General features: G+C 47.6%; 1 protein-coding gene across 2 annotated transcripts; it reads right to left on the reverse strand.

The window, feature by feature from the left end:
- Positions 1–21,042: 21,042 nt before the first annotated feature.
- On the reverse strand, positions 21,043–96,983 carry PAMR1 (peptidase domain containing associated with muscle regeneration 1). Of its 2 annotated transcripts, none has more exons than XM_006937193.5 (11): positions 96,722–96,983; positions 76,764–76,940; positions 70,814–70,942; positions 54,652–54,766; positions 50,526–50,743; positions 47,953–48,060; positions 30,477–30,689; positions 28,421–28,487; positions 24,609–24,841; positions 23,445–23,737; positions 21,043–22,137 (listed from the first exon to the last, which is right to left on the reverse strand). In XM_006937193.5, exons 1-11 carry the CDS (start codon positions 96,792–96,794, stop codon positions 21,601–21,603), a joined length of 2,163 nt encoding a protein of 720 aa, XP_006937255.1. In that variant the 5' UTR covers positions 96,795–96,983; the 3' UTR covers positions 21,043–21,600. The 2 variants fall into 2 exon arrangements, with proteins under 2 accessions (XP_006937255.1, XP_044895073.1); XM_045039138.1 differs by lacking the exon at positions 96,722–96,983 and adding an exon at positions 95,845–96,563.
- Positions 96,984–136,096: the final 39,113 nt, after the last annotated feature.

The following is a 136,096-nucleotide window of genomic DNA, read 5'->3' on the forward strand; positions in this document are numbered from 1 at the left end:
ATTAAATAAATTAATACATATAAAGTGCTTAAACCAATGCAGAGCTATCATCGCTCAATAAGTGGGTACCAAGACCAAAGGACAGATCCTTTGCCATCAGCTTTCCCAATGTTTGAGAGAAGCCAGAATCACAATTCCTTTTTAGGTGAAATATGTCTAATTAGGAGCAAATAACTGTAATAGTTTCAAAATCCTGTGTAAGCCAAAACATACATGCCTGTGGGCCATGTACGGTCCACAGGCATCCGGTGCCTCACGTCTAGTGATGTGGGAAGAGCCATGCTTGGGAGGCAGACAGGTCTCAGACTGACTTCTAACTCTGCCACCAGCTCCGTGATCCTGAAAGCACAGTGCCTGGGAGCCGGGGGTGGCAGGGGCATCCGAGAGAAAGTCCCGTGCCAGATTACGAAGAGCGAGTGACAGATGGCATTCCTGACCAAATGTAACAGGAGAAAGTACTCTCGGTGATTTAAATGAAGCCTCTAATATAAGGGAGGGGGCGGAGGGGAGCCCATCTCCCTCCTTGTCCCCAGGGACCTCGTTCAAGGTCTTTAACATGTACCATCACGTATCCTAGAGGGAGCCAGGATTGACACAGACCAAGTCCTGCCACCAAAATGGAGTCCATTCCCTTCATTCCATTTTTAAAGGACAACCCTTGCTCCATGAGTCCGCGATCCAAAGTAGCTACCAAGACTGCCCACGTCACCAGAGGGCGGTGCAGCAGACAGCCGTCATATCTGCTCACCTACGTGGAAAATTAAATACATACATCAATGAAAGACACGTAAATAAATATCACACCGTTAAAGAAAACAATAACCACCATTTTGGGAGGTGGCGGGGGAAGCAAAGCACTTAGAAACCGAGTTACTCTTTTCTAAAGTTTAAGGATCTTCCCTTGTCTCCGGCCCATTGTCTTTCCTGCCATCGTCTAGAAGCCAACCAGACAGATTTATAACAAGATGCTAGTCCTTTTCTACTCTACTGACAAATATGTGGCCCATCTGCCTCCAATCAATGATGGGCACGTGGGGACAGAGCAATGAGGTATTTTTAAACACCCCTTTAATGAATTCATCCAAGGACCAAGCACTTGAGGCGCGGAGGGGTGAGGGGTGAGGGGCGGGCAGAGGGAGGAGAGGGCAAGCACAGGCTCTGGTAAATAAAGAGATTTGTCATAATCTGGATTCTAAAACCCTTGCTATGAAGCATCCTGCGTGCCCCCAACAAGCTGTTAAGAGCATGAAGAGAAGCTCGCAAGCAAGGTGATATATGGCATTTGTCAGATGTTTTCAGACGTCAAGGACAAGTTCTTACATGCAAGGAAAACTAAAATTTTTATCTTGCGAGTGACGTTCCTGCCTACTGTTGCTAGAAGATTTTAAATTAGTGGCATCTCATGCGATTAAAAGAATCATAGCAGGCAATTGAAATGAAGAGTAGATTCAGTTCCTTAGGACAAGCCAGTCCCATGGGGGAGAAAAGTCAGCATGGAAAGCAATTTAGTTCGCCTTCACGTGGGGGAAACCGGACATCTGGGCATTGGTGACACAGTCCTAGAGGAGGGTGGGGAGGGGGGATTTTCATTGAAATCAACCTGTGTTGAGCTTCGAACAGTGGAAAGGCTTTGCAATCCTGCATCTTTCGGATTTATGGCACAATGACCCAGAAATTTCACACTTGGCTGTTAAGTATCGCTTGTTCCTGCCGCCGAAGCTCTCTCTCTCTTAAGGACTTTTCCCTGTCTGACAATTTCCTTAAATTTGAAGTGAAAAGAGACAGTGCCGAATCGCGTTGCCTAAGAGAGCAAAAGGGGCTATTGATACCGATGGACAGACCTGTCTTTTGGTTTTTAACATCCTGGCTCTTTTACTTCATTTGGTGGAAATCCAGCTTCATTCGGATTTAGAAATTGTTTCTTGTTAGAACTGAGCTTCCAATCACTCACAAGAGGCCGTCTTAGTGAACACGAAATGGCTTTTTCGTAATTCCACTAGTATCTATTTTACCCAAGGAGGCTGTTTTTATATTCTTCAAAATGAAAAATGACAGTGGCAGCCAAGCCCAAGGCATGCAATACGCAACCCCCTCTGGCCCCCAAACCCCGTGCGCGCCACTTGCCTTCCAGTAAGTCCACTCGTGGGTTCTTCCTCCGACTGACCTCAAACTCAGTCCCGAGGGGAGGAGGGAGAAGGCAATCGTTATGTTTTGCTTTTGTTTGCTTGAAATAATAAATCCGGAGGTCTCCCTTGCCAGGGTTTTCCTGCTGTCAGCAGTTCTGTTTCGCTTGCTTTCTCAGTCAAACTGAAACCCAAGGCCTCGTGGTTGGCTTTTGCCCTGACCCCTTGGCTCCTGGGAACTGATCAGAAGACAGATCGCTGTGGGTTCCTGACAGACATGGAGACTTAGCGGTCTTTCACCCCCCAAACATCTCTCTAAAACGTCCACCTCTACAGCAGCGAGGCACTCCAATATAACTCAGACCATAATTGACTAGCCTGTCTGCCACCAACTACTTATAATCTCTTTCCAATTTGGGTCAAAGACCTAAAACCGTAATTCTAGCCATGTCCGGGGAGCCAGAGAAAAAGAGCGCTCAACTATCAAATTAGATGCCGCTTTGCAAGAAAATACCTCTCCGGGCCTGGGAACTACCAAAGAGTCCACTGTTGACTTCTATGGCAACTGGATACTAATAATCCCCATTCCAAATAATTAGAAGCCTCAAATAGCCAAAGTGTCTTGGGTATGTTTTGCAAAGGCAAAGACCAAGTGCAGAGGCTGATAATAAGAATATTCCAAAAGCAAATCTGCAGGGTGTGTATGCAAAGGATTGAGAGAAAGCGGGTGATCTTCTGAGCTAGATATGCCTAGTATACTCTCTGATGACAACTGACATTTCCAGATGATAACCCCAAAGTTTTGCCAAGTCCTGGAATCTTCCTGGAAAGATGACTTTACATTCTACGCCATCTTCTTCTTAAATTCCATTTTCATTGGACCACCTACTTCACAGACATTGGAAGAAGCAAATGTGATGATGTATACAAGTGAGCTTTGCAAGTGGGGTGCTAAATAAACATTAGATGTCACTATTGCTTCTAACTGGTAATCGGCATAAGTAGTTGACGGTAACTGTATCACCAAATGAATGGTACCCAGAATGGTCGGTTCACCATACTCTCCCATTTCCCAAACATTCTGGATCAAATAGAGTTGAACTGAAAATACATGCATGGAAAACATATAATTGTGTTGCTAGTCTTGCTTCCTTCTCGGCAATGTGTTTCAAAGAAACGGCTTCAACACGGGTAGAAAGCAAAAGCTAATGAAGGCAACTGGTCTGAGAATTCCCCATGAACTTGAACTTGTGTTTATAAGGCACATTAATCAAAGATATCAGAAGACGCAGGAGAATCCCACCAAACCGTACGAACAATTTACCAATCAGTGTCGTTGATTGGAGGCAGCATTCTAAAAGCCAGCTCTCAATCTATTTTTGTTTGTATCTCCGAGGAGTGCCTAGCATGTGGGGTCTACCCAGGAGATGCTCCGGGAAGGAAAGGTAGAAGAAAGGAAGAGACAAAGACAGACCAGGGCTTCTGAAAATGTTACCCGCTCATCAGTTATTGTTCTTAAGGGATAACGGCTCATAGATCTTTCTCTATGTTTCCCAGCCTTTCATTTTTTTCAATTCATCTTCTCAGTACAAGTTTTTTTGGGTTGTTTTTTTTTTTGCCACTTTTTTCTTAACATGCACAGTGTACAAACAAGGCATTAAAAACACTGAAAATCACTTCCACTCTGTATTTAATGTCAAATCATTTGACAACTCTCATTTAAGACAAAGGTGAGGCAAACACCTTTGGGGGTCTTTGTTGTTGCTTTAACCTTTGCCTTCACTATCTGGCTATCAAAATGAGGAGTGAGTTGGGTGCAGAATTTGAAAGACTACCATCATCCACCTCTTTCACAGACGTTTTGCAACCTAGCTTTTAAAAGCAGGGCTAAGTAAGTCTAGAAGGACCCTTTCTAATTTGAAAGACTGATTTAACAGGGAAAGGCTTTGAGATTGAGCCATCTGGGCTCTTAATATTTAATTCCAGAGCTCTGTTTTAGCACAATGTGATACCCTCCTTGTACACGTGTGTACATCTTTCTTGGCGAAATAATAATCAAAATAGTCCACACTGCCGAAATGTTAGGATGAAAAGAGAGAAGAAATCTCACGCTAGCACAAGGTGCCAGACTCCTTCGGAAAGAGTCCTGGGGACAGAAAAGGGATGAGCTCCTTCCCTGAACACAGAGAGACGGTTTTAGAACTATCTTCCTTTTGTTGGAGGTAGGAATCTAAAGATCTAACTTGGGAACCAGTTTTTTACTCCTAGAGACTCCTTCCCCCAAAGAAGCCTGTGGTGTTTGGAAAATTTACTAGACAGAAATTATGGACAGTGCCAGCACCGAGGATTTTCCACCCCGAGGAGGTGCTGACACTGGCTTTCTACACAACTTGGATTTGGTGATTTCTGGCAAGTGGCTAGGGCAATTTTGTGTATTAACCAAAGAGCTGAGCTCCCCAACCAGAACCAGGTTCTACCAAGCCAGAAAAGTTTCCTGGGAGATCCTGATTCCAGGACTCACACCTTCGAGGTGTGAGTATTCAAGAGATCCTCTTGCCTCTTGCAGCCCCTGTCCCCTCTTGCTAAAGACAGCTGTCATCTATCACTGGGAACAACCGCCCCTCCAACTGCTGCCTCAGAAGGCTGGAGCGGACTGCACTGCCCCGGGGCGGAATGGGGAGGCCAGCGTTTTTACCCAGTGGAATCTGGGGACTCCTGTCCTTGCCCAAAACTACTTCTTTTCTCGCCTCTTCCCGGGAAGTACCCAAATCTCTTCCACTCTTCCTTTGAGCTGGCCAGGGAGATTCCACCATCCAAGGACAGAGTGCGATCTCCACAGGCCGGGCATCTACCCCGGGACTCTGCAGCAAGTCTGACATTCAAGGCCGCGCGCGCCGGTCCTCGCCCCGCCCCGGTCCTGGTCCCGGCTCATTCATTCCGGGCCGGTCCCCACGCTCCAGCCCGCGCCGCGCTCCAAGCGCCGCTTCCCCGGGCAATGCCTGCCGCTCACATCGTGCCCAATCCCGTATTGCTTCTAAATCTCACAAGTAACGTCAAGAGGGTTTTTCTTCCCCTCCACCCCGTCGGACTCTTCTTCACACCTCCACCGGTGCCCTTTCGATTAAAAGAAACGCAGCGTCTGCCTCCCGCATCTCCAAAGGGTTAAGCAGCTAGCTTCGCCAAAGAAAAATCAATCCCCTGCCCACCATCCCACCCCCAGCCGAGCCACCGCTCCGCCACCGTCTCCGAGGCCCGGCGCCGACGTCTCCGCGTCCCCATCCGGGATGAGGGGCCACCCTCCCCCCCGCCCCGCCCGCGCCCGCCCGCCCGCTCCCCGCGGGTCCGCAGAAAAGCCCCCTCACCCTTCGGTGGATGCCATGGTCCGGGGAACGCCCCCTCCTCTTCGGCACGGTCCGGCGGCGGCGGCGGGCGCGGCGTGAGCGCCGGAGAGTGGCGGAGCGCGCTATTTAAGGGGGAGCCTCTCCCCGCCTCCCACCCCCCTCCCGGGTAAGCCCTTTAGCGCCTCAGCCCGCGCGGGAGGCTCCGGCGGGCGCTAAGCCCCGGCTGGGCTCTCCTCCGCGCGCGTCCCGCCTCGCCGGCGCTCGGCGGGGCGCTCGGGGGGCTGGGGGTGGCTTCCCCGAGCCAGCGCCGCCCCCGGGCCGCCGGGCCGCGGCCGCCACCTGCGTGCGCTGCGGGGCTCGGGGCGGGCGGCGGGGGAGGCCCGGGAGGGGGTGTGCCGCGGGTGTGCAGGGGAAGTGTGTGCGTGCGTGCGCGCGTGTGCGGGTGTGTGCGCGCCGGGGGAGGCGGTGGCGGCCGCTGCGCCCTGGCTCGCCGCCGCCGGGGAGGGATTGCGAGGTTTAGCCCCGCCGCAGCTGGGGATTTGCAGGCGATCCCTCTCTATTTTCGTCGAGAGCTGACATCACCCGCGCCGCCGCCTCGGGAGACTCCTTTAACTGCCGCCCCCTCGCCCCCCGTCCCCAGACGCGCTCCCCCCTCTGCCATGCCAACCCCCCCTCCCCCCCCCGCCCCGGCCTCTCGCCATAAATTAGCGAAATAAGAAAGGAGGCCCCGCTGGTCGCCGGGAAGGCCTGGGCAGCCCGTGGCAGGAGCCCAGGATCTAAGGAGTCGCTATTGTTCCCCCTCAAGCCCGCGTGGCCCCGGGTCACCCCGCGCGGGGCGAAGCGCAGGCCGGGGCGCGGAGACCTGGGATGCCCCTCCGTCCCCGTCGCCCTCGAGCAGCCCCCCGGCGCTCCGCCTCGCTCCTTGGCACACTAGCTCGGGCTCTACGCACACCAGCAAGCTCACCCTCACCGGCGACACACCCACCCCAGCCTCCGGCGTCCCGGGTGCCGGGTGTGTCGGGTGCCGGGCCCAGCCGAACCCAGCTGCGCGCCCTCCCCCGCCGCGGCCCGAATAAATCTCTGGCCTTCAATTATTCATCGGGATTAATATTAATGCAGCTCCCAGGGGGCGGCCGGCGGGCGGGGTGCTGGGGAGGCTGTGGTTTTTTTAAGCCTTGGGAGGTCGGCTTCGGGGGCGCTGGCCCGCAGGGCGCTGGGAGGTGGCCCAGGCTAGCGGCTGGGGACGCGTCTCCACCCGCTCCCGCTCGCCTTCGGCTTCTGAGCCCCGGGGGCGGCGCACGGAGACAGATGGGCTCCTGCAGGGGAGGGTCGGAGCCTCCCCGCCGGCTTTGCATAATAATGACGAAATCCGTGCCGACTTTATTATCTTTGGGACACAGCAGACACCTACAGCTCCACCACCTGCCGGACGCTGTGACTGCCTGGGAGCGGAAGCCTCACTTTCTGCGTCTGGAAAATGGGACCAAAAATAACCCCCTTTGCAGGGCCGCGGTGAGAATTAAACAGGCCCTCTTGACGGAGAGATTCGCAAAGTGTAAACGCGCCCCGGGAGATGTCAGCGGTGCTTGGCTTGTCGCTAGGAACGTGCCAGGCTCCTCCGAGCGGGGTCACGGAACCCCAGCGCTCTAATAGTGTCCGCTCCTCACTGCCTCCCCAGTTTTCTGCCCTAGGGAGGTGCCCTTCAGTGCCGCGGCTGTGCTGACCCTTGTCCGACGCCGGAGTACCGCTGGCCCCCTGGAATCTCCAGGAGTTCATCCCGGGGACCGTGCCAGGGGAGCGGAGTCCCACAAGGATGGCTTAGTGGTTATGCCAGAGCCTGAGCCCGTCACCACCTGCCGGTGGAGTATGGGGGGGGGGGGGGGGATGCAAATTCCTCAATGCCTTCTCATCCCATAGGCAACACGAGAGTTACGTTCCCAACCACCCCCCCCCCTCCCCGGAACTAAATAAAATGTAAAAGATATGCAAAGCGCTTTAAAGTCTGGCACCCGGTAAAAACCTCAAAAATTGCTCAGTTAAATCTAAGGGTCCCCAGAGGATAGTTTCTTGGGCTCAATATCCAAGGATGAAGGCAGATGAGAGAAATAACACGAAAAAGAGAAAAGAACTAAATAGAAGTTAAAAAAAAAAAAATCTCTGCTCACCTCCTCCCTTCACCCCGCCCCCTCCCCAAATCTGAGCCCAAACATCTTCCTCCGTCCATACCTTGCTCTGTATCTTGCTTTCTCTCTCCCCTCCTCTCTTCCCGTCTGCCTTACATCAACCAGATCTATATGTTAATCAGCCCATCACCCTTTACTTAACAGCCTTTCTAATCTTGCATTTCTAAATTGTAGTTACTCATGTTATTAATCTGTATTTAAATTAATGCAATCTGGCACGTGCATTTAAAAATAATTCGTAGGTGAAAAACTACCTTCTTACACCTTGGTGTTATATTTGACACCAAGCCCTATATTTGACACTTTAGCCCTACCGGGGGTAGATGTGTGGTTTTGTATGGGAAGCGGTGGGGCTTAGAATCTTTACAGTCTCATTTTCTCTTGACAATTTTAGGGCGTTCACTTTCCTGCTGAGGCGGCAGCTGGAAATCTATCCCAGGCCGAGATGTTAACGATCCCAGCCACACTGCAACACCCCTCCGAAGATGAGTGTGAATGAACTCCACCATTATAACCCCTCAGTGCCTGCACACAGGCGCGGAGGGCTGAGTGGCATCGTTCGTTAGCACTCACTGCCCAGGGAGCAGGGCACCGGGTGGTATGTAAACGCAGAGTAACTAAAAGGAAAGAGAAAGGGGGCTGGGATTGTTTTCACTTTTTAAACCCTCCAGTTAACAAATACTCTTCGGGCATTATGCAGAGTGAGACAAGTCAGACATAGAAAGGCAAATACTGTATGATTATAGTTTGCAGGTGGAATCTAAAAAAGCAGAACTCGGGGCGCCTGGGTGGCGCAGTCGGTTAAGCGTCCGACTTCAGCCAGGTCACGATCTCGCGGTCCGTGAGTTCGAGCCCCGCGTGGGGCTCTGGGCTGATGGCTCAGAGCCTGGAGCCTGTTTCCAATTCTGTGTCTCCCTCTCTCTCTGCCCCTCCCCCGTTCATGCTCTGTCTCTCTCTGTCCTAAAAATAAATAAACGTTGAAAAATAAAAATAAAAATAAAACTATAAAAAAGCAGAACTCATAAACACAGAGTAGAATGGTGGTTACCAGGGGCTCGGGGGTGAGGGAATCAGGAAGATGTTATTAAAGGGTACAAACCCGCAACCAGTAGGTAAATAACCTGGAGATCTAATGCGCAGCCAAGTTATTATAGACAGCAATACTGTATTAAAAATTCTGAGTTGCTAAGAGACTAAGTATAAGTTGTTTCCACCACACAAAAAAAGAAATGATAATTATGTGACATGATAGAGGTGTTAGCTCACCGATGGTGGTAATCATTTTGCCATATATAAGTGTATCAAATTAACACGGTGTACATCTTAAACTTACACCGTGTTCCAGGCCAATTATATTTCATTTAAAAATAATTGCCTGTGGGTTTGTGGGATGGGTCTCTCACCCAGGGCAGCTGGGTCTCTCTCTCTCAAAATAAACATACAAAATAAAAATAAACATTACAAAAAAATTTTTAATTAAAAAAAACTGCTCAGGCTACCTGCCAGAAATGTTGGGTCCATCAGCCTACAGTGGGGGCCTTAACTTACAGTATTTTTTTTCTTTTTTCTTTTTTCTTTTTATTTATTTTTGGGACAGACAGAGACAGAGCATGAACGGGGGAGGGGCAGAGAGAGAGGGAGACACAGAATCGGAAACAGGCTCCAGGCTCCGAGCCATCAGCCCAGAGCCTGACGCGGGGCTCGAACCCACGGACCGCGAGATCGTGACCTGGCTGAAGTCGGACGCTTAACCGACTGCGCCACCCAGGCGCCCCTACAGTATTTTTTAAAACATCCCTCTCCCCCGGTGATCAATTCTGTACAGGCAGCATCAGAGACGGACTAGAGATGGTTCAACAAAATGGCACCCAGAAATAGATGGAATTAATTGGTGTGTTTAGCCTTTGGAAAGACAAAACTAAGAAGGACATGATACAAGGCTGACCCTCCTCTCTTCAAACACAGGGCATCAACAAAATCTTTCCTGGCAGGGGCACTTGGGCAGCTCAGTGGGTTAAGCATCTGACTCTTGGTTTCCACTCAGGTCATGATCTCTCCATTCATGAGTTCGAGCCCCACATCTCTCTCTCTCTCTCTCCCTCTCTCTCTCTCTCTCTCAAAATATAAATAAATAAATTCTAAAAACTCTCTCCTGGCAAACGCAGAGCTCTCTTCTTAGGTTGTGCACACAGGGAATATTGGGAGTGAGTCACTATACCCACCAGTTCAGTGCTAGATAAGAACTCAGCTCTGGGTCAGGCAGACCTGCATTAAATACTTCCCTGAACCTGTATTAGACTCTTGTGTTGCCTTAGGCTGGCCACTTTAGGTTCTCGGCTTTCCCATCTAAACACTGGAGAACCTCCGGATCATTGAGATTCAATGGGATTCTATGTGGGAAATGCTTAGCTCTAAGCCTGGCACCTCTTGAGTGCTCAATAAAGGGTCACCCTAGACACAGACCGTTTACCACGGAGCTCGCTTGCAAGCCTCACCTCTGCTAAAGTCACCTCAAGGATGATCCCATAAACTCCTCTATCCTCACAACGAACCGTAAGTCTCCTAGCCAGCAGCATGAAGTTGATAGAGACTTGATAGAACAGAACCAGGTCAACCCAACAAGCTAGCAGGAACACTTGTGAATTGTCCAGTATCTGTCTCCTCCAGGGATGCCATGGTTATGGCCAAAGCAGAAGGGATGGGATGCTCTGAGGTTTGCACATAGATTTTTCTTTCTCAGATCTAGCGCGAGCGTTCTCAAAGTTCGCTTGAAGAACTACTCTGTAGCACTGAATGCCAACGTTTTTCTGTACCCTGCTCTGATAGGTGACTTAAGAGGCTTTCAAAGTTAATTTTTACCAAAAAGGATCTTTTTTCTTTTGCCTACTGATTGTTTACTCCAGGTCTAACCCACGCTATGAGAAGTGACTTGCCATGGTTGAATTCAGGTAGTGACTGGGGACTGCAGGGTATTTGTGGCATTCCCCTAACACTTACTGAATCCTTACTGTGTGTTCAAAGTATCATAATGTGTCTCACCTCATTTGATCCTCTAGATGGCCTTCTACAGAAGATAGTATTGTTATTATTACCTCCATTTTACAGAGGAGAAAACTGAGGCCAACAGAGACTAAAGAACTTGCCCAACGTTACACAGATAGTGAGTGGCCGTATCAGTCCAGGTGCTAGCATGGCATGTTCAAATTAAGTTGTGCACAGTTTGATAAAGGGACTATATGAGAAGGGTGTGGGAAAATTCCAAGGGATAGTGCAGACCCCCTGGGCTGGTAGTTGTAAGGCACCCCTTACCTACCTTACTTTTGAAGGGAGGCTACTAGAATCTAGAGGGGAGTGCCCCATGCAGAACAGGACCAGAGAGCTTTGTTGCCACAACAACCTGCTGGATGGGTGCGGGGAATAAATAATTTGATCCCACTTCCCTCCGGTTCTTCTCTCCCCTTTGGGGCTCCCTACTGGCCAAAGCGGGGAGCTGCATTGTTGCAATTCCCGGGCTGTCCTTGCAGCCCAGCCTCCCTGGGGAGCACAGCAGGCTGGAGAAGGGTGGACGATGGAGCTCCAGGGCCATTGGATAAAGCGGGGGTGGAGCTGAGATTTGAGTGTAGGCAATCTTCCTGTAGAACTTGGCTTGTAACCCTTCTGCTGTGCAACCTATGGTAATAATGATGCCATTGTTACTGGAACAGGCTGTCCCCCTGACATGCGGGGACCTCTCCACCTGGAGCATCTTCCAGCAGAGAAGACTCAACTAGACCCTTTTCTAGAAAAAAAATCACAAAATGGCCCCAAGTCTCCAGTCCTAACTTCCACAGTGTTTAACATTCTTTTCCGATCATTAGCCTCGTTATTGGAGCTTAGTTGGACCAAAGGAAAGGTAAAGACTCTCCCTTCCTCCTGTTATGTTCTTGTAAAGGATTCATTTCCTGTCTTGGTTCTCTTTCAGATTGCTTGAGATTGGTTACTGCATCTCGATGGAGGGTGAGGGGTGGGGGAGGCTCCTAATATAGAAAAGGAAAAAAAAAAAAGTCCTACAACAATTTCCCTAAAAGGCTGTTAAAGAAGTCCATTCCCTCCCATGATGACAACAGAGGAGAGATGTTTCAATGTTCAAAGTTTATCAGAAGAAAGTGACCTAGAGCGAGAACTAGCTGCCAAGTGACCGAAGGGGTGCCCTCTCCAAAAGGGACTGTCATTTAGTAATGTCTGAGAAATCTAAATTTGATTCCCCCTGAATGCAATAACCATTTCATCACACTTGCTCTTAAAGATTATTGATGTTGTCCAGAATTTAGGAATGAGAAAACCACCCACCCTTGGTTCATTCGGTGGGACATTCACTCTTACGGTTCTTTGCCAAGTCAGAACCACCCAGTGAACAAATCTGTCTTTTCAGGTTCCGTGTAGTTGTTCTGATAAAACTTGTATGGGTCTTGGAGTCGAGCAGGCCTGGGTTCAAAGCCCAGCTCCTTCCCCCAGGGCATCGAGTGGGCCCCCTAATCCCTCGAACACTGAACTCCCTCCTGTATAAAATGGAAGCCATTCTTGTAGCTGTGAAAGTGATACCTATAAAGCGGGTATCACACACTGGATGTCTGCCTCCTACCTTCCTAAGTAGCAGAGGAAACGGAAGCTGCATGTCTGATCTTTTATTTTTTTTTTTTATTATTTTTTTTTTAATTTTTTTTTTCAACGTTTATTTATTTTTGGGACAGAGAGAGACAGAGCATGAACAGGGGAGGGGCAGAGAGAGAGGGAGACACAGAATCGGAAACAGGCTCCAGGCTCTGAGCCATCAGCCCAGAGCCTGACGCGGGGCTCGAACTCACGGACCGCGAGATCGTGACCTGGCTGAAGTCGGACGCTTAACCGACTGCGCCACCCAGGCGCCCCTGATCTGTCTTTTAAAAGTTTGGCCTGATAAAGACTATGAGACTAGACATCTTTAGGTTTTTTAAAAAGCAATAAAACAGAGGAAGATATCGGGGCCCTTTCACCCTGACAATTAATGTGCATGTGCTAATTTTTCAAATATGTGAGCTACTTTTAGGACGAGTGAAAATTATTGTATAACGTTCCTTCTGATTTTAGGGGAAAGATAGTATTCTCAACAGCATTGTCCCTGAAGCCAAGAGCATCAGCAAGAGAAAATGGAGAAGTCTGAAATGAAATCGAAAATGAAAGGTTTTAAGGCCCCTGGGTGGCTCGGTCAGTTAAGCGTCTGACTTCGGCTCAGGTCATGATCTCGAGGTTCTTCAGTTCGAGCCCCAGGTCAGGCTCTGCAGTGACAGCTCAGAGCATGGAGCCTCCTTGAGATTCTGTGTCTCCCCCCCCCACTCCTCTCCCATTCATGCGCCCTCTCTCTCTCTCTCTCTCTCTCTCTCTCTCTCTCATAAATAAATAAATAAATAAAACATTAAAAAATTAAAAAAAAAAGAAAATGAAAAGGTTTTGGAAACAGAGGGGGGTGCTTAGAGAGATAACTGGTAGAGGGAGAATTTTCACAGCAGCAGCCCCAGTTCAGTGTATTAAGAATGCTGAGATGGTCACAGCAAAAGCTAGAACATGGGCTTCAGAATTAGACTAACCTGGGAACCACCCCATCTGGTTTTGGACCAGTGAGTTTCCAGTTGAGTTCATCATCTCTCTCGCCATTTTGAATGACCTTGAGTAAGTCACTTAACCCTCTGGGCATCAGTGGGGTGGTAATGACCCCATCTACTGGGCTTGGATGAGAACGCAGTGAGGCAACATCATATAAAGCACTTAGCTCAGTTCTTGGCATGAGGTGACAGCTATCATCATCTGTATTATGTCAGTCTCCTGGCTGCGGCTGCTCTACTCGAAAGTGGTAACAGTGGTGACACTTTGGAGCCAACAACACAGGACAGCTAGAGATGAGCCTGCCTGTGGTTCCGTTTGTCCCAGCGTGGTCACTAGATAGAGAATAAAGGAAATCATCATCTCCCCTGTGTTTGGAGCGGTAAGATACACGTTGAGTTCGTTCACTCTCTCCTTGTTAACACACATTAGCAGGAGAGAAGAGAGTTCTATTTTTACTCACTCTCTACGCTGATGGGAAAGAGATGTTACTTCATAGAAATCTCAATTCAGACTGAGAATTTGGTCTAAATATAATCCATTCTTGAGGCAGAAAGCGTCTCATTAAGTAGAGAGCTCAGGGAGACTAAAACGTTTGCTAGCTACACTTATTTCCTGATGAATTCTAATGGAAAGAGTGTGACTTCGTCCCATTTACTCAGTAGAGACGAAAGAGGAAAGGAGACAATGGGGAAAAAAATGAACTGAGTTCTTGGTATATCATTCCTGTATGTCAGCATCTTCTACTACAAGATGGCTTGAGGCTAAATGTCAGGGTTGGCACAAATTCTTTTACGCCCGCCGTAAAAACCATAAAAATCTGAATTAGAGTGTCTGTCTCTTTTTTAGTAGCTTGATCCTGTGTAAAGTGGAAATATTTTTTGGAGAGCGATTGCTGGTGTTTTCATTTCTACCCCCATTTTTCCTAATCCTGGCAAAGAATGCCTGTTATGCGTGTTTCCCTTTGTTCTGCCGGCACATTACAATATTCCCCAGTGACATCCTTCTGATGGGCAAAGGGTGAACACTGCTTATATTTGAGATGATGTCTCTGCTTGACACCGGCTCGTGGTGGTTAAATGCTAAATGATTTGGCTAAAGGAGTGAATGAGGAGCCCAAGTCAGGCTCTCGTGACCTCAGAAAATCCAGCGACGTGATTTGTTCTATTTCCTGTATTCACCTCCTAATGAAATTACATGATTATTCCGAGGGAGGCTTTGTATCAAATCCCAAAAGTGTTTTTTCTTATAAAGTTATTTTCCTTATTAAGAGACTAAGAGAGAGCAACCAGGTAATTTGGTTCTTCTAACCGAAGACTATAGATTCAGAGATCTTTTCTTCTTCAAATCGAAGGCTGAATTATGCCTGTGCATAACAGGTAAAGTAGAACCATTCCAGTCCACTTGAAGGTTTCATTTATTAGCACGTGGATGTTGTATTCGCAACACACCCTGTTCCCCTTTGCAAACAGGGATTAATAACGTCCTTTCTTTCTCTTTGGTCTGGAATTACCTTTTCCTAGAGACCATAAATTCAGGAACGGAGCACTGTTGTTTTTCTTCTCCGAGAATTCAATCGCTAATATTATTCTTCACCTGAGAAGGCTATTCGCTAATTTCACCTACTTTTTTTTTCCCTTTGTTGACAAAACTCTCCATCAAACCTAGACTACAAGCCTCTGTAGAAACACTCGGTGAATTGGAATACAAATGTGAAGCGAGCCCTGAAAAACTCAGCCATTGAGACGCTCTTCTTAAAATGCTGGGCCTCCACGGCACATCCGGGCAGAGCGCTGCCAGGGAAGGCAGGTCCTGCTGCCAGGAAAAGCAGAGAGAAACCACAAATGGCTACCAAACCACCCCAGAATGTTCTCGTCTTTCCAGCAGCCCTGAAAAGATAAACTTCCCCCAAGCCCTGGGGATCCGAACAGTTTCACTCAACATTTTCACAGGATCCTAAAGAAGGAGAAAAATAGAAGGCAGGCCAGAGCTGAGATCTAAGGGTCTCCGTTCTTTGCATCTTGCATTGGCCGTCAGCCTTCTTTTAGCTCCTCTTCATCTACGATCATTCGCTGTCCAAACAATATGGGATGGTGTCAGAGCAATGCCACTCAAGGTCTTCCTGTCCAGGTTAGAAGTGCCATGGAAAAACCCCACGTCAAAGCCAAGGGCTACACTTGATTGGGTTGATGATCTCACTAATTCCGAGGGCACAGGTAGGAATTCATAGGGTTTGATACGTGCAGGGTGGTCCCGGCCATGCCCACTCACCTCATCCTCCAACCTCCCCAGGTGGTCATGGCCCACGGGACTCCATCCCTAGCCACACACCGCACCGCTGTTCTCCTCACACTTCCCACTGCAGACTTACTGGTTTCTAGAAGTGTCTCAAACAGGCCGGGAGCCCTGCTTCTCAACACCTTGGCACATATTTTTCTCCCGATCTGGAATGCTCTTCCCCACGGCCCGGGATCCATTTGCTAGCCAACTGGGGGGAGGCAAGCTTTTACCCCACCCTCCAGATTAAATCAGCCACCCTTGCTAGAGGGTCTCACAGCACCCTGTGTCTTCCTTCCTAGTACTTACCGTGATTTCTTATTTCTGGGATTATATGACCAAGAGCAAGCACCAAGCCTGTTTGGCCCCCCTGTAGTGTTTCGGTCCTTTGCACGTAGTAAGCACTCTATTCATTTTTGTTGATGAATGAAAGGCAGGTAGAAAATCAATGAACTCACAACTCTTGATTGAATTAGGGATAGAAGAGATTTTATTGACTGATGTTCTGATATAGGAGGTGAATGTGGAAGGCCCATTAAGTTTTGAGTAGGTGACAAATCTGGCCGCAGAAAAAATCTGAAATCCCAAAGAACTGTAAAGATTCATATTCAGCCCCCACACGCATAACTTCAGAGGACAATGGGTGTTATGCTGGAAAGGAGGGGGTGAAATAGCTCTATATTTTCTACTGGCCAGCTCAGCCTGGTCCCTTTCAATATATCTAGCCCCCCTACCCCACTCCATCCCAACACACACACATACACACACGCGTGCACACACATGCAGATGGGAAACGTATAAAAAGTCACTGCAAGCCTAGCACTTTGTCTCAGAAATTTATCCAGACACCTTCCACTTACACAATCCCATTGCTCCTTGCTCTCAGACTTTTTGGTTTTTCTAACCCAGGCCCCTATTTATTTCTGCCCACCCTTTCCTGTTGTCAACCCCACTCTGCAGACTTTTCAACTTATTTCTACATGCTGGGACCTCAGCCGCATTGAAAGACTTCTCTTCTCCTCTCCACCCCTTGTAAGGTTTCCCATAACTGGTTCCCAGACGTCCAATCTCCTCCTCCTCAAGAACAGCTAAACAACAGCCATAACAGTGGCCATTATTGACCAAGTGCAATGGGTCAGACACCATCTTCCATGCCAAACTCACGCATCACACCAGTCCCATTTACAGAAGAGGCCACTGCAGAATACAGATCGAACGTCACACTCAAGGTCACAGCGTGCAAATTGACAGAGATGGAATTTGAGCTCAGGCTGGGTCTTCTAACCACTGCCTCTGTCTGCACAGTCAGCCTGAGAGGCCTGTCTAGAATTCCACTTCAACCCTTTCACTCCTGGAAACATCGACAGGAGTTTGAAACTTGCCGATGGGCGATAAGAAGCCAAATTATTCACCCCAGCATTTGAAACCCACCACCAACTGGCTTCGCCTGGACTGGCCTTGCCTTGGCTGGCCAACCTGACCTGTCACTGCAATAAAGCGCTCATGGGCAATAATTGGTCCTTCTCCAGGCCATCCCTTTCCATGCTTAAACCTATGCACTTGCCAAGTTCTTATATCCTACTTCCTTCCCATCCACCACTCCAAAGACTCAGTTGAAGTGCTAACTACCCTGTGAATGTCAAGTTAACTGGAAATGCTAGCCTGCTTGGATTGCCCCGTCATCTCAATTCCTGTTGGAGTGGATGTGAGAGAATACAGTGTGAGTCAACTACTCAGTTACTCTTGAAAAGTCCTCTTGATGTGTAAGCCTGGCCACTCTTAAGGAAGGCAAGAGGCTTGCCTAAATCATATAGACTTTACTTACATTTTATATATCATATACATTTTATCATATGATATACAAAATCTAAGTAAGTTCTATATGATTTAGGCAAAACTCTTACTATACACATGGAAGCATATGTGGGCATATACATTTTTTTTTTCAGTGACCTCCAGCCAAGGACCACCAGAAATACACCAATAGCTAAGCAAGTTGGATTTAACTGCTCTTTGACATAAAAGAGAGTGTATATCCTGGGGAACTGTAGGGTATCTCACCTAGATAGTATTAGAAAGAACTTACTGGATTTGGGCTTCTATTAGGTTATCTGGGAGAGGTTGCAAGGAAGTGGGACTTTATTCTAGCTCAGGTACTATCAGTAAGTGGAGGTCATTCTGTAATAGCGATCTCAATAAATCTTATCTGAAAGGAAAACTGGCCAAAGCTAAAACAGCAATTGGTAGAAGCAGCCAGTCACACACATGAGCTGGAGAGGGAGTCATTGGTGTTTTTGTGGTTTGTATGGTGACCCTGCTTTTGTCTGTTCATTGACAAGATAATGGGGTCTTGGTGTTTTGCTCCATCACAGTCACAGAATGATCTTGACTGCTACTGGCATCCTGTGAAATTACTGACCTTCAACAAGAGAACACCATAGCCTAGCTGCGAGTGCCAGGCCAGCTCTTCAAGGCCTCGCCAATAGAACGTTCCACAGTGGGGGCTGCCTGTGCATAAAAGACAAAAAGAACTACTTCAAAACGAATCAGAACCAAACTGTTTTGGGTGAAGCAGGAGTCTTCTCGGGCTCCCCCCGAATGCATCCTGAATGGACAAACATTTGTCCAGCATTCGTATCCCATAATTTGCAATGGCTTTTGTTCCAGGTCAACCTAGGGGAAGCTGGAACTATGCAAAATTCCCTTCCTTATGTGATTGCGGGTGAGAGTGGGCACAAGAGGAACTTCCATGGGATCTGAAGAGGGGAGTGGAGCAGTACCTCCCTGCTCTGAAAGCTGGTAGCACACCAGTCACTGTGATAGTTCACACTCAAGGTCACTGATCCACCGGCTCACCTTGCTAGGGGGTGAGGGGGACAGCACCCAGGCCCACCTGCTGGAAATGCTCTTCAAGCTTCTCTGAGTGTCCTGGATCAGGTGTGCATACAGCTACATGCTAAGGGTGTCAGGACGGCTGGGGACGGCAAGGGAAAACATGGGCTTCCCTTCATCTTTGGGGGTCTCAGCTTGTCCTTGCTCAGCCAACTTCCCAGCCGGCTTTCCTTCCCGACTGCTGGCCCTGTTGATTCCAGGTTCAACACCAGATGCCAAGGCAAGAGCCTCCCACAGACTTCCCTGCCAGTGCCCACAACTGTATGTTTTCATTACTATCCCCTATTCTATAAGACTCTTAGAAGTTCTGATTCTCTGATCAAAACCCCTGACTGATGGGCCACTCCAGATTCCCAGCTGAGAAAGAGATCTCTCATCCTCACAGCCCCATGCTAGGATGTGAAGGCCATGTTATGAAGCTACGGATGGCATTCCTATGGTGCCAGATGTGGCCAAGGGACAGGCTGGTGTCTGACTCTCTTGTCCAGACCTAGAGATTTCGGTCAGCGTGGCAGAGTGCTTGCAGCCCACGAGGGCAATGCCGGGACGGGAAGATCTTGGGGGTGGTGGAGAAATGGGCATGGGGCCCATTGACCAAGTATGCCAAGGCAGGGCTGCCAGGATTTCAGGCCCGTTGCAACTTCTGAGGGGATCAGAGTCATAGCTGAGATGACATAAATGTGAACCAAGTCTGAATGACGGGGCAAGGACCGAAAGGATGTCAAGAAAGTAGGGAACTGATGGTCTGGGGAGTGGTGTGGGGCGGCGGGGGGGGCGTCAGGACAGAGAGAACAGGTTATGCACATGGGCACCCATGTCGGATATGCCCACAGAGGCACAGATGCAGGCTCTATGGAGCTGTGCCCAGCTGGACAGCCTAGCCCCCGCCTCGTATTACAGGCACCGAGCTATAAGCCGTGTACTATGCTCAGCACTTTACACGGTATCTGAGTTAATCATCACAGTCACCACAAAAGATGGATTTTATTATGTCAACCTAACAGTTGGGAAACTGAGGCAGCTATGTTAGGTGACTTGCCCCGGGTCACTTAGAAAAGAAGTTGAGAGGCAGGAAGTTGAATCTAGATTTCTTTGCTCAGACTCCCATCATACCTCTCAAAATCCAAGTTTTCTAGGCTTAGAAAAAAAAAAAGAAAAAAGAAAAAAGAAAACGAAAAAACCTTGCAGCAATTTGGTAACAATATCTGTCGAACCCGATGCCGCAGCCCTAGTTAAGGTCTCAGATGATTACGGCATCATGCCAGGCTCGGCTCCCCAGTTCCTGACCCACTGAGGCTAGGAGAGAATAACTATTGCTTGTTTTAACCACTAAACATTAGATGCTTGTCACTCAGAAGTTGATAACTAATACATCGCTCTTCGACTAAGCCATGAGAAAGGAGGTGGGTGTGGATTCTGGAAGCCCCAGGAAAGTCCGACAAGATGATAAAGTACCAGAAACTGTCTCCTGGCTCAGGGAATTATGTAAAGACACAGAGATAGTAGGCAGGTTGGGAGACAAGTGTATCCTCACCTCCTGTGTTGCGGCCCAAGAGCTGAAGGTCGAAGTTCTCTCCAGTAGGTTGAGAAAGAGTAGTGTTCCTATTTGGGTCTATAGGAGATGAGTATCTTCTGGAGGTCCCTGTACCAACCCTGGGCTCTCAGCCCTCATGAAGTGTAGAAAAGACCGAGATATTCTCGCAAAGGCCCCAAGGGTAGAAGGGGAGGTCACTGAGAGTCTGGCAGGATGGCTACCAGAGAAGGTTGTCGCTGTGACAATGAGGCCGAGTGATCCAAACCAGGGTCAAAAGGGAGTCACCCCCACGACTCAGGAGTACCATGTCAGGAGGGAGGGCTGCTGGGCCCCAGGATAGCAGAAAGAACATGGCACAAGTTTCAGTGGTTACCGCTGTGGCACTCGAGGTCAATGTCGGCAGGACGGCCAGGGATGGGAAGGACCCACCACACACACCCAAGAGCCAGCAGGGACTCCGGAGTCTCATTGTGCCCCAGTACTTGAAGGGTAGCCTCCACGGCACCCTCTTGGAGGAGAGGAGACTGGCCAGGAGAGCAGGGAAGAAAGAATAAAAGAGTGAGCCCCCCCTCAAACACACACAAAAGTGAAAGTTACTGAAAAGATCACTTCAGGGACTGAATTCATATTTTTTTCCCGCCGCTATCCGGTGAGAGCCAGGTAGCGTTTGAAAAGAAAGTCACATCACTTCTGGAAAACAGTGGAGCTTCACTGTCTTGGCACATCTCAATCTAGTGTGAGTAAATAGGTGATTCCAGTTCAGATGCTATGAGAATACGTCATCAAGATGGACAGACGTTCAAAGCGGAGTTTTGGGTTAGATCTGGAGCATGAGAACCACAGGGGACACTAGAAATCATCTAATCCCTGGTGTTTTCCTCTGGTTGTGCCTTTTCTGACGGCCCCCATGTTGTTCCTCCTCCAGCCCATAACCCAGCAATTTCAGGGGCTGGTATTGAAAAGATGGCTTCCGCTTTGCCGCACGCATTGTTTTGAAATTATGACTTGAGGATCTATTTTAAGGGGCTTCAAGCCATCAGAAGCAGCACGCAGCAATGAGAGCCACAGCACAGCGGTTCTGTAGGTCAGAAGCCAACCCTCGTTTTATTAAAATATGGACAGGGGATTGAGAAAGAGAAGGACCACGCTTTACGGTGGCAATGTACACAAAAGCCAGAGCCACATCCAGGCTCCGCTGTCCCGGGCTGTCCCACGGGCGGCTCTTTGGAACGTGGTCTGGCTAGAGTCTTGGAAGAGACCCCATGAAACCCAGACTTCTTGGCCAATGCTGTCTCCGCCAGAGCTGGCCAGGACATTCACACCACCATAGGGCAGGTGGGCAAAGCCACTGGGCTGGTGGAACGGGGACCACTTCTCTGCTATTCCCACAGTCTTTTTGGAGGAGACTCCGTCCTTGCAAAGCAGCCGTGGTGTCTTCCAAATGGTCTCAGCAGCCAGGAAGGCAGCGGTCTACCAAAAAGCGAGCTCTACTCACTCTCCACTGAGTTTTGAGCTTGAAGTCAGAAGCACCGGCCCAGCCGAATTCACAGGCAGAATCAAACTTCAGGTCCACACTGCCTCAGGCAACCCACGTAGAGATGGACCCACGAAAGGCACCTCAGTGGCGCCGAGGCTCACTTCATGTTTCTCTCGATCCAGTCTTTAAAAGGCAGTACCTTGCTGAAGGCCGTGTAGAGGCCATGGCTGCATGTTTTGTCATAGCTCCAGCTGACCAGCCCCACCAGATGCCAGCGTGGCTCGGGGGACGCCCGTCCCGGAAAGGACACAGCCGCGATGCCTCCCGTCTCCGCCGTGCAGATATCAGAAGGGGCAGCGGGGTCCCGGCTGGCACAGAACATGTTGTCCGTGATGCTCACGGGGATGCCGTGGTCCTCGTGTTGCTCCTCACACAGCAGCGAGTCCACCACCCTGACCACCCCTGAGCGCAGCGTGTCGTTCTTGAAGCCCGGGCTTCTGGCATCGGACAGGACGTTCCAGCCGGCCACGGTGATGCGGGACTCCTGGAAGGAGGTGCTGAGGTCCCGCGGGGCGGCGAGGCAGATGGGCTGGACGCGGGTGCTGACACGAGCCTTGTCCAGGAGCTTCAGGATGGCGATGTCCGTGTCCAGCAGGATGGGGTCGTAGTTGGGATGCAGGATGACTGCAGAAATCTACAAACGCAAGAAATGGACAGTAGTGGTGAGCCACGAGCTGCACAGTGAACAAGAACAGGCAAGCCCTGGGGCCAAATAAAATTCGGAGCAAATGTCTTAGGGACACACATAATTATTTGGAGACGCTTTGCTTAAGGGATCCTGGGAAACATCAGCTCTCTTTCGGGGGCTGCAAAGTGAAAAGCCCACTGCTGCCTGGTAGGTGGGGTTAACTAAGTGGGGGCGGCAGACGGGGCTGCCGACAACAGTGTGGCACAACCCATCTAAAGCGGGTAGCGGCCACTTTGCTCTGGCGGACCACTGCCCGGCCGAAAGGGGGCAGCATTCTAACCTGGCCAGAGAACCGACTCCAGACCTTCATCTGAACCTCCTGATTTTTAAATGTTGGCACAGAACTGGCTTAAAAAAAATGTATGTTAGCGCCATCCAAACACAAACCCCTCAAGGCGACCAGTTTGCAACCTCTGGCCCACCATACACGTTCATCTGTAAGCCAGTAAGAAGACAGAGCTCCACCCAGAATGCTCTACAAGACTTTTCCACAGTCTTTGCTGATTGTCCCAATCCTTGCTGATCATTCACTTTGATGGGAGCTTCTAGGAGCCTACGTCTGTGATATGCTCTAACATTTTTATGTTCGTGTTCTAGTACTGCAACTACCTTTGGGCACATTTCCTCGGGGCTTCTCTTGTGTCAAACTAATCATAACATACTGGTCCGTCACTTCCAGTAGCCTGTGGACTCCTCAGGGCAAAAACCATGCCTCATGTATCTATTCTTATGTATCAGTTCTGTATCTATTCCCTGTGAATGGCGTACTATGGGAGATCAACAACGAATGGATAGATGGATAAGATGGATAAATGGATGGATGGATGGATGGATGGATAGATAGAGAGGGAGGTGGGTAGGTGGATGGAAGAGAGGAAGGGAGGGAAAGAGGCAAATAAAGACAGATGTATATTATAAATTGATCAGGAGTTCCTTGGATAAAATCTTTCTATGTCCTCAAAGCCTACCTAGTACAGTGACCTAAACATAATGGGTGATTAACTTTTGATGATCTCCATGATAGATGATAGTTGTTACAATCTTATTTTGAAAACAAAGGGAGAAAAGACTCCCTAGTCTTTCTAGGTGCCCCTTTCTAGTATCTGTCTATGTGAAATATTGGGCACCTGCTACATGCCAGCCTCTGGCTGGGTGCTACAGTGCCAAGGTGTCGGCACAGGCACACCTGCTGCTCTCCTGGTGTGGAGTTTGCTGAGCCGAGGCCTAGTCTCCAGGGGACAGCCCTCTCTCACCCGCAAGCTCTGGATGGTCTTCTCCTCTCGGTCATCATCCCGGTAGAACTTCCCCAGGACGACTCTGAGGTCTGCTGTCTTGATCATGGTGACCCTCCCCAGGTCAGTTACGCAGTGGGCAGCCACCACCACGGTGCGCTCATTCACCAGGGCGCCGCTGCAGACCAGGAACCACGCGTCCTTGTGCAGGCTGCCACCGTGCACCCCGCTGGCCCTCCTGTAGATGGCCGCCTGCCACGGCCAGCGCATCCCCTGGGTCTTTGGAGCGGCGATGTTCTCAGTTTTCCCACAGACTATGGAGAAAGCATTGGCTCAGTGAGATAAATTCAGACTATCCCATCCAAAGGGGAATGTGTTACTCAGTCAAGAAAACACAAACCTGGAAAGGCAAGCACCGTGCGCGTGATGACCACTAAGCATCTAAGCTGTTTTTCCTTTCCCACTAAAGAGTTACCAACCACCTTGTCATGGCTGGCTATAAAGTCTAGGGTGAAGATTGAAGGCTTTGGATCCCAGGCACTTACTATCAATAGGACTTTGGGCAAATTGCCTAATCTCTTAAAGCCTCAGTCTTCTTGCCTACAAAATGGATACAGGAATCACACGTGTCTCACCCAATTCTTGAGGAGGCTGGATGATCATGTATGTAAACAGTTAGACTCAAAATATCAATGACTATCATTATAAACTTGACCACAAAGAATTAAGCCATACTGTTCTCCTTTGACAAAGAGGGTGGGGAAGGTAGTTTACTATGTGTAAGACCCTATTCCAGAAACTTCCACATACTACTTCAGTAATCATCATCTTAGCCTTATGAGTAATTAAAAGCTCATCACCTAATTAGTAACAATTACTTACTCAATACCACTGGATGATGAGCATGAAAACGGGCTTAGACAGGATATCCAAGATGACATAATTAGAAGCCTTCTGGAATTGTTAACTCCTTTCCCCACCTGCGTGTAATGACGGTTCTCTCCCTTTTATCCAAGGAAACATAAGAGAATTATTCAGAAGGAAGTATGCCCCCTCCAAAAAAATTCACCTAAGACCATTGGATGAGAAACCTTTCCCAAAAAGTCTTCAAGAGGGTTGAGGGCTTTTCACAAGTAACCATGGAAGATGTAAGGGGCTCCAGCCCCAGGACAAGCCTTGACTCACTAGGGATGCAGGACGGGGCACGTCCACTCCACTTCCCGGTCCTGAGGCATGTCCGGCGGCTGCTGCCCAGGCGACGGTAGAAGGGTGAGACACACTCGTACTGGAGCTGGGTGTGCAGGTGTTGGAACCCGGGGGGCAGATCTCCAAAGGGAAGGGCTGGCTTCTTGGTGGGGGCGCCCTGCAGTTTCTGCTTGCTGAAGGACGCGGAGTAGAGCTGGTGTAACGGCGTCTCCCTGCATTGGGGCCCACGGGCCCAGAGAAAACAGGGTGAGAGACGGTCATGGCGGCCCCTATGGTATCCATGCCAGCCCCCCACGTAGATATTTGGTTAGAGCAGAAAACGAAAAGTCTATCTCATTCTCTCTATCCCTCCCGCTCACCTCTCTTTCCTCTCTCTCTCTCTCTCTCACTTACACACACACACACGCATACACACACACACACTTCCCTTCTGCCACTGAGCAAATTCTCTTGCACACCTCAACCTTCATTCTGTTCATCCACTTCCATTTCTGGCATGCCTCCGGCTGCCTAGGATTTTAACCAAAGGACAGTATCTGGTGTAATAGCTGCGATCCAAGGGTACGTTATACGTGCACACAGAGAAAAATTAACTGTGAAATTAAACAGGAAAGGAAGTTCATTTGAATGAGAGAAATCCAGGCGTCTTTTTTCCACCAAACATTATCATAATGGGGTAACATTAGGAATTGACTTGAACTAAACTGTGTTGATACAGTAGTTTGATTTAGCAATCAGCGTATATAATTAGGACACCTCAGAGAATAGAGCTTTCTCAGGGCACAATGATTGGCAGAAACACAGCGTACTGTGTGTAAATGCGAAAAGGGCTTTCAAATGAGCACTTGGAGCTAAAGCCCCCAGAGACCACTCAGGGGTTCTTGGGGGAGACGCACACACATTGGAGAGCTTGCGTTCATGGTGCATCAGTGCTAACGATCACTGCGAAGTTAGAATTCTTTTAGGAAACAATGTTTTCATCTCTGTTGAATGAATGGGGAGAGGAAGCCCAGAGAGGGGAGTGAGAGTACACAGAAGGGTACACGGGAAGCTAAGTTGGTACCCAAGGCAGCACTGAGCAGTTATGGCTCCCAACCTGGTGTCTCCACTGGGCCATTTGATATCATCTGAAGAAATCTGTGTCATGTGTCTGCACGGCACTTCACTCAGAGCAAATATTCCACCCACACTGATTTCACTCAACAAATCTTGAGCCCAGTTTAGAACAAGGTCTGCAGTTCAAGGAGCTTCTGAATTGGCCAACAAGCTCATCTTTTGGTCCATCTGTTGAAAGACTACACTGCCTTTGGGGGTTCTTGGGTGACTAGGCTGCTGGAGATATGTATATCCACTTGCCAGCAGCCTATCTTCCAGAAAGATCCTTAAAACCAAGTTTTAGGCTTGCTTTTTCATCTACATGAGCTACCGGGCACCTTGTCACCTAACCTCCCATTTTAATCGCTTTAAAAATGCAAAGCCCCATAGTCTTTTTCAATAGCTCAGGGGCTGCTCTACAAGACGTCTCCTTGGACAGAACGGGTTTATCCCACTTAGCGGAGAGTCCAGCTCCAGGTAGGTCATAAAGATCAGGAAAGGGAGCAGAATTTGTCTTCTATAGCCACTGTTCCCAAGGGAATGCCTTGCCTGAAAAGGGAAAGACAGAAATAGGAGATATCCAGAGGAAGGGTGAGAGACTGAGGAATATCCTGCTTTATGAATATTTCAGGTCACTTGGCTGTGGCCAGTTCTGGTCACTGGGATGCACTGTTACCAATCCTAAAAGCAATAGCTACCAGTGACAGGTGTTCATCCGGGCAAGTGTTCTGCTAAAGCCTTTATGTAGGACTTAGTTAGAGCTTAGTGCATAAGGGAGCCAGCCCTGAAGACCCTGAAGACTGTGAAGATCCTGGATTTGCATCCTGGATCCGCATTTTGCAATGTGACTTGGAGCAAGTTAATTAATTTCTCTGAGCCTCGGTTTACCCATCCGTAATAAAATTGGTAATAAAATCTATAATAAAATGGTAATAATGATAATCCCTACCTCAGAGGTCGTAACAAAGAGTAAACGAGCTAATGCATGGGAAGCGCTCAGAAGAGTAACTGGGCACATAGCATTCGATAAATGCTGTCTATCGGGGCTGCGTCTAATCTGTTCAGCAATCCCCAGAGACACATGTTACTATGATCGTCCTCCTTTTTCAAAAGAGGCAACTAAAGGCTTAGCAAGCGTAGGAGCTTGCCCAAGAATACTAAATACAGCCCTAAAGAGAGACAGAAGCCGGTCTCGAGCCATTGTTTGTCAGTCCCATTCATTCAGCCCATGTTCGGGGTGGTTATGTTTTCTTGCGTGCCCCCTGTGTGGCAAGCATTGTTCTTGGCAGGAGAACCCAAGCATGAACCAGGCACAAAATGTTCCTGCGCTTGTAACCTGTATTTACTTATTTTCGCGGGCTGGGGGGGGGGGGGGGGCGGTGGTGGAGATAGAACTTGAACAAATAAAAAAATGGATGCGAGACGACAGGTGGGGATAGAAGCCAAGCCGAAGACGGAATCACAGCAAATGCCAGAGAGTAGAGAAGTCGGCTCTGCGGTCTGGGTGGTAGTGACATTACTACCTTTATTTTATTTGCTTATTTACTTATTTATCCGGTTGACTGTGGCTTAATTTTATATAAGGTGTAAAAAGGGAAAACATTAAATGGTACCACAACATGGTTGTCATTTTGGGGGGTTGCTATTTTCTTTTTTTTTTTTTTTTAATTTTTTTTTTTTAACATTTTTACTTATTTTTGAGACAGGGAGAGACAGAGCATGAACAGGGGAGGGTCAGAGAGAGGGAGACACAGAATCTGAAACAGGCTCCATCCAGGCTCTGAGCCGTCAGCACAGATCCCGACGCGGGGCTCGAACTCACGGACTGTGAGATCATGACCTGAGCCGACGTCGGCCGCTTAACCGACTGAGCCACCCGGGCGCCCCGGGGGTTGCTATTTTCAAAAGCACAGCCAGGGAAGGTCTCTCTGCCAGGTTAAAAAGCTGAGAGAGAGGTGAAGGAAGGGAGGCATGAAGCCTCACTGAAATCCAGTGGAAGCAGGGTCCAGACAGAGCTGTGAAGCTCCGAAGCGGCATCGTGCGTGGAGGGGTAGAGAGGACAAGCCAGGCAGCCCGTGTGGCCGGAGCGGAGGGTGAGGAGAAGAATGGCAGGAGATGAGATGAAACGGTGCTTCCTGCAAAATGAGGCGAGAAGTGGTAGAAATGGGCCTATTCCATCCCCACCGGTGGCCTCCACATCTGTCTTCCCTGGAGGAAGGCTGGGCGGGCACATCTGAGGGCCCGCGTCCCTCATCGGGACTGATCGTTTGTCTCTAGTTCCTGGGTGCCACCGGCGTGCCTCCTCTGGTTGATTACTACAGAAAACATCTTCCTGAGTCTGGCAGGAGGGCCATCCCTGTAGAAGGTACCCTAGTAAACACAGCGCAATTTCACGAAGACTCGAGTATTAAAATCCAGTCCCTCACGGATCATCTTCAAGCCTTACTTCCCATCAACCACCTGCTTTCCCACGATCCAGTGAACTGTGTACCCGTTCCAGCTGTTGCTACCTCTTGGCCAAAGGCAGCTGGCTTATCAGCCTCCCTCTAATAGGCCCTGTTCTTTCATGAGCAGTCAGCTCTGAGTGTCCCTAAGAAACCCCAGAGTGTCTTTGGCCAAACGCAAGGCGAGAAAAGGGGCGGGAGGGGAAAGCATGCATTTGCCTTTAAAGCAGAGCTCGGGTGTCTCCACCTCACCTTGACTGAACCTGCATTGGAAGAACTTTGCGTCTCACCAGGTCTGAGATCTTTGGTTCTCGGCAGGCTAGAACGAAGGAGACAACACTGCATAATCTCTTCCCATATTACCTGCTCCCATCATTCCGTTCAGATTCATCCCTGACCGCCCTTTCTGGACACCCCCAGGGGTCTCTGAGGGGAGGCATGCCGGCCAAGCTTGGACAGCTCCCTAGCGAAAGAGCTCGCCGCCTTCCATCTAAATTGACAAGCCCCTCCGAAGAAGCCACGTAGAGCACGCACCTCTGAAAAGCCGCTCTACCTAGGTGATGTGGAACCCTGGCAGTCAACACACTGGCACTCTCTGTTCACACGACAGCATTAGTGACCTTGATGGAAAATGGAGTCAAGGTCAAAATGAAGGTTCTAACATAAAGCCCCACGCAGGGAACTACAAGGTTCTCCTTTAGGACCAGATGTCAGTGTCCACCATGGGGAAGTCTTGGGTAGCTGATTCCCTCATGTCCTTTCTCTGAAATTGAGGCTCCTGATGACCATTTAAGGACACCTCAAAGCCCAGCGTAATTTTGCTGAAGTGTCTCTTTCTTCACAAGTGAAAAGCAATCCTTCTCGTTCCACTTTCCCAATCAGGCAGCCAACATTCGTCTAATTAGCAAACTAGAGAACTTTGGTTGTTATTAATTCGTAAGAGAAGAGTTGACAAAAATCTCCAAGGACATATGTAACACCGTGTCCATACTTAATGAAATCAAGAATCAGAGTCTGTGCTGGTGGGGACGAAGGTCGCTTCTGGCTGAAGTCTAAAGTGATTTATTCCTTTCACTAACCAATTCTCTTTTATTTCTTTTCCCAGGAGTTGGGTTGTTGACAAACACCCAGAAGGGAAAGTGGAGGATTAAGGCAATTATCTGGATGATCTAGGCCAAGGACATGCTTTTCTTCCTAGGAAACAGCCAGATGATTGTGACCTGCCCCTGAAATACAGGGGCTGTTGACCTGGTTCAGTAAGAAACTACCCACCCCCAGTGCCAAGGGGGAAGTTTCAGGCTTCTCTGTACAAGGTTCCATTTTTTTCTGGTCCCAAACCAACCTTTTCCATCTTCCTCCCACATTCCCAGTTGGCCCCACTTTGAGTTTAGCATGATCCGTTCCCTCCTGCCTATACTTCCTTGTTTTCCTTTGTCTCATGATGGCAATATCGTCCCGATTGCTCTTTATCTCTGCCAACCCTTCCCAGCTCCCCAGACTGGCTCTCCTCTGACTTGCGGTGTGCAGCTATCCCCATTTCAAGCAATATTGATCGTTCCCTCCTCTGAACATACATTGCTCATCTGTTTCCTCTAACTCTGCCTTGAATGCTCAAGGACTTGACATCTTGTTAAGATGTATTTCACCATGTTAACATCTTTTTTTAATGTTTATTTATTTAAAGAGAGACAGAGACAACGCCAGCAGGGGAGGGGCAGAGAGAGGGAGAGAAAGACAGAATCCCAAGCAGGATCCGCGCTGCCAGCACAGAGCCCAATGAGGGGCTCGAACTCACAAACCATGAGATCATGACCTGAGCCGAAATCAAGAGCTGGACGCTTAACTGACTGAGCCACCCAGGTGTCCCCACTATGTTAACATCTTAAACTTACTGCCACGTAGGCCGGCAGGACGGTGGGTCTATTTTGTTTTGTTTCCTGTGTTAACTTTGTATTTCATAGACAGTAGATAAACACAGCTATATTGAAGCACACTGGTTGCCTCAATTTTGTTCTTGGGTCTGCAGATCTAAATCAGTCCTGTCATCTTTCCTAAACTGCTCTGATAACTATCTTGATCACAGCAAGAAGCTGTGATTAGGATAAGCAGGTCCTCTGGAGGTCCAGAAAAGGAGCAAATGTTTTCAGAGATGGCTTTCCACCTGGGAGTTATGGATGGTTCCAGGGAGAACCTAAGAGGGAAGGGCATTTTCTTTTTTCAGGGGCTCACAAACACCCACGTATGGGAACTACCAAAAAGTCCGCAGCTCCGTCTCCTCGTGTGGCTCTCGCAAATACTTGTAGGTTACCTTTTATGCAGATTGGCTGTTTCCCCGACCACTCTCCATTCTGCTGGCAAGTTCTCTTCTCGTTGCCACTAAGAACGTAGGAGTTATTACAAAAGAAGGACACGACAGTGCCGATTTTCGCATAGTGCCCGTTGATAAGCCCAGGGCCACCTGTTATCTTCTTGTACCCATTGACTGGGCCCCCAGGGTCCGAGCAGTTTCTTTCTTCAAGGACTAAAAGAAGAAATAAAAGGGGGTGGGGGGAGGAGCTGTTAAAAGTGTGGAGTATTCCATTTTAGAACCAAATCTTTTCACGTTTCACTGAATTAAAAATGCAGTGAGGTGGAGCCTGCTATGGACGGTACCCAGAGGAATCACCAAGAGAAAACTCGTAATGGAAAATGCATGCGTTAGACATGTCTTCCCTTGAGAAGTATTTCATCCCGTGTATAAATAAATTTGACATCGCCACTGGCTCTCCTGTGATCTTGTTCATTTCTTTCTCAAACTGTGGGAGCTGGGCAGGCCTGGGCAAAATAAACATTGCACCTAGATTTTATGACCAGTACCCAGGGGTTATTGCTTTTCAGTGTTGTGCTGTCTCTTCCATTCCCTAAAGCTTGTGCAATTCAACAAGACCATTCAGTTTCCCATTTGTATTATACCCAGAATGTAGAACTTACTAGAAACAAAGCCTTATGTGTGAAATGAATTTAGATGCTATGTTTCATCTTCAGGAACCCAAGCGTGCTGAAAGTTATGGTGAAAAAATACTAGAAACTATATAGATTCAGAGATAAAACCAAGTTCCCCTGATCTCCAACTATATACTTTCTAACTAAATAAACACTTAATGTCCACTCCAAAGGCATTTCTATTCTCTAACTCACATTGGACAGCAATGGAGAGCAGAAACGTCAACACCAGCTATAACACCGGTGTCCGAGCACTGAGCAGGGTATCAGACAATTCCTGGAAAGATTCTATCAGGTAACATATTTTTCTCAAATGGATTATGGCACAAGGGTGAATCCTGCTTGCGTAAGGACGCAGAGGGAGTCCCCTGAGGAATTCGACCTTTAATTACTGCACTTGGGCACCAATCGCTCCGTCAGCCTCCCTGGTCTCTTTTTAATCATTTCTTCTCAGACGCAGTCTCATCCCTGTGAAACAGTCCCCACGCAATGTGATCATGCATCTGACATGCTTTTCTTCCCTTAAGCGTCCCAATTACCTTTCAAGCAACCTGCCTGCCTGCCTCCAGGCAAGAAAAGAATCTCCATTCCATTCATATAGCACTTCTAAAATACTTGAGAAGTAAATATGAGTAAATTTCCCTTTGTGCCAATTTGGCAGGGTTGCTCATATTAACCAAATTTCTGGTTTGTCTGCTTTAAGACTGCCCATAGACCATGTGGCAGATGGTTTCAAGGATCTTCTGTATGCTTTTGGGCCACATACTAGGAGCAGTTTCCACAATGGGGAACTCCAAAACCCCACCTTAACTTAAGAAATGAACCGGAGAGAGCTTTCGCAGCATGGCATATGGAGAGCAATGCACTTTTTGAAACTTCAAGCGGCCTTAGAAATCCCCAGTGCTTATATTCCCAGGAATGCCTCTATGATGTAGGAGGGAGAGGCAGAGAAAGCATTCCATATTGCTCCAGTGATGGGACTCCCTTCTTAGAGCGGAGATCACTTAATGCCCAGAACGTGTAGCCTGAACCTGAGCCTACAGTCTGCAATCATCTCAAAAAGGTATGGTGCGTCATACCTGCAAGTGTTAGAAAATGGAATTCACTGCCAACATAAAAATCAGGAGATTGCTCAGAGAAATCCATATTACTGATTTCTGAGCAAAATTCAGATCCGGAAACCCTGGGCCTGTGTTCCCACATGGCCACAATCAACTGGCGTTGAGAAGTGGCTTCTGCTTAATGGGGGCTGCATTCTTCATTTTGGTCACAGCCCCCATTGCCTGGCCCTGGCAGGGGCTCCACTCTGTGGTTAGTTAGCCTATCAAAGGGCCATGCTTTGTGCAAAGGGCATGATTTGTGCAACACCAGGGCAGTTTCTCCTCCATTTTCAGTTTTGCTTCCTATAGCTCACAGCCAAGAAAAATTCTGGTGATACTTAAGGCCAGTCCTGGAATACTGAAAGAAAATGAACTATAGTTGAATCACAGCAGTTTCAACAGCAGATAAGAAATCCCTTCTACCGTGAGCCTGATAGTTGGGTTTCTCCCCTTTTAGAAGTAAGGACTTCTGTGGTCCACCAGGCTCCTGCCCTGTGATTTCCTAATGGCAGCATTCTTGTGGATCATATTTCCAATTCCCCATTTAATGTGGGTTTAACCAGCAGGAATGCACTGGAAAGCTCTCAAGCCTTTGGAGGTAACAAAGCCTTGGGACAATTTAGGTTATCTGCCTTTCTCCCTGAGGAGGATTTAAAGGGAGACTCCAAGAGAAACTGAGTCAGGATATACAAACAGGTCTGCCCAAGGCTGAGGAGTTCTGCCATATTTCTAGAATTCTTAGATGCTACTCTTTTTTAAGTGACATGTCTGAATCAGGTCACATGTATACATTTCATGTAGTATGTCTTTACTTCCAATTCTCAAAGAAGCTATAATTAAATCAACAATGCACCTTAAACTTGATGAGATCTTATAACAGAGAACTATTATTTGATTTTAAGTTATTGCTCATGAATGGTCGGCAGGATGGAGCTTCCTAGTGCTGAATGATGCTTCTGAGTTAGGTCTAATGAACCCTATATGGCTGGGGCACCTGGCTGGCTCAGTCAATGGAGCATGTGACTCTTGATCTCAGGATTATAAGTTCGAGCCCCAAGTTGGGTGTAGAGATTACTTAAAAATTCAACCTTAGGAAAAAAACCTCTATGGCTAAAATTCAAGAGAAATACAGGCAATAGAAACAGATTTAGGAAGGATTCAGATGTGTAGTTTTAGGACACCACTTGAAAATAAATATGCTCAATGTGCTCAAGGAAATAAAACAGAAAATTGAGAACCTCAGTAGAGGACTGGAAACCTGAGAAACTAACCAAAGGAGAAAGGTAGAACAGAAAAGTTACAGTGACAGAAATTTAAAGCTTAATTTAAATTAAGTGAGTTTAATAGCAAGTCAGATACAGCTTATGTGTATTAATAAACTGAAATATAACTCGCAAGAAAAAATTCAGGATGAAGCCCAAGAGACAAAAAAAGTGAAAATGTACAGGAACATGTAAGAATACAGAGAAGGTTAACAAATACATGTACCTAGCATCTCAGTATATAGAGATAATGGCTGAAAAAGACTGATAAGAGACATCAACCTACAGATTCACAAAGTCCCGAGATGGATACATAGGAAGAAAACCAGGCACAGACCTATTACACAAAACTGTTAAAAACCAAAATCAAAGAAAAAATTTTAAGCAGCCAAAGGGGCAAAAAAAAAAAAAAAAAAAAAAAAGGAGGTGAAAAACATACTTTAAAATAATTATAGTCATTCTCTGGCTTGTAACATCAAAAAGGAGTTTTGCCTCTATCATTTTTTCCCCATGTTTGACAATCAGAAACTGTAGCCATAGAAGTTTGGTGTTTATTATTTTTGTGGTCATTCGTTATTTTTATTTTTTAAAATAGCAGGCAAAATGGTTTGGGTCCTCCCTGCTCAGCCTATAAACCTAGCATGAACTGGGCCATGCATTGTTTTATGTTCCCGTACTCTCTCCCCTCCCTGTAAATCTCATTACCATCTTGCACAATCACAGAATAATCCAACCTACTGTGGGCTCAGATTTAAATGAGCTTTGTCACTAGAATCTGGGGGGAAAAGAAGGGCCTCCAGAATCAGACAGATATAGGTGGAAATAATTATTTGGGTCCCCAGTGTCCAGAATAAGTACACCAGAGGTCCTCAGTTAATATTTGTTAGTAGGTGGAGGGGATAAAGGGTAAAATTTATTCATTCTTCCATTTAATGAACTAGGGTGTGGGAAAATGACGTAATTTTCCAAACCTTGGTTTTTTTTGGCCTGAAAAATGGGATAATAGCACTTATCTGGCTGGGCTTGGTTTGAGGAATAATTTCTATAACACGTAGTTTCCTTTTCTCCTGTTTGCCTTTATTTACAAAGTACGCAACTTCTAAAACTCAATTCCCCATATTCAGACACTTTAAAGAAAACCCACGAGGAAATCTAAAGACCTATTATTGGGTCTATTTGAATATAAAACAATATGCCACTCTATTGGCTAGCTTCTTGGTAATGTCTATGCATGATGCGCTGGAGACCTGGGCCCAGGATGTTGACTCAGACTTCTGGGTATCAGCCATGGTCTCTGTCTCATCTCTTTTAATCAAGCAACATGAAGCCTCAGAATTGTATTCTTGTCTCAAACATCCAGTGGGCATCATTTCCTTTTCCCTCTCATTTATTTTCCATACTATCCAAAGCTGTACACTCTCTTAGGATGCTTTTGAAGAGAATTCTAGGACTTCCTCCACCCATCCTTTTCTCTCCCAGTTTAGACATCTACCTGTTGGGTCTATAGACCATCTGCATCTCATTAGAGCACCTCCCCAGGGTTACATTTCAAAAACTATCTCTTCACTTCACCTGTGGGTTCTCTTTTTAGAATCCTTTGTATCTCCCCGTTGAGCAGATCCATGATTCTTTTCTATTTGATTTTTCAAGGGCTTTGTGCTTCCTTTCTCCTCAGTGGGATGGATGTTTCCACACAAAGCCAAATGAGAATGTAAAACATCTGAATCCCTGGTCTGAAGAAGCACCAAGCTTCTGCTGTGCTAAGTAATATACTCCACGATTAATAATAAATAGCACATCTCCCTGTTACTTTTAGAACTCAGTCTGGGGATGCTAAACACGTTAAGTTTAGCATGACCTTACCTGCCATTTCATGAACAAAAAACAGTACCTCGAGGTGCGTTGCTGTTTCAGACAAACATTTAAAGAAAGACTCTCTAACCTTGTTTTCTTGTTTTCTCAGGGCAACAGTACAAGGTGGTTCGCTGTGATGCCACTTTATGAAGGACACATGATGGTTTTGAGATGGCTCTTGTAATGAAGTCTATCGGTGCCCCACCCAGGTCCCCTCATCCCCTTTTACCAGCTCAGCTTCCACATGTGTGCTTTACTGCTGAGAGCTGACACCTGCCACCTTCAGAGGACTTCCCTGGGCACAGGCACGGGCACCATCTTGCCCATATGAAAAGCTAAAAAATGCCTAGACTTTTGTCCCCTCATGCCCACCCCAAGGTTGCCTATAGACAATGACTGCTAGGTGTATAAACACAAAAGCTCAACTCCTATTCCTCAAGGCATCATTTATACTCCCCAGCACCCCCACAGGATCGGACTGAGTCTGGGAGTTCAGGTGAAATCACTCTTGCTTGGTTTCCTCCTCTTTCCCATCTCACTTCCCCAACTCCCTTACTGGTCGATCCTGAGATCAACTGGATGATCCCTTACCTCCTTTAATAAATCATTTGGACGCAAATGCTTAGCTCACTGACTGGCTTAGGAAAAAGTTACCAAGGACAGGTCTGCTATTTTCTTAGCTCTGGGCTTTAGGGCCCCTCATGCCTCCCCACGGTGGCACTCCCGGGAGGTGACAAGACCCCAGAGTGGCGGTCATCTCAGCCCTGGGCATGAAGCTCTGCATGCCTTTCAGCACTCCTGGGAGATCTTGGGGAGGATGATTGGCATCTAGAGAGGCCAGCTCTCGTCAGAGGGGCCTCCAGCCTCCACAGATCCTCTAGCAGCCGGCCGGCCCCACATCAGCAGAGATGTTTGACCTGAAGGGATCAGGTGCTCTGAGACAAGAGGCTTCCTCGCGAGCTAAACAGCGTGGACCCAGAATCCACGTGAAGCTTCTCCCTGATGATTTGGTGCTGTCTTTGTAAAGCCAGCAACTTGTTTACCCCCCAAAGGTACAGACAAGGCCCCAACAATGCCAGACTGAATTTCTCACAAGTCTGAATGATGAGTCTTAGACTTGGCTTTAGGTTGACCTAAAGCAAATAAAGTTATGGCTTTCTCTCCCCTGATTGATACACTAAGATTCATACTCGACAGAAGGTAGCTGAGGTGACCAGGTCCATCCAGAAGCTCTACAGGAAATGGACATGATGATGGAGATATCAGAGAGCATGTCAAGATAATGCGGAGACATTTTTCGGAATGAGGGCTCTTCAGTACACACAAGAAACACCAATTTTTTTGTGTTCTCTGCTCAGTCAATTATATTGAATATGACAAAGTCCACACTCTTCATCCCTAATTTAGGAAGTGGAACCACCTCCCCATCCCCCTGATAATCACAAAACTCGGGAGTGGGGAAAGTTCCCAGCTGTGACAAACAAACAAACAAACAAAAACCCAGACCTCTTCTTCCATTATATCAGTATTCACCAGTATATCCTTGCCCACAAAAATAATCTTTTCATGAATAAGGCCAGAATTTCAATATGATATACCAAACACCCACAAATATTTGTCTTTTCCTTTTGCTTTGTTCTTGAAGTTACAAGTTCAAATTTGAAGACAAGATCTATCAAAAAACCCCTAGGAACCAGAGAATCCAATCACTGCTTTGCCTTTTAGAAGTCCAGCACGCCTCTCTGTAGAGAAAGACCTGGGGGAGTGCTGAGCTCTATTGATTTCATGGACTAATTTTCTTGCACCACATATTGAATGAGTGCTTCCTCTGTGCCCAGGAGAATAAGGCACTGGAAGATGTTTTCCGACATCTTTAATATGGAAACGTTTTTATTTAAACCCAGAAATAGACGTGATGTCAGTTAAGGCTTATTGTACTAAAGTACTTGAGGTACCTGAAGGTTCTCCCTGGCCTCACTTAGTACTTGTTAGGAATGGCTTGGGGACTTCCTTCCAACTACCTATTCCCCAGGTCAGATTTTTACCAAACAAAATATTCAGAGGAATATATATATATACTATGTATAGTGTTGTCATATATTTTTTCTCTTTTTTATTAGCACCAATTCATCCTAAGTGACTAGTGCTTTTCCTAACTTTGCTTCTAAAATTACAAAAGAATGTAGGGCCCTGACCAAGGAATAAAACAAAGGTAATCACCGGGGCCTTAAATGAATTTGAATGCGTTGTGGGGTCTCAGCAAACACTAACCGACCCCAGCAGTTGACTATAGTCTGAGTTGCAACAAAGATTTCATCAGGCACCGTTGATTGAACTGGGTTGATAGCCCTTAGCCTGCTGTGTCACCTGAAAGAAAACTTGTAAATCCAGACAGAGAACCCGGGGTAGGTGGAACCGGGTTCTAATTCAGATGCTTCTGCTAAGAATAACCACTGGGGACTTGTTGGAATGTCTTAGCACATTTGTGCTCCCCTTGGGTTACTAGGCAGAGCTGTTGACATAGAGATCACCATTTAACCAGGGCACACGTTGGAGTTAGTGCAGTATGACCAGTCAATCAAGGGCACAATAACCAAAGACAAGACCATTAGTGAAGGCCCAATGATGTTTCCTGAGGGTGGGACCACTCACTTTCTAGCCCCTGTCTGGAAATGCTAGGTGGCAAAGTTTGCTCAAATCCTTCAGAAGATTTCAAGTCCTTTGGGAGGTACTATAAGCTATCACCACTGGAGTCTCCACTCACTTTCACCACCCCACCGAATAAAGGACGGGGCTGGCTCTTATGCACAGAGAATGTGTGTGCATGCACACACACAAACGTGAGACAAAGAGAGAGAGAGAGATCAATTCTTGGGTCTAACACTGGACCTTTTAAAATCAACCATACAATCATATTTTGAGCATCCTTCAGACAGTGCAATCCTGAAATACACATTATTCAGCACCGATGGAAGGCTTACCTAATATTTTAAAGAAACAATCAAATGCTAATCTAGCTGACCTGAGCTCCAGCCCTCTATTAAGTTAGCTTCTCAAATAAATATTTTCATGAGGTACTTTCAGTTGGGTCCCTCCAGAAGCAGACTGCGAGGAAGAGATTTGAGTGCAGGTAGTTTATTTAGGTGGTGATCCCGGGAAGGACCAATGGCAGTGTAGGGGAAGTGAGACAGGGAAGTTCACGTTACCAAGAAAGCTACTACTGGGGACAACTGAGGCTCAATGCCATTGGCAAATTCTGAGAGACCGTGCGGAACCTACCTCAGAATTATTCTACAGAAGGAGTAAGAGGTATGAGTAATTACCTACCAAATGCAATCAATCATTTGTTGAAGGATGATGAGATAAACATTGATTCCTCCGCACCTCCAGTCTGCCCATATATATGAGTCAGTGGGCTTTGGAAGCCCAAGAAAACTCTGAGGCACGGTTGCAGGAGCCTGGGATTGGAAGCCAGTGGGTCAGTACACACAGTGATGGCGTAAACATAATAAAGTCCAGCTACCTCTTTTTTTTCAGGAGACGTGGATGGATTTAGCTTTTAGAAATATTTGGTGTAAAAAAAAAAGATTAGATTTCTGTTGTTTACAAAACTGAAGTGGAAAACATTTCCCCAGCACCCATCTTTAGATAAGGAGCAAAAGGGAGTAGGGGTTGTAACAGGATGGGTGATATTTGCATCTCCCAATGAACTTGCGTCCACTTTCACTTGATATACAATTAGAGCCGTACCATCTAAGGCATTTCCCTTTTTGCCTTTGCTGCCAGAACCCTCAGAATCAGAGACATCTGCAGCTGCATTTCGCCTAATGCAAACGTGGAAGCTGCATTTAACTCCCTCATCTGATCTAGTGTTCTCTTTCACTTGTTCTTGCCCTGCTTCTAAATCACTTGGATTCCTTCTAATTACTATTATTTACATCCTCCTGGCTTTCAGCAACGGTTTGATGTCATTTACAAAACTGCCCATCAAGAAGCATACATTTCTTTTGTCGAATCGGATATGAATGAACTAGTTATGGCAGCCAGATAGCCGCGCGAGGCAAAAACTAAACCGGGGTACTATTTTGTCTCTTTAAATAGGAGCTGAGTTTCAGAGCTGGGAGATTATCTGAGAATTTCAGCAAAGAAAACAGATCCAAAGTCAACACAATTCGTGACCCCAGCACCTGGCTGATGTTGGGGGCTGGGTGGTGGAGGCTGTTGGTCTCAATTCTTAGCATACCCTTGGTACCCGCCCATTCTCACTTGTCACCCAAATCAAGGGAACAGTTTGTGACAGAATTTACATTCTGTTTGGAAAAGGCATTAACTTTCCCACTGGGGCTTTGTTCATCCTGGAAACCTGAATGAACATAAGACCAACGCCCAGAGATAACCACCGGATGGGCTCTGGTCTCCTCTCTTCCTGTTCAGCTTATATTTGAGTTTAGTGCCTTTGGACCGAACCAATTATCTTTTACCTCCACAAAAGTCTTCCCCAAACAGGCATAATGACACCCACCGGCGATGTAATTCCCACTACAAACCCTTTTTTATCTCTTTCCAGCCAATGGTATTCTGTCCCCCTGATGCTTTCCAGCCCTCTGCGGGTGTGAATGAGACAGTATCCATGTGAAATTATGCTTGGATTGCACACACTGCTGTTTATTCATCCGGCAGCAATTTGGAGGCTGAGGCTTACAATTAGCTATTTGATCTTAATCAGTATTGTCCTTGGCCCCTGGTACACTGTGTCTTTCGGATACCATTTTTCCGGTGTTTGGATGGCCTATTTACTTAGCTGACACTGCCTGTGTCTAAGAGACAGGTCGGCTTTGAAAGATGTTCAGAAAGTACTAGTCATTTTACTTTTGTTCAAAATCAACCTGACACACACTCATTTGGTAGAGTAATTGAGTAACCTACGTCACTGGTAGAAACTTAGCTGCCCTCTACCTAGTGGACCTGCTTGGTGATAGTCTTCTAGGGGCCTCCCCAAATCTCAGGCTTCTGAGTCAGCTGCTGGGTTTGTGGTCGAAGGTGGGTCCTAATGCTAAACTCCCAGGGAAAATGTCTCCCAGCAGTATTGATGTCAACTTTTCAACATATAAGAAACACTCACCATGAAAATGGCCCAGGCTAGGCAATTCGGTTCTGTTTAGCCTTGGGGATGAAGAGAATGACCTTGCAGAAGAGTCCTAAGAGACTCTGCCCACTTACTAATTCTCATCGCCACCATCACCATCACCAAAGGCCTTACTAGAGGAAGCTGTGACCAGGAACTGTGTGGCATGGGATGTTCTCCTCTGCACTTGAGAAAGGCTAAGATTAGTTCTGCCAAATAGAAGGGAAAACACATACGGTATAGCCCTGTCCAAGCTCCTGAGTGCCTAGAGCGTAACAGACGCTCAAAAATGTTCGGCTACATGAATATATAAAGTGGCGTGGATAATAGTGCCCACCCCGTGGAGATGTTGAGACAATGGAATGAGACAATGTCACATAAAGCACAGAGCCTGGCCTGTGCCGAGGACACAAATAAGAGCAACTACCTTTGTCGTTTTTCGTATTTGGAGGCCAGTGACAAGGTCTTACATTTTGCAGAGAGGAAGCTTTCATCTTCCGAAGCAGGGTGAGGGACAAGTGCTGATATCCCACAAGGCAGGAGCCTGTAGTGAAAAGTGGGGCCCCCCTCTAGCCTCTGTCAGGGGGCTGGGGTCAGTCTCAGGGTCCAGGAAGGCAGGGATATTTGTTCCCACCAGAAGCTCATTCTGCTTTGCACTCATGCTCTTCTACTCTTTGCCTCCTCCAGTGCCTTCCCTCAGTGGCACACAGCCCGTCCCCGCTCTAATGGATTGCCTCTTCACCTCTTCAGACCCAAAATCAAATCTGCCTCCCGCGATAAGTCCTGCGTCAGTGACCTCATCTGCCGAAGCAAAAGCCAAGAGGGCCCCGTCAGGGGCAGGCGAATGGAAGCAAATTCTTGGTAAACCAGTGGTGGGTCTGGCCCTCTCCACACTGACGGGTGCTCCATCCCGAGCTCTTAGAGACAGTCAGACTGGAAAGTTGACCATGTGGCCTCACTTGTCCTCTTGTTACTTGCTAGAATGCTGTCCATAAGGAGAGGGATTGCTGACTCACAAAATATATCCCCTGTATGCCGACCACAAAGCATCTTACCCCGAATGGGATATGGCAACACTCTGGCTAAGAGGCTGGAGGCCCGCAGAGCCCATCAGAGTTGATGCTAAAGCGTCATGTCATCTATGTAGACTCAGGTTCGCCCAACAAGGAATGATCCAAACGAAAAGGAAACTTTCTCCTGAATTATTAAACAAACAAACAACTTGATAACTACATAAAGGCAGTTTCTATTGTGTTCAGTTATAGCTTTTGCTTTTCAGATCTTAATCTAAACGGATGGCATCCCTCTAAATACACCAAGAAGGATGTCAGAGATTCATCTCCATGTTAGGGACAGAAGTGGACGGGAGGCACAGGTGTAAGGAAGTGTATGAGGAGTTAGCAGTCCACTAGCTGATGGTCTTCTTGGGGCCCCTGAAATCTCTGAAGGCTCTGGGCCATCAAGTGCTTGTGGGTAACAACTATGGATTTCCCCAGGACTCTTCATGGAATTATCCTTCTGCGTCTCATACCGTCTCAAGCCAGACTGCTCATTCTCTTTATTGCTTTGTCCCTGTAATGAAACATATAAGGGATGCCCTGGAGCAGCAGTCTCCTATATGACCACCAGGGGACTGACATAGGGCCCGCCACATGTGAAATGAGTGACTTCTGAAAATCCCCGTAAGAAAAAGAGAGGTTGACCAGATAACACTGATGCTTGGGCAACTTGCCCTGGAGTTTCCAAATCCAGTTCCTCCCGGGGCATTACTCCATCCATCATTTCTCAAAGACCCCACTCTGAGCTGCCCTGGTTACAAAGGCTCCTTATCCCTCATGCCCAGTGTGGGTGTCTTCTCCTGGGATCTAGGATTCCTCCATGACAACGACACTGGAAGTGTCTACTTGCCCTGATAAAACCAGATCCTTCTTGCCTGTATGCAAACGCAGAGGTAGCAGTTCTTAGTATCTGGCAATGATTTACAAACAGCAGTTCACAGAGGAAACTTAGAAAGTCGAAGGGGGAATTTTCCTAAGCCCTGGAGCCCCGAGAAAGGTGTGTCATAATCATCTAGTTTGTAGAAACTGTGCTGTTCCCCTTACCCCTTATCTGGAGAGTCCCCTGCTTTCTGCCAAACTTTTAAATGGCCATAACAAATAAATAAACAGATGGAAAGTAGAAACAGACCTATAACTACAGAGAACGAGCTCGTGGTTGCTAGAAGGAAGTAAGTAGGGGATGGGCAAAATGGGCGAAGGGGAGTGGGAGATACGGGCTTCTGGTTATGGAATAAATAAGCCACAGGGACAAAAGGCTCAGCATAGGGAAGACAGTCAATGATACCGTAATAGCAGCGTAGGGTGGCAGATGGTGGCCACAGTTGTGGTGAGCATAGCGTGACACATAAAGAAACTGAATCACTATGTCATACACCTGAAACTAATATAACATCATGTGTCAGCTACATTCAAATTAAAAAAAATTTAAAAAACATAATGGCTCCTATTACTCAACTCAGCACCTTACATGGATTGTTTCATTGCATCCTCACAAACGCTCTGAGAAATATTTGGCATTATTTTTCTGAACTTTGTAAACAGGGAGAATGAGGCTGGAGTTGAACGACCTGCTCAAGGTCCTCTGGCTGGTAAATTGCAGGCTAAGAGTCAAACCAAGGTCTTTCTGGCCACAGAGCCCAAGCTCTCCACCCTGGGATGTACCATCTCCAGACTACAGACAAAGGTGCACCTGTCTTCCATAAATTAAGGACAAGACAGGCCCTTGGAACGGTGAAAAATCCAGGCAACTATTCCATTTTAACAGTGTCGCCCCTGAGTGATCTTGGGACAATCTGCACAAATCCCACCAAAGCTCCGCATCTTACGTCTCTGATCGGAGAGGTGATCATGACCCACTGTTGGCCTCGGCACATTCTCACTGCATCAGCATTACCGTTTCCATGAAAACCCCCAAGTTCCCAATCACTTATTCTGATGAGAAATGCGGTTTCCCCTTTGAAGCTAAAGTATAAAGTGTGCCTCTCATCTGGGGCTCTTTCTTCCCAGTCCTTGGGACAGGCTAGCGGGAAACCTTCTGATGCTCCAAACCCCAAACGAATCCAGATTCCCCCGTTTTCTTTAATTGGTGGAAGCCGGTTTGTTTTGTTCCAAGCGCGTCAGAGCCCGCAGTGTGAGCATTGTGCCCCAAGATTTAGCCCATTTCATCGTCCTTCATTAGGATGCAGGGGAGAGCCCGGGCATCTGCAACTGGGCCAGAGGAACAAAGGCAACATGGAAACTGGAACGGGGCAATGAAGCCCTCGCTCTTCACTTTTACAGAACAAGATTCCCACCATTTACTCAAGAACTTAGTTTGTCCTTGTGTCCCATACAAAGAAACAGGAAACTTCAGAGGGAAAAGAGGTGGGGGGGCAGTTTCTTACGCGGTGGCCCAGGGAGGTTGGGGTCACTGAGGGTGCTGGCAGGAGGCTAGCTTGGCCCCAATGCTGAGGAGGGGGCCACTCCCGTTTTTTGCTCTCAGAGGAGGTCACCCGAGAGCAGGGGAAAGTCGCTCCTCCTTGGGAAACAGTCTGAGGAGACACCTGGGGGCGAGGGGGCAGCACCTATGGTCCAACTGCACTGGGGGCTCTCACAGCCTCTCCACAACTGAAGGCGCCCACCTGCGCGGGTGCTTGCTTCCTCCTCTGTCTTCACAGCCCCAGGAAGTCCGGCCATGAGATCTTCCCTCAGACCCACTTGTCTCCCTTGGAGAAGAAATCCATTTTCAACTTGACAAGAGCAGACCCTTGTCTCTCAAGTGCGAGTCCTAATTCTTAATCTGAGGACTGGTGTTTCTAACAGCTCATCTCGTAAACTGGTGAATCCTCTTAGTGACAGTTTCAGCAACAGCTCTCCCAAGTTTAAATATGTGTGCCCTTTGAACTAACAGCTCGACAATCTAGGAATTTATCTTACAAAAACTCCTCTCCATATGAACCAACCAGGTAGATGTTAGGATATTCACTGAAGGTCTCTTTATAATAATATATTAAATACGGCATCAAGTCCATCTTAAGGGACTAGATGAATACAATTGTATATATATCCCTATGATGGAATACACAGAAAATCACCCCCCCCCTTTTTTTAATGAGGTAGACCAACATGGAGTGGCCTGGAAAAAATATCCATGATACAGGCACTGAAAACAGCACACTGAAAACCAACTTTTGTTTGAAACGGGCCTTCTTAACCTTGGCATGACTGACATTTGGGCCAGATAACTCTGTGGTCTGGGTCCATGCGCTGTAGGATGTTTAGTGGCATCCCTGGCCTCCACCCACTAGAAGCCCGTGACATCCCACCGCGTCCCACCCCCGCCCATGATGACAACCAACAATGTTTCTAGAGGTTGCCAAACGCCCCTGAGGGTGGAAGTTGGGGCAAACTCATCCCTAACTGAGAATCACTGGTTTAAAATACTGGTTTCTCAACAACTTAGGTTTGTACATTATAGCACAAAGTCCAGAAGGACCATAGTAACAGTCTACTAGGGTCGGTTAGGGAAGGTCATGTTCTCTTTTTATTTTAAACACCTCTGGACTATTTGATTATTTTTATAGGCACATACTTCTTCTGTAAGTCAGTATAAAATCTATTTCTATTCCAGTCCCACTCACATTCTTAAATATACACAAAGAAAAGAATGAGAATAGCTTCTATCGAGAGACGGGGAGTCAGGATGCTCTTTAGAAAAGAGTGACAGGCAGAGCTTACCTGGGAAGGTAAGTCCTTTGAGAGGAATACATAATGGACCATGAGGCCACGACCAGAGCTTATCAATTGTTCACCCACAGTTCCACTGAGCCACATGGCGAGAACCATGTCTGGGAGACCGTGACCAACATGGGAAATGTGGCATTCTAGCGTCTCGTTTTGAATTTCAGTGCCTCGCGCTCTCTGCTTCAAATCCTTCATCTGTTCAAAGGGGCATCCACCTTTTCACAAAGCCTTCAGGAGGGCAGACCATTAAGGCAGCATCTATGATGTGGTTGCCCCTCATCAGATTTGGTACTACATAAATAAAAGATGGAATTCTCATTAATATTTGACTCGGTGCTTTTAAAGCTATTTTGTAAAACAAACGTCTACTCCAATTTAGGCATTTCAAAATGTACAAAGAATCCCAGAATGCTTGAGTTTCTTGTTCATTTTGAAGGAATTTCCTCCAGGGAGATTATTCCAGTTCAGTGGTATACTCAGGAGGAAAACAATAACGTAAATCTTTTTTTTTTTTTTCCTTCTTGGTTTTTCTAACTAATAGGCTATTCTAGAAATCTGCTATGGTTTGTTCAGAAATTACAAGGTAAACTGTCACAGCTAATTTTTGTGACGTTCCCCTCATTGAGTTAGTGGGGACTCCTGCTGAATTTCCTAGAAGGAAAAACAAACCTAAATCTTATTTAAAAAAATAATAAAACATTTGGTCCCCCACATGAATGCCAGCAAATGATGTATCAGATACCCACCACCAATACCCAGTACCTTCACCCAGTTACAACTACAAGGTACTAAGGGAACTATGGTTTTTTAAGGACATTTTAAAAAGTAGCTAGGAAGAATTCTCTTGGGCATCTATGCTGGTGTTTTGAGATCAGATGTGATTTGAGCCAGTTTGTGACTCAAGATAGGAATCAGTGTGTAATGACATAGTTTCCATTCTTTCTCATTATATGTATTTGTTTTGTTTTGCTTTGTGTTCTGGACAAAATGGAAATGCTGAAAAGTCAATGTTTGACTCATAAGCAACTCATAAATATTTTAGTCACAACTTTTGATCAATTTCTACCCTTCCCTCCCCCCGCCCCCAAATCCTCACTGTGCCCTGATTTGACCCAGCTTCTTAATGCATTTTGGCTTCTTCCATAATACTTCCCTTCCCTCCAATTTTACCTTGTTTTTCAAAGCTCTAGTATTGTGTAATTAGTTCATCAAGAAATTAAGCCTTCCCCCCTTTTCTTGTTTCTCGCTCTGAATTGCACCCTTTAAAGCTCAGGATCTGCCATTGTCGAGATTCCAGATTCACTCTCTACACGCAATTTCAAAACAAAGAGAAAGCATTTCTCTTCCCTGCCCTGCACACAACACAGCAGGTTCCAACGAGGCAGGAGCCATAAAGCAGAACATCTTTTTCTAAGCCCCCAGCATAACCATGCTCAGGTCAGCCGTGCCAAGCCAAATCAAGGGGTGGTTTCAGCACCACGCAATGACACACTCAAGGGTACACTATTGACGCCACGGCTTCCGTCTGCCTTGTTGATAAGGACGACTGATGAAACTGACTGGAAAATGTCTGAACTTTATAGAATGCCATCAGACCGGGCACCTTATAGGACAACCCCAAAGTACCCGTGCATGCTAGTCTATATGGTTTTGCTTCCATTGGCCTGCACCTGAGATCTCCTTGACTATTCAAGGGCTACTGGAACCACTCATCCCACATACACAGAACGTCAGTCATGTTCTCCCGCTCATCCAGGGCAGCCCTGGGTCAATGGCTGATTGCAAGGGGGATATGGAAGCCCAGCTCCTTGCTATAAAGCCAGGATACACGCAGAGGTATAAATTACATTCCAGATTCCACTGAGGCTGGATTTTGCCTAAAATCACACCTTTGCTTGGCTTCCCTCCCTTCCCAGTCCAGCTTCCCCGCTTCCTTGCCAGCTTCTCTGGGAGCACATCCTAATACATCTCCTGACTCATACTCACCACGCAGGATCTGCTGGGGGGAACCCCTGCCTATGCCATTATCTGCCCTCCTTTGCTTCCTCCCCTGCCCCCCTCCCCAAATTTTGATTCTTCTTATTCTTGTGAGCATCTCATTCTATGCTGATAGTTGCAGTCCATGACACCTGTTTCAGGTCTCAAACTTTGGTTGTGACACATGTCATACACAAGGCTTGGTGACCAGTGACCCTTGATAAATGATTGCTGGTCATGATGTTGAGTTCCTCTCTGCTGATGGCTTCAGACCATGCAACAACATACTGGAATCTATAGATGCTTCCCTGGGGCACAACTCCAAAATTCAGATCTTGCAAAGGACAGGGAGTTCAGACTGAGAGCCACAGGAGATTTTATGATGGTGGCTTTCTCCTGTTGGCACTTCTTCCGTGTTTTTGAGCTCTGAATATTATTCAAGCCCTTGAAGGCATATCTTTTTGAGAACTATATGCAGCGGGGGAGATGTGGAAATGTCAACGGGAAGACCTAAGTGGTTCCAAATATCCTGACTCAGAGGCAGCCCAGCTCCGAAAACCACTCGACGGGAATGTCCACATTATGTGCCACCCTGGACACACCGTCCTAAACACCAAGAAACAACATACTTCATAAGCTCCCAGAGCCTTCTTCATGCCAGCCCCATGTGACTCCTCAACCCTCACTCCAGAAGCATACTCACGATTTTCACAGTGCTGCCCGGTGTAGCCTGCCAGGCAGGCACATTTGTAAGATCCGGTTTTGTCAAGGAGGCAAGTGCCATCATGGAAACAGGGAGAAGAGGAACATGCTGTAAGAGAAAAGGCAATTTCCCTCAGCGTCACTGCGGTGAGTCAATTTCCTCAAGCCAGGGTCTTTCACTTGCCTTTTGCAGTCTTCTTGCAATATTTTTACTTCTTTTACTGGATCCACATTACCGTCACTTGAGAATGCCTAAAATCGGTGCTTATCTGATGTTATTTGATATTTTCAAAGGCCCCAGAAGTATGCTTCTATGGTCTGAAAAGCCTAAAGCCAACATAAACAGGCACACCACAGGATTAAAGTGGAAGCATGCCTTTACCCCTCCCATAAAGACTCCAGGGGAGACAGGCGTCCTCAGGCAGCTTTAGATCCTTTTTTTTTTTTTTTTTTTTAAGAAAGCTCAGGGTCCTGGGTACTAGGGGAAGGAACTGGAAGATCTCCATGACACTGTCAAAAGCGTACTTGAGAATTTCCTAACATACATTCTGTAAACACTAGTCTCTTGAGATGTTGATACGTTCAACTAAGAAAGGGTTCTAAGCTCAAATATGGTGGGCAAGTGCCACTGGTATTAAATGGCAACGAACCAGATTTCTTTACTGCAGAACTTCTCAGAATGTTCCATGTCCTAATGTGCACTGCAGATATCTAAGAAGGCACATCATGTCTGGCCTTTCCCAAGTTTATCTGGCCTCAGAACCTACATTTTACAGGGAACTATTCTTCTGCAGAGAATATTTTGGGAAACAGAGGTCTGTGTCCTAACCACTAACCCTCCATTCATTTACCCTGACATGGAAATAGATCGCTGGGTCCGGTTCCACAAGCCCAAACTGAGTGCTTGCTCTGTGTGAGACAACTGGAGAGACAGAAAGATGAACAGGACACGTGTTTACCAAATCAGGGCTTTTTGACAAAAAATATACGACTATCAGCTGAAGCATAATTCACTTAGCATTGGGAAAGGGGAAAGAGTGTTGTAAGACGTTCAAAATAGGGCAAAGTCACAACCCGTTGGACCAAGAGAGAAGGTTCAGCAGAGGAGGATGAATGGGAGACAAACCCTGAAGGTTGGGATTTGATGCACAGGTATAGAGGAGGTGACATTAGCCTGAGGAGAAAATTCAAGTACACACATGCAAATAGGGTGTGTGAGAAGCCACGAGTGCTACTCTCCACTTGACGACGCAGACCAGAATTTCCCAAAGTTCTCCAGAGGGGGCTGAGGAGTCCACTTCGGGGGAGGAAAAGACCCTCCTGGCCCTGCCCTTAGTCACAGGGTCACAAGCTGGCAAGCTGCCACTGCTTCTACCTGGCTTCCCTGACAGCCAGCCCTGCTGTCTGTCACAAGTACCCACACAAGTATCTCAAGTGTGACCCCTCCACCCCCTGCCCAGCCTCGGCTAGCCACGTATTACCAAGGGGGCGGATCAGCCAGAGGCTGACCACACCACACCACAGAAGCACACTTCCAGAACCCCCAGGCCCGCACAGCTCTACAGGGGACATCCTCTGTGAAGGCAGCGGGCACACAGGGGAGCCGCAGCTGCTGAGAGCTCACGTGGAGACATTCCAAGGGATGGGCAGGTGGGCGGGGGGGGGGGGTCTCCCAGTCTCACCAAAAGGACAAGGCTGCAGAAGGATGATCCCACTGCCACCACCACTCTTCCTGAGTCTTTCGTATCATACCTTCCGTAGGAAGCCACAACAATCAAAATGCCACAACAATGCCTAATTGGGTACTTAAAACCCCCCAGAACTTTAAGCCTGGGCTTAGTTTGTAAAACCTGATGCCATTCAATCTCAGAACAGTGAGAGCTGAGGGGGCTTCCTTAGGATGGAGCGTTTTGTGCATTTTGGTCAAATCCTACTTCCTGATATGAATAGGGCAGGAGTTAAAGTCAAGCTCAGAGTTGCTCACAAAGTAAGTGGCCCTCACCACTGAGTTAAACACTTTTGATGCCTATCTTGCAGATGACAGAGGGAGGCTCATGGCAGGCCTAGGGTTGGGCAGCTATTGAGTGCATCCTATGTACCAGACACTGGGCTACATTCTTCGTCCACTCCATCTCCCAGAGCCTCCGTAATGGAGCAGGATCTAGGCATATTCCCTTATGTGCTGATTAGGAAACTGAGGCCCAGAGAGGTAGAATTTACCCCAGGTTACACGGCTTAATCTGCCAGAGCTCCAAAGCTAATGCTCTTAACCATGAGATTTCCCCCCCCAGTGTGATCCATAGAGCCAACCGCTTTGTGACCTTGGACAAATTACCTACCCTATCCCAGCTCCAGCATACGAGGGCGTTCATAATTCCTAGCTATGCTTCTGGTGAACATCTGTGAAATATACCTCGCCATTTCTTTCTTCCTTCTCGATGTGTAGGTTGCTTCTGAGAACTCAGCCCACTGGGTTTTAATAAGGCTGAGCAGGGAGAAGGAGACGTGCACAGAAAGGAGATGTTCGTCTGGAGCATAGCCATAAGATGCTACACTTGTCTCCACGGCCTTTACCTGTGATCTCCTCAAATACAGCATGGAAGCCATCAAAATTCTTGGAGCCATCTGAATGGAAGAGGATGTGGAGCGAAGAGTCTGTGCTCCGGATAGGAGCTGGCCGCTCATTGCCACAGAAGCGTTTGATGATCCGGCCATTGCTGCTGTCCCCGTCACGGACCTCAACATAGTCATACTGGCACATGTAGTCGAACTCCAGACTCAACATGATGAACCTGTGGGTGGAGAGAGTGACAGCACAAAACAGGTGGACCCTGACCATCCTGAGACTCCTGAGACCCCTGAGCAAGTTCCAGACCAGATGATGAACAGGTCTCAGAAGAGTGGTACCACTGGCCTGATCTGATAGAAAAAGGGTCCTGGACAATGTGAGATGAGATGAATTTCTTTTAACAGAGGGGCATGTATACGTCTGCTGTCCCCATGTGTATGTGCATGCCCAGACAGAGGGAGTACCTATTCCATTCAGAGAATCTCTGCACATAGCTGGCCTCTCTTACAGGGGTACTTTTCCACCCATTCTGCCTGGCTGGTTCCTTCCTATCCTCAGGCCTCACCTTAAATATTCCCTCCTCAAAGACGCTTTCCTGACAACTCTTTCTAAAGGAGATCCTCTGTTCTCTTCATAGTGAGGATACTAATTTTAACTCCTCAAATTTATCTTCTTGATTTTGTGTGTGTGTGTGTGTGTGTGTGTGTGTGTGTGTGCGTTCACATGCATGAATCCCTATCTTCTCCACTAGACTGCAAATTTCTTGAGTGTAGGAGAGAACATCTGTCTTATTCCATCAATGTTTTGATTGTGCCTAACACAGTGCCTGGCATATAGAGATGCCAAGCAAATATTGATGAAGATATGGTTGAATAGATACTATAGTATAATTTTACAACTGAAGAATGGAAAAAGTATACATTGCCTTGCAAAACTCAATAAAAGAACGAAATCTCTGCACATTCTTCTATTTTAATGGAAGGATATGAAGGTAATTATCCTCTGGGTAGCAACAATTCTTACCCCAAAGAGTAGAAAAGGTAGCACTATATCAGAATTTCAGAAACGGGGGAGATCTGATAAACGTGTGTTTGCCTAAAAGGGTCTCAGGTTTGGAAATACTGGAATACATCAGATCAAAAAAGCAGAAGATGAACGCAAGCTTCCACTGCCAACAGACAAGACAGGAGGCAGCCACATCCCAGAGCAAGAGAGGAAAAGCCATGTTTCAAAATATTCCCAAGGGAATGCCTGGGTACTGAGTTCACAGAATATACATCTGTATCTTCTCCTTCGAGTTTTGGAGAAGAAGCAGGAAAAGACAGAAGAGTGCACAACTGCCACCTGAAAAGCTGGGACAAGGGTCTATTTCTACCACTTGGGGTGAAATGTTCAATAGTCAGGATTAGAGAACACTAGAACATAGTGAATCAGTATATTTTAAATGCACCTAAGGATCTTACGGAAAAGAAGCCCTCTAACTACGTATGGCTAGTGTTTGTTTTACAAAGTTTTTATCACAAAACTTTTTGTAAAGGACTGTAAGGGCCATTAATCATGCTTTGTGAAACGTGGTCTAATATCTAAGGACCTGACTTCCCATCCAGATGCCACTGCTAGGTCACGGTGGGCCTTCACAGATCAGTTCTTTCTCTGGACTTTGGTAACTCTGTCTGAAAAAGGAAGGAGGAGGGACAAGGCCACCACCCAAAAGAGACCACAGCTTTTTCTGAGACCAAAATATGAGACAGTCCAAGTTGTATTTATGTTCATACCCTCGTTCATTCATGTACTTAAGATCTAGCTGTGGCAGGCCTGCTCTGTGGCTGGCGCTGTTCTAGGTGCTGAAAGCACAGCAGTGACCCTACTAAATATACCCAACTAGTGCCTGCCCTAAAGGAGAGTAGTTCTGACTTGGTGAACAAATAATAAGCAAGGAAACCAGAATACAAGGTAATCTCATGGAGTATTAAGCACTGTGAATAAAATAAACCGGGTAAGAGCATGAAGAGTGACTGGGGAGGGTAAGCTTTTTATGCAATGTGGTCAAGGAAGAACCCTCTGAACTTGGTATCTGGGCAGACACTTACATGATGAAACAGAGCCAGTCATGTGAAGGTCATGGGGAAGAGAGGCCCAGGCAGGGGGCTCTGCAAGTGCAAAGGCCCTGAAGCAGTAATGAGTTTGGTGCATTTGAGGAACTGAAAGAAGGTCAGGGATGCTGCGTGATGGAGTGTAAAGAGGAGACTGGAATGAACTAAGGAGGAGAGCAGGATCCAGATGCAGCATCCTGAATCCAGATTTGATTCCAAGCCTCATAGGAAAAAACCGGTTTCGACAACAGAACTGGACTTAGGATTTTAAAGGGTCGCTCTTGTCACTGAGGAGAGAAAGGAGCAGAGCTGACAAGAGTGGACACATGAGCCAGTTAGGAAGCCATGAGAGAACTGAGGTGAGACTGTGGTGGCGTAACGTGGAATAGCGGCACTTGAGTCAGATGCGGATGGATTTGAGATTATTTTACAGGTAATAAAATAGATTTTGTGGTGGTCTGGCTGTGGTAGGTGATAGAAAGAGGGGCATCAGGGATGACCGCTTGGCTTTTGGTCTGAACACTGTACATATGCATCAGTGTTTCCTATTATTATTATTATCACTGGGCAGCAGGTCCAGATTTGGCTAGAAGGAAAGAAATCTACCTATTTGCAGGCCTCCCTAGGGGCGTTCCCAGGCAGGTGATGTGCTTCTCCAGTCCCTCCACCATTTTGGGTTTTTGCTTGGGGACAGATTTCCTTTATATCCTGGATCTTGGAGAAGCTCCTCCTTTAAGGGGACCCTTTAAGGGGACCATCTGGCCTGGTCCCTGAGGTGCTGAAATAATATGCAACATTTAAAACCTCCCCTCACCATCTCTGGCAGACCCCACCTGAAGCACCTTAAGCAGAAGAGTGTGGGACTTCAGATGTTCCTTGTGCTAACCTTCCTCTAGAAAAGTCCAATTGATGAGACTCACTCTCAACCCCAGATCCTACAGGAATGGGGAGACCAGCCACTGAGGGCCAGCCTTGATGAGGAGAACTGAGAAGGGGACCTGTTTTGCTGGATCCTTCCCGGGCAGGGTACCATGCGGTCCCTCCTAGAGGACAGAAAGTCATTTGAGGAGCCAGCTGGAATGTGGAAAGTTCCACTGATCCATCCAGAAAATACTTATTGAAAACCCATGCCCTAGAAGATTAGAAATTTCCATTACTGCCAACCTCCCCCCCTGGTTAGAAAAGGAAGAGCTAAGTGGACAATATCCCTAGAAATCCTAGGGGTGAGTGGGTCACTCTGATTCCCTACAGAGTTAAAGGAGAGGTGTTTGCCAGGAAAAAGGAGATACACTGGAGGCAGGGAGAAGTTCTTTCAACGTTCATTCATGCAACAAGTATCTATCAAGCACCTATGATGTGTACTGCGTACTGTTCCCAGCACTAGGATGCAGCAGTGAACAGTTCTCTCTTGTGTTATTTATCTACAGTTACAACAAGACTGGATCTACACTTTGTACTATGGCATAAATTGCATATTTGTGAGGACCCCAAAGCTTCATAAGAAGAGATGACTTATCTTCCATGCAAGTGAAAAAAATTGGTCTAGTTGTTACAGATGTGGTTGTTGTTTTCTGAGGACATCAGCGAAAGGAGCTGATGAGTATAAATTCCTTGAAGGTTAGATCCGTGCCTTTTAATTTTTTCACTTTCCTCCCATAGAACCCAGCCCAGTACTGGGTGAACAGGAAGACTTGGTAAAGATTTGGGGATGGGTAGACTGCTATCAGTATTCTGTTTTGTTGGTGTTATCCTTGGTTCAAAATTACCTAAGCAACCCCTGTTCTAGGGCAGTGAATGACAAATATTTCATTGGTCGTAGTTTTGACCAGGTTTATTCCATGGAATTGCCAAGACGTTTAAAAACAAACAAACAAACAAACAAACAAACGGCTCCATTGTACATTTTCTGAATAAGGTACATTTTCTGAATTTTCTGATGGTTAGCCTTTGGTCACTAGGATCCAGGGCACTCAGTCCTCTTACTGTGTTTCCGTATAACCTCAAACTCCCTAATTCTGATCCCAGCCCCTTCCCTTACCTTAGCTGGATGATGAACCCAGGTTTGGCATGAATGGTCCATTCACAGTGAGCATTTAGAGGGTAGCTCTCCAACAAAATCTGACCCTTTGAGGCTCGCAGAACCTGGCCACATCCTGGGAAGAGAAGATTGGGGCATGGAAATTGGAATAAACAGGAAAGAGATGGCAGAAGGTCTCAAAGAGCCTTTGTGCTCATCCCACACCCCCTGAGAACAGAATGGAGAAGGAAATTACTTTCTCAAGCACCTGGCAATGTGCTAGGAAATTTGCATAGGTTAATTCACTTAATCTACTCAACAGCTTGAAAAGGGAAGTAATATCATTCCAGTTTTCCATCTGGGAAAATGCATAACAAGAGAGTTAAAGAAATAGCTTGTTGAGGAGCTCCTGGGTGGCTCAATCAGTTAAGCACCTGACTTTGGCTCAGGTCATGATCTCACGGTTCATGGGTTCGAGCCACACATCGGGCTCTGTGCTGACAGCTCAGAGCCTGGAGCCTGTTTCAGATTCTGTGTCTCCCTCTCTCTCTGCCCCTTCCCCATCTGTGCTCTTCTTGCTCTCTCAAAAATAAACATAAAGAAATTAAAAAAAAAAAAAGAATAGCTTGTCGAGCCACTAAGTGACAGAGCAGAGGTTCAAACCTAACTGTATCTGAATATAAAGTCCAAGCCACTCTATCATTCTGCCTCCCCAAGACTTCCATATGCCAACCTGCTGACTCCACCCTGAAAGGCTTTATTTTTAACTATTTAGAGAGAGAGAGAGAGAGAGAGAGAGAGAGAGAGAGAGCATGAGTGGGGCAGGGGTAGAGAGAGGGCGAGAGGAGGAGGGAGGGAGAGAGAGACAGAGAGACAGAGAGACAGAGAGGGAGAGAGAGAATCCTAAGCAGGCTTTGCACCATCAGCATAGAGCCCGGCTTGGGACTTGAACCCACAGACTGTGAGATCAAGACCTGAGCTGAAGACTTATGCTTAACCAACTGAGCCACCCAGGATCCCCCACCCTAAAAGGCTTTGAAAGTAGACACAGTGGCCTTTGTCTGAAGCCTCAATCTGCATAAGACCCTTGGTCTGTGTTCCCTGAACATGCTCTACTCCACAAATATAACCCCAAAGCAGCTCTTTCCTGACCTCTTTCTATCCACTTAGAACATTTATGTGTCATTTTTTGTTCTACGTGCAATTATGTAATAAATGCCTCTTTAAATTACTTTTTTTTCAACTTTTTTATTTATTTTTGGGACAGAGAGAGACAGAGCATGAACAGGGGAGGGGCAGAGAGAGAGGGAGACACAGAATCGGAAACAGGCTCCAGGCTCTGAGCCATCAGCCCAGAGCCTGACGCGGGGCTCGAACTCACGGACCGCGAGATCGTGACCTGGCTGAAGTCGGACGCTTAACCGACTGCGCCACCCAGGCGCCCCAATAAATGCCTCTTTAACACATGACACCAGAAGGGGGACATGCTCTCCACCAGCTGGGCTGCATTACTGGTTTTCTATTTTTTTTCCTAGCCCTCAGCCCCTTTTTTCCAGACAAACTTTCATGAAAACCACCAATTAGAAAACATGGATCCAAGAGGTTCTCCTGCTTGAAACTGGGGCTCAAAAGCCCTCCACCCTCACTATCACCCTGGTTCCTTGAGTTACCTCCCAGGAATCACTAAGATTTGAAAACCACTGGACTAAGTCTTCATTAAATTACATCATATTCTCTAGTGTTAAGATAAGCACAGGTGTGCAAGATGCACCCTAGTTTCACAAAAGAGTTTGGGGAAAATGTCTTGAATTGGTTTATAAGAATAAAATTATCTGGGTCATGTAAGTAAACACTATTTTCTACCAGAGTTTTCAAACTACAATCCATGGTCCAAATGTGGCTCACTGCCTGTTTTTGCACATAAAGTTTTATTGGAACAGAGCCACACCCATTTTTTATTCACGGTCTATGGTTGCTTTCAAATTATAATGCCAGAGTTGAGCAGTTCTGACAAGAAACAGACAGCAGGGTCCACAAAAATGAAAATATTTCCTAGCTGCTCCTTCACAGAAAAAGTTTATCTAACCCTGCTCTATACAGAAATCCAGTTTTTTTTTAATTTTTTTTTCAATGTTTTTTATTTATTTTTGGGACAGAGAGAGACAGAGCATGAACGGGGGAGGGGCAGAGAGAGAGGGAGACACAGAATCGGAAACAGGCTCCAGGCTCTGAGCCATCAGCCCAGAGCCCGACGCGGGGCTCGAACTCACGGACCGCGAGATCGTGACCTGGCTGAAGTCGGATGCTTAACCGACTGCGCCACCCAGGCGCCCCCAGAAATCCAGTTTGACCTCATAAACTCTAGGTATGCAGTTACACTCAATAGCTCCTCCCCCAGAGTATAAATTCTCATCGCTTAGAAGAAAAATATTAACGTCGGTGGATACTGCTCCATGGCAAGACGGTGGTGGTGACATTTCTACAATGTCAGGGAAAGAGCTCAGATTCTGCTTCCGATGAGCTGTGAGGTGTGAGGCTTTGGCTTTTGCGACACCTACTGCCAGGCTGGTTGCACAAGTCATGTCCTTGCTCAGACTTTCACTTTTGCTGCTGTCCTGGTCTGCCAGGGAGAAGCACGGTCCACCACTTTCCACTGGGGGTCCTCGTCCCGCCCAGCCTCCGCCATCCCTCTCTGCAATCCGTTTCACCAATATTTGAGTCTCCGCGCAGCAGCCAAAGCCACCTCTTTAAAGAGATAAATCAGATCACATTGCTTTCTTGATTCCTCCAAAGGCTTTCTTGACCCTCCAAAGGCTTCCCGCTATGCAAATACCTTCCCACAGATGTTCCTGGCCCGGCCTCACTGAGTGCCCAAGCCCACCGTCTGCCCGGTCCCCACTCCCGCTCATCTGTCTCCTCACACTGCCCCAGCGACACCAGCCTCATTTCTGTCCCCAACTCTGGGCCTTGCCCTGGCTGCTCGTAGCCTGGCAGGTTTGTCTTCTTCCACATCTCTGTTCTTTGCGAATTAAGTTCAAATGCCATTGCTTCAAAGAGACCCCGTGTCTCTACAGGAACTGCCTTTATTCTGCTTTTGTTTTCTTCATAACACACATCACCATTTGGAGTTATCTAGCTTATCTGCTCACTCACTTTAGTAGAGCTGGGACCTTTTCTAGCTTGTACACCTGGAATGGAGCCAGGTGTGTAATAGGTTGAATGAACGAATGAATGAATGATGATACTATCACAGGCCAGGCACTGGCTGAAACATTTACAAACACCCTCTCATCTAATGCTCTTGAGAAACCTAGGAGAACACCATTCATCTCTCCATTTCCCAGATGCCGAACACTGAGGATAGAAGTTAGGTGACTTCCTCAAGGCCAGAAGGCCAAGAGGTCAAAGTCTGCAAGCGAGTGTTTTAACTCTACAGTACCGGTTAAGAATGGAGACTTCAGAGCCCCCACTGCCCTCGGTTTGAGACTCAGCTTTACCTTCATTGGCTGTGTGGCTTTGGGCAAGTTACCTCCTCTCTCAGAACCTCAGGAAACCGGAACCAAATGGGAATAAAACTGGCACCTACGTCATGTGATTTTGTGAGACTTGAATCAGGTTATGGGCGGAAAGCCCTAAGCAGAGACATCAGTAAATGTTAGCTGCTGCTGGTTGGTGGCAGAACCGGGATTTGAACTTGGATCTGTCTGGTACCAGTGCCGGGTCTTGGCTGGTATGTTCAACTGTCTTGGGGGCTTTCTAGTGTAGCTCTGTCCCACTCACATTTCGAAGCAGTAGGATTTTTCCACTGCCCTGAAAAAGAGACATTGAATCTCCCCCCACCCCCACCCTCAGCCATGTTTTCTGAAGTGCACGTTCCTCCTTCCTGCACACCTCACACGCCATCGCCCCCATCCGCCCATCTGCTGCCCGGCTACGGAAGTGATACGTTGGGTGTGAGAGACAAAAAAAGAAACCTGCCTGCACAGCCTCCACCCTTTGGGGACTGGCAGCTTCCCAGCCTGCAAGGTGTTAAATCCCAGCTCCCACAGCAAACCTCCTGCAGGGACCCTGAGTGAGAACCAGCAGCAAATGCTGCCTGCCTGCTTCCCTGCATATGGAAGCTGGACTCAGGCAGCAGGGAAACCGGGCCTCTCCTCATGGCCGGGGGTGCTGGTACCCATCCCAGTCAGGTCTCCTTGGCAGGACCATTCAGGCTTTAGCCAGACCCAGGATCTCATGCAGCCTCTGGAGAGGCTGGGGCCTCCATTCCCACCCGGGTGCTGGCCCCTGGCCATGTGAAATGCAAGACCACTTGGTCCTGCAGGCCCAGGGCTGTCCTTCAGAAGTAGCCAGGACTCCAAAGCACATGCCATGCCTCGATTCCTCCTGATGTTTTCCTTCTCCCTCTGGGGGGAAGGGAGGAGTTGACCCCAAGACGGCGGACAAGTTCCAACCAAGCAGACACAAAGAGGCCACTTCTCAGAAATGTGCTCAGGGGAGGGGTGTTGGGCACAGGGGAGAGGAGGAAGGAGCCCTACCCCCTGCCCACCCCAAGGGGCTCCTTCAGCTCCCTTTCCACTCTTGCCTCCTCCCCGGGAACTGGCGGGCCTGGGTGCAGGGCGGACTCAGTGCACCTCTCTGTCTAGAGCAGAACAGTGAACACAGCTGAGTGTTCCCGCCAAGGAGGCACTGCTGGCCAACCAAGCAGGTGGTCCTGAGTCTGAAAGACCAGAGCAGGCAGTGGGCCCGGAAACGTGCTCAGATTCCCCGACGATGTCTCGTTGCAGGGGGAAGTGGGGCGTGTGTGTATGTGTGTAGGGGTGTTTGCCAGCGAAGCCACGCTGTCCCCTGGGCTCTCAAATCCTGGACTCCTCTCCAACCCCGCCACCCCCCGACCCTTCTCAGTTGCTATGAGCCAAAATAGGAGAGTTAGCTGGAGAGACCCTACTGCTGCAGAGCCGAAGGGAAATCTCCATTAATTTCTAAACTGGCAAGAGAGCTGGAAGGTTCCCAACAAAAATGAACACCGCAGCACTCAGACAAAAGTCTTGCTATCTCCAGCATGGAGGGTGGGGAAGGAGGAGCAAGAGACAGACACAACAAGCTTCTGAGACATGGTTGGGGTTTTGTTGTGTTTGTTTTGTTTCTTAAATCTTTCCTCTTGGGAGTGGTGGGGGGGTGGGTGCAGAAAGGAGTAAAGAAAGCAAGCATTCAGACAGAGACATTTGCATTTTCTTCCCTCCTTCTGAGAGGACTCCAGGGCAAGACTCAAAATGATTAAGGGGCAGTCGTGAAGTCAGGCTGGGTCCGCTTCCGCTCAGCCTTTTACTAGCTGTGTGACTCCAGACAAGTTCTCCAGATTCTCAAGGCCAAGACTTCCTCATTTGGAAATGAGAATGTTCCTTCCACCATGTTGTTGTTTTCTTATTTGTTGTAAGGATTAAACAAGATAGATCATTTTGTAAAGCATTTAGCATAGTACCCGATAGGTAAAAATGCTCAATAAACGGCAACTAATCGTGTTATTTCTCGAGTCCTGTCTGGATCTGAGACGCTATTTTGGCGCAAGACTCGCTGGGGATGCCCCAGCCTGCTCCAAGGCTCCTAAGGGCCTCCTTACAGCATTGGCTACATCCCTAAACCCATTTAGACCCAGGAACCCAGACACTGATGGCAGAAGAAATGCCTGGATGATGACATGGGGACGACCCACGTTCCAGGCCAGGAGCTGGGGGGGAGCTCACACCTTCCACGTGACTTGTATCATCCTACCATGACCTGCTAGGCCCCTGCACAGGAACTCAGAGTGAGGACCTCAAGTGCCTCCCACAACAAGAAACGATTTAGGATAGAGGGTGAGAGACTGGGCTCTGGGGCCTGGCTTCTGAATTGGCATCTTCCCTCTGCTACTTACAAGCTACATGACAATAGGGAAGTTACTTAACCTCCCTGTGCCCCAGTGTCCTCACCTATAAAACAGCTTTGATGAGGAATGATGGCTTAGGACATGAAGGCACTTAGAACAATGCCTGGTTCATAATAAGTGCTAAAAGATGGCTTTTATCAGGGGCTCAGATCTTAATCAGGAACTGTCAGATGTCTAGGAATAATTCCATGGCTCACCTTATGATTTGGCCTATAATCTCAACTAATTTGATACATTAGAGTGATGGTTTATTTAATTGTTTGCCTCCCCCCCAACTCATGACACAGTTCTGTGAGAGCAGGGGCCTTGTCTGTCTTGTTCACACCTTTATATGCATGGAGCAGGTGTCCAAATAATTGTTAACTGAATGAATGCCTATACCAGATAAACTCAAACATCTCCCCGCCCCATCAAACCATTCTGAAAGCCCCTCATCTTTGTACTAAGCGGTCTGTCCACTTAGTTGAAACAACTGACCAGCAAGAACAGTGTCTGCCACTTTGCTGTAGAAAGTCTGTCCTCCCCAAAGTCATCAGGATCTTTGCAAAAATAGTAGAGATTGAACTCTGCCAATCCAACTCAAAAGAGAGGATCTGGGCTTGGGTAGCACAGAGAACTTCAACTGCTGAATAAAAAAAAAAAAAAGCATTTCTCTGCGCTTTAGTTTGGCTGATTTCTATTAAATATGTGTTTAAGTTCCCCAATCCTTTCTTCATTGTGACCAATCAACTGTTAATCCCCTCCAATGAATACAGTAGTGTGTGTGTGTGTGTGTGTGTGTGTGTGTAGACTGGTTTTCGGTTATGAAATTTCTTTTTAACACTTTCCAAATATATCCTGAAATTTCTCATCTCTTCTTTCCTGTGGAACCTTTAGTATATTTAAAGTTATTTTATTTCATTTATTTATTTATTTTTAGGTAAGCTCTACGCCCAACATGGGGCTTAAACTCATGACCCTGAGATCAAGAGTTGCATTACTACCAACGAAGCCCGCTGGGTGCCCCTATTAAAAAGTGTGTTTTTTGATTCCTTAACCGAAAATTCCAGTATTTGATCATGCATGGTCTGTTTCTTTTGACTGATTTTTTTCTCTACACTGAAGGCTATATTCTCTTGCTTCTTCACAATAGAAAATACATATTTTTTTTTTGACTGGTAATATCCTTTCCTCTATTAGGCAGGGAAGATGAGGGGCTGATCATTTGAAACCAATCAGAAATTAAACTAGTATGAAGCAGGACGGGATATATGATTCTTCTAGAGGGATCTTGAAATTGAAGCACCAGAAACCTAAAAAAAGTCTGTCTTTGATTTTCAACACTCCCCCTGAACCTCCCCCCCTCAGCTTCCTCCGCCTCCATAATTGTAAGACTGGGAAACTGTGAGCTTTTGAGACTTTGAAATCACCAAGTTTTTGAAGTTGCAAAACTCCAGCATCCCGAGATCTTCTGCTTTGCAGTCTTGCCCGAGACTCTGCTTGCTCGGCACAATTTCATTTAAGAAAATACTTGAATTGCCTTTACTTTGGGGTCTCCTTTAGATACAAGTTCAGCAGGCTGGCCCACAGGTTCATCACAAGTCTGGCTAGCCTCCCCCCCCCCCCCCCCCACCTCTTCCACCTGCCCTGCCCTCAGCTTCATAGCTAGCCCTGGTCTAAGGTATCCTGGATGACCCGCCTACCCAGGAAGAACTTATTCCTCTGGGGTTTAGATTCTTTTAGATTTTGTGTTCACGGATACTTGACAGCTTTAAAGAAAACCGTGGATTTTCTTTGGTTTATCAAGTGATTTCTTGCTATTTGAGCAGGAAGGAAGGCCTTTTTCATGTCCTCCTACACCTTCGCCAGAAACTGAGCAATGATTGATGAGTTCTTTGACAATATAAAATCCTCTTCAGGGGCGCCTGGGTGGCTCAGTCGGTTAAGTGGCCGACTTCGGCTCAGGTCATGATCTCGCGGTCCGTGAGTTCGAGCCCCGCGTCGGGCTCTGTGCTGACAGCTCAGAGCCTGGAGCCTATTTCAGATTCTGTGTCTCCCTCTCTCTGACCCTCCCCCGTTCCTGCTCTGTCTCTCTCTGTCTCAAAAATAAATAAACGTTAAAAAAATTTTTTTTAAATAAAATAAAATCCTCTTCAAAGGTTCAGACATGAATTCCCTGCAGTCACAGCTTTAGCAATATAAAATATGTTATATATAAATATATATAGTATATATATAAATATATATACTATATATAAATATATATATATAGTATATATATAATATATATATAACTTTCATATAATTTTATATGAGATGTAAAATACTACTTACCATATAATACTTGTTCTGGGAAGATTACCTCCTCATGCCTGGTATATATTTTCTTGTTCCTTAGGGAATTCTACTTTACTATTTTTGCTCTCTGGCCCTACATTCATTTCTTTCCCAAACAAAAGGAAAAAAAAGAAAAACAAGAGCTCTCTTGCTGTCTCTTGCTTAGTAATGATAAGAATGGCAACCACCATTTATTGAGCATTTACTATGACTCAGGCTTCATATTAAGGGATTTACAGACAGTGCTTCATTTAACCCTCCCTCACAAAAATCCACAAAGCGCCCACTATTATTATCCCATTTTGTAAATGAGGAAACAGATTTACAAAGATTGAGTCACTTTGCCCCAAGTCACAGAGGGAGGAGAGATTCAAATCCAGGTCCTACTAGTTCCAAGCCCAGTTGGTAACCACCACAGAATACAGTTCCCAGTTTGGATCCACATGGGCATCTTTCCTTTCCTGGAAGTTTCAGGACACATAAGTCCAGAACAAGATGAGGCAGTTTTCAGGGACTCCTCCTTGGTGATTCTATGGTTCCCTAGGAAGACAGCTCCATATATCAGTAGCACATAGATTTGTGAGCCTTCTTGCTCGCGCTCTCTCTCTCAAAATTTGCTCTTGATCATTCCACACTATGGCTCAAGAACAAGGCTACACAAATCGTCCTCCTGTCTCATATTCTAGCCCATGTTTAGGCATGGCTCGTGGCCAGTTCCTCTGTTCTATCCAAAATATGGCTAAGAAGATAAAATGTATTAAGGGTCCATCATCTCTCCTCATAAATCCTCTCTCATCTGGGTTGACTTCCTAACCTTCCATCCCCTAGATTCTCCATAGCCTGAAAGTCTGGGTCACTGCAATGTGAGCTGGAGGTATGGCATCCTGGGTGGCTCTTCTGCCCTCTCATTGCTCATCTCATTCGGTGGCTAAAGAACTCAGCCTGAGGGCCACGTTAAATAAGCTCCACTCTGGGGCACCTGGGTGGCTCAGTCAGTTAAGCATCTGACTTTGGCTCAGGTCATGATCTCGTAGTTCATGAGTGCGAGCCCCGTGTAGGGCTCCGTGCTTCTGATTCTCCCTCTCTGTCCCTCCCCACTCACACTCTGACTCTCTCTCTCAAAAATAAATATCAAAAAATTAAAACAAAATAAAAGTAAGTAAATTAAACAAACAAACAAATTCCACTCTGAAGTACAATGAAGTGGTTCCACTTAAGAAGTCAACTTTCCAGTTTATGAAGCCTTGGGAGGAAGACTTAATGTTGACTTGAGATATCAGTGCCTTTTTAGCCACCGTCCAGCTCACCGTTCATAATAACCACTCCCTACAAAAGGAACCAGGATTCATGGAGAAATGGCTGGCGCCAGGACTTGGACATAAACAATCAAGGTGAACTTGAAACATCTGGCTGAGGGGCGGGCAGAAGGAAAGCAAGGAAGTGCCTAGAGAATAATCCTATAGAGTTGGCTTGAAAGGTCAATTCTGGGACAATTTGAGCATCAGAAAGAAAAATGATGATAACATTGCAAAATACGGAAAAAAATTAAATTCATGCGTTCATAGTGCTGTAAAAGAGAAAGTCAGATGTGAGAAAATGATCACTGGTGGGTCCAGGTGAAGGGCATATGAACGTACTATTCTTTCAGCTCTCCGTGAATATAAAATTTTTCAAAATAAAAAGTTGGAGGAAGGAAGAAAGAATCAGCTCCTTTCTGAAGCCTGGAATACTCTGAGCTTACTAAACCAATCTTCCGCAGGCAAGAGGACGTGAAGAAAGTCCTCTCCTGGGCTCACTGACCTCAGGCCCCTCTCCTATGAACTTGGTTAATATAATCTGTCAATTGTTATGAATGAATCAATCACCTAACGGGTTTTAAGACTGTCATACCAATTATTAAGAATATTGTCGAGGACAGTGAGCAAATAAAGGTGCTATAGCATCTGCTCAATACTGAATGCTCTATAACTCAAATATAAAATATTCTGATCCTTTGTGGCATTTGCCTGTCTCTTCTCTTTCCAAGGTTCTATAGGGCACTCAGGAAAAAATGCCAGGGCTCCACAGATCTTACTCAGCAGGAAGCCCTCCCTCTGAATTAAACAACCTGAAAGGATCACTTGGGTGCCATCTACTGGGTAAATGCTTGCATTGCTCCAGCCAGGAACAGGGCACCAAGCGTTCAGCTCCTTCTTTATACAGGCAGGCAGCATAGTGCCCAGCAGTAGGCAAGCGCTCAGCAAACAGCGAAATGAATTACTTCCGCCTTTGAATTCCCTTCACATTTATTTTATGCCAGTATGAGGTGCAGGTGATAAGAACCTAGTCTTCTCACAGTCAAGCCCTGTTTCCATAAGTTGGATTGTAAACTCATTGAGGGCTCATTGTTCTCCCTGGTGACCGACCCATAAGAAATGCTTCATAAATGCTTACGACTGTGATCAAAGAACATACAACGTGAGAAAAGAGGCTTTCAGAGCAAGCATGATGAAATTGAACAAGCATAACCGAACCAACACAGAATGAGATAGGAATCTGGCCATTATTCTGTTTGTTTCAAAGAGCTGACCACATTCCAATTTTTTTTTTTTTTTTTTTGGTCTCTCCTCTCTATATTGCAAGATCCAAAATTACAGGGACCATATCTGTCTTGCCATTGTACGTCCAGGACCTAGGAGCATCTATTTAAGAAATATTTTTAGGGGGCGCCTGGGTGGCTCAGTCGGTTGAGTGTCTGACTTTGGCTCAGGTCATGATCTCATGGTTCCTGGGTTTGAGCCCTGCGTCAGGCTCTGTGCTGAATGCTTGCTCAGAGCCTGGGGCCTGCTTCGGATTCTGTGTCTCCTTCTCTCTCTGCCCCTCCCCTGCTCACGCGCTTCGCTCTTTCAAAAATAAATAAATGTAATTAAAAAAATTTTTTAAAGAAATATTTTGGGGGGTGCCTGGGTGGCTCAGTCGGTTGAGTGTCCAACTTGGACTCAGCTTATGATCTCGGGTTTTGTGAGTTCAAGCCCTGCGTTGGGCTCTGGGCTGACAGCTCAGAGACTGGAGCCTGCTTCTGATTCCGTGTCTCCCTCTCTCTCTGTCCCTTCTCTGCTCTGCTCTGCTCACGCTCTCTCTCTCTCTCTCAAAAATAAATAAACATTAAAAAGAAATCTTTTTTGAATGGATGGGTAGATGAACGAATGATGCTCTCCGCTCTCTTTCCTAGGGTTCATGACCAGTTGCCCTGTTATCTGCTATCCTCAAGAAACCCTTGATCCTACACATGGGCACTCTCACTATCCAACCAGTCAGATTCCATATACAGCCAACTTTTATACTGAGGCTAAAGCCAAGACTCAACCAATAGGTGTTATTTGGAAAGGCTCACGCACAGGATTTCTTTGGGCAACTGCTCTCCTTCTGTCTTGTTCCTACTTGCTTTAGCACTCTCCTGTATCCAAATATTCTTCTCTTTCCCTGTCCTGTCCCTAAACAAGCTCACTTATTTATACGGAGGGACTGGAGAACCATTTAGGAAATAATTGTACCCCTCCTCCTTGGGATGGTGTACACTTCCCTACTTGACTGATCGGGGGCTTGGCCGTGTGACTTTTTTGGGGAAGTTAGTGGATGTGATGGGAGCAGAGGCCTTAAATGTGCCTGTGTGTTTGGCGCGGCCTCTAGTGTTTTTGCAACCCACCCTGAGCAGAGGACGTCCCAAGTAGCTGCTGCTCCTTTGGGGCTGAGCCCTGAAGCCGGAGCGCAACCCAGGCCAACCCCGCTGAAATCAGTTGAACCTCAGCCAACCCACAGACGCATGACAAAGGAAAATAAACATTTGTCCTTTTGAGATGGTTTGTTACACACACACACACACACACACAAATGACTAATATAGATGAACACCTTATCACTACTACTCCTGGAAGCTTCCACTTGGAAATTCTGCTCTATGATCACAGTACCCCTCCCTCCTACATGTTCCGCTACTCTATTGACACTGCACCTGCTTTTCCACCTCGCTGACACCTCTGGTCACTGCCCTTTCTCCAGCCTCTTTCCGGTTTCATGTGGTCCCCAATCTGGACCATCATGTCTTAGCCAATGCGTGGACCCACCAGATGACTGGTTTTATTCCCCTCTGCTGCCCTGCTGCCCGAGCACTGCCCAACCGTGTGGACTGTACCACCTACACAGGGGATCCAGCTACAGCGGGGTCCTTAGTCTGCTTGGACAAGCTTTACTTTGCCACGAGCTGGTGCCTTTCCTTAGTCCTCCTGCGGCTGTCCCAAACCTTCGGTAACTGCCCAGTCGCAGACGCACGTGCACTCTGCTGTCGGCAGGATTTCACTTCCTACTTCTCAGCGGAAACAGAGCTGTCCGATGGGGCCTTGCCAGCAGAGGTAGGATGGCACTGTGCTTAAGGATGAGGGGTCTAGGGGCACTTGGGGGGCTCAGTCGGTTAAGCGTCCAACTCTTGATTTCAGTTCAGGTCATGATCTCACGGTTTGAGAGATCGAGCCCGGCATCAGGCTGTATGCTGACAGTGCAGAGCCTGCTTGGGATTATCTCTCTCTCTGTCTCTGTCTCTCTCTCTGTCCCTCCCCCACTCGTGCTCAATCTCTCTCTCTCTCTTTCTCTCTCTAAAATAAATAAACTTAAAAAAAAAAAAAAGAAAAAGGGGCCTAGGGGCACCTGCGTGGCTCAGTCAGTTAAGCATCCGACTTCGGGTCAGGTCATGATCTCTTAGTTCAAGGGTTCAAGCCCCACAACGGGCTCTGTGCTGACAGCTCAGAGCCTGGAGCCTGCTTCAGATCCTGTGTCTCCCTCCCTCTGCCCTTCTCCTACTCACGCTCTGTCTCTTTCTCTCTCTCAAAAATAAATAAACATTAAAAAAAATTAAAATAAAAAAAAAGAACAAGGGGTCTAGAATCACACAGACCTAGGCACCTTCCTGTTTTACCCACAGGTGAACAGAGGCATAGCTCAACCATTACCTCCCCTGTCCCTGACTCCCTAGGATTAATTGTCCTTTTATCTATGTTCTCAGAGCACTTAGCCATACCTAGTCCACAGATTTTTCTTGGCTTCCCATTGCTCTTAGAATAACATCTAAACTCTTGGGGCACCTGGGCGACTCAGTCAGTTGAGCATCCAACTCTTGATTCCAGGATGGTGGGATTAAGTACCAGGGCAAACTCCACACTGAGTGTGGAGCCTGCTTCAGATTCTATGTCTCCCTCTCTCTCTGCCCCTAACCCACTTGCATCCTGTCTCTGCCTCTCTCTCAAATAAATACGCATCAAAAAAAATTTTTTAATAAAATAAATAAAATGAAATAAAATTAAAATTAAATAAAATAATAAAATAAAATAAAACAAAATAAAATAAAATAAAATATAAAAACATCTAAACTCTTTACCTACTTTCCCTGCCTCTAAGGTCATACGTGAGCCGACTCCGGCAGATGGCTCCACCCCATCTCATACCACTTCTCTATTCACTCACAAAGAAAAAAAGCAACTTCCCATATCCAAAGGGGAGAAAACCCCAAAGTTATCTCATTACTCCAAAGGTCAATGTGAAATCTAACCATGTACATTATATCTCTTCTTTCTTTTTTTTTTCTTTTTTTTTTCTTTTTTTTTTTAACGTTTATTTATTTTTGAGACAGAGAGAGACAGAGCATGAACAGGGGAGGGGCAGAGAGAGAGGGAGTCACAGAATCCGAAACAGGCTCCAGGCTCTGAGCTGTCAGCACCAAGCCCGACGCGGGGCTCAAACTCACGGACCATGAGATCATGACCTGAGCCAAAGTCGGACGCTTAACCGACCAAGCCACCCAGGCGCCCCATATCTCTTCTTTCTTAAACTTTTATTGAGGGCGCCTGGGTGGCTCAGTCGGTTGTGTCCAACTTCGGCTTAGGTCATGATCTCACGGTTTGTGAGTTCGAGCCCCGCATCGGGGTCTGTCCTGACAGCTCAGAGCCTGGAACCTGATTCGGATGCTATGTCTCCCTCTCTCTCTGCCCCTCCCCCACTCATGCTCTGTCTCTCTCTGTCTCCGAAATAAATAAACATTAAATTTTTTTTTAAAAAACCCTTTTATTGAAAGTAGTTTTTATTTCTGGGCCACCTACCAGCTTGGCAATTAAGGAGCATATAGAACAATAATGATGTATTTATGTATTTGTTGAGCTTTTACTATGTACCAGACAAAGCATTAAGTGCTTCATATGCATTATGAATTCTTGAACTAACCCTAGGAGGTAGCATTACTCCCACCGTAAAGAAAAGGAAACTGAGCTTAGCAAGGTTAAGCGACTTGGCAAAGGCCACGGTGCTAGTGACTGGCAAAATTACAGGTCTGCGTCATTCCAGAGCTTGTGGTCTTGACCTTTATGCTACACCATCCTCAGAGAACAGCGGCCAAAGGCAGACCAGGGTTAAATCCCACAGCTAATCCACCTAGAACCCACCTAAAATGACATTGAAGTTTTTAAATCTGCAACCAAAACCCAGCACTTTTAAAAGTATCTGTATTCTGGGGGTGCCCCAGTGGCTCAGTTGGTTGAGCCTCTGACTTTGGTTAAGGTCCTGATCTCAGGGTTCATGAGTTCGAGCCCCACCCACGTTGGGCTTTGCAGTGATAGTGCAGAGCCTGTTTCAGATTCTCTGTCTCCCTCTCTCTCTGCCCCTCCCCTGCTCGTGCTCTCTCTCTCTCTCTCTCTCTCTCTCTCTCAAAATAAAAAAAAAAACATTTAAAAATAAATACATAAAATAAATTTATCTGTATTCTGGATAATTTAACATCCAGGTTCATCCGAAAATCCTAATACACCAATTCTCCTCCAGATAGAGCGGAGTCCCTCAGCTGCAGACCACACAGCGAATCCTTTGCCTTAGACTCTCGAAACTCATGGCATTTTGCTGCAGGTGGGGTCAGGCAAAAAAATCAACAATACTCTATACTCATCTCTGCAAACTGGGACTATCATTCATAAGAGTAAATTCGCTCGGACTGTCAACTCATCCTGTTTCTGACTCAAATAGGGAGCATGTCGGGGCGCCCGGGTGGCTCAGTCGGTTGGGCGTCCGACTTCAGTTCAGGTCATGATCTTGCAGTTTGTGGTTCGAGCCCCGCGTCGGGCTCTGTGCTGACCGCTCGGAGCCTGGAGCCTGCTTCGGGCTCTGTGTCTCCCTCTCTCTCTGCCCCTCCCCCACTCACGCTCTGGCTCCCTCTCTCTCAAAAATAAACATCTAAAAACAAAACACAAATAGGGAGCATGTATCGGAGGCTTAACAAGATAACAGTCTGTGGCTCCAGACTCTCAGAGGGACAGTCACTGTCAGGGCACTGCGGAGGGGAGTTTTAAACTGAGAGGTTAGATTTCCACTCCGTTTTCAAGGGCTTATTGAAATTCAGAGGGGAACCCTAATAAAGATTAAGTAATTCTTAGAGACGAAGTCAAACCCAGAAAGAATCCCTTCCCTGGGAGAAGCGGCATGCCGACAATTTGATGTGGGTGCCAGGAATTTAACTCAGGATTCAAGAAATTCACCAATAGAACTTGATATTTAAAATGCACTACAGAACTCAGCATGGTTGAAGCCTCATTCACCGGTTGCTGACCACGGCTAACACACAACTGCTTCTGTGTTAACAGACACGAGGCGTGCTGGGTGCAGAATGTCTTGGCTTCATTTAGGAGAAAGGAGAAGATTTAAGAGCAGATATAAACCCCTGGGCGCCAATTCTAAACAGATGTCCACCATCCACACCCAGCAGATGGAAACACGCCTTTGTTGTTGTTGTTTTTTTATAGTCTTACCTAGAAAGCCCTCTGGCCGCAGCTTTCCAGAACTCAGATTCCAACAAGACAAACCTTAGTGTGTTGCAAGCTGCCACGTGAACACAGCATGCACAGGGAGGGGGCCGTGTCGGGGTCTACTCACGCATGCAGTCTCCTCCGTACCAGCCCGCCCGGCACTCTGCGCAGTAGATGCCCTTCACGTAGAAGTCGTCCAGCGTGCCCCCCCACGAGCCGTTCCGGCAGGCCTTGCAGTTTTCAAAGATGGTACAGCCTGGAAAATTCCCCAGCAGAAGAATGTTAGATTAGGCACTTACGGGTTCTGGGGCGCCTGGGGGGCTCAGTCGGTTGAGCGTCCGGCTTCGGCTCAGGTCACGATCTTACAGTTCGTGAGTTCGAGCCCCGCGTCGGGCTCTGCGCCGACAGCTCAGAGCCTGGAGTCCGCTTCAGATTCTGTGCCTCGCTCTCTCTCTCTCTGCCCCTCCCCCGCTTGCACTCTGTCTCCCTCTCTCTCTCAAAAATGAATAAATGTTTAAAAAATTTAAAAAAAAAAGCACTTACGGGCTCTAATGGACAGCAGGAGAGAGACACCGTAACTTCTCAGGGCCCCATCTCAGATGAAGGCCTCTGGGCCTAGAAAGGTGCCTGAGCCCTTGGGAAAAGATACTCATTCCTAGGAAAATGCCAGAGTCACCAGAATCCAAGGGGGGGGGGGTGGTCTGAACCATCTTCCAAGTTAGTGGCTGACGTTTTGAAGTAACATGAAACTACTTCTAGTAAAAGCTAGAATCTGTCTATCAACATAGCATATTTATTTCTCTTTCTAAAAGCATTATGTCCATATTGTGGAATATTTAGAAAATTCAGACAGGCAAAGAGAATTAAATTAAAAACACCTAACGGTCCATCACCCAGGAGCAACGATTGGTAACACACCCTCTCTGTGTATATACAAAAACACATTTTCTTAAAATTAAGCTTGTGTCATAGACTGTACATTCTGTTTTTGTAACTTAGTTTTTCAGTTAATAATAGATAGTATCTTCCTGTTCTGTTAAATAGTCTTCTATACCATATCCTTCCATAACCCAAGTATGCCGGGGAAACAACCTCAACGCCTAATAAGGGGCTCACCCCAGAACGTGTCGCCCTGCCCCCACCAGCAGGCCACACCAGAAGGTTGAGCAGCTCCCAGTTAAGGGTCATTTTTAAAACACAGTCTCTTGAGGGGAGGGGGGCAGCGATGAAAGATAGAGATAATTCGATCCCACTTATCAAAATGGAGAGCTAAGTTCTCCGGCCGTGTTTCCCTGAGCAAACTGCTGAAGCTCTCCGTGCCCTCATGTTATCATCTGTAAAACAGGGGGTAAAAACTGTACCTGCCCCTAAGGGTTATTTTAAAAATTAAACGAACACATGCATATGAAGGACTCGGCACATAGTACATACCCCCCAAATATGAACTATAATTCTTACTCTGCACTCCCATCCCTGCACGTGGCTTATCCTACCACTGCACATAACCTGCTCAATGTTTAACTGCCTGTCTGTTTGCCTATGACGGACTGAGGTCTTGTTCAACAATATGTTCCCAGCACTTAATGTGATATCTGGAACACAGCAAGTGTTCAAGAAGTACTATTTGAATGAATGAATAAATGGACGGGATGGACGGATGGACGGAGGGATGGGTGGGTGGATGGAGAGATGAACTGCTAATCCAGGTTTCTCAACCATTGGAGACGACCAGTATTTCCTTGAGCTGATGGCACACCTCTGTGATCTGGGCTGAAACTGGGTTTTCATCCGCCCATAGTGTGCACTTGCAGTCCTCTCTTTGCACACCACCCTGATGCGGCTTCCCTGTCCTAGTGCTTCCTCCCACCAGAGAAGAAGAGTTGCTGATATGATTCATCAAATCCCAGTGGGTCATGTGGCCCACAACCGGGTCCCAGGGGAGTCACCGTGCTTTCCAAAGGCCACCTTCACCCATGTGCCACTTTCCCCGCTTTGGTTCCCTGTCCACTCTGCCACTGAGGAGGCAAACGGACTCCGAGTCTGCCCCTAACTACCCTGCCAACTCTCTCTCTGGGCATAGTAACTTCAAGGCCTTTGGGTGCAAGGCACAAAAAAACGGCCAGGTGATCAAGATGAGCAAGGCGATGACGCAGAGACACCAAGTAGCTCACGGCATTGCCAGAAAATCCAGGGGACTGAGTTCAGAGCTACCTAGCCTCAAGCCACACGAAAATACACGGCACACTCGATCCAGGGAGGGCCCGAGTGCTGCGGGACACCGTGGGACATCACTACTGACATCCTCACCACCATGTGCCTGGGTGTGGATGCCTGTAACCACTGCCACCAGAGGAGATGGTTGTCTACCATAATGAGGAAAAGAATAGAGATTCTAAAACTGTGCTGCGATCCCATCTCTCACCTTTGAGACTGGCAAAAATCCACAATGATTTGTGTCGCAAGGCTTTGGGAAAACAGCACCCTCATACCCGGCTGCTGAGAATGCCGAGTGCACGGGGGACGATACAAAGGCCGGCAACGTGACATAGGCACCTCTCTTTGACTCAGCAACCTCTCTTCCAGGAACCTACCCCAAAGAACACTGCAAAATGCTAAGTGATGTCTGTCTAAGGCTCTTCGCTGTAATATTATTTATAATAGCAAAAGGCTGGAAACAACCCAAATACTTGTAAACTATAGGAGTCCACACAATGCAGTTACATGCAACCGTAAAAAGAAGTGGAAAAAAAATGGCTTTATCCATCCGGTCAGTGAGTGATCTCCAGCATATGGTGTTAAGAGGAAGACAAAAAGCAAGGTAGTTAGCGGTGTTTATCGTAGGCTGTCTTTTGTGCCAGGGGAGAGATATATAAATGTATATACAAATGTGTATTTGCTCCTGTTGTCAAATACAGAACACAGATGGAAACAAAAAACCTGCCTATATATCAAGTACGTGGTGTAACACCACAGACGAAAGAACGACTATATTTAGGGGGATGTAGCCTAAGGTCAATAAAAACCGTAATAATCAGTGGCCTTGTTAGTATTAATGGTGTTACCGCAAAAAAAAAAAAAAATAGTGCTATTGCTATTTTGTACAATGATATTATGCTATAAGATAAAGCCAATAAGTGATTAGGTTAATACCATTAAGAAACTGTCTTCACCATGACAGAAAAGACACGCAAATATAAAATTAGCAAAGTTAATTAAACCGCCTCGGAATATTACATTTGCACTTGACTACCGGCATAAACTCCTTTTTCTCTTTGTTTAAAAATACGTATTTCCTAGCCCCATCCACTTTAAATAAATAAATGATAGCCTAGTACAACAAGGACAGTCCAGGAACAAGGAACATGTTTGGAGCCCAGATTATGGCGTCAAGCCCAGAATTCCTTGGAGGGATGGCTGATTCCAGATCTGGGGCAGAAAATACACAAGAAGAGCCTAAAATCAAGTAAGATCTCAAACACTAGAGTGGTCATGTCAGAAGAACACAGATGGACACGGAGGGGGGCCCCCCAGTGTCCTGAGATAGGGGGATGTATGCATGAAAATGAATCATGACCGAAATGGATTAAACCACGTAAGTAAAAGCACCTAAGTTCATAATTTCACACTGACACACACCATGCACACGGTTCTTTGATCACCAGTAGGAACTGCTAGGGCATCAACGCACTATTCTGAAAATGAGAAAAAGAAAACAAGCCTTTACGTAACCTGCCCTTTCAGGAACAACCAGCTGGTCACCGCTTAGGTCCAAAGATCATTCCTAGCATTCCTCAAGGGGGCGACACTGGGTGCCTCTTGTGTGTCGTAACAGGAAGATGTTGGTACGGCTGAGACAGGTGTTGACCGCCGTCTGTACAATGTAGCAGGAAGCACAAAGCACCACTTGTGAAGTTCTCTTACTTATCATAAAACCAAAGCCCTGCCCTCACCCCAACAGTGACCACCAGGCTTTTGGAAATACTGAAAATCGTTCAAAGACTGATACCACTACCAAGGATCCCGGGTTGAGAGACCCTGGTTTCATTCTCAAAATTTCCTTAGAAAATCTGGAAGCATTACTCAAGTATTTCCCTCCAAACCACACTAACCATCAGAAAATTGGGGCCATTGGTTTTTTTTCTAGATCAAATGGACAAAGGCTATACCGAGGTCACTCGAATTTCCAAACTCAGCATTGCTCTCTTCTAAGAAGGAAGACAGTTTAGAAATATCACTTGTTTACTTGAGCCCCATTTTCTTTCCACTTCTATAGCTTCCCACAAAAGAAACTTCCTGGTAGTTACGTGCATCATTCTGGGTGTTTGTCAAAGAGGGGGGGAAAGCAGAAACGAGAGAAATTCCCCAAACGCACTTTTGACATCCTTTCGGTCTTCAGCCCGAGGAAAGAGTGTTGGAAACTCTCTACATCTTCCTTTTGATCTGGCCTACGAGGGAAAAGGTAAGACGCCCCTGGGAAAAGCCAGACGCGCCAGGGAGCAGACAGGAAAGCGCCTAGAAATTGTTCGGTGGCTTGCTAATCACATTGGAAACATCTTCAGTCTGAGGCTTGGGGTGTTCACGGGTCTCTGGGCAGACAGGCACTGCAGTGAAAAACGACAATCACTGTCCCCTCAGTGGTGGGGATACGGTGGCTCGGAAGAAGGCAACGAATGGTACACGGTGGCCTGGGAAGGTCCCGTCTCACCTTCAGATGCTCTTATATTACTGGGACCCCCTCCTAAATGTCCAGCTCAGAGCCAGAGCGTCATCCTTGACTTCTACTTTTCCCTTCCCTTCCCCATCCAGCCAATCCCAAACTGTTGTCAATTCCACTCCCTTGCATTGCTCTGAAATCCCGCCACCTCTCTCCATCTGCAAGGCTGCGGCATTCATTAAGGTCTCCGTTACTCCCCCCCTCCCCCCCCCCCCCCCCCCCCCCCGCCTCCTGGCCTGCCCTTCCTCTAATCCTTTCTCCATACCTCAGCCAAAGAGAAAATCGTGTTTCACGTCTTTACTCAAAGATCTCCAATGTTGCTAAAATTTCTTCAGGATATAGCCTAAAGTCAAAGCACAACGTGCAAAGCCTGTCGGGGCTTGGACCCTCAGATAGCTCTCTTAGAATCTTTTCTCTTTGTCTGTTTATCACTCTTCATGTTTCTCATCTCTCTCTCTCTCTCTCTCTCTCTCTCTCTCTCTCTCTCTCTCTCACACACACACACACACACACACACACACACACACACACACAGCTTCCTTTGGCCAGACGAGGAACATGCAATTCCCAAACCCCATGCTTTCTCTTGCCACAGGGACTTAGCACATGCTCTGGCTACGGCTTGAGCTCTCTACCACACCCCCTCCACCCCGTTCAGTTTGCTGCTTCCACCTTCGGCACACCTATCACCTCCTCCAGTAAGCTCCACCGCCACCCTCCGTCGCCATCCCCGCTCCCATGGCACCTGGGGCTTCTCTATCACAGCACTCCCCACGCTGTGTATTGTAGCTGCCTGTTTACTCGTCCATCGCCCCCGCCAGGCTACAAGCTCTGGGAATGCAGGGAATATGTCTTTTTTTAAAAAAACATCATTGTATTCCCAGTATCTGCTATGGTCCATAGGAGCTGCTGAGTCTTTCATTAAATGACCGAAAAAGTGGATGCATTCACAGCTTTCCCATGTTAGCGGTGAAGAGGGTTCTAATTCCTCCACTTCCCTGGCCCGAAGTTAGAACAGGGCAGAATCATGCCACTTTTTTTTTTTTTTTTTTGGGACAGAGAGAGACAGAGCATGAACGGGGGAGGGGCAGAGAGAGAGGGAGACACAGAATCCGAAACAGGCTCCAGGCTCTGAGCCATCAGCCCAGAGCCCGACGCGGGGCTCGAACTCGCGGACCGCGAGATCGTGACCTGGCTAAAGTCGGACGCTTAACCGACTGCGCCACCCAGGCGCCCCTCATGCCACTTTTCATGTCACAGCATCACAGCCTCCTGGTATCTGTCGGCCAGGATGTTAAGCCTCTTCCCATTCACGACCTCAGGAAAGCCGAAGGCAGCCTGAGGTCTCGCATTCCACGCTCACCTGGGTGAATGAGGCAGGAGTCGCACTCATTCTCCTCGTTCCTGCAGCAAGGGATGGTGTAGCCCACTACCTCCTTCTTTCCAGGGCAGACGCATTCGATCTGATCGTACTCACAGCACTCCCGACACATGATATTCCACTCGGCTCCCGGGCAGGCCTCATTAATGACCGTGTACTCTGAAATGGAAACCGGCAGCTGAGCACAGGGGTTCTGGTAGGAAGGGGTAAGACCCATGAGGGCTCTACTGGGACGATGCAACCTTGCCCTATAAATGCATCATCCTGCCTGAACGATAGAGAAGGCCGTGGGGATTCTTCCTAGGCCAGTGTCTCCAAAGTGGGGTGCCTGACCTGAAGGGTGTTCAAAACCATCCACCGGGGCACAGACGAAATTGTGTTAGAAGTATTATTCATTTTTATTCCTTAAAAAAAAAAAAAGCTAAGAACTGATGTTTTATCAGTATATAATCTGTGCGAATACACAAAAATAATCTAAACAAGTATACATTTCTTGAGTGTCTATGCTCATTTCTATTTTTGCTGGGGTGCATCCGGCTACTGCTTACAGCTACATAGGTTGTACACTGCACAACTCCAGGAGGAACCACTCGACTGAACACCTGTAGAGCATAGCCCAGACATTTGGGCCATCAAAAAAGTTCGGAGACTACTCTGTAGACGAGGCCATTCAAGTTCAAGGCTAATTGCCAAGCAGAGACCATGTCATTTCCTCCAAACTTGGCTCCTCGATTTTGCAGCATGCCATTTTTATCGTATCTTCAAAGCTAACACCAACAAAAAAGACAAAAAGTATCTTAATTAGTATGTCTGGGAGAATTTCAATGTTTTACCAGGGTGAACTCATTGGCAAAACTTCATTCAGTCCCCAAATACAACTGAGCGTTCTTTCCCATGAGAGAGAGAGAGAGAGAAAAGTATTTCTGGGTAGAACTTCTGTCTTTCTTTCTTTTTTAAAACATACCTTAAGTAAATGAAAAAGAAAAACCATCTGGTAAAATCTATAAGAGGACTCGGTTGGAGGCTGCCCAGAGGAACCCAGCCTAAAAAACAGACTGAGTTTTGATTGGCTCTTTTTTCTCATCCACTCTCAGTTTCTAAAAATTTTGCACAAAGACGATGACTGAAGAAGAAATAGGTCAGATATTTGAGGGAGAAAGCGAATCTGGCTTCTCTGTGAAGTCGTCCCTGAAAACCCTGGGCAAGGATCCCCCAACATGCTTTGCAGGCCCACATAAACCAACACTAGGATCTGTGGTGGCTTCTGACCTCTCGAATTTCACAGTTTAGTTTTCTGTTTTCCCCTCCTAAATTTGGAAGCCTGACGCTGAGCTGATCATCCTTAACCTGCCAGGTAGAACCATCCAGAGAAACTATCACCATCTCCTGTCAGCCTCAGGTCATAAGAACATTCTAGCATCATAGCAAGGAACCACTTGCATAATAAGAGATGGTTCCTGACATGGAATAAATTTAGCTTTTTGAAAAATTTTCTAATTTTCCCCCCACAAACTTTGGCCAGCCAGCAAAGGTCCTCATGATGGCATTTGGGAGTGATTGGTAGAGATTACTGTAATGTCACTAGTGAGGTTTTGTTTCCCCCACTAGTTTGCGGGCCCCACCAGGACAGACACCGGGATAGATACTCAGCTTCCCACGTTTCTGATGTTGGCTGGATGAAGTGAATGACTTCTAAAGTGTAGACAAGGGGCGCCTGGGTGGCTCAGTCAGTTAAGTGTCCGACTTCGGCTCAGGTCATGATCTCACGGTTTGTGGGTTTGAGCCCCACGTCAGGCTCTGTGCTGATAGCTTGGTGCCTGCAGCCTGCTTCGGATTCTGTGTCTCCCCCTCTCTCTGCCCCTCCCCTGCTTGCTCGCTCTCTCTCAAAAATAAATAAACATTAAAAAAATAACTTAAATAAAAGAAAATGCAGATGAGAACATAATGGTTAAAAATGAGAAAGAGCAGGAGAAAACACAAAGGTAAATCTCCATTGTATTTGGCAACGAGTCCTTAAATACGACCCTTAAACATGAACAACAACAGAGAAAAAACAGATAGCTGGGGCTTTATCACAATTAATAAATTTTGTGCAACAAAGGGCATGTCAAGAAAGTAAAAAGACAGCCTACAAAATGGGGGAAAAGATTTGCAAATGAAAGATTTGATAAGGGCTTCGTATCAAACATACATAAAGAACTCCTACGATTCCACCTCAGAAAGACAAACAGGCAAGTAGCATGAAGACGTATTTCTCCAAAGAAGATAAACAAATGGCCAATAAGCTCATAAGAAGATGGTTGACATCACAAGTCACTGAGGAAATGCAAAATAAAGCCATGAAGAGATACCAGCTCACAGTACCAGGGTGGCTACAAAAAAGAAAAATAAGAGGTGGCAAAGATGTCGAGGGACTGGAACCCTCGTGTGCTGCTGGTGGGAAGGTAAGGTGGGTGCAGTGGAAACCAGGGTGGCGGTTCCTTCAAAGGCAGACACCGAAATATCACTGAGGCCCAGCGATTCTACTCCCACCTACCTTCCCAAACAATCAAAAACAGAGACTCAAAACAGATGCGTGTAGGCCAATGTTCATTGCAGCATTATTCCCCGGAGTCAAAAGGTGGAAACAACCCAAGTGTCCATCAGGAGATCAGTGAGTAAATAAAACGTGGTGCAGGATACGGTGGTACTCAGCCCGTGGAATATTACTCAGCCATGAGAAGGCATGCAGCACGGCTGCGACCTGCAGGTGCCCAGTATGGACAAGATATGGAGAAAAATAAACAAATTAACCTGCACTTGCCTTTGAAAACCTTCATGGCTGGTGTGAGGGAGACAAGAAAGGAGGGTTGTTGTGTGGGACGACTTCCACTATCACTGACCGATGTGGACTACAGTACAGTATTAATAAACTCTTGTCATACGCCGTATTTAATGTAACTGGCAATAAGGCAGCAGAGGAACGGGTCTCTATCTGCAGGCAGCCGGACCTAGAATGAGGCAAAGCATTCCTGAGCTTACTCTTGTATGGAAAAGCAAACGACTGTCCACGGGTGCTTCGAAGTGACAAAAAATACACCCGTGCCAGTTGTGGGCACCTTCCAATGTTCTGAAAAATCCCTGATTTCTGCCAAACACCACGGCCTGAGACCGAGCCTCCAAGCACGGGAGATGATCGCCCACCATCCCACAGCGAGAGAAGAGACAGAAGAGCCATTGGCTCAGCTGTGATCATGTGACATTCGGCATCACATACTACTCAGATTGCAAGACATGGCTCGTTTCTCAAGTTAAAATTTATTAGAAATGCTTGCTTGTTTTGCACAACACTCACAGTCCAAGGTTTTACTGTATAGCATACCAGTTCCTTACTTAAAATGTTCATGTTGGCTCCCACCGCATTTGGAACAAAGCCCAAATGCTCCGTCATGGCCCACAGGCCTTTGAGAAACCACCACTCCCTACCCCTCCAAACGTTTTCTTGGCCATGGTCTCCCACCTTCTAGAAGTTTCTCAAAACCACCAAGCTCTTGTCCACCTCCGGGCCTTCACGTTTGCTTTTCCCACTGCCTCTGTTTCACCCTTTTAGGCCTTATGATAAATGACACCTGCTCAGACAGGTTCTCACTGATTTCTCCCCTGGAAGTGCATAGCTCCACCCCCCCCCCATGATAATCTCTACTGTAAAGTGTTCCCTTGTCTAGCCCTTACCACAACTTATACTCATTTTCTGCATTTCCATTTACTTGCCTATTGTCTGCATCCCTTACATGACCATAAGCTGGTAGGAGCCACATCTAACTTGTTCACGGCTGCTAGGGAAGGGTCTGGCACACAAAAGGCGCTCAATAAATGCTTATTGAATGAATCCGCCTTAACACCCGAGCTACCTCTCTTCAATTGTCCAGTATTTCCATCCAGTAGGTCCAGCTTGGAGCTACAAGCCAGGGGAGCTGGCTTCATCCCATAATTTGCTATTGGAACTAAGGCACTTTCCATCTGTAGAGAAGTGCCTGGGACAGTGGGTCCAGGCTGCCTACCTTGGGTCCAGCCCCCACCTTGTCCAGCCGTGCACAATCTGAACCCCGGGAACAGCAAATATGCCTGTGGGGTGTGGCTCGTGTCTTAGCCCTCCCTCTGTTCACCTTAGGGTAAGCCCTACATCCTTCAGGCTTTTCTAAGAATTTATAAGCACGAGTAACTCCTGGGAGGGCAATGGCAGGATAAAAGTAATTTGCAACTTTTACAAGCCTTTAAACTTAAGAAGGCCAAGTGAGGTCGGCTCTACTCCAACAGAGAGTGACGTCCATTTCCCCCTAAGCAGCAGGCAACACCTCTGGCCCAGCCATGGAATATTCTGGCCTCCTTTTTACCCAGAAATTAATTCCCTAAAATGCCTTCATTGACATTTCTTTTAACTTCAATGAGCAAGTCCACCTCTGCCCTCCCAAGCCCATCATATTAACTTCATAGGTAACGTCCCAGGCGCCGTATCATCTTAACCAAAGGGAATGATCCCGGGAAGCTGTTCTGTCTGCCAGGTCCACCAACTTGCTCCTTTTCGAGGATTCTGTGGGTGGCAAACAGAATAATGGCCCTCCCAAAGATGTCCACATCCTAACCCCCCAAAACTATGAAAATGTTGCCTTACAAGGCAAAAGGGATTTTGTAGATATAACTAATTTAAGGATCTTGAGATGGGAAGAGTATGCTGGATTGTCCAGGTGGGCCCAGCATCATTGCAGGGACCCTCGTAAGAGGGAGGCAGGATGCTCAGAAAGAGGTGACAACAGAAGCAGAGACTGGACTGACGTGCTCTGAAGATGGAGGAAGGGACGACGAGCCGAGGGACACAGGCAGCTTCTGGAAGCTGGACAAGGCACGGGAACAGACCCTCCCCTGGAGCCTCCTGAAGGAATGCAGGCCGGCCGACACCTCGATTTTAGCCTCAGGAAACTCATTTCAAACTCCTGACTGCCAGAACTGGAAGAAATGAAGGTGTGCTGTTCTAAGTTACTAGTAAATCTGTGGTAATTTGTTACCGCGGTAACATACTAACAGAACTAACATGCTGCGTCTTCTCAGAAAAAATAAATAAATAAAGGTTTAACCACCCCGTCCCTCAGTTTCCCCACTGAACACAGTGCCAAGAATACGGGTGAACTGACAAATTCGTTCTTTCATTGCACAAGTATTTACCAAGTGTCTGCTTGTGTCCTGTAGGAGGCTGGGTGCTGGGATATGATGGAGAGAAAAACAGGCACCCTTCCAGCCTTACAGAAGTCACTATTTTGTAGAAGAGGAGACTAAGGGCAAATGACCTCACAAACACATAATCACTAACTGTGGTAAGGAAACTTCAGGATGCTCTGAGAACAAATGGATGGTCATGAAGGGACATTAGTACCAAATCTATGGGACTCACAGGGTTGCTGGGGGGGGGGGGGGAGGACGTTAAATACAACCACAGGTAGAGGGGCACCTGGCTGGATCAGCCAGTGAAACAGGTGACTCTTGATCTCGGGGTTGTGAGTTCGAGCCCCCACCTGGGGTAAAGCAATTACTCAATAAATAAATAAATAAATACATAAGTAAATAAATCTTAAAAAACAAAACAAAACCAAAAACTCAGAAATCCGTGTAAGTGCCGGAGGAGGCAATGGTTTTCATGGTTTTGTGACTCGACCTGTTCCCTCTGGTCTGGCAAATCCATCACCCTTCTTCCTCCCCAGCTTTAACAGAGACGAGAAGGTGCCCTCAAAATATATGTGTAAGAAATAAATAGATAAGTGAAATATTCTGTAAGAAATAATTAAAGTTGACCAGCTGAAGAGATTTTAAAACGCGGTAAGCAGACAAAAGCAATCTCCTGGACTTTTCCTCCCTCCATTTCTTAGAATTACATTTGCAGAAAAGGCATATTGGTCATTTGGCTTTTGCTGTATAGATTTCAGGGAATTTCAATATGGTGCTAGAGGCCAGTTCCAGAAAGTAAGGTTGAGAGAAACCTCTCCAATAGCAGAAGTTACTGGATGTACGGGTGAATACTAAAGCATGTCAGCATGTGTTTACCTAAAGTGCTTTTACATTGTTCATGCAATTTAATCTTCAACGTGACCCAGGGAAGTAGGTTTTTCTTTTAAGTTAAAATGATGTAGCCTCACTTCTTCACTTGACCAGCGAGGAAAAGGAGGGAAAGAGCTAGGTAGGAGAAGAAGTAAAGAGAAATGCCAAAGCTTTTCTGGGCAATTAATTCTGGGAGGACGGGAGGCCAATACAGACGGGTGGGCCCAGGGAGGGGGTGAAAAACCCACGGCTCAGGGGGCAACGGGCCAGGACCGCCCCCAGCATGAGCAGCTACGGAAGGTGAGCAGATTGTACTCTGTCGTCCACATTTAAGAACAAAACCTTATATAAGCCGCAAATGCTCCTTATCCCGTCAGCGCTTCCCAGGAAGGAAGCACAAATAAAGCACAAAGAACTCGCCTGGGATAAACCAAGGCACTGAGAACACACGTCCATGACGAAATCGAGCTCCGAGAGTTCTGCGGGCCACTCACACTTCTTCATGCCGAACTCTTCCACTGGGTAAAATATTTACGGTTCTCTTTTTTTTTTTTTCATGAAACACTACACATTTTAATATCAAGGATTCCTTATGAAAGCTTCAACAATAAAATCATCAAGGAAGGAAAAATATTGAGCAATATCCTTAATATTTTTGCTGTCTGGATAGACAGCAAGCTTCAAGTTGTCTTATTCCCACGGACATATATATACACATACAGATACTGATACGTGTGCACACATAGTCTTCTGGAAACTGGTGACATAGATAACGTTTCCGGTTAGAAACCACTGTTTCTTTTTCTTTACTTCAATCATGGATGTCTTCTCTTGACACTTAGGAGTCTCCAAAAGTGGTTTTAAATTGCTGCATAATTATCTCACGTGTGCAGGTGCCCTCTCCCCTCTTTTTTAATTTTTTCATCAAAATTAAAGGGGCAGATGGGGCGCCTGAGTGGCTCAGTCAGTTAAGTGTCCGACTTCAGCTCAGGTCATGATCTCGCGGTTCGTGAGTTCGAGCCCCACATCAGGCTCTGTGCTGACAGCTCAGGGCCTGGAGCCTGCTTCGGATTCTGTGTCTTCCTCTCTCTGCCCCTCCCCCCCGCTCACGCTCTGTCTCTCTTTGTCTTTCAAAAAATGAATAAACATTAAAAAAAAATTGTTTTTTAATTAAAGGGGCAGAGAGAGAGCGGGACAGGGAATCCAAAGCAGGCGACAGGCTAACAGCAGCAAGCCCCATGTGGGGCTCGAACTCACAAACTGTGAGATCATGACCTGAGCCAAAACCAAGAGTCCGACACTTAACCGACTGAGCCCCCCAGGTGCCCCAGAATCTTAAGCAGGCTCCACGCTCTGTGTGGAGCCTGACACGAGGCCCAATCCCATGACCCTGGGATCATGACCTGAGCTGAAATCAAGAGTTGGATGCTCAACTGACTGAGCCACCCAGGTGCCCCTGCTCCCCTCTGTTTTAAATCAGGGCAAATAAAAGCAAGAGAGTTGCAAAGTACTTTGGTATCATAAGCTCTGTCCTCTCAGCTGCCATGTTTAGAGGCATAAGCCAGCCTAGCAGCTCCTATCCAGAGGAGAGAGTCCATTGTTTTGGTCCAGCTTTGGTTCTTCCAGAACTCACTGTGGAAAATGGAAGGCACTCGAGCTCTCAGTCCTGCTCTATCAGTGGGAATACCAAGGCAATGAGGACAATGCTGACCAGCTAGCCCAAGTTCAGCTTTCATACACATGGAGGTCGAATGAATGAATCAATGAAAGAAAGCTGGCTGATGTCATTGTCACCATCATTATTTTGCAGGGTCCCTCGGCAGACTGAGTGTCTGCTTGAAGGCTGTCCAGCTCTGATCTCTCCCTCCTGCTGACAAGATGGAGAGCCCAGAATCCTCAAACAGCAGGTGCTAACCTCCACAGGATGGTGGGGGACGGTGTCCCCATAGCCTTCAAGTACTGTGTTCTCAACACGACATTTTAAGGAAATAACTTGGAACTGATGGCCGTTAAGGTCCATCTGAAAAAACCCAGAGGATTCTCCATGAAAACAAGGGTCAGCCTGTTCCTTGCAAGATGGAAACATCAGTTGTCAGATGAAAGGCCCTGGTGGAGACCACCCCAGAAGGTGGCAAAGAAAGGCACTTTTGTCAGGTGCTCACTCCTCCTTGATGTTAGAGCCCTCCTTTCTGTCCCCCGAAACCTCCAGGTCCTCCCGTGTAACCACATGTAACTAAAATTTCTACTGAGCCTTTACTGTCCTGCATTCCGTAAACCTTCTGAGACCAGAAGGGGGACAAAAGACGCATAACTCGGGAGTGCCTGGGGGGCTCAGCCAGTTAAGCGTCTGACTGCGGCTCAGATCATGATCTCATGTCTCGTGGGTTCAGGCCCCACGTCGGGCTCTGTGCTCACAGCTCAGAACCTGGAGCCTGCTTCAGATTCTGTGTTTCCCTCGCTCTCTGCCCCTCCCCCACTCGTGCTCTGTCTCTCCCTTTCAAAAAATAAATAAACATTAAAAAATGTGGTCTGCATTCCCCATACTGAGGTCGGGGCAGCCCACGCCTTTCCTGACTCCCCCAGGGTCAGACCTCCTGCTTGCGGGATCGGGATCCATGACAGGCAAACCCCAGGCAGGCAGGATGGTGAGTCAGGGGACAGGAGATGCTTACGCCATGCTGACTGGGCCCTCGGGGACTCCTTGTCTCCTCCTAAGCCTTTGAGAACCAACCTGTCAGCCAGAGACCCTGGGTCCCAGCCTGGCTGGGTTCCCCAACTCGGTGACCTCTGGCTGCCCCTTTTTACAGCTCCTCTTGTTAATGAGATAATGACAGCTGTGGAGTCAAGGTTTTCGTCACCGCCTCTGGGTATCAGGAGTGAGAAAACTTCTCAGGGATTCTGTAGAAATCTGGTTTCTAGGCATGCACACAATGGGGAGGGACGGGGAGGTAAAAGTCAGTGTGTCACGAGCTGTCCCTACTCACCCTTTATTAAGCACACTGTTCTCCGCTGTGGTTCTCCCTTCCCTCCTCTGCACCCTGGGCCCCGATACCCGCAGGGCACGCCCACACCAGCTCGCTGAATCCTCAGAGCCACCCCTCAAAGTAAGTATTATTTTCTTCGCTTGACAGATGAGGAAACTGAGGAACAGACAGGGTAAATAAACTGCCCCGGGCGGCACAGTTTTCAGGTGAAAGAAGGAAGATCAGAACCCACCTCTTTCTAGAGCCGGAGCCTAGAAACGGGTTCCTTCCAACACACTAGCTTCATTCTAAAGAGTTCACTCCCCTGACTTTGCAGATTAAAAACTAGGCAGTGACGAAATGGACACGTTTGGGAAACAGACCACCCAACTTTTAATCCTGAAATCTGTCCCTCTTTTATGCTGCTGGACAATGGCAGACAAGACACCTTCCCCCAAAGCTTCAAGCGGAGAGGTGTGGGCCGATGGTGTTGTCGACGTCATTGCGGTGGAAGAAGGCGCTGCGCAGAAAGGGCTTTGAAAGAAAAAGTACAGATTTGTCAAGACATTACCAATATTCTCTGCAGGATAAAGAGCCATCACGTCTTTGGCTAAGACACAGATGGCGAAGGGAGTGAAGGGGGTGAGTAATAATGTCTTCTCCTGAGGCCCACACATACATGGCATTTTTCAGCAGTAGGCTCATGTTTAAATCATGGCATTCCGAATTCCTCGCCTTGCTTCTAGATTTCTTCGTCTCTTTTTCCTAATACTCCCTCTTCAGACACCCATTTAAATAGGACATACCTCACCTCCTGCTGCTTCTCTTCTAGAAATAGAAATTCGACACCCATAGCCAGAGGGAACAAAACCTAAACTCTGGCATTTGGAAGGGCCCCCAGTTGCCATTATCTTCAACAACTGTGGTGCTGGAAATCCTTGAAGGACAGCTGCTTTTGGGTTACTTCCATTGTTGGAAAACGAGCGAGCTGACTGGGTCTTATTTTCTCAGGAGAATTGGCTACTACAAAAAAAAAAAGTTTAATAATGCCTCTAAAAGCACTTGGCAATCGAATTCAGCAAATTATTACATCAACCGAAACATCAGAATGGCCAAGTTAAAAACAATAAAACTTAAGCTCTACCCTAAAAATCCAATCTGGATTTCCCTGGATCCAAGAATTCTACCAACCACCCCACCTGCCCCCAATCTTCCACACTTTCAAACCCTTCTTTCTGAATCGGAGCACGTCAAGGCTACAACAGGAGTCTTGGTCGGCCACATCTCCCTCCTTGCCAATAGCTTCCAGGGTTAGTGTTACTGTCTTCAGATCCAGGGTCACTGATGCCCGGCAGAAGCCAGATTTTCCTCCTGCCAGAGCCAGCTGGCCAACAGCACTGGTCGAATGTGGAGGGAAGTTGAGTGAGGATGATGCGTTTATGATGGTATGTCCTGTTCACGGAACCCTAAGCTGGCAGCAGCTTCAGGCAGGCTAGCCTTCATTAGAGCTACCTCCCCCAGCTCTGTGGGCTAGAACAAGAGAAGGGGAACTTCTTTTTGCCTGAGGCTTCCTGCCTGGCTCCACCTTCGAATCGCAACAGGGGGTCAGGAGCGTCTCCTGTCTGGGACACCAACATTATGGATCCAGAATCACCTGCTCTGAAAAACACTGACCTCTCAGCCCCTGCAAGAAACTACCGTTCGCCCTGGTGCAAACACAGAGAAACTAAGGCACTGTGCGGAAGGGCATTTCCTCTAAGGTTGTAAGGTGGATGCATGCTAAAACCAAGGGAAGGTAGCAAGGCTCAAAGAGAGAAACTTACGGTGAATCTTTAGGGGATTTTTTTTCTGACAGAGCCACAGGGAAAGGGGATAGGACTGTGGACTGAGGCAAAGAGGGCCTCAAGGGGACCTTGTAACTCCCACCCTACTACACGCAGAACCGCCAGTGTTTCCTCTCGATACCCTGTGAAATGTGTGCTGGTGGGAAGGACAGTAGAAGGGAGAGAAGGAGACGACTGTAACTTCCTGAGCACTCCTGTTTTGCGAGGCGTTTCACTAACCTACTTTAAGTAGATTCTCATTTAACACCTGCAATAAACCCGTAATACACTACAATCCTCAGTCTACAGGTTGGAAGGTGGTAAGGCCACATGAAAAAGGTTAAGTAACTTGCCAGAGAAAAGCCGCCACGAACAACAGAGCCAGGACTCAAACCCTGCCCCATCCTTTAAACCGTAATACTCTACACCCCGTGTATATACATATTCATACAAACACACATCCACATCTCTACTCTTCTGTGTACGTGTGTATTCAAACTTGGACACATCCATACCAAGATATCTACATCAAAGGTGAATTCCAGAATTATGGCAAGTAAAGGCTGGATCTTTGCTGAGGTCATGGATGACTTGAGTCTCCTCTGGCAACTTACCCCTTACGGGAACAACAGGTCTTCTCCCTTACCCATTGCCACCGCAGTTATCCAATCTGAAACAAGTCAGGGCAGAGAGAAGGGGCAGGCAATGCTAGGGCCAAGAGAGAAGCCGTGCTGCATGACAACAAGAACAATATTTAGCAAAAGCAGGAACAAAGAAGTTCCCAGAAGCAGCAAACAGTGGGTTGATGAGCAGCTCAAACTCACGTGCTGTCTCTTTGGGATACAGCCCCAGTGTAAACAGCTCAGACCACTTCAGGGTGTGCAAATCTCGGTCACAGTCACTGGGCTATTCCCGAGCTGGCAAGCACCAGGGTAAATAACAAGGGATTGGAGACAAGCCTCCGGGTGTGCAGGGTGGGGGAAGGAGGAGTGGAGAAGAGAGGGTAACTGGTGATGAACAGTCCTGGGACTCAGTGCCTCCAGGGATTCGAAGGATGCTCAAGTAGCATCCTTGTGAAGGGGAGACTTGGTGACGGTCAAGGATACAGTCTAGTTGGGGAGTCAAGCCACAGCTCCATCACTCCCCAGAACTGCTGTGTCACCGTGGGCACCTGTTAATCAGATTCAGTTTGTCCAATGATCCCAGACCGACTGCATTACTGTAGGCAACCTGACTATGAGAAATGAGTTTTCTCAATGAACCATGCAGGTCAATGCTGGCAAGGATGTTTCTCAACATGAACGGGGCCAAATCCATGGCTCTTTCACTCTCTCAGGGAGTGGTAAGTGACTAGGACATCAGACTTCCTGCCCTGCCCTCAGCAGAAGGCTAATGAGAAGCCCCTGTTTCACAGACTTTCAAATTCCCTTCTTCCCTTATCCTCCATAATGGTGAGGTATTCTTCAGCGTTGCGTTCCTTATGGGCAAGGGAGTAGTTTGCCAAACTATATTCTAAGGAGCAGTAACTCCACTGGTGGTATCAGGTATTGTGTGAAAAGACATTCTGTGCTTCACCTTATAAAATGCTAATCACTGCTTTCTTTATCGCAGGGCTTAGCAGTGTCTATAAATGCTTTGTGCACAGTTAATCTCCACATTCCCCAGACATTTTTCATCATAACGCCCTCGGTTTTGTTTGTTTATTTTTGCTGAATATCTTCCAGCATTAGAATGCCACGAAACCCACTTTGGAGAAATGTCAGACTGGACCAACAGCTCTTTCGATAGATTGTTCAAGTGCCTTAAGGAAATGAACTTGTTGTTCATCATGACATCCCCAAGTACCTAGGATCGTGCCTGGCCCCGGGGTAGGTGCGTGATCAAGTTTGCTGAATAAATACCTGAATGTGGACACGTGAAGCACGTGTGATTCCCAGGGAAAGGTCAGTTCTGACAAAGAGTGAGGTTAGAAACGGCTCTTGCTGTCACACGGGAGTCTCGATGGTGCAGTATGAGGAATCCATTGGGTCTATTGCTGTGAATATTTTTGTTAACTGCAGTGTGTATCTCATTTCTACAAAGACTAGGGATGCTCGCTTGTTCTGTTCCACCAGTGGGCTGGCCAGGGGAGCCGGGCTTGCACAGAAGGAAGGCTGAGCACCACGCAGAAGCAGGCAGCCAACCACCCACTGGGAGGCAGAAAGCCAGACCAAGAAATCCTGCAACAAACATTCTTTACTGGCACCCAAACCCCGCTTCTGCTCACAACCAGGTGAGCCAAGGGGATGTGGCAAAGTACGGGAGTAGAAGTGACCAGCTAGAAGCTAAACTCAGGCAACGTGTCCTGGGACACCTCAGGTGCTCTCCACCTTCAGTGCTGATCCGGAGGGAAGATCCCAGCATGAGGGCGATTCACTGATCACATGCAAAGGAATCCTATGAAGGATGTGGAGAGGGGGCTCTGAAAAACACTGACCCTTCAGCTCCTCAGTCTTCAAATGATTCATTTGACTTGAAGCAAACTGGGTCAACATCCCCTCCATTTAGTGGTTTTCCATTCAACTGGCTGAAAAACCTTTTTTTAAAACCAATCGTGGATTCAGCTTATGAGGACAACTGCCTTGTCTCCCCATGAGCTAACGTTGCCTGAATGCGTTCCTCACTCTGTTCTGGCGGCAGCCCCGGTTTTCCAATCACCAAACCCACTGACCAGACTTCTACTCACACGGAGACTCACTGCCAAACCACTAACGCCGCCCTCTGAAACGGCCAGAACCTCAGGGAGGGTGGTGACACAGACACCCACACCGCAGGAATAAAGGCATTTCCCCAGCTCCAGAGGCAGAAGGGTGACAGAAATAGGTGTCTTCATTTGCTGCCCAGGCGATGGGGGCACTTCTCTTAACTGTTCCACGTTACTGTCTGGTAGACAGTAGATCCTTATTCATGGTTGAAATGAATTGGTTAAAGTCCATCTTAATTTTACTGGAAGGGGATGGTGTCTCCATCCCCTGCTATATCCATCAACTGTGTTATGCCAAAAAAGAAGGGGGAAAAATGCTTGCCTTTATTTATTCCAGGCCTGCTTCTCCCATTCCAAAGCGTTAAGGGTTTACACACTGATGATCTTGACAGAATAAATCCATAAAGGAGATAGGCCACATAGTATCAGGGCTGGACATGAAACACGGCTCATCCTTAACTCTATCCCTTTGCGAACAGACACGTGATTCCGATAATAAAAGTTAACCACGAGAAAAAGAAAAAGTCTCACTTTCTATGCTGATTCAGAATAAGACACATGATCTTGTGGACAGCGCTCCCAGCAACTGGTTAAAGTTTTGGGTCTCTGCTCAGTGCCTCAGTTTCCTTCAGGGAACGGCTCCCCCCAGTCCCAGATCCCACATGGGCCCACGGGGGCTTTTGATGCCTCTGTCCCTCCTCCCGCATCCTCTCCATCTCCGCAGTGGTGAGCATACGGCCTCACTGCTGCCATTCTGAGCACTTTCAACGCCCAAGGGATAACCAGATTTCTTTACTGACACCGTGTTCTTTTATGAGTCAGCCAAAATACAGCCAGCACATCTACCTACCATGGTCAGTGTCATGGAGGGCTTCAGTGTGTGTTACGGAGCCAGACTGTCTGGGCTCCAACATGGATGTCCAGCCATGTGGCCAGGGCGAGTACTCTCTACCTAAGTGCCTCCATGTGTCATTAAATAAATTAAACGTACGGCACATAGGACAGAGCCTGGTATTTACCACAAACGCCATTAATTATCTGGGTGGCCAAACTTACGGTCAGGTCCCTTATACACGAGAGGATGGGAGGCTATTTGGTGCTTCCATCATCAAGGGTGAAGGGTTTGAGGTACAACCCCTACCCACTCTGCTGTCAACCACACGGGCTCTGGGTCTGTCTCACAGATAACTGTACCCCAGAAAAATGAAAGGAGTGGAGCTGAGCCAGGAACAGTGGAAGGTCCCATTGACTAAAGAGTACAATACCAACTCTAATTCTCTGCCTTCCTTGAGTAGTTTTGCTTATAGGTACAAGGTTTGTTTTTTCCTCCACATTTCACTGTCAGCCTAATGCCTCAGCCCAGACCTTATGATGGCTGACAAGCAGAATTCCTTAAACACAGACCAGGCTTGGAAGCTGGTAGATGTTTTGCCACTGATCTGGTAGCTTTCAAAGCTCCAGCTGGCCTCTGGCCCCTTTACCCTGGAATTCAGGAACTGGAAAATGTAAACACTGCATTTCCCTCTTCTCTCAAATTAAAAAAAAAAAAAAAAAAAAAAAAGAGGGGAGGGAGCTGGGCTCTTGTGACTTTCAGATACCCCAGAGTGAGGGTGACAGGTCCTCCCACATTTGGGGGGAAACGGGGCACCAACTTCCCTCATTTATCACTGAAATGGCACCTCCCCCAATCCACACATACAACAAATCAATCGCAGCTTCTAGAGCTGGTCTCAGGGGAGGCAGGTAGAGACGTCTCTCTTGCATGGGGATTGGCCGCCCCTAGTGGGACAGGTGGAAATAATTTCTGACCTAAGGCCGGTCACTAGATCCCCCCAGACACCATTATCTCAGCCATTTCTGTCTAGCCAGTGTAACTCAGATGTCGGTAAGTTTAAATCAAACCCTCAGTCCATGCCAGTGGTATTCCAAAGGTATTCCCTAAGACTTCTGGGTATTTCTGAGAGACTCACATGCTTTAAGCCACTTCTGCCTTTGGGCTCCCATGTCCAAAGGTGTTTTGTCCCCAGCTTATTGACCCAGACATACTACCCAGCTTCATCCTCTGTTTCCATCAAAAGCTCACTCTTGAGAGCTCAAGGGAATAAAACATTTTACTGAAGTGTTGGTGGTCACAGAGGTTCTACATGTTCTACAAAACCCCCAAGTTTATATTCACATTCCTTCTTTTCAAAGTCCTGTCAAGGGGCACCTGGGTGGCTCAGTCGGTTGAGCATCCTACTTCGGCTCAGGTCATGATCTCACGGTCCATGAGTTGGAGCCCCGAGTCGGGCTCTGTGCTAACAGCTCAGAGCCTGGAGCCTGTTTTGCATTCTGTGTCTCCCTCTCCCCTCCCCTCCCTCCCCTCCCCCCCCCCCCCACCCCCGCTGCTTGTGCTCTGTCTCAAAAATACATAAAAACATTAAAAATAAAGTAAAATAAAAAAATAAAATAAAATAAAATAAAATAAAATAAAATAAAATAAAATAAAATAAAATAAAATAAAAAAGAGTCCTGTCAAGCTACTCAATCCTCTCATGTGTTTCTCCCCAACCAGCACCGAGCGCTCTGCCTTCTGGCTTTCGCTCTCCCTTTCCGCCCCGCCCCTCTCAGGAACGCAGTCAAAGTCTCACTTGCCAGTAGGAAGTAGCCAGGAACATACACGTAGGTTGAAAAGGTGGGGTGTCTGGCCATAGAGAGGACCAACCTACCTTCAAATCCTACCTAAATACTTTTGCAGGCATTTCGACCCAAAGACTGCCAGACCTTCAGCTCTACGAGTCTCCCTCTTTGCCGCAGGCGACCAGTTGCCACCGAAACTGGGGCTAGCAAGGACTCTCTCCTACCACACGGGTCCTGAAGCCGTGCCAAGCGGAGACGTACGTCAGCATAATCGATCCATCCGTTAGATGCGGGAATTTAAGTCACCCGGGTACCAGGCGAGTTTGAGCTCAGGAATTAGACAGTCTGAGCTCACCCGAGGCTCCACTCGTCTGCCTGTGCATTCTTTGTCTTTTTCATCATGATTGCAGCAAACTTTAAGTAATGCAAAATTTACCATTTCAGTCACTTTTCAGTGTTCCGTTCAGTGGCTCGTGCAAACAACACCACTATTCATCTCCAGAACTTTTTCATGATCTCACAGTGAAACTCCACGCCCGCTAAACGTGAACTCGCCCAACTCTCTTCCCCTCCCCCCCAGCCCCTCCTGGATCTCCCTGCTCTGTGCACCTTCTATGAGTAAAACCACACAGTATTTATTTTTCCTTTGTGTCTGGCTTCTTCCACTTAGCATGTAATGTCTTCCAAATTCAGCCCTGCTATAGTCAGTGTCAGCACTTCGTTCCTTTTCAAGGCTGAATGGTATTCCAGTGGGTATAGATACCACACTTTGTCCATGGATGGACATCTGGGGTTGTTTCCACCTTTTGGCTATTGGAAATGAGGCTGCGACGGACACTGGTATACAAATACCTGTTCGAGTCCCCGCTTTCATTTCTTTTGCGTATACACCCAGAAATGGAATTGCTGGGTCAAACGTTTAGGGTTTGTTTTTTTTTTTTGAGAAACCAGGCCAGTGCATCCTTGAACAGGTCACAGAACCTCTCTAAACCCCGTTTGGAAAATGAGGATAATAACAGCCCCTACCTTATTAGGGTGGCCTGAGAATGCATATGCATGCACGGAATTTGGCTCAAAGACTGGGCACAGCATAAAGGTCCACAGATGTTTCATCACGTTGCCGTCGGAAATTAAGGTGCTCAAAACTAAGTGATCTCCAAAGTCGCTCCCAGCTCCAAAAATCCATGACCCCACCATCAAATTATTTTCCCGGTGGAGAAGCCACAGCTCTTAGTTATCGATCGGGGGAACACTGTCTTCGTGGTCCCCACGAGAATCCACCCCAGCCAAGATGGCCCAATTTCCCAAGCTCTCTCCTTGGAGTTTGCTAACACATCCCATCATAAACCAACATCTCATTTTTCTTGCCACTCCTTTCCCCTTGCTCTCTTTCCACATTCCCTGTCTCGGCTGGTTGCTCCTGCCCACTGGATATCTGGGCTTCAAATTATCTTCCCGGTTGCCTCTACGTTCGTTCTCCGCAAGCTAATGTCTTTTGGAAGCAACAGTTGCAAAATTATCCATATTAAGGTTTCGTTCCCAAGAGTCCCATATTTTACATGAGTTTTTCCTCTTAGGCAGAATCCTGCTGGCAAAGCCACTGCTGTCTGGTGGAGTCACTGGAGTCGGGTTTCTCCCCCACATGCTGTTTGTGTTGGGTTGTCACTTGGCCTAATGTTTGCATTCTCACCCTGCAGCATGTGTCCCGTGTCGATGAGCCACAACCACCTCCTGTGCCATCCGCACAACATCCAGTGGATGTTGACAGTTCATCAAACGCTCGTTTTAGAAAAGCAATTAGAGGAAATCTGCTTCCAGGCTCTTCTAGACGGGGCCAGATTCAGCATTCCAGCCGGGAGTGGACTCACTCACTCTTGGAGGAATTATTTCCCTTCTCCACTCTGTTCCTCCCTCTCCCCTCTGACGGTGGACGTTCAACCACCAAAATAGCCTCACTAGGCACGTGAGGCTGCTGGAAGGTGCTACGGGGTTCCGTCAACAGCGTGACTGCCAGGCACCCTTCCCGAAGCTTTTCCATAGCCAAAGGTAAAAGAGATTCTCGGGTCAGGAGTAAATGGGTTTTGTTTTCCAGATCCCAGGCAAGAAGAGAGGGGCAGCTGACCTTCGTTTTTTAACTGGCGTGGGTTTGAGCCATCTCACCTCTGTGTTACAAAAAAGGAAGCAGGGGAGGGTTGATGCAGCCACGAGAAACTAGTCCTCGGAGCCCTGGTGCTCTGGGAAGGAACCCCCCGATGGAGTTGGGCTAGGGCCACCAAAAGGCAGAGACGAACAGGGAGGAATCCTAATGAAAGTTGGTGACTTACCCCTGGGCGAGCACTTGTGTTTATGGATTATCAGGCCCCTCGTGGGCTCCTTCTTCCTTCAATATTTATCGTCCCCAGATGCCACTGAGGCAAAACTCCAATGAAACACCCCCGCTTGAGAGCAGAGCGCCAAGGAAGATTTCACCTGGGGCCGGCAGGCTACAGGTGGAAAGTTCTGACCAAAATGGTTGGTTGGTTTGTTTTTCATGTGTCCTGGCTTTTTGTTCATCATGAAGGGACGTGCCTATGGTCGAGTCCTCTATCTATACAGCAGGCTATTGACTTTAGGCCCTCAGCACCCCCACTTAACCCTGATTCATTCCCGGACACTCGCCAGCTACCTGCAGCAACGGGGCGCCCACCTCTTAAGTAGAACACAGGGGACAAGTAACCAGCAAGGTGACAGGTAACCAGCACAGAAGGCGAGTAGCAAATGCTCACACACTCCCTGCTCCTCCCCAAGCTGCCCTGTTTTGTCACATCTGCACACGTCAGCCTGCCCTTCCCTCAGGACGTCTCACCTACCTCCTGACTCCTGGCCCCGCTGGAGCCAGGTAAGGACAGAGGCACCCAGAAGTCCCCGCTTCTCTGCCTGCCAGCGAGCAGTTACAAGACCAGTCTGCCATTCCCTCGCGGGGTCAAGAGGCCCCACAGGAGCTCTGGGTCACATTTCAGCCTCAGTTGTCCCGGGAGCCCATTTGACATGGGGTTTGCGGCTCAGAAAATGATAGTGAAAAACACAGAAGCCAAAGCTCTTTCCAAACAAACACTGTGTGTCCCCAGAAACGATTCTGCACTTTTAACCCCGGCCGTTTTTTGCTTGTTTTTTTTTTTTTTTCTCTTCTTTCTCATTCTTATGGGAAGGAAGTGTATATATGCTGAGTGGGTGAATCTCCCAGGCTGGGGCTCTGTTCTGAAGGCTGGGACTGCAGGATTTCAGCAAGCCACAACCACCAGGAGGAACACCCTTGCTGCGAGCCTTGCTCTTGGTTCGTTTTTCTCCTTCCCGCTTCACCTCTGGGGGGGCTCTTTCCAGGGGAAACTTCTCCCTCTTGCTAGTCAGAGGGGGTGAATCAGACCGGATAGATTCCCGGAGGTACTTCTGTGCTTTACGAAGATAAAATGAAAACTAGGAAAATGCACTGGAGCTGGTACCCTTTCCTGAGGCAGTCCAGTCCCACCAGTTGGGATGATAAAACGGTGCCCCATTCTCAGGGAGGACAGACGCTCCAGCACCAGCAGCCAAGCCCCCCAAATTACATCAGCGCTGCCTCTGCTCCCCCCAGCCCCCCACCTAGCACCACCACCTCTCGGGGCTCCCCCCCCCCGAGGGGCGGGGGGGGTCCCTTCCATACCCAGGAGGGAAGTGCCCCTGGGGGGCCCTGAACGCTACTCACAGTACCTCTAGGCAAGGAGGAGATGAGAAGGAGCTGCAGGAAAGTGAGCCCCAACTGCGTCCAGCAGCCCAGCTCCATCGTTCCCGCGCCGGTGCCTGAGTGACTGCTGGGGAGGGACCGAAGGGAGGCTGGGGCAGGCGGCTCTTACAGGGACCTCCCCAAGCCCCAGCTGAGCGGGAGCTCGGGTTTCAGCTCGCCAGGCTCTCCCATCCTCGTCCGAGGGGAACCACCTTCAGCCAGAGCGACGTCAGCCCAGACCTCTCCTCTCCGCTGCCTTAACCCTTGCGGGGCCCGGGAGGTGTGGTCACGCCGAGGGACGCCCGGGGCAAGAGGCCAGCCTGAGTCAGGCTGAATGCCCAGAGCCGGGTTGGAGCCGCGGGGGCAGGGGTGGGGGGGGGTGATGCTGGGGGAGGGCTGGTAGCACCCCTGATGGGGGTAAAGGTAGGCGGGACGGTGGGGCAGCTCAGGTGAGGCCCGAAACCCCACCCCCACCCCACCATCATCCCACAGGAACCCTGCCAGGACTACAGACTCAGTCTGACTAAGAACGTGGCCTTGACCGGGGAGAAAGGGAGACAACCCTCCCCCCCACCCACCTCTATCCCCGAGTTCTGCTTCCCCCTCTGCAGCTCCTCCAGGTGATCACAATTTGAAAACCTTATCCTTTGCATCACAGGCATCTTCCTCTGATGCCCAATCATGGAGTGTTCAGGAGCATAAAGTGTGTGCCAGGCAGGGAAGTAGGCTCAGGGATAAAAGAACACAGAGGACCCTGCCGCCTCCGTTGTGAGAGCAGCAGTCTAGACACAGGAATAGCAAATGACATCTCAAATGAGGAGAAAGAACGCTTATTAGACAATAGCTGATTTTTTTTAAATTTTTTTTAACGTTTATTCATTTTTGAGACACAGAGAGACAGAGCATGAATGGGGGAAGGTCAGAGAGAGAGAGACACAGGATCAGAAGCAGGCTCCAGGCTCCGAGCTGTCAGCACAGAGCCCGACGCGGGGCTCAAACTCACGGACCGTGAGATCATGACCTGAGCCGCAGTCGGACGCCTAACCGACTGAGCCACCCAGGCACCCCTAGACAATAGCTGATTTTTAACATCAATCTCTCTGTGCTAAGGATCTAAGTACCTTACACGTATCAACTCATTCATTCCTTGTAATTAACCTATCATCTCCGCTTTACAGGGAGGCAGACTGAGTGGATGAGCATTCAACAGCTCATCCAAGGCCACGCTGTGGGTAAGTGGCACAGCCAGGGTTTGAACCCAGGTCCAAAGGCAGCAGTCGTAGCCGTCGGGCTCTACCACTCCCTAGGATGCTGTGAATATGGCGCTAAAGTGCCGCAGGCACTGTGTGCGTGTGCAACAGACGGTCCTGTCCACACAGCACGCACGCAGAAACCCAAGCCTCCGAGAGGAAGTGACGTGCTCAAGGTCACTCAGCCGGAAGCAGCAGGGCAGGATTCACAGCCAGGTCTAACTCAGGGAAGCGTTGGGGCTTCAGGCCATGCCTGGTCCCGGTTTGCACTCTCACATGAAGAACCCGTGTTGGGAGAAGTGAGTGATCATTCAGGCCCAGGGCAGCGGGAGATTTACCTGAACCGGGGAAGCTTCGCCTGGAGCCTGGGAGACAGGGAGGATGTCAACCCAGGCAGGGGCGTGGGAAGGCCTTTCTAGGAGGAAGGACTAAATTTGACCAGGGCCACCGGGAAATAATCAGTATTTGCCTGCATATAGTACAACTTTATACTTATTCTTGTCCCCAAAGGATCCATGGCAATGTGTACCATTAAAATACATCTTTAACGGTTTGGATAAACAATATCAGTACCAGAACAAAAGCCAACTCAGGAGGATAGACAACGTGTGTCGCGTGGATGGGGCAGAGAGCAGGAAAAGAGGAAGCAAGTGGTTAGGGTGTTTGGATTTTATTCTGGAGCGAATGAGGGGCTCTGGCGGTTTAGGAGCAGGGGTGCTGAGCCCGAAGCAAATTTCTAGGAAGAAAAGCCACCTTGGCATCCAGACCGAGGGAAGGAGGAGGCCAAGGCTGGCACTGGGAGCACATCTGAGACTGTTGACAGACTCGGAGTAAACAGTAAGCAATGGAGTGGAAGGAAAGAAGGATGGGCGAAACTTAGGGAAGGGAGAGCCCCCAGGGCTCAGGCTAGACTGGATAGGCAGGGGTCTGGCCCAGGCACTCCTCTCAGAGAGAAACTCCTAAATCCCAGTGCTGCTCCTGGGGCCTATTGCAGAGAAGTGACCGTGAAGAGGAACTCGGCAGTCAGAGCCCTGTGTTCAAAACCTTGATTCACCACTTTCTGACTCTATGTCTGTGAGATCACACAAAATACATGCTGGTCTCTGGCCCGAGCTCCTGGCACAGAGCGCGGACACCCTTGCGTCTCCTGGGTGATTCGAACGTCTTTGGTCCTAATGAGGCAACTCTGGGTGGGCTCCAGGATAGGGCCGGTCACTAGAAAGATCAAGCCATGACTGAAAGCTTGGAATTTTCAGTCCCACCCCCTATTCTCTTGAGAAGGGAAAAGGGGTGAAAATGGAATTAATGGCCCGTCATGCCTAAAATGACAAAGCTTCCGGAAAAATCCCAATGGTACGAGGTTTGGAGGGCTTCCAGCTTGGGGAACACCACCACGTACCAGTAGGATGATATACCCCAACTCCATGGGGGGATGATACACCCCAACTCCATGGGGGGATGATATACCCCAACTCCACGGGGGGATGATATACCCCAACTCCATGGGGGGATGATATACCCCAACTCCATGGGGGGGATGATATACCCCAACTCCATGGGGGCAGAGAAGCTCCTGACTTGGGACCCTCCCAGACCTCCCCTACGTATCTCTTCATTTGTATCCTTCGTCATACCCTTTAATAAACTGGTAAATGTAAGGGCTTTCCTGAGCTCTGTGAGCCCCTCAAGCAAGCAATCGAATCCAACGAGGAGGAAGTCAAGGGACGCTCCAGATTTGCAGCCAAGTGGGACAGGGGTTGTGGGTAACTTGGGGACCTAGTACTGGCGGTTGATGTCTGAAGTGGGGGACAGTCCCATGAGACTGAGCCCTTGACCTGTGGGATGTGGCACTCCCCCCAGGCAGTGTCAGGATTGAGTAAACTTATAGAACACCCAGCTGGTGTTGCAGACGTGCGTGGTGCGGGGAAAACCCACACATACCTGGTATCAGAAGTGTCCAAAATGAGTATGGTAGTGGTCCAAGAGTAGGGGACACACCCAGAAGAAGGAAGGGCAGGGGTTTGGGGGTTTTTTTCCTAATACAATGACCTAAACCAAGCTAACTGACTCTTTGAATCTCAGTCTTCTCATCTGTAGAATGGAAATAATCATCAAACTTTGTAGACGGGAGAATTTAGGGAGACTGTATATAAGGCCCTTAGCACAGTGCCTACCTCATACTAAATGCTCAATGAATAGTAATTATTGGGACGCCTGGGTGGCTCTGTTGGTTAAGCGTCTGACTTCAGCTTAGCTCATGATCACACGGTTCATGAGTTCGAGCCCCCATCAGGCTTTGTGCTGACAGCTCAGAGCCTGGCGCCTGCTTCGGATTCTGTGTCTCCCTCTCCCTCTGTTCTTCCCCTGCTCGCACTCACTCTGTCTCCCTCTCTCTCAAAAATAAAGACTTAAAAAAAAATTTTTTTTAAATAGTAATCATTATCTGCATTATGGGCCTGAGTCTAACACCAAGGAAATCCTATGGTATGGACCTTCTTCCTCACCCTCAACTTCCCTGTCCGGGTGAAATCTGATTAAAACAAGCGCCGGGGCACCTGGGTGACTCAGTCAGTTAAGCGTCTGACTTGAGCTCAGGTCATGATCTCGCGGCTCCTGGGTTCAGGCCCCGCACCGGACTCTGTGCTGACAGCTCAGAGCCTGGAGCCTGCTTCAGATTCTGTGTCTCCGTCTCTCTCTGCCCTCCCCCACTCATTCTCTTCCTCTCGCTCTCAAAAATAAATAAACATTAAAAAATTATGTTTAAAAAAGCACCAAAAAAAGGCCTTAAAAAGGTGGGAAATACCAAAAAGCAGCATATCTAAGGGGTGGAAGGCGGAGGTGAGAAGAGGGGTGGTTCACTTTATGTCTGGTCAACCAGCCCCAGTCCTTCGATGATGGGACTGGGGAGGAGGTGACTTAGTTTCCAAATCATGGTAGGTGTTAGAGCCTCTCAAGAGTCTGTTCTTACTACCAGCTGACAGTAGCACTTCCTTCTTCCATGATCCTGCATCTCCAGCCGCCGCCCCCCCACCCCCGCCCCTGCCACACACACACATTCAACCTCCCTGGGTTGATAACCCAGCAGCCTCACCCCTACAGCAACTATACCCCAACAGAGCAGGACTCCAGATGATGAACCTAAAGGAGTCCCTAGTGCCAGGTCTTTGCTCCTCCAGGCTTAGAAACCTGGAAACAGGCCCTCACTGCTCTTCCTGGAATGCCCACAGTAGTAATTGCTCCCTGCTAATTTGTTGTCTTCTTTGGGTTTGCAGATTTCCTAGGGCTACAGAGTCTGGAAAGGAATTCTCAGAAAGAAGCAGGACACATTTCTGTGGGGAACTCAAAGCCATGCATGATCCAATATTTCCTTGTTGAACTTCACAATAAACCTGGGCTCATAGAGGGAGAGGGAAGCCAGGACTATGATACAGAAAAGCTCAGTGGTTTGCCTGAGGCTGTACAGCCCTACACAAATTTCGATTTTTCCTACACAAGTTTAATTTCCTCTCTTCCCATTATGGTCCACTCAACTTTTCATAGCAATAGAGTTCAGTACTGTCCTAAATCAGGGCTTCTTAACCTGGATCCCATGGGCTCTCTTGGGAGGGGGTTTTTGGAGGGCCTTCAAACCTCCCCAAATTATATGCAAAATTTTGCATGCAGTTTGGAGTAAGAGGGAGCCATAGCCTTCTTCAAAGCCTCAAGAGGATCTACAAACTTCCAACTCATTTCAGAATCACTGGTACTCATAAGCTGACACTGAAAAGTTGAGGAAATATTTGTTGGGTTTGGGGAAAGTGGTTTTATGTGTACAATTGTTGAGTCTAGGCTACAAACGACACGGTGGATATTTGAAGGACCAGCCTTCCCCCTAGCTTTTCCCTGATTTCTGCCTTAAAAGCGCTTGCCTTGGATCACTGGCTACTGTTGAGTCTGGCTGGAGCACTTACTATCCCATGTACACCTGGGCAGGTTCTCTCAGCTGTGATGGCCTTAGTTTCGTCATCTGTTAAATGGGAAGAATAATATCTGCCCCCAGAAGGTTGAAGTAAAGTGCTCGGCACAGTGCCTAAAATACACCAAGCATGCAGTAAATGTTAGCTATTTTTATTGCCGTTACCTCCCCCTTCTGCCCTTATCTTCGACACCCACTTCTGGCAGAAGTAAATCGCCAAAAAGGCGTGGGTGAAAAAAGGCAAATTGCCATGCTGGGAAGCAGGGAGTGACGCCTGGAATTAAGAATTATCTACTTGTAATCAGCGCTCAGAAATCAACAATGGGCTGTAGTAGAAGGAGTCAAGCCCCCTATTTAATTACAAGTCACAATACCCACTAATTTTCACGTGAAAGGATGAGGCACTCTAGCAAAACCTGTACCTTTTTCAGTGCCACCAGGGAGGCTGGTTGCATGTGAATACACAGGAAGAAACCCCTGGGAAGGCTGCCTTGTGAATGAATGCCAACAGCTCCCCGGTCTCCAAGCTGTACCTTGGGATCAGCACCCAGCAGCCACCACGCGGTGGGAAAGCCAGAGGAAAGACGGCTAGGGGAGAACGGTCTGCAAACCCGAGAGAAACATCGCAGACTAACGGGGTCATTACGTTTGGTTTTCCTCCGCCGCACGAAACGCAAAGTTCAAGTCAACCAGGGCCCAAGACGGAGAGGGGTAGGTCTGTGGGAAAGACAAAGGGCCCTCCCACCGGAGCCTGCTAGAACCTGCCCACCATGGAAGCCTCCAGCCCTAATGAATCCCGGCTGTTCACCTACACAATGAGCAATAATGTTCTGCCTCCAGGTCTGGCACAGCTCCGCTCCCTTTCCACTGGGAGCCAGGCTAGGGGGTAGGTGCGTGGTGCTTTCTCTGGCCACATTCTTCCTGCTCTATGTCATTCTTCATGCAAATTGCTGAAAGCCAGGGAGCTTCCCTCCTTCATAGTTGAAGGGCTCCTGAATCACTTGGGGAAACCTGTTCTTGACTTCGACATGTGTATTTATAAACCACTTTTAAAAAAAATGTTGTCTGCTATGCAACTGAACTGCAAAGCTTTATACAGAATATGCTGGCAAAAATTCTGACCACGGTCCAAGTGGCTAGCTCCACAGTTCTGTGCAGTTGAGCTATTTTGAGGGGGGGAAGGGGACAAAAGCAGAATGAATAACTCCAAGGGAAGGCACCAGGGTACCCTGGCACCAAAAAGGCACTGTAGTCAGCAGACCCCAGTATGGATCAAGGTTCTACCACCTACTGGCTAGCTGAAGTTGGGCTAGTTCACTGGTCTCTCTGAGCCTTGGTTTGCTCATCTATAAAAAAGGAGGCTATAGCTACCTTATAATTTTGGTGAGAAGATTAAAATGAGGCTGGCTAACATAACAGTAGCTCAATTAGTGGTGACTATTATTATAACTATGTATGGACATCTGATCTTAAGAGTTTTCAAAAAACCCTCCCTTCAGAAGTGTAACTGAAATTAAATAGCTACCATTTTCCTCAGGTCTAGTGACGTCAGTTATGTTCCTATATTAATTTGAAAGAAATTCATGTCTGAAAAATATATTGCCTTGTACATTTCTGCTTCCAGCTGGAGGTCTCGGGACAGGGGGTGCATTTGTTTGAAGACAAGTTGAGAGGCCCCACCTGAATGGACCCCATCCAAGTGTTAGGGGAAAATGTATTCTGACGCTTGTTAAAGACAGTAAGGAAGACTTTACTCAAGAGACCACTGTGATAGAGCTTTGCAGTAGAGGGAAGAGACCAGGCTCAACTGTGAATACAACAAGGAAAAGTGGGGATTTATAGCCAAGGAACAGGGTAGAAATCAGTGGATGGAAAATTATCAAGGGGAAACTCAGGGATAAGAGGGGGATATTCTGGCTAAACCAATTTGACAGGATTCTTGCTGAAGGTAGGCCTGGGTGATCAGATACCAAGGTTGGGAGATTTTCACTAAGCTGGGATTCTTGCTCTTGAGGACAAGACCCACGGGTGAGGTCTAGTAAAAGAGGGAAAAAAAGGGTTTGGTTAAGGAGACAGTCTTTGTGACAGAACCCAGAAAAAAGCCTGGCGGGGGGGGGGGGGGGGGGTTGTGCATTGACTATCTGGTTCAATCTTGCTACATTGTTCATTAGGATAAATAGGATTTGTATGTAAAGCAAGTTGACTTCTTCCATGGAAGGAACCAAAGGAGAAAGCCCAAATACTTACCAGATAAAAAGCATTTGCTCCCTTATTCAGTTCAGTTTATTGCCTGTCTGCTATGTGCCAGTCATCATTTCAAATCCTTGGAATATGGCTCTGAACAAAACCTGTGTGGTCCCTCACCTTGTAGACTTACAGACCCGAAAGCAATGAGACGTGGAGCAAATGTGAAAAGCAGCACGTGTAAGAATGGAACATTCTAGAAGCATGTTAACTGGCAGAGGCAGAGGGGAATCTTGTCGGAGGGTCAGAAAAGCTTCCCTGAGGAAGTGCCTTTGAGCTTCAGATCTAAAGAAAAATAGAGGGTAGGGACAGGAGAGGACAAGGTCTGAGGAGGGTCATGTCATAAGGAGGCTAGAGATGCAGGCCGGCTATGAAAACCATGAACTTTATCCTAAGGGCAATGGGAACCAGTTTGAGGGCCAGTGACTGGATCAGGTTTGTACCTCTGACTCTGCCTGCACCAGTGGGAGGTGTGCGAGGCACTGCGGAGGTCAACCAGATGAGGCCCGTGATTCTGATGTACGTGGAGAATAACGGAGAGACAGCAGTCAAGGATGACTCCCGGCTGATGACCACGTGGATGCTGGGGTGTGCAAGGGGGCTGTGCTGGAGAAGCCCCCTCGTTCTCACTCTCAGACCACTTGCCCTGGGAGAAGTGCCCAGCCGCCATGTTGTGTGAGAGCAGCCCTCTGGAGAGTCTCACATGGAAAGGAAGCGAAACTTCTGGCAACAGCGGTGAGAATGAGCTTGGAAGCAGCCCCTCCAGCCCTCCGGATGGCTGCGGCTCCAGCCGGCAACCTGACTGCAACCTCAGGAGAACCTTCCAAGCCAGATCCACCCAGCTAAGTGCTCCCAGACTCGTGACTCTCAGACACTGGATGAGATCATCGACCGTGTAGTATTAAGTTGCTAAATTTGTTACACAGCAATCAGGTACCAATACAAGAGGTTTCTGAATTGGGCAATCCGGGTTAAAGGAGGAACGAAACCCGTCTATACCCTGGTACACTTGTGACCAAAGGGAAACTGCTAGCCAGCCCCGGCTTAAGGATGCAACTGCGAGAAGTGTCCGTGGAATGGGACCCCCACAGCGCAGAAGCTGTCAGCAGCACGGAACAACAAACCCAATGCACGTGGCATAGACAACAGGGTATTTTATGACCCTGTATAGCAAGAAGTCCACAGGTAGGGCGGCTTCAGTGTTCCTTAATTCTGTGGCTCAACAACAATGCTGTTGCACGGCACGCGAGCCATTATATAAAAATCCCAGGACACATAAAAATAGCATATACGGTTTATGAATACAAATGCAAATCATTAAACGGTTAAATCGTATGCAGAAGTGACATGCACTACCTCCAAGACAGCAGTTATCACTGAAAATGAAGGGTGTCACAAAACACGGGGCATGCAATTGTAGCTAAAATACAAAGGAAGCGAAAGACAAATCTGAAGCAATTGGGAGCAAAATGTAAATATCGGTTTATCTTTTGAGGAGAACCCATAGGTACCTGTTATTTTCTGAAAAATGTTGATATGTTTGAATTGTTGATAAGTAGATCTCTATTTTATAGTGCTATAAAGAAGGCGCAATAGGGAGATATAAAAGGGGGACATAGGAAAATATTTTCTGACAGAGCAGGCAGGCACTTACTCTTCAGTCTAGGGAAACATTTGGAGTCTCTCCTATGTGTCAGGCGCCTTCTAGGTACCAGGGACAGCTTGGTGAGCAAGACAGAATGATTCCTGCTTCACGGAGCTTCCACACAATGGGGCAAAGGCATATAAGCAGCGAAGGAGATCAGAGGGTGAGAGTTGCCATGCTAGAGACAAAGCAGAGAAGTACGCCACGGAGTGACTGCGGAAGGAATCAGGACAAGCCTTCCTGAGAAGGTGACACTTTGAGCCCGAAGGAAAGTGCCATGGGAGCATCTGAGGCAAGGGCGTGCCCGGCAGAGAGGGCAGCTACTGCCAAGGCCCTGGGTGGGAATGAGCCTCGCCTGTGCGCGGAACACAGAGAAAGCCAGGGTAGCAGGTACACGAGCACACGCCCAACCCTTTTAACAAGAGGGGGCATGAAAGAGACCAGGAGAAAATGTTGGTATGACCAAGTGAAGCTTGATAACAATATCACATTACCATCTGGGCATCGAAAATCCTTTGAGAATTTAGCGACAAGCTATAGGTCCTAGCAAAATATACACATACTGATTCTTGTCTACAATTTGGGGGTATGTGTGGACCCGCCCCTAATTCTAGCCTTTGAATTGAGGCCGTGCTATGCCCAGGCGGCCTCTGGTCCATGAGGGTACCGTAGCTGGCATTTCTACCCAATGCAGGAGTTCTCTTTAGGTGATATTCACACTAGGGCCCCGACTGGGCTGGCTAAAAAGTCCTGAGAGCTGTGTCAGTCTGAGGCTCTCATCCAGGCCCTACCCAAGTCAGCTGTATCTTCCTCAATCTTCCTTTGTTTCCCCTCGCCTTTTAGTGTCAGACCGGCAGAGCACTCCCTGCCTACTCTGCTCCCCTCTCCCATTTATTTTTCACAGGCCTCACCACCAACAATTTGTCTTGCACTTCTAATTCTGCTTGGTGTCTGTTTCTTAGAGAACCCACCAACGCAACTGGTACCAGGAATGACCGAAAAAAGAAGAGGTGGTAAGGTCGGGTGTGGGTTCCGCCTCACTCACCACACAGCTGGCAAAGAAGACTCCATCCCAAATGGTGTTGGGGGCAGAGATACTTCCTGGCATGACCACTGGATGACAATCCAATTGCTAAAAATTTCACAGGTGGTTACTTAAAAGAACATCCTGGGGGAGGGGAAAGTCTTGGCTGAGATGATGATTCGGGCCTCTGATCATGGAGGATTAACACATTTAAGGACAATGGAAACAGCTGATTACTAAGCTGAACGGATGCCTACAGAGGGATCATGAGAAACTAAGGGCAATTAACAGACTTAAAAATTATTCGTGAAAGACAATGGTCCTCTTAGGTAGCTCCTGCAGGAGAATGGACACAGCTGAGGAGCAAACTCAGGTTCTGATATTTTTTGTCACCAAGCTTCAAAAAGAGCTGGATGGTTAATCAAAGCAGATCTACTATGCTAAAATCAGGACCCTGGCTGGAAAAACGTGAACTCCTAAACATAAGATTGAGTCATCTAGATGGATGCTCCCAAAGACTGAGGTTCCACTGACTCCCCCTGAATCTTCCAGGCCTACAGAGATGGATGGATCTGTAGTCCCTAGAAGGGCTAGAACTCCCTTCTGTGGGAAGATATAGCATAGGCCTGGCCACTGCAAGACAACAGGTGTCTTCCTCAAGACTTTGCCCCGAGACCTGTCCTCACTGCCAGGTCAATAGCTAGGTTTAAATTCCAGTTCAGGAAGTGATGGGTCTGATAAAGAAAGAAAAGGACAAATCCCAGTGGATCTGTAAGAATTGGTTAGCCTGTAGCAACAGAAGTACCCATTGGATTGGATTGCGAGGGTCCCTCATGGTGGAGTACAGAACACAGGAAAAGATAAGCACAAGTTCATTTACTTGGGAGTACTCTTCAAGGCCATGGGATTTAGTGCCCTGGCAAGAACCCTTGGGTGTGGGCACACCAAATTGGTAATGCCTGAGATGCCATAGAAGACAGTGGGATTAAATGGCCCAAGAAAGGAGGCATATTGGATCAGATGCATTACATGAGGAGAAAAGCCCCATCAGAGATTTTGTTCAGTGGAAGGACTAAGAGAACACACTATTCCCCAAGGCCATCGGGGATGTACTGATGGGACAGGTCTTGGCATCACTAAGACATTCAGGGCTGGTTTTCTTCTACAGGTTAGGGTTGACTGTTGGAAATATGTCACAGAACCTGGCTTATTAATAGCAGTGAGAATGATGAGGACTCAAAGCAACAGAGTCCAGGTGGTGGTGTTTAATTGCCAGAAATGAGGGGGCCCTCAAATTACCATCACAGCCAATAAAATTAGAAAGGAACCCAAGGCAGCCTGACCCACAAGAAGCTGTGGAGATGTTTAGTAGAACACGATATCCCTAGGAACAAAATAGGCACATAAGGAGGGTGCTACTTATTATACACAATCAAAGAAGCAAGACTGGATAAGCAGGACGCTGAGGGTCACCCCAATAGGAAGTCATGAACATTGCTCAATTTCTTGACCTGAGCCAGTGTTCTTTTTTTTTTTTTTTTAAACGTGTATTTTTGAGAGAAAGATAGAGTGTGAGCAGGGGAGGGGCAGAGAGAGAGCGAGACACAGAATTCAAAGCAAGCTCCAGGCTCCCAGCTGTCGGCACAGAGCCCGACACAGGGCTCAAACTCACAAACCGCGAGATCATGACCTGAGCCAAAGTTGGACGCTCAATTGACTGAGCCACCCAGGCACCCCCTGAGCCAGTTTTCAAACCCAAGAACCTATTGGCTACAGAGGTAGATGATTCCCTAAAAGAAAGTATACCAGTAACACCATGGCAAATAGATACTGTAATGATTCCCTTGACCATTCTCTAATAAGACATATGATCATTTACTCAGATGGCTATGAACTGAGGAAAGGGAAATACCCATACGTTTTGAGGATTATTGGACACAGTCTGAGATGACCTCAATACCTGGAGACCCAAAATGTCATCATTGCCATCTGTCTGGGGTATATGGAGACAAGTTAATAAATTGAATCCTGGCCAAAATCTAGCTCACAGTGGGTCCAGTAGGTCCATGGACCCATCCAGTGATCGTTTTCCTGGTCTCCAAATATATAATTGGGATTGCCATATGCAGCCATGAAACTCCAACATGGGATCATGCCCATCATAATAGAAAAGCAGAGTAAAAGCCTCTGAAACTACCTTCACCTCCCCAAGGCAGTGAATCAAAAACCGTATCACATTCCGGGAGAGACGGTAGAGATTAGCAACAGCCCTAAAGATCTTAATGACGCTGTAGCAGCAACCTTTTTCATATCTTCATATCTCAAAGTAATTCACCAGTCAGGTCCCTGAAGAAGCAGATGGAGCCTATAGAATGACTACAGACTGTTACACATTCAACCAAGAAATAGTTCCAACAATGGTTGTCTTGATAATCATGGGATCTTTACTAGAGCAGATGAACAGACTCGGGTAAATGGTATGCAGCCAATGAGTTCTTTTCCAGCTCGATCAGAAAAGAGAATCAGAAAAAATTTACATTCACGTGAAATGGACAATAGTATGCATTTTAGGACCGTCTAGGTTTATGCTAATTTCTTGCTATCACAACATAGGCAGAAGAAGTCTGGACCCTCTGGACATCCTGCAGAATTATCACACTGATCCATCACATTCATGACAGAGCAGAGAGAGTAAGAGAAGGCTAGCACAATGGAGGCCTGGGTGAAGCAACTCACTTCAGATGGTGGGAGAGAAGCCCTACAAAAGTAAAGTTTTCAGGGGTCCAGAGATCAGGGGCATGCTGAGAAATACTGTCCAACGTGAAAGACAAATTGGTGCATTTTTCATCCCCTACCATCAGGAATGAAGTACAATGTCTGTCAGCCTTCTTTGGGTTGGGCTCTAGAGGGGGCACATTCCACATCCAGCAAAACTCCTCCAGTCGGTGGGCCAGGAAATCTGAAAGATAGCCAGCTTTGCATGGGGCCCGGAGCAAGGAAGGGGCCACGGTACAAGTAGCTCTGCCATTTGGAGCATATGATCTAGCAGGCCATCCGGTGTTGGAAGTATCACTGCTGGAAAAACAAAAACAAAAACAAAAACAAACAAACGCACGCAGCAGAGGTCTTACCTCAAGCCCTAGTGGGAGAATCACAACATAGGCCCCTGGGGTTCTGGACCAATGCCACTTGATCTACAGCATTTGCTTTTGGAGGAACAGATCCAAGCATGTTGCTGAGGCCAGGGGGATATGAGTTATTTGACCTAGAGTCAGATGGTTAAGGGGGGGGGGGCTCCCAATTCACATAGCTAAAGGAGAAAATCTCCAAGCTTAGTTTAGAGATGGGACATCTCGGAATGTGAGTACGAGCTGAAAATGAACGGTGGCTAGAGCAGAGTCACTGCAGAGTGGACTTGAACAAAGGAACCGAGGGAAAATCTTCCCGTTGCGGGGAGCTCTGAGTGGCGCACCTAGTCATCTGCTTTGCATGGGAGAAGGAGCCTGAAGGGAGAACGTTTATAGACTCACAGACCCTGGCAAATGGCTTCTCTGGCTGATGAGGAGCCCGAGAGGAAAGGACTGGACCCAAGCAGGTCTGGAACAGACGCATGTGGGTGGCCAGCCACCAAAGACGACCAGAAAATGTCATCATGGCGGACAAGAAAGAATCCAGCATGGAATAGGCATGGAATATCCACGCAGACAAAAATGACTCAGCCAGTTGACATTAACCAGTATTTGTCATCAGCCACCCACGCCTAGCAGGATAGGCACATCAACAGAATGACCACTGTAGCAGGGACCAAGGTTACACAACACAACCGCCTGGACTGCTTCTTACCAAAGCCAACCTGACTACTGCGACCTCTGGATGTCCAGAGGGGCCTTACCCTAAGCTATTCCGATCCGGTAGGAGTGGGACAGGGACCTGAGAATTTGCATTTCTAACAAGGACGTAAATCATGCCAATAATCCCAATGATGCCGGTCTATGTACTACAGTTTGAGGAGTGAGGAGTAAGGAGTAAGTTTGAGGAGTAAGGAGGACTTTTTCCTCTATCCTTCTGATAGAGGAAAAAGTTCTCTCAATAGGCTCTAAAGGAGAGTCACGAATTATTCAGCAGGGACCACTTTTCCCCTTTAAGCAGCAGCATCGGGGCACTGCTGACCCTCGAAAGCTGGCACCACAGACTTAGCCGGACCTGACAGAGGTGGTTTTCAAACCACGCTTCCCAGAACAAAGGGGCTGCTCTTTGCTCAGCAGCTTGGAGGTGCACAGCATGGATCCTGCCGTATCTTGAAGAATTTAGGACTTGTAACGAGGTCTTCTCTTCCCTCTGCACTGCTGGCCGGACCACGGATCTTACTTAAACTTTCAATCCTGAGTTTCTATCCGCTGCAACAGAGTTGTGATCAGGGGCAGCATACTATTCTCCAAAGAAGTTAAGAGGTTGGGAGGGAGCCGGTGGGGATTCACAATAAATCCAAGTCCATACGTGCCTCCCCTGGGCTCTGCAAACCTGCTTTACCCATTCTCCTTCAGAGTAGGCCTCCGGGAGCCGCAGGAGAACCGTAAGTCAGACTGGACCGGGGCTGCATTTACACCGAGCTCCTTGACAATGGCCCTCTGGTGGACTGGGCCCATTTACCTGTGATTTGGCTCCAGATCCTTTTTTTGGTTTTTTCTTATCATATTTCATTGGAAAATCTGATCTCATTTAAGGTTTGTGTTTCCAATTGTGTTTCTGGGCAGGTGACCAGTGGAATGCAGCCGGGGAAATGTAAACAGTTAATGAAACCGAACGGGGTCCACGCTTTCCGCGATATTTCATGCCTCCGACAGGTCTGCCTCTCATATTTCCTGCGCTGCGCTCTTCCTCCTGGGTAAGGCCGGGGTCTGGTCTCCATCACCAGGGCAAGCGCCTCAGGGAAACACAGGTGTCTGCAGTCATTAGAAATTCAAATCCACCTGCTAGACCACGTGCAACAAGAAGGGCAACTCAGGGTCAGCCAGGACGCGACGGGTGAGGGGTGGCTGTCTGACCACGGGCCCAGAGGGACCCATAAATCATGCCGGTTTCCAGAGGCCAGGAGCTCTAATGGGAGTCAGGTGAGAGCCCCACCCGCAGCCAGGCAGCTGGATGCTGTGAAACAGTGGCCCCCAAAGGTCTTGAAAGTGGGTGTCTGTGGTTCCTTACACCCTGGAAGCAATTTATGGCTCATGCCTGCTCTTTCTCTGTGTCTCTCTGTATATCTCCCCTTCCTCTGCTCTCCTCCTCCCTCACTCTCCATCTCTCTTCTCCCTTTCTCTCCTTTTGATTCCCCCTCTCCTTCCCTCCCCTCCCCTCCCCTCCCCCTCCTCTCCTCTCCTCTCTCTCTCTCTTTATGTGCAGCGGAACAAGGCTCAGGAACCTAAGCGTGAGGCCGGACTGGGACATCACTTATCCAGGCAAAGGAGATTTTTCAGCACATGGTTGATGTATATCAGGCCCTTTGAAACTCAGGGAGTCCTGCCTGAAGGGGCACCGGAAATGGCCCGTTTGGTCCCTGTCTTCCACTTCCACCCCAATGTTGCCATTTTAGCATCTGGTCGCCTTTCTGGGCGTCTCCGTGGACCTCCCCTCCCTGGCCTCTCCCAGACCTGCCATTTCTGCTGCTGCTGCAGACCTTCCACTCCTTTCTCTGACCCTTCTCCCAAGCTGCCTGCCAGGACCCGCTTCATCGAGTAAGCACAAGCCTTTAGACCAAAGGATGACCTTGCGGGGGGGGGGGGGGGGGGGGCGGCATTCCTGAGTCCAGGGCATGCCGTCAGGGGAGATGTTTCAAGTGTCCTGGCTTTCTTCTGTCCCTCCAGTCACGTGACACGGAGCCACCCAACCTAGGGGCCTGCTTGCCCTCTGGCATCAGCCCACCCCTCCAAGCGTCAACAGTCTTGAGGAAGTAACAGTGATAAACCAAGCTCCCCACACTCCCTCAGGCAACAAGACGCCACGAGGCTCGAGGCTCGAACCCAGATCTCCATCGTAGCTGTCCGCCCCTGGACCACGTGCCTGTCTTCCGGGCTCTGCTTCCTCATCGGTTAGTGAGGGCTGGGTGGGACTACATGACCTCTAGGTCTCTTTTAGCCTCCAGCTTCGGTGGTTTATTCTGCACGATTTGAGTTTCTGAAGTCTATCTGCTCTGTGCCCGGGCTACCTATTATAGCTGTTCCGCCACATCCCCGGCTCTTTGTTCCATAGGACCCCAGAGGAAGGACATCGGCCCGTGAGATCACTCGTACCCTGGCGCCCCTGGAGGTATCTCCCGGGGGTTCACACGGCAAGTGGTGACCACAGACACCACGCCTCCCGTGGCAGCCGCTGGGCCTTTCCCTTCTCCCGCCCCACTCATGTACGCTGCCTGCATCACAAGCCCCCTGAGCGCACACAGCGTGTCCTCTGAGCTGTGGCTGCTGCTAGTTCAATGCCAACGTCCACACAAGGATGCCACCTGCCACTATTTCCACAGCTGCCGGGCCCCTCCAGGTGCCAGCAAGTTCTGGTCCTCTCTGCAGGGAGGTGATCGGCCCCTCCCCCACTGAGAATTACATAGGGTCACCTAGACCTCCAAAATGCCCTGCTTGTGCCCCGAAGGGTCACAGGATCTATTGTACGAACAGTTCCTCGTTCTTTTCCTTGCAAGCTTCCCTTCTACAAGACCCAGACACAGCGTCTGACTACGTGGGGTCCTCCCATCCAGCCCCTTTTCCTCCCAGTGAGGAGTGGGAGAGCCTTTCTGCAAATCAGCTCGTGGTAATCTCCCCACCACATCCACAGGCATGTTTGAATCCCATTTTAGGCTCAGTCGAGACATCCCCACTCTGCCCCCAAATGCACACGTAAGTATATATCGCTGATTCTGTAATTTCCACTGTATCATCCCAGCAAATAAATCAAAGGAGTGTGTGTGTGTGTGTGTGTGTGTGTGTGTGTGAGCGGGTAAGACTGTGCGTGAGCGTGGGTGTGTGAGCACATGCGAGTGTGAGTAAAACTGAGTGTGTGGATGTGGGGTGTGTACGTGTGGGTGGGTGTATATGTGGGTATGGGCGTATGTGAGTATGTGAGTATGTGAGTGTGTGTGGGAGACTGTGTGAGTTTGTGAGTTTGAGTGGTCAGGGAGAGTGTAAGTAGATGTGCGTGTGACCGTGCGGGCTGAGTGTGCATGTCCTAAGAGAAAAGGACTAAATGCTCTGCTCCAAGTGACCCGTCCAGTGGGCCAAATTGCAAGACTGGCTAAAAACAGAGAATTCTCAGGGCGCCTGGGTGGTTCAGTCGGTTGAGTTTCCGACTCCGGCTCAGGTCATGATCTCCCACTCTGTGAGTTCGAGCCCCACGTCGGGCTCTGTGCTGACAGCTCAGAGCCTGGAGCCTGCTTCGGATTCCGTGTCTCCCTCTCTCTCTGGCCCTCCCCCATTTGTGCTCTGTCTCTCTCTGTCTCAAAAATAAATAAACATTAGAAAAAAATGTTTTAAATAAAAAAATAAAAGCAGAATTCTCTTCTCCCCCAAATGTATTCTACAAGCAGGACTTGATCTCCAAAGAAAACCTGTGACAAACAATGGTGCTGGTGACTTTTAAAACTGTGTACTTGCTGACAAGTACGAATCAAATTAGTAAGGAAATAAAAGATCATACTGTAAGAAAGTGCTTTCTTGTGGTTAACGTAGGGGGTCTGGAAGCAAACCTACAGGCTAGATGCTCAGTCTGGAAAATAAGCATGATCCTAGTTTTAGAACTAATGAAAAGAGCCTTGTAGAAGGACAAGGTACAAAATAGCTATTTTTCTCCTGCTAGGAATAGGCGTTAAAAGGCGGTTATGAAGGGGCGCCCGGGTGGCTCAGTCGGTTAAGCGTCCGACTTCTGCTCAGGTCATGAGCTCGCAGTCTGTGGGTGCGAGCCCCACATCGGGCTCTGTGCTGACGGCTCAGAGCCTGGAGCCTGCTTTGGATTCTGTGTCTCCCCCTCTCTCTCCCCCTCCCTCCCTCACGCTCTCTCTCTGTCTCTCAAAATTAAATAAACATTAAACAAAAATCTTAAGTGGTTATCAAGGTGATGGACCCAGGATTCTGAGTGAAGAAACTGGAACGCAGGCCTGACTTTATGGTCTGTGCCCCCTGCCCGTCAGACCACATGCTCTGGTACTATCAATTAATTAGCGAGCCGATTCGTGACTCGAGTATTGCCAACACAGTGCATGCGACCGGAAGAGCAGACCTAGGCTGGGGCATCTGGGAGGACTTCTTGGAGGCACGCCGGCAGGGCTGAGCTTTAAAGGTCAGAGAGGAACTGCTGAGACAGAGTGACACAGCAGTGGTCTAGGTGGAAAGAGCACCACACAAAGGCAGGCTGGGCAGGAACGTGGGATACGTGAGGAATGAGGCCAATGTGAACTGGAACCCAGGGGGCAATGAGTGAGGCTGGGGAGGGACACAGATCGCTGTGGGTCACGTGAAGGACTTTTGTCCTTGTCGTGTGTAGTAGCCAGGGGTAGGTGGTAGCCCGTTTCCAACATGGTGTCCACTGACTCCACCCCCTGGAAGTTGCACCCATGCACACAGAGTCCCCTCTTACCGCACACCTGCCTTGGTCCGTGTGACCAACAGCACACAGGAGGAGTGATGTTACATCACCTCTGAGATTAGGTTCCACTGTGCTTCCGTCCGCATTCTCTCTTGGATCACTTGCTCTGGGGGAAGTCACGCGCTGCCGTGTGGGGAACCTCACGTGCCAAGGCACTAGGAGGCCTCTGGCCAACAGCCATGTAAGTGAGTTGCAGGCAGATTCCCCAGGCCAACCAAGCCTTTGGTTGGCTGCAGGCCTGGTCGATGCCATGACTGCAACCCTGTGGGAGGCCCTGAGCCGGAACCACACACCTAAGCTGCTCCCGGATCCCTAAGCCTCAGACAACATGTCAGATACTATATGCTTATTGCTTTAAGAGGCTACGTTTGGGGCGCCTGGGTGGCTCAGTCGGTTAAGCGTCCGACTTCAGCTCAGGTCATGATCTCGCGGTCCGTGAGTTCGAGCCCCGCGTCTGGCTCTGTGCTGACCGCTCAGACCCTGGAGCCTGTTTCGGATTCTGTGTCTCCCTCTCTCTCTGGCCCTCCCCCATTCATGCTCTGTCTCTCTCTGTCTCAAAAATAAATAAACGTTAAAAAAAAATTTAATAATAAAAAGAGGCTACGTTTGGGGTAATTTGTTATGCGGCAACAGATAGCTGGTAACAATAGAGTTAGATTTACTAATTGTGTGGCTTTGAATAAGTCGCACAACCTTCCGGGGCATCAGTTTCTTTATCCACCTATAAGATGGGGGGAATGGCCTTGGGCAATAGGGTATTAGTACAGGAGGAGATGTGGAGGTGATCTAAGTAGGCCACAGCCGCCTGAAGGCAGACCAGTGGCCATACGTGGGACCGCAGAGTGATTCAGCTCAAAAGCAGCTGGGAGGGGGTAACGGTAAGAACCTACCGTTTCCCGGGCACTCACCTTATGCCAGGCACGATGCATGCATTGTCACCTCATGTAAGCCTCCCATTTGGCTGAGTTAGGTGCCAGACTACCCCCATTTTACCAAAAAGAGACGGTAAGTCAATGGCAATCCCATCCTTCCACGCTTGTGAAAAGTTGTGTTCCCCTAGAAATAACTGCTACAAAAGGCAGGACAGACGGAAATCGCTTGTCCTTCCGCCATCACCCTGAGTACCTCCCACACCGCCCCCGTCAGCATCCCCTGGAAAATCACCCCAGCCAGATAATCCTCTCAAGATGACCCTATCTACCTCCTGGGTACAAATTTCAAACTGCCAACCCCACTTGCCCTAGGAGTTTGGGGTGAGGGCCAAAATTCCCTTGGGATTTGGTGCCGAGGGTGGGGGCCAAACAGCAGCCACACAGTGCTTTCCACCTCACTCACTCCCCTGGAAATACAGCCGCTGAAAGTTTCCCCAGACTCCATGGAATTTGGGGTCTTTGTTCCCATGTCTGGAAGCACATCAACCTGCCAATTCTGGTAACAGGCTCTGTGAAGCCGGTCTTGGCTTTTACCATTGTTTTTGGCACAAGCACTATTAAGGGCTTCTTTATTTTTTCGTTTTTGAATCTCATTTTTCAGAGGAGATAAATCAACTGTAAGAGTATGTTACGAAAACCAACTTGGCAAGGAAGGTCTCCTGGAGAGGAGCGGGGTTGCTTTATTTTCCATTATCTCAGTGTGAAACAAATAGATTTATCCTTTTAAGATGTTCTTGTAAGGTCATCAGGATCACAGTGATTGAAACCATGGCCCTTGGCTGACTCAGTCCAGAGCATGATCTAATCAGGTCTGGAATTCTCAAAGAAGAAAGGAGACAGAAAAAAAAAAGAAACAAAGAAACAAAGAAAGAAAAAAAAAAAAACTGGCCTAGATGTGAGGGTTTCAAAGTTATCTCAGTACAAGGAAGTTTTCCCTTTCCGCTGAAACCTCCGGGGATTTCTGCAAAGGCAGCCCAGTTCTCCGCATTTTTAAAGGTTCTTTTGTTCTGCTCACAGTGAGTGAGGTTAAGTCTGGACAGACCTGGCCCTTTCCTTCATCCTTCTCCCGACAGGCTCAGACCTTTCTCCTCCATGGCTTTGCTCTGGAATGTGAGTAGCTGAGTGACCTTGCACAAAGCATTTAACCCACCTGAGCCCCTGTTTCCTCACCTGTAGAACTGCACACAGACCTCATACTGAGACATGATTGGTTCTGCAAAAATTCAAGAGGTGACTGATATCAATAAAGGGATTCGCACATTGCCAGGCACTTGTCTGAGTCATTTCAGAGCAAAGCAGCCTAGGGATCGAGGGTGTCTGTGCCACAGCTGGGGACACCACATTTGCTAGCATCATTTGCTGGCTATGGGCAAATTGGTATACCTCTTCAAACCAGTTTCCTTGTCGGCAAAAGGGGGTGACAATGGTGTGTATCTGCTACGTCCCAGGGTGGTCATGAGGGTACGATGGAATACTACTTAGAATGAGTGTCCTGGGGCGCCTGGGTGGCTCAGTCGGTTGAGCGTCCAACTTGGGCTCAGGTCATGATCTCACAGCTCGTGAGTTCGAGCCCCGCGTCGGGCTCTGTGCTGACGGCTCGGAGCCTGGAGACTGCTTCTGCTTCTGTGTCTCTCTCTCTGCCCCTAACCCACTCGCATTCTGTCTCTGTGTCTCTCAAAAATAAATAAACATTAAAAAAAAAAAAAAGAAGAGTGTCCAGAACATAGTACATAGGAAGTAAAAGGTAGTTATTGCTACTATGAGTTTGAGAACGAAGGCAGTGACGACCAGAGCTGCTTTTACTAATAATACTTCCCGCATATTACGGAAGAGTTGATTACCAAGCAAAAGAAATCACCTTTGGGGAAAAAGAACAGAACATGCGATGAGTGGTTTGGAGACAGTAGAGGGAGTCAATGGACAGGTTGACTGGTCAAGCTTTGGAAGGAACCAGGAAGCAGGAGTCAGGAGAGCGCCCAGGTAAGTCCCAGGAACTAATGACGCTATCTTCCAGGTGTTGCTGTCAGGATGAATCAGCTCCATTAACATGGAGTCACCCTCCAAAGGAGGGTTGACACTTTCACATCCCATCCGAGACCAAATCCAATGAGGAGGGGTAATTATCCAAAGGAAAATCTAGACAGTATCCAGGGCCTGAGGCTGGGATCCTGTGCAAGCAGAAATAAATGATGCCAACGACAAATGGGACCATACTACTAATAATACTTACAATAATAGTTGTAGTAGCTGCCGCTGATAGGATCGATCATTCAAGAAATGGCAAAGCCGGGCGCCTGGGTGGCTCAGTCGGTGAATCATCCGACTTCAGCCCGGGTCACGATCTCGTAGTTCGTGAGTTCGAGCCTCGCATCAGGCTCTCTGCTGTCAGTACAGAGCCTGGAGCCTGCTTCAGATCCTCTGTCTCCCTCTCTCTCTCTCTGCCCCTCCCCTGATCATGCTCTCTCTCTCTCTCTAAGTAAACATATAAATATTAAAAAAAAAAAAGGAAATGGCAAAACCCAGTGAACATCTAGATTCGAAATCATGGATACAGACTAGCCCTTAGATTAGTACCATATTTATTCCTTTTTTGTAAAAACTAAGTCTTCCCAAAATGCTTTCTTTATCTTTTGGAAAAATAATAATTTTCCCATGATAAAATGAAAACCATCGTTTCTTGTCTATATATTTATTCATGTACTTTTTGAAAGTTTATTATTGGGTTTTTTTTTGTTTTGCTCTTTTTTTTAGTAATCTGTATACCCCATGTGGAGCTTGAACCCATGACCCCGCGATCAAGAGTTGTGTGCTCTTCTGACTGAGCCAGCCAGACGCCCCTCTGGTGTACGTATTTAAATGTCTGACACCGTGCACTTGACATATTTTATTTCACTAACTGTATTGCCAGGTTGGCTCAGCAGAAATAATTAGCCATTGTTACATAAACTTTAATGGAAACAATAAAAATTAATTCTGAAGTCGTAATAATTTTTTATAATTGTTAATGATTAATGCCAAACCATGATAGTTTTTAATTTTGCATTAGAGCTTTTTTATGTGGTGAACTGGTCATTCAGTTCTCCAGGACACAGAGTTGAATGCATGCCTGCCGTTGCAAGGTCTGCCCCTGCGATGTATTTGTGGCAAAACAGAAGACGCAGATACTCACTAAGACAACTCGTGTTTGTTGAATTACGAAGTGATTCAACGCATAGGACATCCAGGTGCTGTCACAGCATTTAAAAAGTCTTCGGGATAACGTACTGCTTCTTAAAATAGCTTAACTTTCAGAAACTGGAAGTTTCTGAATCCATTAGGGCTCATACCCATTTAGCTTAATCCATTTAGGGCTCATATTTGAAAGCATTGTTTTCTGCCTTCATGGAGAGCCTGGTCTCTATGGAAAGGCAACCCAATACCCTCTGGGTTAGAATTCTGTCAGAGCTGGGGCGCCTGGGTGGCTCAGTCGGGTAAGCCTCTGACTCTTGACTTCGGCTCAGGTCGTGAGCTCACAGCTCTGTGAGATCGAGCCCCGAGTCCGGCTCTGTGCTGACAGTCGGGAGCCTGCTTGGGATTCTCTCTCTCCTCAATCTCTGCCCCTCTCCCGCTCATGCTCTCTCTCTCTCTCCCCCACCCTCTCTCTCAAAATAAATATGCAAACTTAAAAAAATAATTAAGCTAGAATTCTATCACAACGGCTGTGACGCAGGGGTGTCTCCCATGAGCTGTCACTTGGCCCTCTGAGCCTCTCCCTGGGCCTCAGTTTCAGCTGCTCTGGAGCACCACTGCCTATCTCTGCGTCTCAAATATTTTGAGAGAGACACATCGCTCCTTTCATCATTGAAACGCGTGGCGTGAGCTTTTTCTCCTGGAATGGTGATGAGTTTTCGCTGACCTTTCTCTCCTCTGCTGACATTTCTGCTGTGCCCAGCGAAACACGCTTGTGATACTGGAGGAAGGGGATGGAGTCTTTGCAGAGCTACCTTGCCCGGAGGAAGTCACTCCTCCCCCACCACGCTACCCAGCATGAGCCCCTGAATCACAGCCAAAGTAAGGAAGCGGGAGGGTCCTCAGCGTCCACCCATAGGCAAAGCCCACACAGGTGTAGAGACTAAACCATCTAGAGACCAATGGAACAGACTCTGGCAGGAGGCTATGGAAAGTCTTATTGTATAATGGCACGGAAGCCACTTAGTAAAGGAAGAGTTTCCAGAAGAATTCTTTCTCCATGCTCCTTGGAGAGGCATACTTGGTCCTTCAGTGCTGAAGTGCTTCGTATTCGGTACGTGGACCTCCACCGGCCTCAACTCCTGTCTAAAGCCTGAGGGCACAGGGAGAGGACATGGGGCTGGGGGCCCTGGAGACAACTTTTCTACTGAGTCATTTTGTGAGAATTTTAACCCTGCAATTTTCTCCTTTAGTACATCCCCTCTCACACACGAGTGTTAGAAATCTGATCGTCTAACTCGCGCGAGAGTGGCTGGGCATGAAAAAGGAACAGGAGGGCTAGGGCAAAGCATAACTAGAAGTACAATGATAAGAAAGAGAAGCAGTCAGTGCTCACAGTTGGGCACTAACTATGTGCCCAGCATCGCAAATGCCCGGCTTGGGCAGATCCCTCACCATCTTCAGGGTAGGTCCTTACTAACTCCCCCCGCCAGAGGTGAACACTCATGAGGCTCAGACAGGCTATGATTTGTCCAAGGCAAGCCCAGCCAAAAGGCTGCCGGAGCTGACACTCAGCCTACGAATCTCTGAAACATGCCGCTAGGAGAGCTGTCTTCGCTGATATTCACACCTTAAAGTCACCTGGGCAGTTTTAAATGATGGATGTCTGGGTTCTTCCCATGACGGTACAATCAGACTCTCTGGGGTGGAAAACCAGGCCTTTAAAAAAAAAAAAAAAAAAAGGCGCCAGAAGGTGCTTCTATCTTATGGCCAGGCTGGAGAACCACTGAGACAGGATACAAACACACCACTCCTCACGGAGGAGACCAGGATCAGGTCTTCTCGCCTTCTCCAAAGTCTATATGGCAAGACCTCCCAGCAACTAGAGCTCCTTCACTGCCTCTCTGCCCAGTCCCAGGCCAGACAGAAGCCGCTGCCTCGGCCCTGCTGAGCTAAGGGGAAGTGTCAGGCCAGATCTGGAAAGGAACCCGGCTCCCCCGCCAAGAGGCGGACAGATTTATCTCGGTGTCGGTCCCGGGAGGTCAAGAGAAGATCAGAGGAGAGTCGGAAGGAAAACTAAAGGGCGCAGGAAGAAATATGCGGGATGGGTCTGGAGGCCCTGGGGACGTGGGAAGGAAAGATCAGCCGCAGTAGGGAAGGCCTGGTTCTTGGAAGGGAAGGGGCCGGGGGAAGCTTTGGGGCAGAGCATTCGTTGGGAGCCAGGAGAACCTCGGGCTCTCCCAGCCTCCGGGGCTTCAGAGAATCTAGAGGTAACGCCCTGGGCGGGAAGTCTTCTCTCCTCCTGGCCAGTGAGACTTGTGTTTCTAGGTTTTCTTAAGTAAAGAAACCACATCTGGACGGCCCTCGCTGCCCCACCCCGATTCTCTGCCCCAAGGAGCCAAAGTGGTCTTTCTCAACTTCACAGCAGGTTAATCCTTGTTCCAATTCCTTCCAGGACCCCTACTGCCCAAGAACAAGTCTAAATGCATGAATGTAGCTAAAACAACAACAACAACAACAACAACAACAACAACAACGCTGAAAAGTCTTTTGTTTCCCAACCTTTCGGTCCCTCAAGCGCGTTGGCTTTGACTTATTCTGGGCCTTTGCACAGGACGCACCTTCTCCCTGAAGCCCTCTTCCTGTTCCACGTTGTACTCATCCTTCAGGACTCAGGTTAGATATTGCTTCCTCCGGGAAGCCTTCTCTGATTCCCCCAGTATTGTGCCTATTTTAGCTCTCATACGGGATTATAAATTCTTGTTTATTAATCTGCTTCCCTTTAGATGTACACTCCATCGAGGCAGGAAATATTACTATGGTATTTCCAGTACCTGGCACAGGTTTTTGAGGGAAAAAGTCCCAGCATTGGAAGGAAGAAATGCCTCCAAAGAGTAACTTGAGAATGCCCCCGCCAAATATATATCTCTTTCACTGACAGAAAAATCTGTGGTGTTCTAGAACAATCTTTGTTCCCACTTCCCCACCCCTGGCTTTACTGAAGTATAACTGACAAATAAAATCGGAAGATATTTGAAGTGTACAACAAAATGATTTGATGCACGTATACACTGCGAAAGGACTCCCCACAGAGTCAATTAACACATCACCTCACATTTTACCTTGGTTGTGTGAGAGAGAACACTTAAGTTCTATTCTCTTAGCAAATCTCAATGATATAATACAGCATTATTAACTATGGTCACCACGTTATACATCAGACCCTCAGACCTCATTCATCTTGTAACTGAACGCCTGCTCCCTACTACCAAACCCGCCCTAGGTCTCCCGCCCCCCACCCCCCCCCCCCGCCCCTTTCTACTGTCTCTCTAGAAATTCGACACTTTTGTTTTTAAGATTCCACATACAAATGATACCACGCGTTGTCTTTCTGTCTGGCTTATTTCACTCAGTATAACGCTTTCTAGGTTCCACCGTATTGTCACCAACGACAGAATTTCCTGCTTTTTTAAGGCTGGATAATAAATATTCCATTCTGCCTCTTACATCTTCTTTATCCATCCACCTGCCAGTGGACGCCTTGCCTATTGCAAATAACACTCCTCCTGTCAATGTGGGAGTGCAGATACCTCCTGGAGGTGATGACTTTGTAGAACATTCTGTTTGACTTGGGGACACTGAAGCATCTGCAGAGAGATCAGAAACGCAATCTTCAAAGGCCTAGACAAATCACAGAAGGACAAGGAGGATGAGGAAACCTCCAGTTTCTCCAGGGGCCAACCTCTTGACCCGGCTCTCCAACAGCCTGTCTCGCTCCACTCGGCCAGTGAAAGGATCTCTCGGGCCTTGGCCGAGCAAGTGCCACTCTGCAAGTGCAGGTACATTTACCAATCCCTTGTGCAGAAGAAGCGGTGGGCGCTGAAGCCTGAGGCCTGTTCTAGGAGCTTGTAACGCCCTCCAGGCACTCACTTTCCACAGCCCCAAGCTCAATGATGATCCTGCACCAGAGGGCTTTTGCCTGCCAGGCGCTTTGGCTCCTCTGGGGTTCCAGTGGACCATATCCACCCCTCTCCAGAGAGGCACACAAGGGTCATCCGAGCACGAGCGGTCAAACTGGGCGGTCCACTGCCCAATCACTGCCCAGGGATTCCTGTATTTCTTTTCCCTTCCCGCAGTGTCACCCTCCTGGAGCCCTCGGCTTCATATTTGATCAATCTCTGCATTTGGAGTCCAAGGACTCTGATTTGAACGCTCCTATTTGAATACCGTGAGACCATACGGCCTTGGAAATGTCACAACTCTGAACCGCACTCTCTTCATCTGTCACGTAGAACTGCATTTGCCCCATTGGACTGGTGTGGGGAGGAAGATTCAACGTCGCGGCAGTGAGGAAACACGGCAAGTTCGTAGGGACACAGCGCACACCTGGGCAGTGTGTGTTCTGCACACAGGTGCCCAGGTGAGGAGACAGGCAGAGGCCAGAATCCAGCCCAGATTCCACTGAGCAAGCCATGTGCCCACAGCTGTATCTGGCCAGAGGGAGCACCTTTCAATAAGTTCCACAAATGGACCCTAAAAATGGCCATGGCAGGGCCTGGCACGTGTGAGGTTTCAGTAAACATTAATTACATCTTAAGTTCTTTGCTATCCATAACAGGGAGAAAATAAAAGCCATTGTTGCTGAAATGGTGATAATCTAAGCACACTTTCCCGCAGGGGGGCAATATAGCAGGGTAGCTACGAATAAAGGCTTTCGAGCTAGACCAGAGTTTGAGCCCCAATTCTGCCACTAACAATGCTGAATGACCATAAGCAAGATGTATAACCTCTCTGAGTTTCAGTTTTATCATCTGTAAATGGGGAATCATTTGGGAGGATTAATGGTGGCCACTGTAATTACCATCTCCTGAATAACTCATGTTTCAAGTGTTCTGGGGCCTAGTTTTATGAGGAAAGAGACCCCAGATCACCAGAGGTCATTAAACATTCATTACTGTAATTGGTATTTATTAAAGTTCTAATGTGTTCTAGGCTCTGGAGGGCTCATACCATCTATTGAGAATGTTCTGCTTGCCAGATAATGTGCTAAGCACTTCATACACATGATTTCATCCATACCCACGACCACCCTAAAAAGTGGATACTATGATTACCTGATCAAAGGGAACTTACAAACTAGTTAAGAAAGCAATGAATTAATCCTTCAAAGTATCTGAGTAAACATGAAACAAATAAAGACAGATTGCATTTCAGAAGAAGATAAGCACAAGGATATACTTTGAACGAGCTAGCTAGGAATTGGAGTTCGTTGCTGGAGGCAACCTACATATCCCTCTCTAGAGAATTTGGTATAAATGTATAATGAAGTATTATACAGCAGTCAAAAATCATAGTTTACAGGTAGGAACAGGGCTAGGTCTCAAAAACCATGTTGAATAAAAAAAGAAAGAAACAGTGTGGGGTTCAGAACACAGCAGAATGTGTGCCCCAAATTATGGGGCAGTCACTGTGGGGCTTTACTCATCAAAGAAGGCACCCCAGCCCTGGGAGTATCTACCATGGGTATTGGGGGAAGCCCTGGGTTCACCTGTGCATTCCAGATGCTGCCACTCAACACTCACTGGAAGCAATAGTGATCAAAACATGGACCCTACCCTCAAGGAGCCCACAGCCTAGCGTGGTTTCCATGAATGAGAAAGTTCTTCCAGAAAATTCTTTCTGCTTCACAGAAGCTTCTCTCCCACAGTTGTCTCTCTGGGTCCATAGATTGGTTTCTCTTTCCCAGATGTGCCCTTATAAAGCAGAGGACATACAGTCCTGGTCAAAGTGGAGAGTGATACCAGCTGAGAACTTGGCTAGCCATTCTGAAAAAGCTAATTAACCAATTTAACACTTCCCTCAATCACTGCCATCCATTCCTGCTTGCTAAATTAGAAGGGGCTGCCTGGCATAAGGAAAAATAAGCCCAGTGTTCTGTTCAATCATCTTGACCCTGAACGGTGCAACCTTAATTTTTTTTTTTTTTTAATGATAACAATATCCTAGACCTGCAAATGTTGGGAGAACTTTAAGGAATAATAGCCCAAGACTGGACCAGAACATCAGCCAGGACCTCTTCCAGCCCCTGTCCAACTCCAAGACCCTGTTGGCTGCTAACAGGGTACATTTGATTGCCAAACTCCTTGCATCTTAGTAAAATATGGGGCAAATGAATTCTCCAAGATGGCCCAGCATCTAGTAAATCCTAGCCATTGGAAATGCCACTACTCACATTACTTTCACAAAGAATTCTCAGCCCCTCGGAGTTAAAGGTCATTTGACCACCATCTGCCACCCTCCAAAGTTTGGTCAAACAGAAAAACAAAGTGGGGCACCTGGGTGGCTCAGTCGGTTAAGCATCCGACTTCGGCTCAGGTCATGATCTCACGGTTCATGAGTTCAAGACCCTGCATCAGGCTCTGTGCTAACAGCTCAGAGTCTGAAGCCTCCTTCAGATTCTGTCTCCCTCACTCTCTGTCCCTCCCCCTCTCGTGTGCGCTCGTGCACTCTGTCCCTCTCTCAAAATTAAATAACATTTAAAGAAAACAGAAAGACAAAATGCTGTGCTGTAACAGTAACTGTTCAGTAACTCTCCCCAGGGGACACTCAGGACTCTGAGCCTGTGTGAGACTGGTTAGGACTTACCCATGAGCTTTGGAGTATGGTTTTTGGAAAGAATGGGGGACTCTGTGATATAGAGCAAAGCCAAATTTCAAAGCTAAGGGACCATCACCCTTAGTTGAAAGGGTGAAACAAACACAGAAAGGCCACCAGATAGAAATCAGAGACGTGCTGGGATCGGGGTATGGAGGGGTTCCAGGCCCGAAAGCCACCAGAACACAGCACTAAGCACTCTGCGTGGACATCCTTATCTTCCCAAGTGAGTGATGAGGGAGACTGAAGGTCTTTGAGCAATATATGGCAGCATAAAGACGACTCGATGATCCCTGAATTCAGTGCCACCCTCATCGTACTGCATCACGACCCCTCTTTTCCTGCAAACTCAGGTTTTTGACAGGCTGTGTTTGTCACAGAAAGTCAGAGCAGGTAGAGCAAATCACCCCAACAGATTCCACCCCGTTTTTCAGATGGGAAAACAGTCCCAGGGGGAGAAAGTAACTTGCCTGAGGTCAGGGACATCACTGGAGCCTGAGTAATTTGGGGAGAAGCTGCTGTTTCCCTCTGCTTGGTCCTGGGATTAATTACCCCTTCCCAAAGAACAGGTCGTGACTCTCGCTGGCCTCAACATCCCATCTAAAGGAATGTGAATGTTGTACTGTGATGTCGAAGGTCGTTCCGATCAGCCCTCTGATTTCGCAAATGGGGAACCAGACACTGTTCTCCTCACCGGCATTCTAGCTGTGAACATCTAACCCTCATTTCTCCAAGTAGCCAAATCCCTTCAGGGTCCCAGAGCCAAACGGCAGCCCCAGGACAACTCCTGCAGGTACATGACCACCCAGATGGGGAAGCACTACTTCCTAATGACATAGAGGCGTGGGCTTAGGGAACATCGCAATGGCCAAGGTGTGACAGGGCTAGCCTAGAGTCAAGCCTGCTGAAGATAACAAAACATTCTACCTGCCTGGAAATTCATGTGCCACTTTGGGGGAGCAATTCCCTTGCCAGCCTTAGCTTTTGCCCCCTCTCTCCCATTTTGAACTTGAGTCAGAAATCCCAGCTTCAGTCTGTCTTTTGTCTTTCTCCTCTCTCTGCCCGGATCTGTTATTAAAGTTACCCCTTACCAGGTCACCCCTTCTCAAACCCCAACAGTGGTCTCCCAACCCTGACACTTGTTTATTTCAACTCTCCCCCAGCTCTACCTTGGCCCATGGGCGCTCGGCCAACCACCTCCCCACCTGCATTGCTCCTAACCCCAACCCTCACAGGGCCTGCCTGACCTCGGCCCCTCCACCCACTCACCACACTAAAAAGCTCTGAGCCTGGGAAGGGCAGGAAAACCTCCAGAAATGTTTTAGAATTAAGAGATGATCTTTTCCTCCTGTAAAAGAATCCACAAGAAACCCTTGTCCCTTTGAAGAACACTAAATCCTGTTCCACAAGGAAGTTACACATTCAAGCCTTCAAACCAAGGGAATCATGATTCTTGGCATTCAAACAGTCCTCTGTGTTTTGAAAACTCTCTGGCAGGGATCATCCTATGCATTCTATCCCAGAGCCACTAGGCTTCCTTCAGTAACACGATAAGAATGGAAGACGTATGTATATTTGCTAAGATTCTCCACCTACTATATAGCACAGACTCCAGCAGGCTCACAGCGGGACCTCATTTCCAGTGTGCCTTGCCATATGATTGTGCTCTAGCCAAGGGAATAGCGGGGCAAGTGATGCATGTCACTGCCAATCCTGGCGCATAAAACATCCTGTGAAATGCTCTGCTCTCTCCTTCCTCGTATGCTCGATAAATGGAAAAGACTCCAAGAATCTAGAGAGCAGAGCCACAAGATAGAAGGATCCTGGGTCCACGGGTCACCTTGGAAAAGAACGGACCAGGGACACCCACGTGGGACTTGCGCAAAAGTGAAAAATAACCGTGACTGAATTGCGCTACAGAAACTTGGGGATAATCGGTCATAGCAGCTAGACTACTGTGGCCAATCTAATTCATTACTCTGTTTTCCACAGATACCAACCTAAGTTGGTTCAGGACAGAACGATCCTTTAGCTTTGAGAATCTATTTGTGATAAAAGCATCCGGAGAATAACAGGGAAAAAGGTTTGCAACATATTTTATGTTCAAGCAGTTATGACTAACACACAAAGAGTTCTAAATAGAAAACAAGGCAACATTACCGAAAGATATAAACATAATTCACAATTACAAATCACTAAAAAGTGTATGAGAAGATGCTGAACCTTATCAGTGATCTGAGAGATGCAAATTAAGGTGACAATGAGGTACAATCTTTCGCCGATTAGATGATTCTGGCAATATTCAGTGCAGGCAGGGGTTTGGGCACTCCCAGAGACTTTTAGTAGGAGTGCAAATCGACTCCACCTACTAGAACACAGAATGTGCTTCCTATCAAAATGTAAAATGTGTGGGCCTTTTGGATCAGCAACCATACTTCTAGGAATACTTACATAAGGACACAAGGATATATGTCAAAGGATTTTTCATTGCAACACCACTTACAATATCAAAGACCTACCTAAGTAACTATCAATAGAAGAACGGTTATACAAATTATGGTAGAGCCCCATGTAGCATCCAAAATGTTATGTAGCTGTTCAAGAAATGTGTAAACCATCACCCAAATGAAAAAGCCCCGTTTAGGACTATAAATGGGTAGATGTGTATGTATCACAGATTACCAGATGGGACTTGTCTTACCGCCTTTGAATTCTGCTAAGGCCCAAAGCTGAAAACAACTAGGGGACAAGTCCCCACACATTCTAAGGAGAAGTTCTAGATACATCCACACAGGTCTTACCATGAGGTAGGCAAAGAGGCCTTCCACTTTCAATTCTGCTCACCCAACTCCAGGTTACATAGGAAGAGGAAGAGGTCCCAGAGGGAAAATCTCTTGGAGGGAATTCAGAGGAGTAGAGAAAACAGTCCTGTTTCTCCTTCTTTCCGCTTCAGACCAAGGGGAGATGCTCCCCAAGAGGACCACTCCTGCAGTCTCGGTTTGTCTGCCGGGAGAAATGGCTACACCTCACCCTTCCTAACCTAATGCGTCCAGGGGACAACTCACAAACCCACCGCCAGGTGCTGTTACCTAAGTAGAGTGCCAAAGAGTCCTTTAAGAATCTGAAATGTAGCCCCCAGAGTTTGAGCGATACAGACAGGGAAACAGAAATGCCCACCTCTAGTCTGGAGAAGTACAAAGGTGGGGGCTTGCCAAAGCTACCTATGACGCTAGGGAGTCGTGACAGGGAGGCAGCAGAACCCCCTATGCTTCCAAGGTTGAGCACGTCATGGAGGCGTGAGTTTTCCTACAGGCTGAGTCACAGCCACCTCTAATATTTCCAGGGCACAGACCAAGAGTACAAGTGGAGGCCCACATATCCTATATCTAAATATTTGTAAAGTATGAATCAAGCTAAAGAAAACATGCTCTATCATGTTACCTTGACAAATGTAATTCCATAATGACTTGGGGAGCTGGATTCTCCTGATCCTTGGAACTCACGCTTGAATGCAAGGCGTGGTGAAGCCGGGCCCTTCCGGGGCCTCCCCTTCATTTCCCGCCAACGTTCCTGCTCCAGCACATCCACACATGAGTTCCACCCACGTTCCCAGGAAGCAGCACCCCTTGACTACTCCTTGAGCCTCGAGATGTACATACCTGCAATGGGGCCCTGGGGAAGAAAACCACAAAGACCTTGGAAACAGGGCTGAGGCCATTCCGGTAGGGAACTCCAGACTCCCATTACCCAAATGAGGATTAGGACTGCCTGAGCTCCAGGTGGGAATGTCCTCTTGGATCTACTGATTTCTCACCAAGTTGAAGAGCTACAGATAGAAAAGGGCAAGCATGGGGTCCCCTAAAGGGTGGGGGGGGAGGGGAGTGCAGGTGCAGGGCTGGTACCCTTTTTGCCCAAGGCTGGGGGCAGCACTGGGCCAAGAGAACTCCACGGACGTGAACAGGGCTAGGAGGCAAGTAGATCCCAGGTGTATGTACCCCAAAGGGTAGGACCCAAGTTTGGGGAGCAATAAACTCATCAAATGGCATAAAGGAGACTGGATTTGCTGTGGAGTAAGTCATGGGGTCTCTGAAGAGCCAGCATTCAAATGAGCATCTGCCTAACAGATTACAACACTGCCAATCAAATAAGATGGAACCCTTCTAATTCCTCCTTCCCAACCTGGGGGAGCCCAGAGCCACAAAGCACAGCAAGATGCAAGAAGTATGAAAGAACAGATCCTAAGGGCACCTGGGGGGCTCAGTCAGTGAAGTGTCAGACTTCAGCTCAGTTTAGGATCTCACAGTTCATGAGTTCAAGCCCTGCGTAGGGCTCTGTGCTGACAGCTCGGAGCCTGGAGCCTGCTCCAGATTCTGTGTCTCCCTCTCTCTCTGTCCCTCCCCCACTCATACTCTGTCTCTCTTTCTCTCTCAAAAATAAATAAACATTAAAAAAATTAAAAAAAGAAGAAGAAGAAGAAGAAGAAGAAGAAGAAGAAGAAGAAGAAGACGAAGAAGATGAAGAAGAAGAAGAAGAACAGATCCTATCACTACCACCTTCCTTCCCCATCAGGTCAGCACCAAGTTGGGGTCCGGGAACATGGTGGGGGTGGTGGGGAAAGAAACCAACTGAGATGAGAGATTAAAGTTTTCATTTATACTGGGCTGGACTTTTTAACACCCGCCAGCAGTCTGAAAGCTAGGGGACCATCTGAGATGCCTTCAAGGGATTGAGAAGGGAAATCATTAGAGGACACTTGACATAAGAAATGGGGGGGAAATTGTACCGCTTACTGACTGCAACCCACCAAGCGTCACCCACTCAGTAACAGCCCAACCCCAAACCCAACTGTCACCAACACATAGCATTGATTACCCCAGAAGAGGAAGGCAGACGCGGGGGAGGGGAAATTTTGACTCTCCAATTCAAACATTCTGAGTTGCTTTCATTTAAAGCAATTTCTAGAGAGGCGTAGGAACTTTTGGATGACATATAATTCCCTCTATTTGCCCAATAAGGCGCTTAGCAAACCTCTTCGACCCGGGAGTTAAAAATCAAGCCAAACATGAGCTCTAACTTGGGTATTACTTATTCCCCTTCCTAATGCTGCCCCAAGGCCAAGCTCTGTGATTTTCCTAGGGGGGAAAAGAAGTTGTTTATTATTCCAGCTGTTGCCATAGCAGCCAGCATTTCCATGTCACCGCCTTCTTCTCCCCAGACGTTGCTCCGCTAATACATGTTCCAGACCTGCAATCCCAGGCATTTCAGCCAGAAGGAAACAGACTTGCGCTGCTGTAAAATCCAGAGGAGGCCAGCCCAGCCTTGGAGTCTGTGTCCTAGTGTTTTCAACTCCCTGCATCAGCGAGCGGGGGAGAAGGAACCTGTCTCTGGACCAACAGGACAGGATCCTGAAGAACTTCAGCCAATTTCACAATCTCCCATCCTCCTCCACCCACACCTTTGGTCCCAGTCATCAGAACCGATATCATCTCATAAAAGCAACAGAAAGAAGAAAACAGAAACTATAGAGCAGTTATTGGAGAGCCTGCCCCTAGTGACGCTAACTTCGGCATCAGGAAACAAAGAATCGGGATGATGCTTCTATCCTGATCAAGACCTCTGCTGTCTAGATATCACCAAGTCTCCCAATCTTGGTAGAGGGTGGCTTCTTCATTTATCATTCAAATAGGATAGTAAATAAATAGGCAACCAGTATATATACAACGCCAAGGATTCTTGGGGACTGTATGTTTCTACTGGCCACCTTACCATGATTTTGTGTTTCTGATGGATTCTCTCCATTCCACGACTCATCTCTTTTGATTCTTGTCTTCTCTCTGTCCCACTTACCACATGCCGAACACTCCTTTCCTTCAGCCCCTCCAAGTAGTGTTAGCATTGTGTACAGAAGACTTTTACTGAAGGTTGTGAGCAACAGAATACAGCAAAGTATAAGAACTGGCTTATTTTCATCTCATATGCCTGTATGTACATAGAACATCAGAAGGACATTACACAGAAGGACCTGGAGGCAGGGGCGGTAGGGGGACTCCCACTTATCCGACATATTCTGATCGAGCACCTAATATGTGCCAAGCATTGTTCTAGGTACTTGAGATACATCAGTGAAACAAAAAGACAGAAGTCACTGTCCTTGTGTTTGTTCAAGGGAAGACAAAATAAACAACAAATTAAAAAGTAAATGATTTAGTACATTAAAAATGATGTGCTATGGAAAAACAAACCAAATACAGCAGGTAAGGGAGCTCAGAGTGCAGGGTAGGAGAGCTACAGTTTTTAACTGGAAGACAAGGCGGCCTCATTAAGAAGGTAGCGTTTGTGCAAAGGCTTGTAGGAGGTGACAGAGTCATGAGGATACATGGAAGAGCATTCCGGGGACAGGGAACGGCCGAAACAATGGCCACGAGGCAGGAGCACACCTGGCGTGTTAGCGAAATAGCAAGGGAGTCCGTGTGGCTGGACCACAGTAAACAAGAGGGAGAAGAGGAGGACAAGGGTCAGAAAGAAGGGCCAGAAAGGCCATGTGCAGGACTTTGGACTTTCTCCGTGTAGGATGGGGAACCCGGGATGAACACAGACTACAGTGAGACAAGGCCATTGCATGGAGCCCGGTTAAAAGGCAATCGTGGTCATTTAGGAGAGAGTCAGATGGGGGCACCCACCAAGCTCATAGCAGATTCTGGATTTCTTTTTATACACAATTTATTTTTTAGAGCAGCTGTAGGTTGACAGCAAAATTGAGTGGAAAGTACGGAGAGTTCCCATCTCCCCGCTGCCCTCACACACACACACGACTTAACCTTCTGTCAACATCCTGCATCCCACAGGCACGTTTGTTATAACCAATGAAATGAATCTACCCTTACCCATCGTTATCACTCGGAGTCCATGGTTTACGCTGAGGTTCATTCTTGGTATTGTGCCTTTAATGGCATACACTTTGACAAATATACAGCAACACGAATACACCACTGCAGTTATTAGACACAAGTTTCATGGCGCTAAAACCCCAATCCCTGGCAAGCAGCAATCTGCTGTCTCCATAGTTTTGCATTTCCAGAATGTCAGATAGGTGGAATCATACAGTGTGTAGACTTTCAGATTGGCTTCTCTCACTTAGTGATATTCATTATGTTTCCTCCGTGTTTTTTCATGGTTTGATAGTTCATTTATTTTTAGTGCGGAATAATGTTCCATTGTCTGGATGTACCACAGTCTATTTATCCATTCACCTACTGAAGGATATCTTGGTTGCTTCCACGTTTTGGCAGTTACGAATAAAGCTGCTATAAGCATCCATGTGCTCATTTGTGTGTAAACACCTGATTTTTTCAGTTCATTTGAGGAAATTTGGAGGAGCATTCTAGATTTATTTTGGTATCAGAATTCCTAATGGACTTGAGTGTGTAAGAAAAATAGAGAAAGGGAAAGATCTTGGATAAAGTACTTTGGGTGAAGAATCCAAAAGTTAAATCTTGAACATGTTAATGGAGGAGGTCCATTAAACCCAAATGGAGAAGGGGAGTAAGAAGTTATTATTATACTAGTCTAGAGTCCAGGAGAGTCTTTTTTTTTTAAGTTTTTATTTATTTGTTTTGAGAGACAGAGAGGCACAGAGAGGGAGAGAGAGAGAATCCCAAGCAGGCTCCATTCTGTCAGCACAGAGTCCCATGCGGGGCTCGATCTCACGAACTGAGAGACCATGACCTGCACTGATATCAAGAGTTGGATGCTTAACTGACTGAATCACCCAGACACCCCCAGGAGAGACTTTTGGTAGCAAAGCTAGAGTATCAGATGATATCACCAAGGGAGTGAGTGTAGGGAAGAGTATCAAGGACTGAGCCCCAGGGTCCTCCATCCATATCAAGAAGAAGACAAGAAGAGAGGAATCACAAGGAATTGAGAAGCAACAACTAGCAAACAGGGGAAAAAACAAAGATAACGGAATGCACTGAGCGCACTGAAGAAAGTGTATGAAGGAGGAGGGCGTCATCAGCTGCACAGGTGCCAAGGACCGGTCTATTAAGATGGGAACTGAGAACTGACCACGGATTTGGCGACATGGAGGTCAATGATCTGACCCTGAATGAGAATTGTTTTCTAATGGGGACAAAAGAAGGATTAGAGTAGATTTAAGACACACATTCTTAGTGGGGTGATATCATTCCCGAGGGAGGGAAAATCAATTCTTGGGAGATGGAAAAAAAACCTTGCTCCTGTTATGTCTAGAGCACAGGTAAACATATAGTACGTAACTACACAGGATGTCTGCGGTATTCACAAGTCATGGGTGAGAGAAGGCAGTTTAAGAAACACCCAAAAAGACGCACTGTGGGGACAATAACGAAAAAGCAAGCATGAGAAACACTGGTTCCAGACAGAAGGTGAGGAAAAGCCTCAGAGGCTGAGAAGATAAACAATACTCCAATGATTTGCTGCAAAGGGGATCAAAGAAATGGGACAGCACGGGTAGACAAAGTGGGGTTAAGAGAAGCACCTCAGAAATACTTGATAATGACAATATACATATGGTGCTTATAACGTGCTCATTAGCAGCCACATACTGTTCCTGACCCTTTACAGACGGTACATGGATGAAAATCAGTTATTCCCTTTAACAACCCCGGGAGTGAGTCATTATCATCCTTGTTCTGTAGTTGGGTAAATGGAAGCGCAGAGGGGTTAGGGAACTTGCCTACCCAGGATCTTGCAGCCAGGAAGAGTGGGACCTGAGATTTACACAAAGACAGTGTGGCTTCCCGAATCAACATTTTAGATTTATGGTAGATCCTTTAAAGTTGTTTGACTTTGCTCTCTCTGTTTCCTACCCCAAAATACATACAACCACACATGCTCAAAAAACTAATATTTGGCATTTCACTCCTAAAATCTATCAGTCATTCTCTGCTGTGGCAAATGCCTCTAAGATATATTCCTGTCTCCTTCCCCTTTGGGTCCTTCTCTCTCTGGAGACCTTCTTCACTCTGCTTCAGCTTAGCAAACCCTAATTCTTCGGACTTTATCTCCAGAGCAATTCACGCTCGCCCATTCAAATTCAGCCAGGAAACGGGGTTGGGGGTGGAGAGGGCTGTCTCACCTTTCTCATTCTTAAAGCCCATCAAGACTTATCAAGGTGATCTCCTTCACAAAAGCTGCCCACTTGTAAAGGGGAATTTAGATACAGTGAAATTACAAACAAAGGGAATTAGTGTCTCCCCTGGAATGCAGAAAGGCCACCAGCCATTTTATTTGTTAAATTCTAATTTCTCTCACTACACAACTATCTCCACCACCCCCCCGTACCCTCACCCCCCATCCCCTCCACTCAGCCCCCCACCCCCATCTTGGGACATTTCCTCCTACGGACAGTGGCTTTGTTAACAGAGCCCAAAAGCAGTTTGGGGAAAATTTATGCGAAATGAAAAAAATCCTTTGCCTTAATTAGATGAAGGCTTCAGAGAAAACTATATTTGAAGATGTTAACTTTAAAAATAAAACCGCCAGTGATTTTCCCAGCAAAAGATGGGTTTGTTCAAGATAACAGAGAATTATAATCCAAGACAAGCAAACTTCCGGAAAAGCATAGACAAGTAGGCCAAACAAAGCAGAGAAACACTACTTATAGAGGAAAGGAGGAGGTCTGGAGAGGCTGTTGTAAACAAAAAGTCCATGGGGGTAAACTGGGAATTGGAAGTATAATGGCTTTTCACTGGCTGAGTTGTGACTGTCTCTCATTGGCTGGGCTGTTGTCGGGGAAGGAGGAAAGACTTTCTTCCTGGTGCTGCCCCAGAAAAGAAGTATCCAGGGCAAAGTCTGTCTATTCCTGTTGGGTCTACAACTGGCAGAGTGG

Source organism: Felis catus, chromosome D1 (genome assembly GCF_018350175.1).
Source record: "Felis catus isolate Fca126 chromosome D1, F.catus_Fca126_mat1.0, whole genome shotgun sequence".
NCBI lineage: Eukaryota > Metazoa > Chordata > Mammalia > Carnivora > Felidae > Felis > Felis catus.

Coding starts and splice junctions, on each gene's coding strand:
- PAMR1 (XM_006937193.5), bottom strand. CDS start 96,794: ATGGAGCTGGGCTGCTGGACGCAGTTGGGGCTCACTTTCCTGCAGCTC. Junction 70,943..76,763: donor CTCCTGCCTCATTCACCCAG/GTGAGCGTGGAA, acceptor GGAATTTTCCAG/GCTGTACCATCTTTGAAAAC. Junction 24,842..28,420: donor CCAATGCAGGTTCAGTCAAG/GTGAGGTGGAGA, acceptor GCCCCAATGCAG/GGAGACGCCGTTACACCAGC.